The sequence below is a fragment of the Solea solea genome, chromosome 10 (assembly GCF_958295425.1).
Source record: "Solea solea chromosome 10, fSolSol10.1, whole genome shotgun sequence".
Classification (NCBI taxonomy): Eukaryota; Metazoa; Chordata; class Actinopteri; order Pleuronectiformes; family Soleidae; genus Solea; species Solea solea.
The window spans coordinates 11,781,149-11,896,151 of record NC_081143.1 but is presented as its reverse complement, the minus strand read 5'-3'; the positions used below and the strand labels follow the sequence as shown (position 1 = coordinate 11,896,151).

The window sequence follows — 115,003 nt, the reverse complement described above, 5'->3', positions numbered from 1 at the left end:
GCTCAAAATTTTGCCGCGGAATTTTCTAGTTTATTCATGCATTCATTCATTCATTTGTTGCTGTAAACAAAGCAAATAAGCTAAAGGAAATAAGAGGTATTTTTCTATAGGTTTGTTGATATAAAATATAGATTACTGCAGCTTCAGTTCATGGGATGGAGTGTTAAAGATTTAAATTTGTTCATATATGATCTGGGTCCCTGATGAGCATTTACTCCTCACATTACGTTTAACACTGGAAGAAACGTGATGACATTGATAAGATGTGAATAAGAAGTAACAAAGAGGCAGCACTTTTCAGTCCGATCCATCATTTCTTCCCACCTTACCACAGCGTTTCCCAGAAAGAGCATTAAACTGTAATCTGATGCTAATTCCTCATGAGAAAAACAATAAGAAAATAACTACAGCTCCATTCAAACTCAAGCATGTGTGATTAAACAGATGAAAATGTAACAAATAAATGCTGTCTCTTTTTTTGTACCAAATCACATCAATTATACTTCTTGAAATGAAAATTTGCTTTGTGTAAGTTTCACAAGCGATAGGCACTTAATGTTGTGACAATAAATCCCCACTAGATGGCTCTCTTGGTCCAATGTCCCGGCCTCCTTTTCAGCCTCCTCTTCCTCCTCCTCATGTGAGCACAGGCATTTTCTTATGAATATACACCTGCACAGTACAAACATTGACACTGACTCCTGAAATGAAATTCTATTATGGTCTGTCTTTTCTTATATTCTATGCAGCATAACTAATAACGCTGGCTGTTAACACTGACGGATGATCGCTGGCTGAGAAATGGATGCCCACAGTGAACAGTGACAAGACTTTTCTGCATGATTCTCTCCTTGTGATGACTTTACTCAGGTCTTTTGTGTGGATGTGATGTAAATCAGTTCCTCTGCAGACACACAGACACAAAAATGAGTTGCACATAGATGCTCCATATGAATACGGGTGTGAATGGGTGAATAGCAAAACTGTAGTGATCACCAAGACTAGAAAAGTTCTATATAGATGCCGACCATTTACCATTCACATCCATTTATTTGGTTGCTGGGCCACACGGTGGACCATGTGGGTAGCACTGTTACCTCACATCAAGCAGATAATCCGTTCACATCCCGTTTCAGGCCTTTCTGTGTGGGGTTCTTCCGTTTTCTCCCTCAGTCCAAAAACATACAGAGGTTAACTGGACTGTGTCTCTGTGCGTTTGCCCTGGGATGGACTGGTGACCCGTCCAGGATGTACCCTGCCTTTCGTTGTAGCCTAGGTCAGCTGGGATTGGTAGTGAGACACCACAGCTGCTATGATCAAGGCAGTAATGTCAAAAATAATCTTGTTTATTATTATTTTGAAAACAAAACATAAATAACCATTTCTAATTCTTGTTATATCGGGAAACGGTATCAGAGTGTGTAAATGTGATTTCAAATAAGAGGCAAATACATTTAGCTCAAACACATCTGGAAAGTTTATTAACCACAATCATCCACCTCACAGTGAACAGAGCTCACAAACAATCACATGTTGTTTTAACTGAGAGAGAGAAGAAGAAAAAGACAGGAGAGCTAGGTTAACTTCTGCTGCTGCGTCGCTGCAGCCAAACACAGAGTCCGCGTCCACACACTCGTCCCATCTATGTGAAAAGTAACCGTCTGTCTGTCTGCTGTTGGTCCTGATGGAAATGTGTGTGCTGTATGTTGTGTAAAGAAAGCACATGTGAAAAGCAGGTTCGGAGGAATCAGTCCATACGTCAGTCATGGACAAATAAATAATATATTACAGGATCAGTAACATTTCAAGGAGGTTGTGGAGGGAAAAACACAAATAAAAGCAAAACATTAACAAATGTGGCCTCGATTAAAATGTGTGTATGAAATCATTTACAGATCATCATCAAAGAGAAATGTACAGTAACTTGTAATGAAGTGAACTTAGTATGTCAGGGGTGTCCAAACTTTTTTTAACGAGGGCCATATTTGATAATGTGAAGATTTCCGGGGGTCACTGGTCCTCATTTATTTATTATTTATTTATTTATTTATTTAAAACACCGTTTTAAAATTTTTTAATTTTCATTGTCACAACTATCATTTTTAAATGGAAATGTAACCAAATCTAAGCCGTGCAGGAGTGAACAAATGAAAAGAAAAAATGTCTTTCTTTCCACTTGTGGGGTCAAATAACAAGTCCCAAGTCCCTACCTGGCTATAAATAATACATTATAAAAGGTCGTAGTTTGGACACCCCTGGTGTATGATGTTGATCAAAAAGTGATGCTGTTACAGTAAAAAAAATATAAATTAAAAATAGGGTTTTGCACAAGGGAATAACATTTATACAAAATATATATATATATATGTTCTTTCCCCAATTTGGTCGAACTGCCGGCACAAAATAAAAACACGCCACAGGTGAATCTCAGAGAGCGCCACTGGCCAAAAACATTTACAAGATTACAATCAGTAGCTTTATAAAGTGACATTTACCATAACCTTTCAGTCTATATCATGATACACCCTATAAGTACAGAGCAGGCTAAAGGGGCTTCCTAACACACAAAAAGATACCTTACAAAATATTAAAGAAAGACCTTAAAAAATCAGGGATTGTAAACACAACCACAAGTTTATATTTCTCACCCGAAATAAACGAGGTTTCGATTGTGTACTGCAATATCTATCATCACCGCCAGGCAGAAGAAAAAAGCCTCTGTGTTCTCACTGTTAGGACACGAGAATACATTTAGAAACTTGTGGTTTTGGATAAATAAAAAAAAATGATGACGACTATTGATCCAAAAACAAAACACAGACAAAAGTTTTTTTTTTTTTTTTACTTTTTCCCAAAGTTGATCACACTGATAAAAATGATTTTAAATACATAAGTTAACATTCAAATGTGAATTAACACTTCAAGCAGTAGCGTAATCAAACAGTAATGTGGGAGAAGGGATGTGTGTCAGCGTTCATAGCAGCAAGAGTTCGAGCCCCATTTGTTTGATTATCTACACAATGAAGAACAAGGTCATTAGAAAAGAAAAGTGGACTCTCAGCTCGAGTGTGTCACAAGCTGTGGCTCCACTGCTGAACTGTAGAACATACATGTGAAATTAGTGGGTGGGATGTGTCATAATATTTTATACTGGAATTAAAGGAATCTTACTAATATTGAAAATATGAGCTTTTGAAACCCCCTTCCCCCCCCGACTGGATTCATGTAGAGTCTGCTTTGCTGGTGAAAGTCTTGTCACAAATACTTTTCTACAGTGTAATATTTAAATGTCATTGATTTGTGTTACAAAAATAGCTAGAAATCAGTGTGCTTTTTCACGTCTGTGTGAACATTTTGTGACTGCATGGGGGTGGGTACGATTAAGGCAGGAGGTTGAGTCATGTCTGTGGTGGCTTCCTGAAGCCATGGCAACAATCCTTTGACTAACTTGCGTGTTTGTGAGCTGTTTTTTGAGGATCTGTTTGTTTGTCTTGAGTGATCACAGTGCACCAGGTTGAATTCTGGAAAATATTCACATACGATCGGCCCTGAGGAGAATTCAAATAACTGCGGTTTTTCAACTTCCTGTTTCCTTTCAGGAGTTCGGAGCTGCTGCTTCTGCTGGACAAAAGAGTGTTGGATAGTTTGACCACATGAATGTCTCTGTCCTCTCTTGTCTGTAAAGGGGCGTTTCTGAGAGGACAGCGCTGATTTCAGTCAACATGTTACACTGCGGAGTAAGCAGCTAGCTAGCTAGCACAACAATATAGCAACTACTGACTTTTGCAATAGTACCATAAAGGTACATTAGATTATACAAGTACAACAGGTGTTACATTCCTACCACCTTGCATCTCTAGTCACATCACTCACTATAAAATCACCATGACGATTAAAGAAATCCATCAGTACGATGCCAAACTGTAATTTCCAATGCTCAGTAACACACAGACACAAGTTGTGACATCCTGAGCCCAACACCTGCTGCAGCTGTGCTTTTTATCGACTGCTGTAGTCACAAATAGCCACCGGGATGACGATATTCTTCACTCACCCACACAGAGAGTGGTTACCAAGACATTCAGCCCAAAAGAGACTCAGCTGCTTTGGTGCAAATGGGTCTTCATCCTGGATTTTTTTTACAATATGGCTCAAAAAAGTATTTAAAGTTTAAAGTTCTCAGGAGAGAGCAAACACCTCAGGCAATACAGTTCTGAGCCAAACTAATGGCCGCTTCAAGTGCTACCTCCATACTGAGGCTGTAACGATGACTCTGAAGTCAAAGAGACCTCAATGAAGCCGTACCAGCTTTGGAAAAAGGTCATGAAACAAATCCAATATACAATCCAATAATTGTATGAAAATAACAAATCAAAGTTCATACTGAGTTAACTTGGGCATGTCTGTCCTTGACTCCTGAGGCCGTCACCACCTTACGTGCTGCGGTAGGTCTTAATAATGTCTTTGATCTGTCTCCTGCAGATGGGACAGCAGGCGTTGGACATCTTCTTGAGTTTGAGGCCACAGGTGTAGCACAGACACATGTGTCCACAGGCGTAGATGACTGTGTCCACCGTGTTCTCATAACAGATGGAGCACTCATCAGACCAAGGCCCACGGCCTGATGGGAATGTAGGAGACTTGGGGAGGCTGATCGGTGAACTTGGGGTTGTACCTGTAACAGAAAAAAGGTGGTCAAAACAATACCAACATTATAGCATATACAACTATCTTGAAGCAGCTGCATTGGTATGAAATGTTATAGTAATCATATACTGTATGTACATATATAGCTCTGGAAAAAATTAAGAGACCACTGCAATTTTTTCTGAAATTAGCATCTTCACATGTTTGACAGCCATTCAGGCATTCAGCCATCCCAGGTTCTGTTGAAAACCAACACAAGTACTGATTAGGTGATCATCTGAACCAAATCTCAAAGAAAAGTATAAAATGGCAAAAACAGTGTTTGTAGCACCTCAAAAGTAATTGCAATCAAAAAATAACATGGCAAGAACAGTTCAAAACCGGCTCCTAGGGGCAGGGCTCAAGTCATGTAAAGCTTAAAAAAGCCCTTCACTGATGAGAAGCAAAGAAGAGGCATGCTAAGGTTTGGAAAATACCAAAAGGATTAGACCACAGAGGACTGGAGTAAGGTCATCTTCTCTGATGAGTCCACTTCTCAATGGTTAGACAGAGAGCTGGAGAGGTCTCTCCATGTCTCTGTGAAATTTGGTGGAGGATCGGCGATGATCTGGGGGTGCTTCAGCAAGACTGGAATCGGACAGATTTGTCTTTGTGAAGGGCACATGAATCAAACCACGTACAAGGTTATCCTGGGAAGAAGTTATCTGCTCTGAAAATGTTCCTCAACTCTTGAGTATTTGTTTTTCCAGCAGGACAATGCTTCATGTCACACAACCAGGTCAATCAAGGGGTGGATGAAGGACCACCAAGTCATGACCCTGTCATGGCCAGCCCAATCTCCAGACCTGAACAACATTGAAAACCTCTGGAGTGCCCAGGTACATCCAGTGTACCTGGGTACTAAGTAGGTACTAAGTGGGCATGGGCTTTTAAAGTGGGCAAATTGTGCAGGTTCCTTATGGTTTCAGTAACATGGACTTCACATGAGAAGTGCATGTGACCAAGCATGGGTGGAGTCATCATGTAAACCATGGACATTTGAGTAATACTTGCTCAAATCTGCCATGACTAGAAAGAAACCAACAATATCAATACTGAGCAGGGAGGTGAGGTCTGACCACAGAGTCATAGGAGACACAGATTTTATTGAGACTGTACAAATGAATATTAAGATACAGAAATACCCCTCCAGCTGTCATGAAAACTGCATCTGCTTGAATAAATAAAATGAGACCCAAGTGAAACTTGATGACAGTTGATTATCCGGCTTAAAAAGCAGCCGTTTTTCTCTCATCAACTCATCTCAGAGGAGAGGTACATTTACCTAACAAAACCATGTGACACAACGGCACCTGCCCAACATTATTCCTGCATCAGCACCAGTGGGAGACTGAAGTGCTGGCCATTATTCTGAAGTACTGCTCACTGTCCCATGATGACTTCCATTCAGTCCCAAGTGTGGTGTTGGTGTCTGCCTTTGTAGTAGCTGCTTGCTAACTGGGTGTACCTACCCCCCGCAGAGCTGCAGTAAGCAGCAGAGCACAGGCCTCCATTCAGGACAGGATCAGAGCTGCCACTGCCCAGAGCGCTGGGCGTGTGTGGGGAGGAGGAGGGTGAACTGGGGTTTGACGTGGCCTGTGGATCTCCGGCATGAGTGGAGCCTAAAAGTAGACAAAAATGTGGGGGTTACTTTGGGTGAAACTGATGCTAAAAAACCTTCCAGTTGAAAGATGACTCACTCCATGCCCCTTAGAATGCTTATATTCTTCTGTAGCTTTCATGTTGTCAAACTTGGAACTGATCACATCGCACTGCATTGACTGATTTGATAGTGTTAGAATACAACACAGACTTCATACTCACCCTATGTTACTGTTTGGTAGCAAGATTCACACTGTTCATACACGTTTGTTCAATCTAAAACCATACATTAAAATCAAGATCAGTGGTGAGCATTTTAACTCCAGCTTACGTTATGGAGTGATAATCATTTTTACTATGGATTTTTATTAGTAGTAATATTCTTATATTATAAATAATACTCTACTAAATGAAAACTGATGATGGCAGCACCCTGTATGGCAGCGGCCACTCCAGCTCCCGATAGCAATGTGCGTTTTATGTTAAATATGGGCAGCAAGAGAGACCTAGCATGCGTCACAAGCGATATGCTAGACCCAGCAAGCGAGGCAGTCGAGCGGGTGTCAGCACCAGGCTAAAAGCTAACCCACACAGAACAGCACTTCCTTCTATTCTGCTATCCAACGTTTGTTCGCTGGAAAACAAAATAAACTACCTCAGACTGGATTTAATTACACAAAGAAAGGTGAGAGACTGCAACGTCATCATCCTCACAGAGACGTGTCTCAATAACACCGTTCCAGGCATCGCCATTCAGGTGGACGGACTTATTACATTCCAGGCGGACAGGAGTCATGCTCTCAGCGGTGAATCTCGGGGTGGTGGTGTATGTATTTTCATCAATAACAACTGGTGTACAAACGGCAATTGTTTCAAGCCACTGTTCTGAGGACATTGAATTTCTTACACTTAAATGCCGACCATTCTACATGCCGAGACAATTTACATCTATCAGCATCTCAGGTGTGTACATTCCACCCAGTGCAAACACAAAAGGAGGCACTGTCTACATTGTATCAGTCAGTCAGCCAAATGCAGAACTCTAACACTGACTCCGTGTACATAATCGCTGGCGATTTTAATCAGGCCAAACTGAAGACAGTACTACCACATTACTACCAATATGTGAACTTTGCGACCAGGGGGGAGAACACTCTTGACCAGGTCTACACCAACACGAAACAGGCATTCAGAGCCATTCACCACCCCACCTGTGGAACTTAGACCATCTCGCTGTTATGCTAATTCCATCTTACAGATCATTACTGACAAGGAACAAGCCGTTTGTGAAGCAGATCAGAGCATGGGCAGAGGAAGCCACCTCAGCCCCCCAGGACTGTTTTGACCGCACAGACTGGTCTCTTTTTAGAAAGGCTGCCACCATCAACCAACATGTTCATTTAACAGAATATACCGAATCTGTGTCTGGATATATATCCAAATGCATGGAAGATGTGACTGTTAAAAACATCACCACAAGAGCAAATGACAAACCCTGGCTCACTAGGGAGGTGCGTGAGCTCCTGAGGGCAAGGAATGCCGCCTTCAAGTCCGAGGACAAAGACACACTTAGATCTGCCAGGGCCAACTTGAACCGGGGAGTGAGAATAGCCAAACGTGCTTATGGACAGAAAATCCAAGCATACTTCACAGGCACAAAGGACCCCAGGCGCCTGTGGCAAGTCATCCAGTCAGTCACAGACTACAGGCCAACACCCCCTCCTTGTGATGACAACATAGACTTCCTCAACACACTAAACACTTTCTTCAGGTAGTTTGAGATAAATAACACCACCTCACCAACTAAACCCCTTCCCTGCTCAGACAATTAATCACTTCACCTGGACCCAGCTGACGTGCGGAGGACCCTACTCAAGGTGAGACTCAAGAGACTGTGCTGACCAACTCACAGATGTTCTCACGGACATTTATAACACCTCTCTGAGCCAAGCCATCATACCAGCATGCTTCAAAGCCACCACCATCATACCACTACCAAAGAAACAGTGAATGACTACCGGACCATAGCACTTACTCCCATCATGATGAAGTGCTTTCAAAGGTTGGTCAAGGCCCATATAACATCCAGTCTCCCCACTACACTTGACCCATTCCAGTTTGCATACCGTCCCAAACGTTCCACTGATGATGCCATAGCAACAGCCCTCCATCTATACCTGGCTCATCTGGAAAGCAAAAATAGTTCTGCACAGATGCTGTTCATCGACTTCAACTCACTCAAGAATAATTCCATGATCGGTACTCATAATGACCAACCGAATGTTAAAATAATTCAAACTCAATATCTATGCATAATAACATTCATTTCTAATAATACTCTTCTGTAAGAAGGTAGGTTAAGTGCAAGGGCAAAATATTCAGTCAGTCAGAGGCTGCAACAGTTGAGGTAGTCATCCAATTTGCGCAGGTGGCTCGATTTTTAGTTTACACTACAGTTTTTGCCATTCACCTATTCTCACTATGAATGCAACTACAGTATGTACAGAGCATTTTATATCAAACATCTTTCATACCAATCCACACACTGCCCCCACAGTCGTCAGGAGCAAAAACCCATAATCTTCTAACTGTGCTGTGGGTGTCTCGATGCCCGCGTGTACTGTGCTGGTGACCACTGTTCTAACAGTTCACTGCAAAGAGGTCAGTGGCTAAATGAGAAAGGTCTTCAAATACACTCCAGACCTAAATTACATTCCCTGAAGCCTTCTGTCAAAAGCATGGTGACTCTCTCCTGCACAAATGTGAAACCAGAGTCGTGAAGTCAGTGTGAAGCCAATTTCACACTACATGACTTTCAGAGTCATAGGATCTCTGACTGCAAAGACTCTCCATCCCTGCACTGTATTTCGTGTGGTGTGGGACGTACACAGCACAGTGAGATCACAGTACATGTGAGCAGTGACGGGGAGGTCACTGTCTCTTCAAGTAAACACACGTGGTCACAAACACACACGTGAGACATTACTTCGGAAGTAACCAGGCTTCATTTAGCTCACTTTCATGTCTACAGTTTGACTGCTGTGTGTGACCTTTGCCACACAGTTGTGTTGTAATTGGTCTTAAAACTGAATTACTATGTTTAATCATTTAGTTTCATAAGTGTAATTATCTATGAAGCAGGGCTAGCACATCATGTAATATTCATTTCAACCTAATTCTGCAGGTCTTGTGCTATGTGAAACATATATGCACGGTTATTATTAAGTTATTATTTTTAATATGTAGTATTGCAATATTTGTACGTGCAAAGCAGATTATCTGCAGATATACAAGTATGTAAGTTTGAATACACTGTGTTTTCGCTGCATCAAGAATTACTGAAGGAGAAGACGAGACAAACTCGCTCATCTATTGGTTAATGCAGGGCAACTTCTGGCACATTAGAGCAAAACATGGAGCTAATTAGTTTAAAAACTTTGTTGTTCTTGTGGGCGTTCACAATCAGTTGTGATACATTGTCGTCCGATCATATTTTCATCAGAGATTTGACCTTGTTCTCACTCCACGTTTCTCCCGGCTATCGTTCTACACACTGTTCTGGTTGTGTTGTACCTACAATGCCATGCTTTGTAGTCCGCCTCCTGCATTTGAAGCTGAACCGAGACCTATGTTTTTAGGCAGACCAGAGTTCACTTCTTTGTTACGCATAGGGATGCACCCTAAATACACACAGACAGAGTCTGACTGTGCAGCTGAATTAGATGTCAACGTGTGTGCATGTGTGCACCTGGGAATGTGTGCGTGAGGGAGAAATAGGAGCCAAGGACGAATCAAAGCTCCCGTCACAGTGATGTAACATGACATACGTTTCAATTGTGCCAGTGGCTTTAAATAAATTTAGAAAGGAGTGATGAAACTGAAACTGCTGCTGATCAGATGCTGTAAGATAAGGATGGGGGTCTCTATTCGCTCTGAGGACACATAGCGTTCATGCAGCTCAGGAATCCTCAAACTACCTCTGAATGTGGCTCATTGGGACTGCTTTGATGTGGTCCTTGACAACCCCCAGGGGTTGCACTGGTGCCTTGGGGAGTGTAAATGATATGTACAGTATCCACAGTGTGTGTAACGTGACGTAAGAGGTCACTTAGGGAACTGGTGTTGAGTGAGTGCATTTTGAGCAGGGGAGGCTGCATTGTCCTTCTTTAGACAGTACGTGTGAGACGGTGAACCCTTTGTCTATGTATAGATACAACAACAGCTACAAGTATGAGTAAACGCTGACCACATGACACGGACACATCGCCTCTTCATCACCAGCTAACACACTTTACCTCTCATCCAACATTTAAATAGAATCCATACCAGGCCCGGAGTCCACAGGCATTATCTTAATTTTGCATAATTCTCGGTTATCTGCAGTGTGCTTGTCTTAGTGTGGTTCCTCATGCAGTCAAATTATTCTCTTTATTATTATCTCTCTTTCTGTTCAAAGAACTGTATGTTCAGTACTCACAGTCGTGATGTAAATGTGGTTGTTTGGTGATCACAGTCCCTTTCAATGACAACGTGTGAAATAGTTTGCTTATTACATATAACAGACAACCATGTTTTAAATTAACTTAGAAGCCTTTTTTCACCACAGGAACTTTTCTCATTTACACGGGATTTTGAAAAACATTTGCATGTTTCCATCAAAATCTAATTTTCCTAAATTATACATCAAGGCTGAAAATACTCCAGTCTGTAGCATGAGTGCCGCCCCACGCGCCCCCCTCCCCCCCCCCCCCCCCCCCTCCCCCCTTGTTAATCCCCCTGGCAGCCGCTCAGCTCCTGCCCGGGGCAGCTGTGCCCGGCCTTGATCCCGCCTGTTCACTACGACATTAAATCGAGCTGCGTGAACAGCTGTGAAAGCGATGATGCAACGCTGTGGCCACGTCTCTACTACTATCTCCTTCTACGCGTCCATTTAATCAGCCAACCATCCCCTCCATCTTTAGCACATACCCAGCACATGTTTGGAGGGAGCCTCTTCCTTCCAAGCATGGCAGCTATGCAGAGTATGTGGGTGGGGCCGGCAACGAGGAGGGCGGGGGTTAAAACAGTATGTTTGCGTGTGTAAGGATCACATTTGACAGCAGCCTGCAGGCTTGTGCCAGTCATAGATTACAATGTGACATGAAAAAGCCAAGGAATCTGCTGTCCTATTACAACAACAGCACACTCAGTGTGTGTGTGTGTGTGTGTGTGTGTGTGTGTGTGTTTAAATGAGATATAAAGCAGCTCACAAAGGTATAAGTTTAAGGTTGCATTAAAAGTTAATAGTCTCTCTGTGTCTATGGTGGAGATATAATCTTAAGAGACAGAGGAGCTGATTTGGAAGGAGGACACAGTCATTCCTCAGCTCATGTGCCTCCATGCATGTACACATGAGGATGGAAAAGAAAACACCGTGCTTGAGCTTCGGGAAATGGCTTTGCAGTTAAAAAATGATCATGAGGAGCTGTTAGACAGCCTTTTCCAACTGGAAACTACAGTTTGTGTGGATTTGTAAACCACTCAATCCCACAGCCTCCTGCCTCCTGCCTCCACAGTAGAACAGCAGCTCCTGTGTCCACACAGGCTGGAAAAAAAAAAAAAGACTTAAGCAGGTGTAGACTTTAGTCTCCCCACTGGCAGCCATGTTTACAGAGAAAGTGATGATGGTTTCAGGTGAGGAGGCTGCTGCTGACAGTGTGTCACTATCTCATACGACCACGCTCCAAAACAAACATGAAACCGTTTATTTCACGTTTCAATTTGATTATTGTTGTTATTGCATTTCTGTCTCTCTCTGAAGTGGCACTTTATGAAGTAGATCTGCCAGAAAACCCAAAGGAGTGGAGTTCTGCGTCTTTACCTGGGACAACAAAGGACTGTATGCCTTTAACTCTCACAGTAAGACTACGACATCATAGGCCTGAAGCCATGAACTGTATACAGTATAACACATCGAGGAGAGGAGAGGAGAGGAGAGCAGCTGAGATGGCAGAAGAGGAGAAGAGTTGTGTGGCAGCTGCAGTGTATGAGGATGTGTGGGGTGAGACATCAGCTCTGACATTTTAATAGAATCTATAATACATGTGCAGTCGGTCACTGGACGGGTGTCCTATTTCTTCACCACGAGACACAGGGTCTCCTCAGTATCTGTCAATATCTCTATCAGCTCATCTATTTCTTGCGTTTGGATTTAGCCACATTAAAGATATGATTGGACAGCAGTCTACGAGTTCATTCGCATTGGTAAAAAGTCTCAAGATGCAACATCTTACCAGAATAAACCATCCATATACTGCATGGGGGGTGTTCTGGCTGTTGTCGCTGGTTATCGGACACATCAGTGGGAAACTGAACTTTTACACATAGCATTTACTCTCCAGTGATTAGATTTAGTGTCAGGTCAGAATAACTATTTTCCACCCCTGGCTTACTGCAATATGCAAATATATGTGACTTTAAACCTCCCACATGTAAGCGGTTATCACCTTTCATTTCAGATAACACCTGGTTTATTTCTTTCTTTGGCTTTTTAATGTTAAATGAAGGATATTTACATGTGATAGAAGCAATAAAATTGCCTGTAAATATGTAATATGTAAATACATATGTATATATAATTTTGTTGATGCCCTGTAAAACCAGGAAAAGTCAGCACAGATTTCACATTATGACGATATCCAAAATCTAAGACCATATCCTGCCTCATGTCACAATATAGATATACTGTAACATCCATATATTGTCGATTACTACTTCATGCCAGGTTTGACGTGAGGTCTCTGTGATGATTGCTTTATATTAGCGTCAAGTGTAACACCACTCAAGGTGAGGATCAAACTGAGTCCAGTTTCTCCCCAGTCAACGCAAAGTAAAAGACCAAGAGCTGCAACCATGTGATAAGAGTTGCTTCCTAATTGGAAGCAGCTGATATGTAAAGATGATTCACACTTCAGTGGGAATTCAAAGATCTGCTCCGATAAGGAGATGAGCCCTCTGACCTGCTTTCATTGTTCTGCTATTCCTGTTGTGTTGTGCTGCCAAGGCTCTCTCTGCTTTCAGTAAATGACTGTTAGAAGTGTACACAGGGAAACCAGGTGGTCTGTGACGCGCTGCTGCCAAGCCAAGTGTGATCTCACAGTAAAGAACCACATCCCGTATATCTGCTCATCGCACCATCCACGGAAACGCACAATATACAGTTTGTGTGTTAAGTGCCGATGGTAAACCCAAAGTGCAACATACAGAGAGGACTATGTTGATAAATGAACGTAACACGTCAGTCCGTGTGTTCTCGCGTGTGGAGTCCCAGCTGATGCTGTTCCCCTCTTTTAGCCTCTTTTAACCTCGGCTTCCTTTTTCCGCTGCTATCGCTGACAAAAAGCAGGATGTATTTTTAGAAGATTCTTCCTCCACAGACAAACACTTGAGACATCCAAGAACAGGCTGCTGCTGCCGCTGTTGTGACTGTTCTGCACATCTTAACTGCAGCACTAACAAAAGGTGTCTTTTACTGACAATTTTCGCTGCAGAGCTTTCTTCACACGTCAGTGACACAAACCTGTTTTTTTAAATGCAATAGTTTGAAGTCTCGTTTGCACAAGAGCAATTTTGTGGCCCCTTCCTTTCAACAGGACTTTGCATGTTTTCTTTGACAGTTGCGGGAGTTAATACTGTGCAGAATGACATTCAGGAACAAAGCCATTTGATTTTTTTGAAGGCTAGTGGTTATGAGATAATCGCTGCTAACTTTGTTGTGTGTGCCTTGGGTGCACCACCAACACCAGGAGACAAAACATGGCTTTCGGCAGGAAAAACTAATTTCAGCCACTTAACAAAAGGCTTGCTGACTAAAATCTGCACCTGCTTATGTCTATGATATCTTAGAAACACGTTGCCTGCTCCGCTGCTGGTCTACTGCTGCCTCATTTCCTAGGTTTGTGTCACTGAGCGTCCCAAAATAACACATTTAGGTCCTATCCCCATGGAAACACAACAAATCACAAACAACCTTTTTCCTTTTTTTCGTAAACACAGCACCGTTTCAGGAAATGTTTTTTGTTTTTTTTTAATAAAGCCTTATTCAAATAAGTATACATTGCAATGTATACATTCAGAGACAGAATGAAGAAAGCCAGTGTGACTAAGGAAAGAAAATAAAAGTTATCGCAAAGCCAACAGACCAAACAACCTCGGGAAACAAGAAGATGAAGACGACCACTCTGGGATCCATTTTTCAAATAGCATTCACTGCTCCCAAAAGGCCATTTCCATGTGGATAAATACATATGGTGCCCCTCAAACTATTGATGGAGGCAGCAGTGGATCAACAACTCTTCCCATGTCTCAGGCTTGTGTCTACCACGTACACAAAAACATGAACCGTAACTCCCACCACCCCTAGCCTCGCCTCGCCTCGCCTCGCCTCGCCTCAGGAGCCCCTCCACAGCCACCACCACCTTGTGTCAACACAATAAATGTACAAGTGCAGATGCAGGCCTTACACACACAGCTTTCCCCGCTTCTGTCATTATCTTCGTTTAGAAAAGGGTAAACAAACCGCAGGTGTCCCGGCTCAGTGTCCATCCTGCAGAGACACCGTGTCCTCCCTGCTGCATCTACTGATTTATGTGCATTAACACTTCCTTTCTCTGAGCATCTGTTGTGACACACACAGCAACAACTGACTCTCTCTTGCCGCTTAAGCATTATTCATGACTAGGGCTGTAACTAACGACTGTTTCGATTAATTCGATGTATAAAGAAAAGGGGCGCAGGACTCGGCGTACGCACGGTTTTATAAATCTGAGATTTTCTTTGAGTACGTACTTTATACACGAGGCCCCTGATCTGGCTTCAACTGTGATGTATTTAACGGAAAATGTTTTCAATGAGTCTGACTGTACAGATGTGTCTGATGTCGACATGTTTTTGTGTCTGTGTACCTGAGCAAGTCACAGAGAGGACAGGAAGAAAAAAATCAGCTGAATCAAAATCACACTGCTGAATCATGCAATTAGATTTGGACCATTAGAAAAAAAGAAACCTTGTGTTGATCAATGTTCATACTGTGATGGTGGCTACATATCAAGTGTACAAAATATGGTGAAACTGCAGCAGGTCAGAGAACGTCAGCTGAGGAAGGGGACAGATCCTGGGGACAGATCCTGAGGACGGATCCTGGGGACAGATCCTGAGTTCATGATTGATGACAATGTTAAGGACTTTTTGGCGTGTTTAGATCTGAACTTAAGGCTGTCCATATGTGGTCAGGACAGACGCTATTACTAGGTCCCTCCAGTGCTGCTCCCAGACAAAAGAAGGTAAATATAAACTGTGACTTTACAATCCCAGATACTTCACTGGATATTTACACCAACAACAACTGTTGAGTGGGATTATATAGAAAAGGCAATGGTCAGAGAACAATTGGGGCTAATACGTCCACTAACAGGAGGCTAATATTATAATGTTCATACTAACTAATAGTAAAGTATTCGGGTCATGTTAAGGTATACTGGGTAATTATTGGGGGAATGATTGGGAATGTGGTCTGTGCGTTGCTACCACATACAAGCACACTCAAAAACTTAAATCCAGTGGCCTATTGTGACCTTTTTATGTCCCCAAATGCACGCGGAAGCGTCTTTCAGTAAACTATGCCCAAAGTTGTAATGTGAGTTATTGGCTTACCCAGAATCCTCAGCTGAGACACAGCCCCATGAAGACCAAAGAACATCCAGAGTGGGCGGGAGTTGTCCACACACACCTGCATGCCCACATTAGTGCCATTGTGACTGAGGATGACCTCCCCTTCCTGGTTCACCAAGAAGCCCAGAATGTCATTGCTTTGTAGAGGCGTGGGCACCCTACACACGGCCCAGAACTCCTTCCTGTCCACCAAAGCTTCCGGATTGTATGGCAAATCGCTGGGATGCAGCACCGCCGGATCACAGGACGTCACGCCGTAGGACAGGGAGCCTGCACGCGCCGGGCTGGATTTAGTGACATTGATGAAGACAGTCTCTCCGGTGCGTAGGGGCCGGTTGGTGAAGACCAGCGTGCGCTCGTCGCGCGCGTGTTCAGAGCGCGCCACCGTCTGCTCATTCAGCGTCTTGATGTGAGCACCGCGCAGCTGGTGGAAGTGGAGGTCGCTCTCTAGGGCAGAGGGCAGCAGAGAGGACTGGTGGGTATTGAGAGAGTTCTGGGGAATAGGGCAAGTGGAGGAGGACGAGGCGGAGGCCAGGTGGAGTGTGTGGCGGTGGGCGTGATTGTGAGCGTTGCCTCTGTCTTCCTGCTGCAGGTTGAGGTCACACAGGCTGATGGACAGGCGGGAGTCATCCGCTTCGCGTCGCAGAGACGAGGAGCGCACCGTGGTGAAGGAGCGTGGACGCAGGCAGTCAGGCGGAACAATCTCACTGCCTGGGGAGGAAGGAGAGCAGAGGACATGGGATTTAGGAGAGAGGACAGCAGTCAGTGGCAGACGCACTCTGATTTGCTTTGATAAACAATTTGCATAAAGCCTGCGGTGAAGAGTTTACATTCAGCTGAATCCTACTTGTTAACATCCATTCCAAATACACGACATACTAAATATAACATTGTAAAGATACCACAAATCAAAACATTTGTATTAAATGCTCTTAACGACAGCAGCTGTGACTGTGTTACTCCCATCATGCCTCTGGCTGTTCATGAACACGCCGAGCAAGTGGAGAGGCTCGTTCACACAGCCAAGAGGCATCACACAGCCCGTGCAAGTTAGTTTTTGAATTGTTTTATTTGCTCTTCTTGTATGCTGCAAGTTATCGTTAAGTAGAGCATTTGAATGTTTACCCAGAGTTCAATGTTTCTGCACTGTAGTTCAATCAAAAGTCTTCACTCTTTCATTTTTAGTTGAAAGTTAAAGTTTAAAGCAAATAAGGGTTGTTTTCCTAAAACATTGTTGATACATCATCATTGATCTGTCAGCAGGAATTAATGAGTCATAAAATGGTATTGACTAAATATCTTTATCTTTAGAGCTAAAACAATTTATCGAATTGATTTATCGGTTCAAAGCTTTTTTCATGATTAAAACAAGATTTCCGATTGTTGAAGCTTCTTAAATGTGAGTATTCTCTTAATTTATTTGCTCTGGATAACAAAGAAATCATTCAAAAGTGAATCATTTTGGTTTGAGAACATCATCATTTCCAGGTCTGACGAACACTGATCAACATTTTTTACAATTTTCTGATTTATGGATATGGACCAAACGGAAATAATCAACAGATGAATCGATTATGAAAACAATCGTTAGTCGCAGCTCTAACCAAGATATTTTTTTTCCCATATCGCACAACCCTAATTACATTACATTACATTACATTAATGTAATGTAATGTAATGTAATGCACAACCCTAATTCTAACTGATCACAGGCTGCCAGTGAGACACAAGGAAATACAGATTTTAGCCACTTAACGAATGTTTATGCCACTCTATTTTACGGTTAGAAAACCATTTCAGCCTGGAGACTGAAGTCTGTGTTGCCTTCAGTTTGTTTACAGCTCATCCTACTCCCTAACACTGCTGCTCAAAATAAAATCTCTGAATGTGTGTCCACCTTGGCTGTGTGTGGGCTAAAATTAGCCTGGTGTTGTTAGAAAGAGAGAGATACTGTTTCACCAGATTTAGCAGGTATACACAGAGTTTTTTTTTTAAACATAGGTAAAAGTCCATTGATTTTTTTTAAATGTAAAACAAATGTCCTGTAAACAAGAGGCCACATAACTACATTTTCATTTTAATTACGCAAAACAATTAGTTAGGGGAAACAACAATGATGGAAAATTGTGTGACCTCAGCATTTGTGGGGTCTCCCAAGTTAGTCAAATGAAAAGGTGTAGGAGTGTAGGGAGTGGGTTTGGGGGACACGGAGGATGAAAGACCAGTCACTGACCATCTCTGGAGAGGCTCTCCACATCCTGGTCCGCTCTCTGCCCCTCTATCAGACCACGACCTAAGAGCCTTAGTCCAGATAAACCTCTTAGCTTCAATTACCATAGCTGTGGGACAGTCCCCCTCCCTGCAAACTGCACCAGTGACAACAGACCAGCCAAGCCTCTTATGATGCTCTAGTCCCACAACTGACAGAGACACGAGCCACAGGTGGATACATGACAGCTCTAAAGAGAGCAGACTTTCTGAAGCCTGAAATAGGAATGTATGTCACAATACGCCAACAACAAAGCCTTAACCTTCCAGTTGGAAGACGACCCACTCAACCACTGATGCACAGCAGCCCCAGATCATATTGGAGGCCTTATATAAATACAGTATATAGTTGGAGAAAGTAGTGGAGGTTAGCACTCTTGCCTCTGCAACCAGACAACAAACAAGGGTCTTTCTTCATGGCGTTTGCATTGAAAAGTTGAATACACTGAAAAACGTTTGTGAACATTTGGAATTGTGAATGGTGTTTCTACATGAAAGTATGAATGAGTATAAGGAGTTGAAAGATGTATGAAAATGTTTAAAAAAAATTAATTTATTCCTGTGGGGAAAAAAAAATCTGTCAAAAAAGTTATCCCAACCAGTTAGTGCCTACCCCTTACTTTCAATACTTCGGAAAATATTGAATATTTTGGAAACTAAGTGATTCCTAATTGAGCTGTAGACAAAGTTACATGTCAACAAAAACAACAAAAAGGTAAAAAATAACAACACGTTTACAGAACCGGTAGAACAACATTACTGATAGTCCTTTTTTAATGTGGACTATTAAATATAAGGTTACTCTCCTCTTCAAATATGTTTCAGTAAAGATGTAATAACCGATCATCATATTGATTATTTTGGTAGAAAATATGAATCTAACCCACCTACTCATATCAATACACAACTGGGTGGAGGAGGAGTCACAGCCATTTTTAACACCAGTCTATTAATCAAGCCCAAGTCTAAACCTCGAGAAGAAAATGGTGTCAGACTGTGATAAACAGCTGATTCTGAACAAACTAGTCATATAGTCGATCACTTTTAATAATGAAATGTAAAGACGAGAGTACATCACTGATTTCATTTTTTTTATGACACTTTAGAGGAAGCAGAGTTTTCCTTGCTGTCTTAGAGCAATCGCCTCTGTTTAAGGTTAAGGATACAGTTAAGGTTAAGGTTAAGGTTAGGCCAGTAGTAGTTATGGTTAAGGTTATAGTAAGTCTCCAGGAAATGAATGTAATGTCCTCTGAATTCATGGAAACCAGACTGTGTGTGTATGTGTGTGTTCCAGAGTGGGACAGCTCTCTGCTGCTCATCACTTGATCCAAAATTGGATTACATTGTGACAGACTTCACTGCAAGGCCTTAGGGCAGAGGGAGCTGAGCTGCAGAGAGGATGAAGACATGTCCCAGGGTAATAACAATGGACGGAGAGGGAACAGAAAGGAGAGGTGACGCCAGGAATGACAGGCACGACAGTCTGTGACTATGTTGGATTTATGTTGAAGGGAGTCAGCAGAGGCTTTCAAAGAGCTGCACATCAGTTTGCTCTCCCTCTCTCTGTCTTTCTCTGTCACTACGACTTTAACTCAAATGCAGACACAGACAACATGGTCAAATCTAAGGGTTTATGCTACATTTAATGTCCTCTCATCACAAGGAGTCATTCCAAACGAACTCTGGCATTTTGCGCCTTCTTTAAAGGCTGGTGAGAACCACTGTACTGTACGCGCTCCTGATGCTTGTTGTTAGCTTGAAAGAGGAATGAAAGAACAGTTGATCATCCACCCTGCATGAGAAAAAAGCTTGTATCTGTGTGTGTGTGTGTGTGTGTGTGTGTCCGTTTGTGACCTCAGCAGCTGCTGCCTGCTAATCATGGTGCACCTGCGTTTTTAACTAATACAGTCCCTTTGTCCTATTGGTCCCTTTCAAACCCACAATACACATGCTCTTCTCCATTGGACGAGGCCAGAGCATTAAACTGTTTGTGTGTGTGTGTATTTGACCAGAAGTACTCATGGAAAAACCTGGCCCTAATGAGGCATTTCTAAAAGAACTGGTTAAGTCTAGGGCTAAGGTCAAGGTTAGGCTTAGGCATTAACTGGTTATGGTTAAGGACAATGCTTTGTTTCTGCTGTCCAAATGAATAGAAGTCAGTGCAGTGTTCTTAAAAGAACCTCTGTGCGTCGTAGAGAGAGAGAAAGATGCATCTGCTGGACATTGTTTGTCTCGACAGGTTGAGGAGTGGGTTTCATCACATGAATCTTAATGTTACTTACATTTCAAATTGAATGCAGCAACTGTCGGGTTGGACCATTCATTCGTGCACAGGGAGGGCCCAGTGTGACATTTATTTGGCATTTACATTTTCACTCAGCTCCTCCTTTTACCATTTTTCCAGAATAAACACACAGACAAGTGGAGCAGGTGACGGTCCATACAGGCTTTGTTTCACACCATAATGTTTGTCATTAGGGAATAGCTGCAAAGCTGGTTAGCTAATGCTGTGCATGGGGACGTGGATGGAAGAGGAGGCCGACTTAGTGGCTTGCCTAGCCTGAGCAGATGGGCCGTGCCTGGGGTTTGAGCCGGGCATTGGAGAAGGGGGGGTAGGTAGAGGTGTAAGATTTACTCTCTCTCTCTCACACACACACACACTCAATCTCACAGGGCTTATCTTTATCCATACTCTCTGGAGGGTTTCATCTAAAGTCAGCAAAGGTGAAAAAAGGGCTTCAAGTATTGGAAGAGAAAAAGGAAATGGAGCTCTTGTGAGATTTGAAAGGATAGATAAGAGGAAGAGGAGAAAAGACGAGAGGGGAGCAGAAAGTGAGATAAGAGGACATGTGAAGCAGATGTACAGAAGATAAAGGGAACCGGTCAGCTGGGGTCAGCTAGGGAGGAAGAAGGGAGAGATGGATAAATCAGAGAATTAGGGAGACAACAGGGAGAGTCTTTGAGGGAGGAAGACGTGAAATACAGCTCAATGACTGACCCCGGAATAAAGAGACGAAGACTGTCCGGTCAAGTGAGTGAGGATGAGTTTGTGTGAGAGAGGGATCATAGATGAGAGAGAGCGAGATGGAGTCAGAGGGTCTTTGTGCTGGATGTTTGGGATGTTTTTTATTCCCTGGCACCAAACCAATCCCCTGTCTCTGATGGGGTTGGGCAGCTTTGAACACGTGGCTTTAGGAAAGAGCAGCAAGCTCCCAGGGTGACACATGGTGAGAACAAAGAGCCAGGCAAAATGCCTGCTAAATCACAAAAGCCCTGTCCCGCACTGTAGGTCATTGGCAGAATTCAGAATGCGCCTATAGCACCAGTGGCGGCCCGTCCATCACATGAAGAGGAAGAAGAAATACGAATCATCTAATGTGATTAATAAAAACATGGAGCATTTAAATAAACGGCCTACACATTAAACGTTCCGTGACTACCGTGTGTAATCTGCATTCAAATGTAGTTAAAAAAACATTCTCTCACTCCTTTACAGTGTGCGCCGGTCAGGTAACGTATTTTCGGTTCCTTTGGGGCAAACATCTTTACCATAAACTCTCGTTATAAATGGTGCATGCGCACTAGACCGCCCTCCAATACAAAAAAAAGGAAATCTCTCTCTCTCTCTCTCTCCCTCCCTCCCTCCCTCCCTCCCTGTGTGTGTCTCCCACATACAGTTCCCTGCCTGACAATGGATGGAGCGACAACAACGGACTGGGTGTTAACAGGTGAAGAAGCACTAGCAAGGGTTACCGGTTGGGTAAAAGCGATGTTATTAGCGGCCATACCACCTCTCGCATCTTCCTCCTCACCTCCGTCACTGTGCTCATTTCTCCGTCTGCATGTCCACTCATCCATCAGTTGCTCCTTGTCCTCTTTCAATGATAAAAAGAGCATCCATTTGTCCTTTCCGTGCGGCCGGTAGTCTCTCCAAGTATACACAGCGTCTCTGAGTTCATGGAGTTCTCGATCCAGTGTACCATTTTCGGCCATTTGCTGCGCCCACGGCACGACTTCACCTCTACCTAGTGCCTCAGCGCGATCAAAGAACGACTTGAACTGTGTTACGAGAGCGTCTATGTCCGGTGCTGCATACTTGGACCACAGCATTTCCATGACTGGGTTCTCAGTTTCAAGGAACCTTCGCTCACTGCCGTCTCTCTTCGCCTGGGCGTCCAGCGACTCGTCGCTGTCGCCTGTTGGGTCCATCTGCCCCAGTGCATCAATATATTCATTGCTGGCATCGAGGAGTTTATCATAAACGCCCCTCAATCTTGCCAACTCTTCTGACAAATCGACCTCACCTAAATGGCCAGCGTAGACATTAAGGCGGTTAATCCGTGTTGTAAAGTTCTGTTGCGCAGTTGCACGTCTCTGCTTTAGGCTCTTTAGATCTGGCTTATTATCCGCCATATTAGACTCGTTCAAAGACTCAGTTTGTTGCGAACGGATTGTTCAAAAGATTAGGTTTGTTACGTCTGCGAACAACACACGAACGTCAACGTCCTGATTAGTAAGTGAGCCAGTTAGCTGTTAGTTAGATGGTTAGGTTGTAAACCGACAAGGCGTACCAGTCCTGACGATCAGTTAAACAAACTGAGCTTTGATGATAAACTGCGCTTTGATGATAACCTGCGCTTTGAAGACAAACTGCACTTTGAAGACAAACTGCACATGCTCCACACACACAGTAGAGTTCTCAACGGGTCGGGCCGAAAAATTGTGCAAATAAGGCTTCCTTTTTTCCCCTCATAAAACACATTTCTTGCAGAGCAACAGTTTCACCTGTTTCACAAATTCTCTCACTCTGGGACCAATTTTCCAAAAAAATAGTGTTTCAGTGCTCCCACAATGCAGATTCCATGTGGGAAAAAAGCAATAATAACAAAAAAAAACTATGAGAACTATGACTTCATAAAACCAAAAGCTGTCCACCATCTGAAAGCCCAGACGGTGTCTTCGTCTTTCTGAAGCCAACACTGAACTATCTGCCAATGCAGAGCAAAGTGACATCCATGAATCATGGCTTTCTTTTGCAGATTTAGGATCATAATTAGCATTTTAGCCACTAACTCTGCGACATCCTGCTAATCCAACGAATAGATTACTTCTGTCTGAGTTTACGAAAGTAAATAAACTCAGTAGAAAAACATTTTTACACCTGACACAGAACTAACACTCTGTGACTTCCTTTTATCCCAGTTAATGTTCAGATGCTGCGCTGTGGTTTGCTGTTTTTTGGCTTTTACTGCATAATTACAGTCTGTTTTTTTATGTATTGATTATGATTTACTCTGACCCAGTAACATATACAGTGAAGCTTATGCATAAAACTCAAGATTATACATAAAGAACGTGTTGTTTTTAGGCGTATGATTGTGAACAGCAGCATGTAAAAATGTTGAGAAGGTAGACGGACAGCAATACGAAAAGGTAGAAAATATAAGAATAAAATGTAAATATTACAGTGTCAAAATGTTATTGCATACACCACAGAAAAACAAGGAATACATATTTAAAAAAACACCAACAATGACTATTAAACCTTGTTGCTTATATAATTCCTTATATGGACATCCTGGGCTGTGTGTTTATAGGTCACATATTCAGGCTTTTTTCATCTTCTTATGTGTTGTTGTGTCAAAGTTAGGTTTCATTTTATATTGCATATTTAAAAAAACAAACAGGAGTAGCGATAATTGTGCAGAAGTCACAAAATAGACTAAAATATATATTTAATTTGAACTTTGACGTATTTACAAGTTTCACAAATTCAATCCGAAAAATTTAGAGCACTGTTTCATCAGATTGTAGTAATGCTCAAAAAAAGATACAAGACTCTCTATACTGCACATCCTTATAGCCTCTGCATATACATGTTTTAAAATAGTATTTAAAAAAGCAGCATAAATGTTGTGTGTTCCAAGAATAAATATTGAATAAAATGTGTTTTCTCTTGTGTCCTCACTGGCATCTGTGACTCAGGCTGCTTGTAGCTGCAGTGGAGTTCACACAGCCAATGTCAAACTACAAGTACAAGTAACTACAAGTTTGGAATAATCACAGCACACGGCAAACACAACCACCCAATAATATAAAACCATTTTCTGACCATGCCACAAGGAGCACTGCTAAAGCAAATGGTTCTAAGGAGAGGGTCTGATCCATGTGATGCTGTGCTGCTTCAAGGCTAAACTCAGTATGGGATGTAAACATGAACATAAGTGAAATGAAAAAACACACACACACACACACACACTACAGTAAACTACACATAAATCTATGTTACCTCTGGTTTACCCCCATTAAAACGATCTGTTCAATTTCAACTGTCGTTACGGTTCGAAATGGAATTATTGAGCTAATATCTCTTATCTGTGTCTTTGAAGAGGAAATGAGTGTACTGAAGTATCCAGCCAAGGTACGGTCATTTAAAACTGATTCCACCTCATGCCAAATCATACAAATTTGGTTTGTTGGTCTTAGCATTTGGAGCTCTTTAAGCAACAGCCATCATAAATGATGTGAAGAAAACTTAAGCCAGGAAACACAGAGGTTACGACATGTGCTGGGCTTGATTCGGGTTCAGCTCTTTACGACACAAGAAACAGTAGATTTCCTCCACAAGTGGAGAAATGTCAGATTTTCTGCTCTGTGTATTTTTGTTGGAGGGTCTGATCTCAGAATTTTCTAAGTGCTGCAAGTAAGTGGGAGGCTGAGTTCTGCCAAATCAAACACCAGAGCCAGACAAGTGCTCGCAATAATCAAATCATCGTCCATCTCTCTCTCTCTCTCTCCTCATTCCAAATTACTTGTTTGTTGAATTCCAGCAGTGGAGCCAGACCTCAGTGTGGAGAGAGTAAAATGGCATTCAGCCAGAAAAAGTGTTCCAGAATTATTATTTCATACAAAAGAATCCACACATACTTAACAACAAGTGCTTCTCGGATTTTACATACAGTACATGCTGGGAGTGACATCACCATAGCAATGCCAGTCAATAATAATGCTCTATTTTATTATCTTTTGCCCACATAAACAGTCGAGGTGTCATCAAGGCTGGACTAGCACAAAAAAATGGCCCTGGAATTGTTTCCCACCGTCATTGATGAGACAGTAATAGTTATTAGTTATTATTAATAGATATTAAAATGTTGACTCTGTCTATCAAGTGAAGTGTATGCACGTAAAGATCAGATCATTCCAAACATTTTTTGGTTTCGGTTCAAAATTTTGAAGCCAAAAAATAAGAAGCAAACTCAAGTTCCAAAGGTGCCAGTAAGTAACACAGGTGACAAAGTGTTTTCTGCTGCTCTGCTATTTCTCAATCCTTGTCCTCAAGACAGCTAAAGCAGGGAAACATCTAAAACATGCAGGTTACTGCGGGTGTCTACGACCAGGATTAAGAAACACTGATCTCGAGTAACAGCAAATCCTGTTGTGAAAACTCATTCTCTGGTTAAAAGCTCTCAGGTATTACCTGTATAAGCAGCCTCTCAGGACGCTGCAGTGTGTACAGTAAATGCAGTTTCCTGATGGAGTCAGCCTGGTTGAGGGATGTTAAAAGCCTCTAGGCGCTACAATCAGGCTCCATTCTCTTGCCCTTCAGGGAGGTCACACAGAGTCTTGATTAAAGCTCCACTGTGACTCATACAGTCTCTGTGGCTTCACAAGAGAAGCAGCAATTCCTCAGTTATTACTCAGTTACCCAGTTATCCTGATGTCAAGTTGAGTCCTGCTGTGTGTCTGTGTGTGTGTGTGTGTGTGTAGTAAGCCTGCCATAACTGTTTCTGTGAGTTTCCCTGTCCTTTTCTGAGGAGCTGAAACCAAGCCCAGATGGCGTTGGGACAAGCATCACACCCTGGATGATAAAGATAATAGTGATGATAATTGTTATTAATATTATTATAGATTATAGATTATAATATGTTGATGTGTGTATGTGTGACACCTACTGCACGTCTATCTTCCCCTGGACAAGGGTTTTTGTGGAGACTTTCCTCGGATTGTAAAGACCTTCAAGGCAAATTGTGTTTGTGATGTTGGGTTATATAAAGAAAAAATGCACCTGACTTGACACAGTTGCATGGTCACAGAACGCATTGTTCATTAAGACTTGCCTGCTCTGAAACACTAAAAAAAAACTTAACTTAACTTAATTAACTTAGCTTCATGAGCTGACCTTCAGGTGCCACCATTAAAACCAAGAAAAAGCAGAAAAGACAATCAAGGACCCGCTGTTTTTGTCATGGTGCACCAGAACGACAGTGAGTTTTCCTCTGCGCAGAGAGATACCATGGTACTGCAATAACCATGACATCCCCAGTGAATGCTCACTACTGTTACTGTTACTTCACAGTCTGGGTTAGGGTTACTAATCAAATACTAGCATTTCATTTTTGATATGACCGACTGAAATTTTACAGACACAAAATGTTGCATTATTGTAAGTAAATTTACCAAAAGCCAACGCAGATCACAGAGAGGGTCAAAAACGACTCTACACCCAGATTCCTTTGGGAATATGACTGTTATTCCAGCATCAGGAAACACCAAAAAAAAAAACAGGACAGAGGTGTGATCTCTAAATGTGAGTATTTAAAGAACTCAAAAGCCTTTCCAGCAACCCTGCCTGCTGCAGCTTTAAATGAGATGGCTGATGTACAATGAACATAATGCAACACCTGGAAGGAGAAGCATAGTAGTGATAACAGTATTTATGAATAGGCAGCATGCGCTGCTTTTGAAGGTGTGGGCATAACTGTGTGTGCAGCAGCTCTGAATGAAAACACCGAAGGCTCGCTGCTCATTTACATTAAGAAGAGGCTACACTCACACACACACACACTCACACTCACACATAAACTGTGCAAGATGTCTTAATCCACCAGGGAATTTCAATCTTCATGAAACCAGGATTATAGGCATAATGAATCATGTCAGTCACTGATGAAATGGAAAGAATACAGCACGCTGTAAATGAGATTAACACGAGAGGAGAAATAAAAGCAGCAGAGAAGGCTGAGGAGAAAGAACAGCACGTCGTCAGGGAGAGCGTGGCACGGGATATAAATCTAATTACTCGAGTGGGCCACGTTGAAAGCTTTAGAAGAACAAACAATAAACAGCAAAGTGGCTTTTTTTTTACTGAAATCACCACCACAAACAGGAAAACACAACATCATTAGGGCTGCGCCATGTGTCGCTTGAGCATCGCGATGTGCACATGTGCAATAGTCACATAAGCCCCTCCCCCTGTCCCTCACACACCACGCCGAAGATGAGCGATAAACAAGAGGGAGAGACTGTGGTCACGTTTTCCAAACACATAAACACGTGACAGAGGAGAAGACGTTGTACACATTACAGATATCATAACAGAAACAGAGACAGAATGAACCGAGCCAGAGGAAAGAAATGGAAATAATGTCTGTTTGTACATTTCATGTTGTTTCCGTGTGAATATTTAATGACTTCACAGACCCCCGCTGACTTTTCTTATTTATTTATTTTTTTTTAAAGCGCCCAAAAACCTTGAATCCTTGTGTGTTGGGATAACCCTGAGGTTTTCCATCCCCACACATGTCTATGTTAATTTTAGAGATATTCCTGACCAGTTACACGTTGATAAAATGACTGGACTTCTGGGCGTCATACGAGGCTCTTTGTGCAACAGTCTGCATGGTCTGTCATACAGAAATCATAGATGATGAATGACGCTATTGAACAATTAGAATCGAGTATTAAAAAGAAGCCGTGTAATAAGTCATGTTGATTAACATGTTTCAGTGCAGCGTATTCCCCACAAGCACTGGTGAATACTGAAGCGACCTTTCAAACACGTCATGAAGAAGCTCATTCATCCACAACACTGACAACAAGTCTCACAAAGGTTGTAACAGAGAGAATTAGGAAAGATGAATCAGTATTTTGTTATAGAATAAGACATTTGCACTTGATTGTACTAAATTATTGTACATTGCAATCGTGACTAATCGAAAAAAATAATCAAGTAATTAGTCGACCAAAATAATGGTTATAGTTGCAGCCCTAAAGAAGACGATAGAAATGACTTAAACTTAATTTTACCAAAGATATTAGCACTTTTTCAGAATTAAATTAAAATTATTTATATTTCTTAAAAATTGAACAAATGTAAAAAGTAAAAAAAAAATGCAGTATCTCACAATGTGAATAAAATAATAATAATAAAAAAAATAATAAAATAAATTCTGATCCACCCCCTTAACTGGATCAGCCCTGTATTTTCACGAGTTTATCCTCCACCACTCAGTCATTTTGGAGTAATCCTGCTAAAAGCCTGAAAGGTTATAACTAAATATTAAAATACTATATTAAAAAATAGGAAGCATGTAAAATGCTGCTACATAGTTTTTTATATCAGATATTAAACCATGAAGTGAATGATGAATTTAAAGCGTGACAAACAAACTGCTGAGACAAACCTGAAGAGAAGGTGAGCGAATGTGAAAAAAGGGGTTAATAAGGAAAATGAGCTGTTTGTTCCATAAAACGTCAGAACACTTTGAAAAATGTTGATCAGTGTTTCCCAAACCTCGAAATAATCATGTTGTTTTGTCCAGAAACCAAAATGACTTATTTTTAATGATTTCTTTGTTAAATGGGGCAAAGAAACCAGGGGGAAAAAAATCAGTGCTTAATCAGTTAATTATTGATTAATGGTTGTATCCCTCAACATAAATGTCCATAGTTGTCAACTGAAACTGACAAACACTCGACTCCTTCAATCAAAGCTGAAGTAAAGTTTCTAAATTGAAATAAATCAACCACTGAAAACACGACGACAACGGCGTCAATCAACACAGTGCACGATTACAATCAGATGAGTTATCTACACAAAATTTGACCCCAACTCTATTTATACAATAGCAGAGTGTGTGTGTGTGCGTGTGTGTATGCTAAGCTACCTAGCATCCCTTGATAATAGACTACCATGAGCTCCACATGCTGAACCAGACTCCTCTGTTAAATATTGCGATGTTAGACATTTCCCTGGTAATTGTTGGAGATTAACGCACATTTTTAGGATTTTTAAGTCTCTTTAACTGATCTACTGTTTGGTTCCCCTCTATATCCAACAGTTAGTTTTTTATACCTACATATGCTTTGAAATGACTACGACAAATATTCTATTCTGAAGTAGTACGGTTATCTGCAAAAAGTCTAGTATCGCACGTCCCTCAACGTCACCCGATAAGATCTATCCATGCTTAAATCTATGATATAAGAATATGTCTGGTGCTTTATCTCACTATGATACAGCCTTTTTCCCTTCAAGACCTTCACAATTACAGGCTTCAGTTTTTATGATTACAATTGAGCCAAGGTTTGTCATACCCTAATATAACTTGTTCAGATTATACCCAGGTTACTTGTTCAGATTATACCCAGGTTACTTGGTCAAGTTTGGCTTCAATTAATGTAATTTCATCTTGGAGTCACACCTGACAGAGACTTTTAAACTCTAAAGTCACAAAATAACGCATGTTAAGTTATGATGGCGGCAGCAGTGGATCAACAACTTAGCGAACACTTTGTCTCTATATCAGTACATCTCTCATGTTACTAACTGTTTTCCACAATCAAATTACTGTTAAACAAATGGCTTATCAGTACACATGGGGCCTCTGGGGGCCCAATCTCAAGGCGGTACCCCAATTAAAATGCTGCTCTGCAGTCTGACTCTTACCTAGCAGCTGCACTCCACGGGTCAGACCATACACATCGATCAGGGCCCACAGTGGGTCGGCCGTGCGCACTCCGCTGAAAAACAGCATGGGACTGGACTCATTTATGCGGTAGAAGACTCTTCCCTTCTTGTCGACCCAAAAGGCGATCACGCTGCCCTCGTTGGCAAACTCCTCAGGCAGGGCCTTAGCCCAGAAGCCACTCTGGGAAACCAGATCGGGGCAGGCGTACTTAGGCAGGTTGTCTGGGTTTATCCTCGACGGGTCTTTGGAGGTGAAGCCCAGGCGCAGAGCCCCGCTCCAGCAACACTGCTTTTTAGTAATCTGTGGAGAGGAGAGGAAGGTGGGTATGATTGGATTATGTCATAGAAGGTAGTGCAGATTATTATTTGACTAAATGGCTGTAAATCAACTCAACTTTTACTCCTAAAGTGACTCTATATGTTTTCCCTCTGACACAGAAAATATACTGGGGTCTAAATGATTAACATTTTAGAGACCGTTAGCCAGAAGATTCATTGATTATTAATTGATTGTTAAATTTATCTGCAACTATTTTGATATTTTGACCAGTTTGAGCGTTTTTTAATAAAAAAATGTTCAGCTTCTTTATTGTAAATATTTCCTGGTTTCTTTGCGCCACAAAAACAAAGAAACTATTAAAACAGAACAGAACTGAACAGATTGTGGACCAAGCAAGAAACTTCCTTGTCTACTGGTCTGTCCTCCATGTGAGGGTCACAGGGATTGCTGGTGCCAATCCCAGCTGACATAGTGTGAAAGGTGGGGTACGCACTGGACAGGTCACCAGTCCATCGCAGCGCTCACATAAAAAACAATTGACTCAAACCCTCACACCTATGGTCAATTGAGGGTGTCCAGTGTCCAACTAACCCCTGCATGTATTTGGACACTTTCAAACCTGACTGTGGGAAGAAAGCGCTGATATTTATCACGTTGCTAATTGAGTGAAATACCTTGAGGCGGACTTGCTCGTACAGTGCTACGGGCCTGTTGCTGAAGGTGATGGCGTTGCAGAAACTAGCCTGCCTCTTTACTGATTTTTGGGCAACGTCCATGACAATTTGGGAACCCCTGGCGTTTGGATGGAATAGAAGTGGGCTGATGGGAAGTGGCCTGCCGACACTGCCACACTGGATGGGCAGGCACCTCTTGGGTTTGTGGTGGCATCGGTGTGACGTGGACGGGAACGGGCCGCCCAGGGAGTCTGAGGCAGAGTAAGAAAAAACACAAAGAAAGATTAGTCTCACAAAATATGTCATTAGAAGAAGCAGGAGCACACACATTCCCATCAATCACAGTTTAGAGTTTTTTCAGATTTAATGAACAAAAATTGGACCAGCTATCAATGTGTAAACTCAGATTTTATGAGCAGTAATCAGCAATAATCCCATTCAGAATATGAAAATCATATCTCTGTCCAGGCTCAGACTGTGCTCTGTTGTTCTGTTGTTCTTCAAGTGTTGAGTACAGACTATGGCTGATGATATTTGTCAGAAATCAGGACAACAATAGCAAATGATTTGAACTTAAATGAACGTTTATTGAACAAAACTTATGGTCTGTTTCTCCAATCAGCATTTTGCTTCTCCATCACAACGCACTGAGCACAAAAACCTTTTAAAACCAAAAAAAATGACATACTCGACAATAATACTTATATACTAATATCAGAAACTGGAGTATCTATCCATATTGACATCAGTCCTGATTGCAATGGAATCAATGGCTTTACAAACGAAATCAAACTTTATAGTCCAAAGAATAAGACATTTTTTTTTTTTTTTTTTTTTTTTTTAAAAAGAGCAGAGCATGAAATACCAACACCCAAACAATCCTGTCACAAGTTCCCAACAAGACTTAATGTCCCATAAAATTGTGTCATGTGACTCATCCCCAAACCCGGCAGCTCTATGGCTGCCTGCCAACACTCAGGAGGATGAGCACAGGAGGGCGTGATCACCACATGCATGGTCAGTACGTTTCTGAATAGCGTTTGGGTTAAAGAAGAGGGGAGGGGCTTAGGGCTACAGCAGCTGCTAGAAAATAAATGGACTGTGGAAGCTTTTACAGATTTTCCAGAGCTTAGAAATGCCAGATTAAAATGACTGAATTAGTATTCTGCGGCCGAACTGAGCTGATACTCTGCCGCTTTGTTATATATTATCATTCACGCATGGGGAGATGATTTCCAGTAGTTTGGGTATTTGTGTTTAAAACATTCCAGGATTTTGTGGTGAAAGGGTTTATTTATATTATTTTGTTGAGCCTACTTTTGCTCTCTTGTTCGCTGATGCACATTTTCCACACCGACTTCTCACCTGGAAAAAACACTGAATAATGGCCAGTCTCAGGACCAATATTTATACAAAACAAATCACTAATTTGGGCAAACAGAACACTGGCTCCCATTGATCCGTCTGTCATAGCAGCCAGTGAAGATCTGGGCACAGAAATCTTCATGTGACACAGTTCACGTGATTTAAATACCATGGTTCACATGCACAGAAAATAAAGGTTCAAAATATAGGTTCAACAAGACCAACAACCATTCACTCTCACATTCACTCCTACAGTCCATATTTGGTTTTGGACTGTAGGAGGAAGGATTTGAACATGTGACCTCTGTGCTGTGAGGCAACAATGCTAGCCACTGCGCCCACCGTGTAGTCCTGAGGGACATTCAGCTGCATAATGAAACTTCATGAGACACACTGTACGTTTAAGTGATGAAATATTGTTGAATATTATCTCAGATTTATTGCTGCACCAAAATGTTTTAGTTGAAATCAGTCTTGGAAAAACATTTTTTGAGTGGAAATGACCACAATCACAATATCCTGTTGTGTGCTTGTTTCATAAATGAGGAACAATAAGAGTTCGAGAGCAATTACAAGGAAATGTCTTAGAGCAGACGTCCCATTTATACTGATTTGATATCATTATTGAAATATTTGCAATGGAAAGAATGACCTTCCCTATCAGGTTTCAGCAAGAGGAACGTAAGAAAGATCAGAACGTGTATTTCCCTGAAATGTCCTGCTTTTGTTTCTGCCATTTCTTTTTTACGTATGAAGGTAAAACTGCTGTTTTTCAGATTTTATTATATCACTTTTAACTACTGTTTTATTCATGACAAAAACTAAAGAGAGGTTTATTAGCGATGCACGCGTTTTCCCCTGCACAGCAGCAGATGTCATTTAGTTTCTTGTGTAGCGAGATGAGCATCATGTTGTGCAAACTCATGTCACAGCACACGAAGATAGAATTTTCCTTCATTGTGCAAAATAAATAAACATATAAGAATAATAGTTGCAGAGGAGTCAAGGAGGCAGCAGCCTATTCAGCCTGTGTTTGCCGATATCTGATGATACGTTTTAAAGCCAGTATCATGCGTCACGAGTGGGCGTTACTAACGTGCATCACTGTGATGAGCTCCTGTCACAGGAAACATTAGTTCTTTGATTTCTCCCTGTGTGATTTGCTGAGGTTGTGATGACACATGAGCAGAACCTCATGTTTATTCTTGAATTGCCTGTTAGTATCATACCACTCAGGTCTGCTGGGGTTGGTTTAACTCTTCAAATGGTTTAAAGATAACACAGAGAATCGTCATACATACTGTATACAGTCAATATTCACACACAAACAAACACATGAAAGCTAATACTGTGGCGCAGCAGATGTCCTGTGGAGACCTGATAAGAGCATACGGCCAGTCTTAGAAAACAGCATGCTCTGTGTTCTCTTCTTCTTTGTCTTCCCTTTTTTTTCCCCTCCTGTCTGTTTCTATCTAATAATGACCGTTCCAGTTTTACGCCCGTAAGCGTGTCTGGTTCAATCCGGCCAAAAACTAAGAGCCCGGTAGAGGCCTTTGTCTTAGGCAGAGCGGCAGGAGAGCAGTTGTTGAGAGCGAGGCACATGGTCCTGGGCAGCTTGGGCTGAATGCATTACCAGGCTCTAAAGAGGCGCAGCTGCTGTACATAGAAACAGCCAATGTGTGAATTCATGTTCCTTAGCAACCACTAGTATTTTAAGGTCTAGATCAGCACTATCTGTGGGTCTGAGCTCAGATACAACAGATGCCTTTTGTTTATTGTGACACATTCAAATATTTATAGTCTGCTTTGTTGCGTCTATACATGCACCAACTGTACTTTATTTATATATATATTCATAAAGAGCTTCTAATACATTTTGAACAACCAACTTAACTGCAACTATTATTTTCTCTCAATTCTTTTTCTGATTAAACACGTCCATAAAATGTTAAAAATGTTGACCGCTGTTTTTCAAACCTTAAAAATATGATTTATTTGTTAAATGGAGCATATTCACATTTCAGAAGCAGAAATCTATATATTATATAAAAAAAACATTGATTATCAAAATAGATTAATAACATAATGAAATATACTTTGAATGTACGTCAAAATAATCAACAACTTTCAATAAGAACAGTAACAAACAATGCTGGCTGTGAAGTTTACAGAGTGTCCGCATTATACTGTAATTACAAAGATATTAACATAAGCAGGCATGGATTTTATTAGGTGAGCCTTTTATTCAGTGGCTCTAATGGATTTTTGTTTGTTGTTTTTTAGTTTTCCTCCCGTGTGCTGAGCGTAGTCAGTGCTGATAATGGCTGCATTTACACTGCAAAGTCCCCCAGTTCTGATCTCTTCCCTCCATGTTGATTTGTATGTGGAAATAAATCAGATATGAATGTGATACATGCATTTACATCTACAGATCAGATATTCCCGACAGATCCTTCAAAGTAAGACAGTGGCAAAGGACGTAAACACATGATTACACTATCGACAATCATACGACGAGGGCTCATACCACTGGTTTCATGCTTCATTAAGCCTTTCGGGTGATCATTTCTAAATTTAATGATCATTTCCATTTTGGTCTATTAACCTGGGACACTTTTGAAAGAAACTGTGAGCAGGTTATAGGTAAACATATCGGAAGCAAAGAACTTTGAACTGTGCCTTTATTCCTTTAAAGGTAAATTGTGTAAAATGTATTAAAGAAGCAGAAGCTGAATAACTCTTACCTAACTCTTCCTGACCTTTGTTGACCTTTGTTGCCCAGACTTGGCTCCTGATATAAATGTATATCTATGTCATGAATAATCCATACAATGAGGTGCACTGCAGCGTCACAGCTGATCTAATTACTAATTACTGCAAATCATGCATCCATGTACTCTGTACCTGATGAGCACATGTTAGCATCATTCAGACAACGGCCTCTTAATAAGCCTGCGAGTGCACACAGCGGGTTAAAGGTCAAGGATATCTTCTTATGGACAAACAGTATCTCACACACACACACACATCACAATACACAGACCTGTGTGTGGCTACCACCTGTCATACCTCACTGAGCATCTCTGTGGAGCAGTAAGATAATCTCTCACCCTTTCATTTAGTTGACGGTGAGTGAGAGCTGAGCTGTGTGTGTGTGTGTGTGTGTGTGTGCCCTCTGTAGACTAGTGTTACTCCTGAACCATCAGCTAAGTGGTCGACTGTGCAAACAGGAGGATGAAGGACAAGCATTCAAATATTTGCTCTATATTAGGTTTAAGCAAATTCAATGAACAGGTTGTGGGGAAACAAGAACAAAAGCTAAGATTATACTGTGTGGACAAATATGGTGGGTGGTGTATTTTAAAGGGGTTTGTTTAAAGGTTTTATTGTTTGAAGAAGCAAACTCGCCAGCTGAAATTCACTTGTGGATATTGCTGACCCACTTCTGCATTATGTAGCTAATTTTAGCAACATGTGTGTGATGAGTCTTTAGCATTTAATCATAGCAGCCTATCACTGCTTATGGAGCAAAGGCAGTCGAATTACTGAACCACTTCCTCTGTTTGTTGCTACATGAAGCCTGGTGACGGCCTCACTTACTGTATCTTCTAACTATTGGAGATCATAAGTGTGACTCAAAATAAGACTTAGTGATATGGGAAAAAAATCTTATCAGGATATCATATTTTCTATAGAATTTGACATTGATGTATATCATGATATGAATATGCCTTACAAATAATATCGGCATATTCTTAAACTACAGTATATCCTAAAAAGAATGATATAGGAACACAAAGCTGCACACAGGTTGTTTCTCTGGACTCATGAAAAGTGTGTGCTTCTCAAAAGGAGAGTGACAATACACTGTTAATACTCTCCGAAATTAAATATCACACGCTTAAAACAAGATGCGAGTACACGGTGGAATGGCGCCTATTAAATGCTGGAAAGAAAATATTTTCATTACTTAAAATACATTCTAACATTTCACTTCAGATGATACCTGGTTTATTTCTTTCTTTGGCTTTTTAATGTTAAATGAAGGACGTTTATAGGTGTTTGAAACAATTCAATTGATTATAAATGTGGTCAAATAAGTGTTATTAAGTGACTTTCTTAAATATTTTGTCAATTCCATGTATCTCAATGCAACAGCCTTAAGATAGTTTCATGTCACCATTGATAAAATACAGATATATTGCCCAGCTCTAAATACTTACATGATGTGTGTTATTTAGACCTCATTGGTTCTCAGTGATCCAATCACCAAAGTTCAGGTGTCACCTTGTTGAGTAATAACAAATGTGTATCACATAGATGTACGTGTGATATACGATGGAATACATTGTGATAAACGTTCAACAGCAACAACTGACTATAGTTCAGTGCCACGCGTGGAAACTGCTGTCGCTTCAAGTTCTTCATTTGATTTTGCTCTCGGCAAATTCATGGATATCATACACGACAGTGCTCACAGGCCAGGGTCAGAGGTCACACATGAGCTGCATCATGTTTATATAGCAGTGAGTGGAAGATAAAACAATGTTGTTTTTGTGTGTGTGTGTGTGTGTGTGTGTGTGAAACCTGGTTCACTGACAGTAACTGTAGCTCTGTCTGATTCGGGCCGGTGTTACGTTTCCAGGAACTCATTACAGACTCATCACTCATGACGATGACGGTTACGAAATGGTTGCTAGGCAACCGTCATGACTAATCCGTCCCTTCAGAGTTGATGCATGGACAGATGACTCGTCGCCATGGTGATGGGTGCGTGGTGGCCAGGGCTTTCTGTCACGGTCACCAGCCACACAAGCATCAGGTGACCATGTTATTTAAAACGTGACATATGCTATTTGGTGGCTGGCTGCTTTTTGTTTAACTTTAATCAGACTCATCTTTTCCTTTTTTATTTACTTTATTTCACCCCACAAATTCTGTTCATGTTGGGGAGAGGGACAGCATATTGTTGACTCTTGAGTTTCATTTGTGTGAATCAAATGGTAAATGTAAATGGTTTATTTATAATCTCTTTGCTTTGCTTACACTACAGTTTTACTATTTACACTCATTCACTCACACTTTCATACTCACTCACACGTTTATCGCCGCAGCTGTCAGGAGCAACGTGTGTTGTTGTATCTATTGTCTTGACTCTCCCAGTCTGCATTAACACTGCGTGGTGTGAGTCACCCAATTGTGATTGATCATTCTCTTCATGGACAGGATTACACAACAATGATCAATAAGTAATAATAGTGTAGTGGCCACATACAGAGCAGCACAAGTGAAGGAGTGCAGAGGCCAAATGATGTGCAGGGGATATTGACTGAAAGCAGCTAAGATGCTACTCGTGGCTACAAGTCATTTTGTTGGTCATGTGGATTTGTTTTTGCCCATCATTTGATATCATGATGTTAATCAAATCAATATTTCTCTAAGGCTGGGCGATATGGCTTATAGATAATATCTGGATATTTTTAGCCAATATCCAAATACACAAGATGTTTGTGCTTCTCTCGCTCTAAAATAAATGATCTACAGTTTATGATATGTATTTCATACATGACCTGGTTTAATTGTTTGGCTTTTTAAAGTTAAATGAAGGACATTTACTTGTGTTAGAAACAATGACATTGCCTACAAATATGGTCAAATTCTGCTATTACAAATAATTAGGCTTAAAATAAGGGATTTTTGTCCATGTATTTTGGAATCAAAATATAATGTATTTAACAATATTACAATATCTAAAATCTAAAACCATATCTTTTCTCATGTTAAATGTAGATATATCCATATATGTGCCCAGCCCTACATGTAAAAGTCTGAGAGTGAAATACACGTTAATTAGAGGATAATTAGAGGTTTCAAGCTTCTTTATTAGGTACACCGGTTTATCTCAATGTAGGAATGTAGACATGGTCAACTTCAAACCAAACATCAAAATGATTTTTCAGACTCTAGGAATGTTTTTTTCTTTCTTTGTTTCGTTCCCTCTTTCTTTTTCTTTCTTTTAAATTTAGCCTTTACTAAAGAGAATCTGGAATCAAATCAGGGCGAAATTGTTATTATGCCAAACATGAAAAAAAGACATCAAGCAAACCAGATATAAACACTATTGGCATATTTCCACCAGCTCTACTCTTGCCACGCCACAGTTTAAGTAGTGTTTCCACTAGCATAGTACCTGGTACCAGGTACTATTTTTAGTACCTGCTCAGGCGAGGTTCCAAAAGCGTGCCGAGTAGGTAATATGCGATGATTGGTCAGACTGCCGGCCACTGACTGTAGATCACATACAACTACTTAACAATCCCAAAAAACGTAGGTTTATCTCCAACAACTACAGGAGTCTGGTGTAAAGTCACTAGTCACCGGTGTGTGTGTGTATGTCGCGTATAAAACAAAGTCACCGCAGTTTCACTCAGCCGTGCAGTGATGACTCCACCCACGTTAAATGGGTTCTTTTTTGTAGTGGAGATGCAACCTAATCGTGCCGAGGCACAATTAAACAAATATTAAACAAAACAACCAAAATACAATTAACAGACAGTTGAAGTGAAGTCCTAAACTGGTCAAGTAATACAGGGATTTTCACACACAATCATCTCCAGTGTTTACAGAGAATGAGTCAGAATAAGAAAAAAAAATCCATTGGGCAGCTGGGAGGAAATGCCTTGTTGATGCCAGAGGTCAGAGGAGAATGACCAGACATGTTTGAGATGATGGGAAAACAAGAGAAACTCATAACAACCATGTATGTATGCAGAACAGTAGCAGAAGACCACAACATGTGACGCTGCTGCCTGTACCCAATAAAGTGACCGATTTGGAGTCGAGTGAGCAATAAATATTAATAAATACAAATTAATGAAGGATTTTCCATCAAAGTCAGTGAGTTGTGGAGGCGTGGAGAACGGCCGATCACAGCAGTGCCCTATAATGGCACAGTCACATGGATCTCACTCAGTCATTTCCATGTTGCAAATGCATGACGCTTAAACACGGGGGGGGGAATACAGCCGAGGGGCGAGCTCTGTTGCTTCAGATCACATGGTGTGTGCATGCATCCCTGCCACTGCTAAACAACGAAATACATCTGATTATTTAATCATGAATCATTGTTATTCTGCCTCAGTTTGGTCTTCATGAACAAAAATTATATAACACTTGTGTGCTGCATACTGCTCTGTCAAGCAATACTATCAGACCTGATGTAGGCAGCGTTTGTGTGAATACAGCTGCAGCGCAGGATGGGGACAGAGATGCATTTATCCAATCAAAGTGCTGAATGACTGGGTTTCTTGACCAGTAGAATTCACTTCTGAAACCAGCTAATCAGACATTTTTCTTCTCAGAAACTTGATTCATGTTGCCAAGTCACTAAACCGTCTAAACGTTTCCATCTAAACGTTTGTTTGTAATTATTTTTTTGATTATCAATTTCAACAGCATCATAAATGTTTCCTGTTGTGAGTTATATATTGTTACGCATCAATACAAACACCTTTATTTTGAAATGATGTAAAAAATATCGTCACAAATGTGAACGATATATCACAATGGAATATCATTATATAGTTTTAAGATAATATCACCCACACGCCATTTGACATTTTCCAATTTGCTGGCCCCTCCTATTCTAAGTTTGAGAGCCCTGTATATAAATTATTCATCACGCTTTAAAAAAAAAACATGGTATGTACTGAGCTCAGTGCATCTGCATACTGCAACACACGCTGTTCTCACAGAGCAGACGGTTCATCAGAGCCTGTGCAGACACTGGCCCACTTTGAGTCAATTGGAAGCTGAGAAGTGGAGCTCCCACACACTCAGCACACTCAATTATGTAACACACTCGGCAAACACAGTTGGGACGGGCTGTGGTGTTTTCCACCTTTCTGGAGGTGCAGCTTTAAACCGTGTCATCTGTTCCTCGGCAACTCACACCTTTCTTCGTGGTGAGCAAGAGAGAGCGACAAATAAAAGTTTATAAGTGTAAAGCGTGAGCTTCCCTGGACGTTTAACCAATCATAGTCAAGCTCACCACATTGAAAAAAGCTATTCTGTGCTGTCTCATAGACAATCTGTGATAAAGAGCTGATTCTGAATGAACAAGGAATATAAACCTAGTACAAAACATAAGAAATTGTGTTTGGTCAATTATTTCTTTGTTGTAGCAATGCTTCTTGGTAATAAATCTTAACTGACCTTCTTTAAGTAATTGGATTTATAATGTTGCTTTAATTAGAACCATCTGCTGGTCAAAGAGGCAGAGGACAGGCTGTGAGAGCAGGGGCTAGAATTAACGCCCATACAATATACAATCAGTATATTGAGTACATTTGTATTATAATTAGCACTGGGGCACATGTTTCAAAAAGGTTATGATTAAAATAAAATAATTTGATGTAAGATTTCGAAACATCAGGTCACATGGTTGGTGTGGTATTTAGCACTCTTGCCTTTGCAGCAAGAGGACCTGTGTTCTGTATGGAGATTGCATGTTCTCCCTGTGTGCGTGGGTTTTGTCCGGGTTCTCCGGTTTCCTCCCACAGTCCAAAAACATGCAAAATCGGGATTAGGTTAATTGGACACTCTAAATTGACCGTAGGTGTGAAAGTGAGAGTGAATGGTTGTTTGTCTCTATATGCAGCCCTGCGATGGACTGGCGAACTGTCCAGGGTGTACCCCGCCTATGACCTGAGCAGGTCTACATCGTCTGCATTGGCACTATGGAACTTCTGGTTATGGGTTTATGCCCCAAAAAGGTCGACAACATTCTACTTTACAGCAGTAACCCTCATCTGTTAGCCTGGCTAATGGAAGACTGCATTTCAATCTCATTTTAGACCGAGTACGAGTCTGGAAAGGGTGTAGTACACATTCAAAAGGCGTGAGAATGCCTCTGTAAGCAACTGGACAGAACTACAACCAACCGACGGGTGGAGTCACATTTAAAATGGAAGCAAGAGCCAAATTGAAAGACAGCTGCTCCTTGGTGGCCACCATGTTGGATGTATAAACATCACTTCTCTGTATTCATTGTGTTAAGCTAGGGGTTTATGATTGGTTCCCCTTTTTAGGATAATCGCTCCTATTCCAACACACAACTCTCTGCATACATTGTTAAAAGGTAAACACAACCCCCCACTCGGGGGGGGGAATCAAATTCTCAGTTAGCCATAAATCACGTGAAATGGATCATTTCACCTTAGTGTTAGCAGATAGGGGGATGCAGTGGCCGGCCGAAGGAAATCAATGTATGGATTTCCTGATGCACGGCTGCGCACACTGTTTACTACACAGACTGGCCCATTATTAAAAGGTGAAGGTTTTTGTAGAGCGCTTCCATGAGGATCTGAGACACACTCAGTGACGACTGTGCTGTGTTTGCCTTCTGTACTGAAAATCAGCCTGAGACAGGCAAGCTCAGTCTCAGCTGATTTTAACAACTTCATTTACTAACAGCACATAGTTGTTGATCCACTGCTGCTTCCCTCAGTAAGCTTAATTGTGTTATTATGTGACATGTATTATGTGGTGTTTAAATACTTTGTTCAGATTTGGACTTTGGTGCAGGTGAGTGAGTGTGGTCAAAAAACACAAACCAATGGCAGTTTAAACAATTTTATAATAAGACAGACTTAAGCCGATGAAGATTTTATTAGCTGAGCCTTTTGGTCTGTTTTTTTTACTTGTGTCCCTGCGAGCAGACATGTTTTTATTGAGAGTGAAGCTGCCCCGTCTGCTTGTTCTTGGCTCAGAGTGCACACACAGTATCTCCAACATGTACGGCACACTAGGGCTGTACAGTATATTGAAAATGTGCTTGCATGTAATATCAGCATCCTCATTTACGTATCCCTATACATACATATCACAGGGACTGCTTGAACTGCAGCAAATTATAAATGCTCCTCATGCTAGTTTTGTTTGGCCAAGAACTTAAAACAACAGTTTTTCTTTGTTTTCCTTGTAACACGCTCATACCTACCTACTAACTGGTGAGAATTGTCTCTCCTCGGCTCTCATTGACATTAAATTTAAATTATTATGTTATTATTACTATTATGTTTATTTAAATATGTATTTATTTATTCAACATTCGGTAGTTAAGATGTTTATTTATTTTTCCATAAAACCAGGTTTCTCTTTCCTTCAATATCAATGTTTATGTATTGAGTAAAAAAAAGCTTCATACACAACACATGCTACATATTTATATTTAGCAAGTGTTTGTTGTTTTCTGTCCACTATTAACCAGTTTATTTCACTTGGGAGCAAAACTTCATTTGTAATTATCTTGTCTTTTATTGCTATTATAATCTATATCAACTGCATTTCAACTTTGTTTACCGTAATAATGATTTTTAAGCCATACTACCTGGCCCAAGTTTACGTATATTGCATGTTATTCAGCCCAAAGACACTTTCACAGTCGGCCCAGTGCATAAGCAAACTAATGCCACGTTTCCATCATGGTGTGGTTCGGTTTGATACATTACAGTACAGTGTGACGACGAATGACAACATCAACACACTGTTTGACTACCTTAAAGATAAGGTACAGTATTAAAAAAAAAATGACACTGGTTTAGTGTAAATAATACAACTACAATTAACACAATGAATAGATACAGTGGTAACATTTCTATCAATAATAGTCAAGCACCATACTCTGGTGGTGGGAGGGGCTGGCTCTGCACACTGTTGTATATATATTACACAGAATGTCCCTTCAATAAAGAGGGGGAAACCACAGCACAGTATTTGGCAGAGAGGGAAACCCCACAAGTTCTCACTTTCACTACTACACAAACACGCATGCGCGCAGGTTAGCGCAGCTGTCCCTTTAAGGGCTATACGTTGACTTAACAAAGCCTTATCCCTCACCTTAACCTTAACCATAACTAGTCCATGCCTAACCCTAACATTATCCTAACCACAGTTCAAATCTTAGCCCCTAAACGTAACCACTTCCTCAGAAAGGAGGTTCTCCCTCATTAGAACCAGGTTTTGGTCTCCATGAGGACTATTGTTTATGCCAGGTAAGTACACACACACACACACACACACACACACACACAATGTACACACGCTATACATGGTCTACGTGATCATACAGGATGCGTCTTGAATTCTGTGTCTTACAGTCCATTAGGAAACAAGGGGACGCAGCTGTGTCTTATTCTAATTAGCCCAGTGACGTAACAATGTCGGCGACTGAAGGATATGCTATAGAAACAATGTTACCTGATACACAGCGCGTCTGTCTGCACGTGACCGCCAATGAATGAAATGTTTCCTCGCGACGGAATGAAAAAAAAAGCAGCACATTTTAAACGAACCGACACCAGCGTACCTTACAATATACATGCACACAACACTGTCTTACCGTACAAGGCATTTCGCGTCATCTGTCCCCCCATCGCTTTATTCCTTCACGGTGCGTTTAAATGTGAAGATTACAGTGGGATCTCAGCCGCTGCTGACATGACTGCACGCTCGCATCAGAAGGTGGCAAGGTGTCTTCTCCGCTCTGACCGAACAGACACACACACACACACGTACACACCTCCGTGAGAGGACCAACACATCCGTGAAGACAAGGCGACTCCTCCTCCCCCTCCTCACCGCTGCCACCATTCACTGAGCGGCGTGCTCTCTCTCTCTCTCTCTCACTCATAGAAACACATACATTTACATAGAAGGTGGAGACTGTGATTAACGCTGTCACTGCCGCCACACGCCGAGTGGAAGAGTGGGGGCTTGAGGTTGAATATGTGTCTCCTGGGAGTTTGAGGTCTCCTGGTGAAAGGGTCGTGGTGGGTCCATATACTGTATATCACACAGGACTAAACCTCCATGTCAGCCCTTTATTCCAAGCAAATGCAAAGAAGCCCTTTGACGTGAAAAGCACAGGTGTTAGTGACTGTGTTGACATAAAACTGAGTGGAATAGTTTGAATTGGTAAAAAATAGTACCAAAATAACAGACTGTAGAATTAAGCCCCCTCCCCTTTTTTTATTAAAGAGCCTGGTAGCCAACAAAATTTACCTGGAATCTCAGTAAGTCATTTCTCATTGGCTAAATGTGGGGAATTCTTAAAATAATTAGAAGACATGGCAACAAGGAAGTTATATGGAAGAAGTTAAAAAAGTACCTGAGCTTCATGTCAGATGAACTGAGCATGGTTGTGAAACAGCAGACAACTGAAAGCTGTGATAAAAAAAAGGATGAAAACAAATTGAAGAGCTGGAGAGAAGAGTGGATCATTTGGAACAATATGCAAGAATGGATGACCTGGTCATATCTGGACTTGAAACAACCCACCGTACCTATGCACAGATCCCAGCAGGTGACAGGGAGGGGGAGGAGGCAACAAGAGGGGAACAACACTCACTAGACCAGCAAGTCATCTCACCTGGACAAGAAACTATAATGATATAACGATAATGATGAGACTCAATGGTACACCAAAACAAGCTAAAGTCATCACAGATCTTAATCAATACACAAACTGGCCAACGTGGCCATAGCACAGCATAAGTCACAGTGAACCTGAATCCACGCTGTAACTAAGGAGGCTAAATGGACCATAGCCTTTATTATGAAGTTGATTGTTTGCACCTTTGATGTCCTACTGTGACCTGTCAAAATGGCTGCATCATAGACCCTGGCCGTTCCTCAATATCCATACTTCTCTGTACTTCATGCCTTAGTCCAAGTTCTGTCCGAGTTCTCAAGCACGCAAGCAGCGAGTACGACTCTCATACCTACAAGTGTCCTTGCACTGCCCTTTTTACCAAGTCTGCATCGAGTGGTGACTTGAACATACTTGGGAAGCCATGTATCCCAGAATGCATTTCACCAGAACATATCAGCAGAGAAAAAAAACAAAAAAATTCTGTGTCCCAGATCAAAGTTTTAAGATCATTTGAGGCGAGAAATTAGTCATTTAGAATATTATCATTATAGTCTTGAATTTATGTTGTTTTAGAATAAAGTTTTATACAGTGACCATTTTCTACTTTAAAATCCTCAATATCACTTACTACAAATTAATAAGAGAGCATACACAACTGATTAGACATTACATTTTGAACAATAACATGGTGATAAAAAAAACAAGACAAATCAGAACAACAGAACATGTGCTGCAGTGTTTACACGTGTAGCAGCAGTAACATAGTTTTCAGCAGGAACGTAAACAACATGTAAACTCAATCATCATGGGGTCCCGAAGAAAACCTGGATAGACTCCAACATGTCCAGAACTCTGCTGCCGGGGGTTCTCACTCTCAGACCAAACCTTGGCAACACATCACCTCCACACTGAAACAACTCCCCAAGTTCTGGATCATCTTCAAGCTTCTCCTCCTCTGCTACAAGTCTCTCCATTCACTTGCTCCACATTACCTCTCCGACCTCCTCCATGTGCACCGTCCCTCCCAGAACCTACGGTCTGCTGACCTCAGTCTCCTCTCCATTCTCCGCACCTGCAGGCAAAGCTTTGGCAACAGGGCTTTCAGTGTTGCTGCTCCAACCCTCTGGAACTCACTCCCTCTGGCTATTCGCCAGGCACCAACTCTGGAGTCATTTAAACTGTTGAAGCGAGTTTTTGCCACCTGATTGTTTGTTTGTTCGTGTTTGTGTCATTTGAGCTGTCTTTTTATGTTTTTAACTATACAGCGACCTTGGGTTTCATGAAAGGTGCTTTATAAATCTAAGTTATTATTATTATTATTATTATTATTATTATCCCGAGAAAACCTAGTCTCGCGACAATGTGAGAGTTCTATTCAGTTTTGTGTGATATTATAATTGTGAGTGAAGTAGCATTTCGTGAATGTATGTCCACTTCTGTCCACAAACTTCATCCATTAAAGAAATGTACGTTAGATCCATATCATCCATGTTAAGCATAAAATATTCCTTTTTTGGCTAAAATTTCATATACACAAAAAACATGATAACTCCAAACCATTTTCAATATGCTGTCTCAATAAAAATAAAAATGCAAGTAAAAGCAATAACATTTTTAAGAAACATATATAACCATGCATATTAATTTGAAATGTAAGATTTATATTCTCCCAATTTAAAGTGAATACTTAATTACACACACTAAAAATGTAAGCTAATTTGTTCCTGTAGCATTTTTTTCTTCTTTTGTTCGGAAAAACCCTGCAACTGATACCCCCCCATCTGTTTTCTGTCCAGCCATAATCTGGGTCCCACTCTCAGCTCGGGGCCCCAGGCAAACGCCTGCTTTTTCTAACCAGTTTTACCCGACCATGACAAAACCAACAGAATATAAGCTTCAGTTCAACGAAAAGGTGTTTTAACCTGTAGTCCTATTTCATACGATCCTTTCTGTGGACATAATAAATTAGATTACACTGCATACTGTCTTCTACATACAGTGTTAAAATTAAAATACAAGACAGAGGCCCTCGTGGGAGTCTAAGTATGGACCCAGTGCCAAAGAGAGCAAGTGGTCACATTCTTTGCTCTCAGCACTCTCTCTTTCACCTTCCATACTTCCTCATGTGCCTCAGGCCCCTGGCAGACAGACTGGGTGAACCCTACAGTAAGGCCACTGACTTGAGCTGTCATCACATATCCATAGTGACCTCCAAGCCCTCAATCTCAGACACCACTGTGTTAACTCTGGGCCTGAAGGCGCTCAGATAATGGCACTGTGATGGACACACTGCGAGGTAAACTACTGTAGAAGCAAAGCTTGGCTCTGTAATTAGTTTCTAAAACACCCTTTTATCTTATTTGTTATAATCTTTCATCAAAAAATAAAGTTGTCTGGAAAAAAAGGGAAATTAGATCTTACAAAACTGTAATAAACACCACTAGCGATGCACTGATGCCTCTTAAGTACTCGCCTCAGTTTGACTGTGAACAAAAAACAACAACATTGCAACTATGCAGATACTATTGCAGCTGTTTAAACATTTACAGGGTTATTATTGGGTTTTCCTTCAAAAGACACAAGAGATCAGTATTCTACTCTTATTTCCAGGTATTTACATCCAGATGTGTTAAACAACTTAGAAGATGACCTTGTTTGTAATTGAACACCACATTGAATGAATAAAACTTAATATTAAGTGGCTAATCGTTTGGTGTTTTTATGTTTTATCAAAGTATATGTGTTATGATTATTATTTTTTTTTTTTACAGCTGTCCCTATAACAAGAGATTGGGATTTCTTAAAAATCACAAAAAAAATCGAATTTATCCGTCAAAACTGTAGACAGGAAGTTGCTAACAGAAGGATAAACTTGCAGACACTTATTCTAGTGATCCTGCAATTAAGAGCTTTTACGCTAGAGAATATGTTGATATCATTGTGCACAATTTCTTACATTCTGAATTATGTGAAATCATATGCATTTACTAGTACACTCTTGTTGTGAAAAGTAGGCGGTTATAAGTTACACGCACAGCATCCTTGTGAGCAGAGCAATTGCATGCATATAAAACAGCTATAATATTATACATATTTGTTTATGCTTAAAGAATGAGGCAGTCGATCCTTCAGGTAATAATATTTACATGTCCCCATTTAACCATCACTTTTAATGATGCCAACTACCATCACAAATGGACCACAACCTTTATTTTGCTGAATCCGACACATGGTGCACACATTTGGGGTGAAGACAGTTGGTGGAAAGTGCTCAAAGCACAACGAGAGGCTAACCACACAGTTTCATGTGTCACCTCTGCAGATAATTGAAAAAACCTGGATACTAAAGAAGCCTGGTTAACTGAAGCCAATACAAACGTATCCTTCATGACATTTCAAACAACTGAGATTAGAATTGTGACTGCATTCATTCTGTGTTGTTCAGTAAGTGCACTTCCAATACAAAGAACTCTATCCGCAAGAAAATGATTCTATTGAGCTACGGACATCGCAGCCTAAAATACAGCACAAATGAACGAGCTTCAACCTGTCAAGAGTTCACTGCATTCTTTAAATCCACAGAGATTGACTAATATATTACAAAACATGACAGACTAAATATATTTTTTGTAAATAGGTGGAGAGGACATTATTCCAGTATCCTGACTCCTTCAACTTCACGATTAACTTCCTTTCATCTTACTCCATATAGTCACTGAAAGTTTACAAGAGCCTGGAGGGAAACATATGGACACAATCTGGCTTCATTCAACTCAAGTCTGCCGGTAATGTAATGTAATGTAAATAACTGCTGTGTTAATGTTGCTGTGCACACCAGCTTTTGGTAAATCTAGTCTTAGTCCATGAGTTCACCACAAAATCTGTTTGTGTGAGCATGTTTCACACAAACTGGATATGTGGGGATCCGGTAAAATGCTCTCCTGTTAGTCTGTCTCTGAGTTTCCTGACATTGCCTGATTTACGTGTTGTATCTATGCATAGAGGTGAATAGTGTCGTTTCCTGTCAGAGAGCGTTACCTTGTTTGTATGTCAGCTACTAGAGCTCTGTTTCACCTTGATTACTTCTAGATTAAGGATGATTAAAAACAGTATGGAACAACTTCAAGTCAGAAGATACATTTGTTTCTCTCGCTCAATCATAGACTGTTGGTCTGGTTTTCAGTTGTTTCCTGTTTAACTTTGAAGTTTTTTCTTGTGTGTAGTTTTGCTTCCTGTCTTGTCTTCCCTGTTGATTGTCTGCTCTAACCCTAATGTCTGTGTTAGTTTCACAGTCTGATTGTCCCCGCCTCCCATGTGTATTAAATAATCTGTGCTCCTCCCACGGAGTGAAGTATTGTTTTTAGTGGCTCTGTGTCTCTGTCTGTCTGTCTGTTTGTTTGTGTTTCCGCACTTGCCAATACGACCGAGGCTTGTTGCGTGAATGGGGTAAAGTCTGCCATCTCTGATTGCCTTGTTTTGGTTGTTTGGTGCCACTTTTCCGTCTGTTGCTCTGGCTTTTTCATGTGTTCCTTGTCTGCTCCATGTTTATGTTTTTGTTTTCAGTCTGAGTTTTTACCTTTTGCCTTTTTGTTAGTTTAAGTTTAGTAAGTACTCTTTTGTGTTCTCCATTCTTTTACACCTTCTGACACATTCACCTGCTTTGGTCCCCGCTAAAGCACATGTGTCAAACTGGTGGCCCGGGGCCCACATGTGGCCATCCAATCGATTACATGCGATCCGCCCACCACTGTGCAAGGTGATAGAATAGAGACAGAATATAAGACTAAATGTATTTGCTGGCAATATTTTTTATAATGGTAATTAGACATTCGGTTGTAATCATTGCTTTATTAAATGTATTATTTAAGCTGTTTTAATCACACTTATCCTTGTCATTATTTGCAAAATGTTCAATTTAATTCTCCGTTTTTGTGCATCATAAATATGTTGATATTGTGAATCAATTTATATCAAACAAGCACTTTTAATTTGCAATTCTAATATGATAATGAATATCTTATATTGCCCACCGGCTACTAAATAGTTGTTTTTTCCACTTTTTTTCCTCTATGTCGGCCCCCGTTTGACCACACTATATGCTCATTGGCCCCCGGGTCATTTGAGTTTGACACCCCTGCACTAAAGTGTTTATGTGTATGTGTGTCTGCTTACAAAAAGCAGGTCAGTGTTGGTCTCCATCAGTGTTTGAACAGAATAAAAGAGTAAACACTCTCTCAAACCACTTGTTTAACAAACCTGTAGAGATGCAACATGTTCACCTCTGTGGTCACAGTTAAACAACATACCCTGCACAACACAGCACTAGTTTAGCTACATTCCTGGGGCCTGTTGCACGGAACTAGGATAAGGGGTTAAGCAGGGCTATGTTGCTTATCTTGGCTGACCCTAGCCTCAGGTCGGTTGCACGAAAGCAATGGCGCATAAGTTACCATGGTGACTTATTATTTGTGGTTAGCCTGGTCCTGACCAGACTAAACAACAGGATATGTTAATCCTGCTGCTCAATCCGTCCAGTCAGCTGTTAATCTGATCAGAAATAAACGTGTTTTACACGTTATTCATGATCTTTTCATGTTTTATTAACCTGCATTAAAATATTACAGTGATTATACATACTTATTTTAAATCTGATTAGTCTTGAATGATTTCATGAAGGCTGATGTTCATATTTAATTAAAACGTCTTTATTGTGATATATTTGTGCAGTTGATGTTGTAAAGGTGGTTTCATTCAAGACAGTGACAAGAGCATCAAAACACACACTTTCTGACGGGACACAGTGTCATGAGATTATTGATTAATCCAAAATCAATCATCACAGCACAGAGCCATGAACTCAACACAGCTGCTTTTAATGCAGGTAACATATCTTCAGTAACTGTATGCAGAGAACACTGTAGCTCCTCCTACTGGTCATAAACTGCTATAACACAAATGTCACTCTAGAAGAATATTAATCGGTAATTTCACAAATAATCACGTTCTCTTACAATCGCAGTAATACTTTGCTGTCGTGTGATTGGTCACGTGACTGAACACAGATTCACATTAGACATGAAGGACATTTTTCACTGCAGAGTGAACAACTTTTTAATTAAACTGCGAGGCGAGGTAACAATTTCAATTGCAAATATGATGATGTCAGTGGAGCAGTGGTAAGTGAGGAGCTCATATGCAGAAACAAAATTAAGTTATAAGTTTTAAGTTGTAGGATACCTCTGTCTTTTGATGTATCCAACCTCACTTTACAGTATAAAACCACTTATGTTATATTTATATTGGGCTATTTTAGTTTTACTCACAAGTACGCCTGTGATAAAGCTTGGTGAGGTTTTATACCATTACAGCATTTGAGGAGCTATGATTATCATAGGTCCGCTGTGTCATGGAGCCATGTTTTTAAAGACTTAAAAAGAAAATCGTGACGGTTTTCAGTTGTAATTTGTTTTTCACATGTTCTCAGCCACTATTTTCTCACAATAATAATAAAATGTGCCACGAGGAGAAACTTCACTTCATGTGCAAAGCCCTGAAGGTGTAACGGCTCTTTGTTGTGCGAGCGGACGGTGTTCAGATTAGCTTCAGGAAGAAACACTTCACCTCGCAGATACACACGGAAGGAAGGGCCTGAAGTCAAGTGCACTTCCTCACTGGGACGGTGTCAGTGCTCAACATAAGGACACGGCTAAAACATCCTTCCTTTGTACAGTACCTTTAAATATTGCAGACTTAACCTTGAAGCAAGAGAACCGCCTTTAGTGTGCAGTCTTCTAACTGAGCTTCACCTCTAGGCTTTTACAGCTATAAGTTGGAAGGACAGATGTTTTTTTTTCTGCTTTGGCTTTACTGAGTCTCTTATTTGGTGTTTGAATAAACAGATAGGATTGGAAAGTTACAAACTTCCATGTCCCCACGAGCTGAAAATGCAATTTTATTAATGACTTTGGTGCAGAAGAGTGATTGGTTTACAGATTTCAGTGTATTTATATGTTTACCTTTGTCCATCCTCCCGTTAAAAGTAAAACTACTCTAAACTAAAACAATCGATGTTGAACAAATGAGAGTAAACTGGGAAAAAGACGAACAAAGACTGCAACCTTCAACTATCATGTCACCTGATGATACGACACGGTGGCTGCTGATTAACTGAACCTCATTGCCACATGTCCCAGCATGCTTAGGTGTTTAACAACAGCTGGAGACCAGACAGACACAATTACCACGACAACCACTGCTGGGAAGGAATTACGTTACACCTGACAGGGATGTGTATGTGAGTCCATGAGTCCAATGACACACAATGTCACGGCAACACAGTGGGACAAGAAAAAAACAACTAGAACGCACTGGATGTGTCACTGATCTGCAGCATCTCATACTCATGCTGTTGATCACACTGGAATTGTGTCTGGTCTCCAGCGCTGCTGCTGTGTTTTACACCGTGTTTGTCTAACAATCAAAACCTTCAAACAAGAGGAATTTAAATAGCTCAGCTCAAATAATATCACAAGAGGTTTCTCCAAATGCAACCCATAACACCTCTTCCGATGACTACTGCATTCTCCACAGACTCCAGAGGTCATATGTGAGAGGCCACATTTAATTGTTATTTAATTGTTGTTTTATTGTTTTAATTAAACATTAAAACTTCTCGCACTGGTTTGAAGGGCTCATAAAAGTGTCCAGTGTCACGGTGAATTCTCTCAGAAAATGTCCATACATTTAATCTGCAGTTGTGCGCAGAGGTTATTGATATCTGTAATATCTGTGAACGTCATTTTGACATTGACATCAGACTCTCTCCTTGTCTGTGTCTGTTGTTCCCAAGGGGCGTGTCTTTCCATGGGTGTGGTTTCCCGAATGACCGTGGCTGCAGCTGGACGACGTGTTGGCAGATTTTTAAAATCCAGCCTTAATGCAAATCCCTTTTTTTCTATGCGGAGACATGCTCTCAGGAGGTATTACAGAGACCTACGCTCTTTGTTATTAGCCAAGGTGAAAGTTAGGACAAAGGATGTCCTGGTGTAATGTGGTACTTTTCATCAGAGTTGGAGCCGCAGAAGTGGGGAAATGATAATTAGATCCATCACTCTGCTTTAATATCTCTCAGCCCGGGGCTGGACTGAGGCAAAGAAACACTTCATTGTCACTGATGCTGCTGCTGCTGCTGCTGCTGGGAGCTGAAGGCGCTTCCACTTCTTAACTGCTGTGGCTTAATGTGCTGGTGAAGACTGATGGGCATCACAGGGTTTTCAATGTAATTTAATAAGGTTTGCATGTGGTCTGGAGCATGGACAGTATAATCTTACAATACAAAAATCTTCTTATGCCAACATTCATTTGTTCATTAACTAGTCCCACATACTTGTAAGCTTGTACTTTTCTTATTGGAATATTTCATAATGTCTGAAATATTCAGTGTTTTTTGCACATTTCTCAATCAAAATGAATTGAAGCTTCTTACAAGTTTCGCATACTTCAAAGTAGAAACTTAATTCAAACGTCAAACTGTTCAGCTCAATAAGTAAGGGCATCACTCAGATATTTTGGACTGTGTCATACTTTCCCAAATATTAAACTTTTTTTAAAGGCAATTTCTCACTCAAATGAACAGCTTTTTCACATGTTAAAAGTCCGTTCAGTGTTCAGCCTGTTCCAAAACCCTACATTGCTGTGTATTGCGTAGACGTTAGAAAGGAAGCTTTTTGTTCAACTCGCTTTCTAGTTCACAAATTCCAATCTTCATACATGATTTCCCACCAGAACGTAGACAAATTTGTGAAGCTTTACTCAATGGGATCACCAAAGGACAGAGACTTGACTGAATTTAAACCGCGACTTTTTGAGTGAGCAATACAAACTGACTCTATCCTCACAAAAGCTATATCAGAGTCTTCAGCCTTGTCATTTCAGCAATTCAAACTACGCTATTCACGTTACAGTGAGCAGTAAAGTGAAGTGAAGGTGCATTAGTGGTGCTGGACTTTCTCTGTATATTTATCCTGTAGGATGTGCCAAACGCTATAGCAACCACTGACTGCAGGTGCACCACACACACACACACACCTGGTTCAGATCAGTAGATTAGACTGCACACATGTAAACACACACACACACACACACACAGTGACAGCAAATATTCATCACAGTAAGAAATTAAGGATCTTTTGCGATAAAGGAATTGTCAACGCGGTAAATTAAAGTGGTTTAACAATCACGCTTTGTATTATTATAGCACGTCAGAGACAGAAATCGATGGTCCAGAGACAACTGGAAGTTACAGTTTCGATGAAGTAAAAGTCTCAATGACCCTTGCGAGCTCAGGTTTGTAATATTGTCGGTAGGTGGATGAAGATTAGATCCATGTGAGGTGTCCTCTGACATCTAAAAAAAAAATGTCCATGCTCTTTAGAAGAAAATTAGGGGTAATTTAGCTGCATTAGGCGGGATTGCATTCGCAGGTTGTTAAAATATGAATGCAGCTGTAGTTGCAGCTCTGTCTTCATACAAATGATACAAGGCAATCTCTTTATCACTGAAACTTTCTGCTGATGATGCTGACTCCATGGCATGATGTTACAGATGTGGTTGTAAGGCTGTAATCAAAGCCCACATAGGAAGTGTTGTTCTTTTTCAGATCACTTAATTTACATTATACTGAAAGGTTATTATGGAAATATTGATCAGTAATTCCAAAAACATTTCATAGCAGTACTAATTGGCTCATGTTTGTTTGTTCTGCTAGATGAAGATGACTTGGGATGGTTTTAAGTGAGTGACTGCCACTCTCATCATTTTTAATAAGGAAATGTTACATTCAGGCAGAAGTATATGGGCTTTTAATTTTTAATTCATCCCAGAATAAAAATCCCAGAGACTCGTTAACTGCCATTCCGATCGTGATGGGGTGTTTATTTGTTCATTACATTAGATTAACCTGGGACAGCTGCTGCAAACGGGAAACATATGCATGTGTTTTCATGGATGTTTGGTGCCATCAATCAGCGGCCCTGCTGCTTTAGAGGTTTCCAAACTGTGCAGTCTGTCAGTCTGTATGCTCTCCGTATCCTTCCTGACAACCACTGGCTCATGTCACATTTGGCAGAAGGATACATTCAGATAGAGACAAATGATTTATTTTATTTTTTTTCCATTTATGTGACCCTCATTTAATATTTCCTCATATTTATCACAGTTTCAACCTCCAGGTTAATATCCTGGGTTCTGATCTTTGAGGAGCAGAGTAGAGAGAAATGAGTTCAAAAGAAAATGTTATTCTTCCGTCTTATGATTGTCCCACAGAGCCGTCTTAGCTCATAATGAGAATCACCTCCATGACTAACACGACAAGCTTTTTAATGAGACACAGGAGAGACCATCAAAGGTAAAGGTAAGGGCTGATCTGTTCCTTTTCTCACACAACAGGGAGATAAGCAGATGGAGGTACAGGAGATCTGTTCCTCTTGTTCACACAGCCCAAACCTGAGTGTCACTTTCTCACACACACATACAAATACATGAAGATATTTTATGCTTTTCTTTTAAGAAAAGGATGGAAAAACTGAGAGGGAAGAGGAATCCCAGGATTTTGTTTTCTGCACAACAACCAGAAAGTCATGAGGAGCAGGGTGCTGGATAAAATGTGCTATGACTGATCTGAGCTTCCAAGGATGTGTTTAAGGCATAGTTCATGTTTTTCCAAATACAGACATGAAGTTGTAGCTTCACATAATATGTGAGGCTCATCTCTTCTGTGTTACCAAGTTCCTGTAGAGAAATGTTAATCCAATAAATAAGATTCAGTCCTCCCCAGACCAGGTATCTACAACTAGTTTATCAAACTCACAGAGCACCACACAGAGCATTCTCCTCCCCAATACCATCACCACCTACAGAAGCCGAGAAGCCGTGGTTACTGCTGTATTCTTTCAGCCCATTATCTCAAAGATCACGGAATAATCAACATGGGATAATCGTCTACTATCTTGTGATCACGAGATAAATTAACTTGGTTTCTCATGATAACGAAATTAATGAATTAAGTCAACAATCTCAGCAGCATCACTAGAGAGCCATCATCAGTCAGTTTCTGCCAGTGTACAAGGTAATAATTTATGAAATGACATGGCTGTGCTACCCTCTATTGGGGAATGAAAAAATAAAGTAGTGACCATAGCAGTTCTTCTGTAACCACCTGTGTCTGGACTTTAGGGGATTTTCCAAGAACCCCCCTTTTTTCAGGTGTAAACCATTGTATATGTGCATCTAGTGATGTTATTTGTGTAAGAGCAAGTCTTTACAGCATAGTGGAAAGTGTTGAAATTATACAGTATGTTTTTTTTATAAATATCAGCATATCTAGTACCTCTTTATTCTTAATATTGTTGTAACTCACAAAAAAAGTACTTCCATGGTTGGCTACGGAGAAATGATGTCTTTTAATGTTACATCATCATGAGCCATGAAAGGAGGCACTGTGTTTGTGAAAGATACACCCTGAGGGAAGCACATAGAACCGGATGAAACAGCCCTGAAACATCCCACAATATTTGACTGTATCCTGACATTTCAACATGACTAAAACTGCTCAGAAACACAGTTTGGGATCGGAAAGGGTCGAGAGGTGAGACAACAGAAGGAGCTACACATGAGTCACAACTCCTTATTCACGATCACATTCTTCTCTCTTATTTAAAGATAAAGCATAGATACAACACTGTTACATAATAATCCCGACCTGCGATTTGTTACCTCAGCTTTTCTTTTGTTTATTTAATTTAGAACAGTGACATGCTGGATTTCGTCATTACTATGATTTGATGGCCCACTCGCATACCTATATATAGGGAACCCTAACCCTACACTATGATATCCATATAAAACTGTGTGTGTGTGAGCAGGGTTTATAAGCCTGCTGTAAACACCTGGAAAGGTGCGTGACACCATTTGGGCATGTGAGATTCTGTAAAATATAAGAAGAGAAAATAAAGCGCAGCCAGACGAGCCACTGCAGCTACATCTGAGAGCCACACAGAGGAGACAGGAAGTTCAGCGCTTTGAAAGTATGAATTACTCATATTTGGTAAGTAGGTTATTATTTCTTTCATGCTCATATTAGACGTGTCATTTATTTCAAACAGAGAGTGATTTATGTTGGTAATTAACCAACACATTTCTGCCTGTTTTCCCAGGCCTTCTGCAGTGAGTATTGGATGATGATGTGGAGGACACAACCCCTCTCTGACTTGGTGGTCGCCTGCCTCTGTGGAGCTCGCTCAAGCTTCTCACACGACTCTGCATGTGATTCAAAAGAAAGAAATGTCTATAGTGCTATATATAGTACATTTCAAAGATCATACATATAAAATATTCAAACTCTGCAGATGTGTGCTTCTTGAGAATGTGGGAAATTAAATATTTACCATTGGCTCGGACACAGGTGGAGCATCTGTGCTGTATGGCACTGAAGCTGACCTCAGGGTCAGTGATGGGGTCTGGCTGTAGTGCAGCGGCACAGCTTTAAAGTACTACAGGGAAACAGTCGATGTTTGACTCACGAGTGCCCCTACAGTTGCGTTTGGGATACTACAGGACCCTGACGTGCGAGTATACTGTACCATCATCAACAACGAAAATCACCAAAAGTTGCACCCTGCAGCTATAAGAGGCGCATGGTTTATCTGCTGATTTCATGTCACAATCATCCTGACAGTGGACATTTACCAGGCTAATCTTATTGTGATTGTTTATGCGTTGACAATAACATAGTGTATTTCTCCATCACCATAACCAACCCCAGTTTTGACCCTGAAAGTTTGTCAATCTATCGCCTAAAGACGTTAAATCAAGTCCAGACAGTGGAGAGCCAACAAGTCAGTTAGTCAGTCACAGCAGAATTTCCTAGGAAAGGTTATTTATTGAAGGTTTTTTGGGGAGGAAGTGTGATTTAAACTCATTTGAACAGAGGCAGAATCACTGATCAGGGTGTCAGTGGGAGCCTGTGTGTGATGGGGGTTTTGTGATAGAGGAGGAATGTAATGAGGTGACCGTGTAACAACAGAAATACAGAACAGATGTCATATGTGGTCATAGAAACAAGGAGGGAAATGTTTTCTAACATGTCATTGGGAAAAACTGTGGAGCCCTCGTCTCAGAAAGTGATGAGTTGAGCGTTGCAAAAGATGCTCCAAGAAATCCTGGGATGAGTCACGTTTACAATTCCAGTCATGTTTCAAGGCCATTGTCAAGCTCTCGACATCTAATATGTTCCCCTGCCGTGTAGGAACCGAACTTAAGCCATAAATGAAAAACACACTCCCCAGTTGAATTTGATGCAACATGACAGAGGAAAATGTTTTTGGCACAACGGCTAACGAGCAGCAGGTTCTGTACGTGGCTCCAGGTGATCAAAGTTGACAAGCAGGTTCGAGAGAAGAAATATTCCAGATGCAATGAAATCATATTAACGCTGCAGTTCCACAATCCAATAAATACAAAGAGTAAGCCGGAAAAACCCCACTGTTGGCAGCGAACATGGAGACATGTACACAGGTGTGTGAAGAGACTTTGCAGCAGATCACTGTATCCTCACAATGAGTCCCCATGAAACACATCCATTGCTTTACATTGAATTACATTTTGGTAATGGGACATTTTCATTTTCCTCGTGTTAAAGTTGCACGAGTCAACATATGGATTCGATTATCTCATGCATGTGCAGTTTCCCTCAGCACTCCGCAGCATTTCATGCAAATGTCTTTCAGTGCCCTATAACTGGTTTCACAACTTACACATCTGCCCTCAGATACAGCTGGCAGAGAAGAATATTCTATTTATGGATATAGAATAAGATATAAAAAAAAGAGTTTGTGACTCATTGTTGTTTTTGTAAGTTTGCAGTGGTTCGAGTTTAAAATACACAGGTAATGGTACAACCCAGTTGATATGCTACTGTAACTGTTTTGATAGTGAGTAATTTAGACACTGGCTGCTTTTCCTTTTCCGCTTGAGATTTCTTAGAAATGAGCAAAGCCTGTGAACTGGTTTCTTTAAAGGAATACTTCACCGATTTGCATTTTGCTTTGTATTACTAGATTAGGGGTAGTATTTTTGAAAAAGTCTGCTTCCCAACCTCAGTTTCCCCTGAGTTAAGAAATATCTTCATTCTTTTCTTTGTTACGTGCCCACCAGTGACACTTGGGGGTCACTGTTTGCTGTTTGTTTATTTAAAACCAAAAATAATAAATTAGATCACATGTTTACAGTAAATGCATTGTCTGTTGGTTTATTTTGTTACATTTAGTGGGCCTAGATCACATTCAGTATCCCACGTACTGCTATATCACTTTGCATATGAAGTGTAAATCAACCCCAGAACACTCTTGGAATTGAATTTGCTACCATCTCAGATGAAAAATTTAAAATAGATGCCATAAAAACATGCCAGGCTGACAATAGGATGATGTAAAACAACTCTGTTACAACTGTGAAGATCTTTGAGCTTCTCTGTGTGTCCAGTAGGGGAGTTGCTGGCTTTGCAAAATATTAATTGAAAGATCTTTCTGTAAGTTTGCAAATCTGTTGTCTGCTTCCATGGCCTTGATCTCTGTGTATAACAATCTAACTACAACTAAAAGTTCTCCCATCTGGTTTTACAAGTGTATTCGTAATGACAGAGTAGAACATGAAGTATAGTAGGTGTGTGAATGATTAATAATCAGTATCATTGGCAGTGATAGAGGGTCCCAAAATCAAATTTTGCTTAGGGCCCCATGGAGGCTCGGGCAGGCCCTGGTGCTTATGCTTGTGTGTATGTGTGCGTCTGCGTGTGTGAGTGGGCTCCACAATCCAGAGCACGGGTGGTGTGTTGGTCTCACTCTTCTACCAGGGCAGGTAATTGCCCATCAACTGCTGACCTAATTACCCCCCTTGCAATTGCTGCAATCGTGAAGGCCCGGTGGGTTGCTGTGACCAAGTCTGTTAGCAGCAAATCTCTTGTAATACTGTCCCGGGATTTCACAACAAACACTCAGAAAAACACATCATGGATGTATTTACATGTGAGAGAACAGAGAACATAGTCTGACTTCTACATTACATGAAATGTGCACATCCTGGGTGGTAATAGGTGGCTTATAGAAAGTCCATCAGACACAAATACAGTGCAATTTCAACTCCCCACTCTCTTGAGGCAGACTGGACGAGGCCAGTTCAGTAGTGCAAGTGACAAGGAATATGATTATTAGTTAGTTATTAGTGCAGAGCTGGGTCTGAAGCAACCTGCGACTTTTTTTAAATAAAGGACATAGAAAAAAAGGGAACCCCGTATCAGCCATCATCAGCACACTTGTGCTCTGATGGTTTACAGCTGGACAGGATATGCTTGTTGTGTTAGAAAACTATCAGCTGCTCCCACTCAATAGTTTTCTTATGTACACTTACACAGTCATACACAATCTTTATCGCACCCACTATACCTTCATATCACTCCACTGTGACGCTCTTGTAAATGTCCCTTGGTCACACAGCTGGTGACAGATGGCATACGCAGTTTCAAACCTCCCCAAATAAAAACTGTAATCCTCTCCTCACAATCACCACAGTGTATGTGTGTGTGTGTGTGATGATTTGAAAGCAGTGTCTGTGCACGTCTGAATCCAACATTTTGCTTTTTTTGAGTGATCGAGGTGACGAGAGGCAAAGTAATGTTCCAGCAATTACTTTTGATTGCAGTGGATTCAGAAATCGCAAGAGTGCTCGTTTTGTCATCATCAGCGGACAAAAGTGTTGCATACATCAGTGCACATGACAGATTCACACTCTAGTACAACACTTACGATGCATTCAAGTGATTTGTCTGAGTTGCTTCAGATGCATCGGATTGTTTTTCTCAGTGTGTGTGTGTGTCAGTCAGGAAACAGTGAGGCACTTTTATAATGATACAGCACAGGCACAACAAATGTGTTGATTTGCTCTCCATAAACACATTGCCTGCTTTAATGCAACACGACGGATGCGCTTTACAGGGATAATTTGGATTTTTGAACATTACGTTTGTATGACACAGAGCCCAGGAGAAGAGTGGAGGCAATGTTGTTGAAGGTGACATAGACCGGAAGCTCCAATTAACGCTGCGTTTGTGTGTGTATCTGCGTCATTACCTCGTTTATGAAACCCTAAAGTTTCAGAACAAACAGTTCAGCCACTGCTGAGAAAATAGTGTTGTATTGTTTTCCTGGGCTCTGCGAAGCGGATCGACACTTCCTTAATTTGATGTCGTCATCAGAAATCCTCACCACCGTAGCGCCTCCCGGTGCGGGCACTAGTCCGGGCACATCCGGTTGCGTACATTCAACCGCAGAAGAAGAAGAAGAACTAGTCTCGTTGTAGCTGCTGAGATGCAGAGCATCCACCGTGCCAGAGGGTGAGCTGTGTATCTAAGAGCTGGCCTATCTATTACGTCACTTCCAGGTACCTGGCCAATCACAGGACAGTAGGAAAGCTCTCGTTGCCTGGCCAATCACCGCAACTGTTTGGTCTGAAACAGCGCGGCTGACGAGAGCGTCAGTGAGGAGATATTTTGATCGGCTCGTTTGCAGCGATTAGGAGGTTTTTAATCATGAAAACAAGTTTATATATGTAAGTAGACCTCCATAACTAACATATATGTGTGATACAAGCATTCTATATCGCCTTTAAATCATTTATCACGAGGCTCTGGTCCAGGGATCTCGTCTCAGTTCTAAGCCGAGAAAAGTAGCTCTGGGAGAGTTGGGGACACATAACTAATGGGTTCAATCTCTATGGTATTTAGTTTGCTATTCAGTGTTATTTTTCAAATGTGGTACAACGTCTGTCTGTTTGATTTGCACAATAAAGACACAAGCTTGTCTCCATCCTAACAGAGAGTCAGCGCTGACTGTGCTGTGCTCACCCTGTGCACTGAGAAGCAGCTGGAGACACTCTCTTACTGGAAATGTGGCAGGAAACAGGCCATATAGTAAAAGGTTCACTAACTCAACCTACACCTGCTTATCTATGATATCTTATGAATATGTTCACCACTTTATCTTACTTTACAGACAGGAAACTCACTGTCCTGCACCAAAGTTCATAAAGAAAATCTACACCAAAGAGTCTGCTGGTCAACTGCTGCCTTGTTTGGAAAGTTTGTGTCACCGAGGTAAATAAGAATGAAGGATTTCAAACAGTGAAGTCTGAAAACAGCAGCGGATCAACAACTCCAGTGTGCTGTGAGGATTTTCTTCTAAATACTCTGATGTTGGCAGTTTCCAAAGTCATATATTCTTCAGTCGCCTGCTAAAAGAGACCGACTAACACAAGATATGGATAGTATTAAAAGGTACAGTGTTTAAAACAGAGCTGAAACAAGCAAAACTTAAGTCTACAATGACTTAAATGTATGTGATTTTGTTTTTCATTACCCCAGAGTCTTATTTATCAGGAGCAGGGTCTATAGAGGATGCCATTATTGACCAACATGTTTTTATAGGAGCCCACGGACAAACTAAACATCTTTTGAGGTTTGATGCTAACTGAAGGTTTTATAGTTTCTCCAACACACTTGTATGGGAAGTGGGAGGTCAGGGAAATTGCAACTGCAACATTTTTTCTATACCAATACATTTTAATACATGACTGTGATTCAAGCTGAGATAAATGAGCCACTTCTTCTCTTCTAAACTATGTGGAGATGCAGAGAACACAAGGTAAACGGCTTGGCCCCATCACCATAAAGTACCATATAAACACATCTACCACTGGGAGTAAAAGCAGGCAATATTCCCATCTTTATAGGTGGGAAAGTAATTAAATGTGTACACTTGGATGACCTTTATGTGAACTCGGAGCCATATTTCTGTCCTGGTTACCATAGTGTAAACGCAGGAAAACAAACAGTGGCACTGAAGCAAGTTTTTACAGCGATCAGTTTCATACATACTTCATGTGTAGCTCCAGTCTCAGCCCTCGTTTCTGTACTTCTCAATCCCAATTTAGCATTTTCTACCAGTGGATTCTTTTTAGATGTGTCTTTACAGCAGATCAGAAAAGTCCTAAAATTTTTCATTCTCTTTCCATATGGTTTTCCACTATAAACTGTCTACGCCTTTCTTTGGATACGACTTCTTGTCCGTGTCTTTGATAGCGTTTTTCCAAATTATATTCACTTTTTGTGCACACACTAGGGATGTAACGATTACCGGTATGACGATAAACCGCGGTAAAATTCCCGACGGTTATCATACCGTTTCAAATTTTAATTATCGTTAAAACCGTGATTGATTACCGCAACTGATTACCGAAAAACTCACAGTGATACTGCTCATTTCCTGGAGAAGCAGCAGCACCTGAACGGCACTCGCTCAAGCGGGCGCGCATGCGCAGTTTGCACTGTCTGTCCAGCGACAACACGGCTGAAGCCACCTGCGCTCCAGAGATTACCCCCCCCGTAAGATCAGAAATCTGGGCATATTTTGTATTTTTAAAGGATGTTGAGAGTAAAATAATTGAAGACAATCAATCCTTGTGCAGAAAATGCAAATAAAAAAACTCCGCGAACTTCGCGGCGCGAAGCCACTTCCAATATGATGAGCCATCTCCGTGACCACCACACACAACTTTTCAGCGGGTAAGTCAACAAAAACGGGATTTCGGAATAGTGGGAAACGTCATGGTTTGTCTCGCGAAAGCGAGTAGTGTGCAGACGACAGGTACCGTAGCAGACCAAAATGTGTTTGTTTCTGTGTTTTTTTATTTAATTGTTATGCTGTGTACGACCGCTGCTACTTAATTATTATCCGACACAGAGTGAGGACCTGTGTGTGTGTGTGTGTGTCAGTCAGTCAGATGATAATTATTATTAATAATAATAATAATAATAATAATAATAATGATAATAATAATAATGATAATAATAATAATAATCATATAATATAAAATATCTTTTTTTAAATAAAACTTGGTTAAAAGATTTCAGTGTGTGTGTGTTCAGTACTTTTGGAACATTTTGAACACATCTAACAATACCGTGATAATATTGATAACCGTGATAATTTTGGTCACGATAACCGTGATATGAAATTTTCATATCGTTACATCTCTAGCACACACACACCATTGTTGTCTTCGCCATGATTTATTGGAGCAATACGTTACGCTATGACGTCATGAATGCTACTCTAATGCTCTTTTCACTTCACTTAACAAATCTGTCCTCCACAGCTTTACAGTCAGAAATACAGAATTCCGCTGCTAGGCTAATCACTAGGTCGAACAGATGTTCCCATAATACCCCTCTGCTCTGCCCTGCTCCTGACACTGGCTTCCTGTGACCTAGCATTCAATTCAAAAATACTCAGCATTACGTAAAAGGCCCTACAAATGTAAACTTGTATTCTTATCCTCTTATTTAATTTGTTGTATATCTGTTTTAATTGTTTCTTTTCTGGATGTAATCTAAATGTATGTTTTTATAATGCACTTTAAGCACTTGTTAAGCAGTGTTTGAATAAAATGACTTACTCACTTCACCATAAGGCCTTTACATGAACACACAGTTCATTGTTTCACTGCTCGAAAGGTTTTAAAAACCCCATCATTTAGTGACAAAGTGTGCCATCTTCAGGTGTTGCTCACATGTCAGATAATAAAAGATATGCTTGGATTTTAACCAGGAGGCGGGTCTAAATGCACTCATTATTATCTTGTCAATCTAGCCCTGTGCCTTTGAATTGTCATATATCAACATGAGATGTTCGTGTAAACTGATGGCAACTGTCTGTAGTGAAAAAAACACTGCAGGCCTAAACTAATGTTTACAAAGTGTGAACACTGCACAAGCAAAGCCTGAGGAGCCTGAATCCTCCCGGGAGTGTCAGTGTGCCCCTATCACCTCTCTGTATTTGTGTTTCTTTATGTAGGCAGGTGTTAGGGATGTTTGAAAAAATGCTCCAGGCAGCTACTGCTACTAGCTGCACTGCTGTTACCACATTACATAAGTCTGGTCGACTGTCTTCGCAGAAAAGAAAACACAGAGTCGCTGTTAGAGCGGAAAGAGCAGAAGATGGTTGGAATATGTGATGGCTTTTTTTGCCTGAGGCATATTATGTCTTGTGTAGTTATGACTCCACTCAGCTGTGTGCAGTGTTTGAAATATGGCCCGAGGTCCTCTAATTGCAAAACAAATACAGTATAATTTCATTTAATGACCGCTCTCCACAGACTAGTCCATGTAGTTCTGATTAAGCTCTGTCCTAAGTTCAAATGACTAACACTTTCCTGTTACTTTTAAACTCTGACGATCATTACTTTCAGAGATGACCTTTTGCATTTCTTCAGGAAAATATTCCAGGCAGTTATTTAGCTTATATTTTCCTTCTTTTGGAGGAGGTCAGGCACAATGACTGCTTAACTTTCCCATCATGAGAACATGGCTGCTGGTATCAAATAAGCCGTCTGTGACACCAGAAACTCTTTTACACACTCACTCACACATACATACATGATCATGGTCAAACCCCTTTATGTCCTTAAACCAGGGGTGGGCAACATTTTTCTTCCAGAGGTTCCACACTAACATAAAAGAAATGAGCAAAGGGCCACACATGAAAAAATAAAATAAATGAATAAAAAATACAATTTTCTTGACGTGTAACCTCATGGACACATACAGACACACATCCACATGCAGGACGTCAACTGCACTGACTGACATGTGACAGGCGACACAAGTGGCAATCCTTAGTTCACGCACGACACGAGGCACACAACGAGACCTATGATTTTCTGTGGTGCATAATTTCTTGTATTTTTACCCCACTTGCTGCTGTCGCTCCCAGATTAAGAGGAAAGGCCTTCAGGCTGACGTGACGCACCTCAATTGTAGCAATAACATTTCTTAGTAACACTTGATTAACCACTGATTCAAAATAAATTAGCTAATGATATCAGTGCGAGAACACAGCAGTTTATTGAAATGTGTACGTTTTTATATAAAAAAAAAAAACCTGCTAAACGTAGTGAAAATCGAAAAGAAGAATCCAAATTGAAAAGAAGACTAACTGGGTAACACTTCGGAATATCTTTGTCGACATTCGCAGTTCAACCCACAGTTGAAAACTTTTTTTTCTAATTTCAAAACTTGACTGTGGGAAACCCTGAATACTACCATCACCGCAGAAGTCGTCACCGAAATGCTGAGTCAGCAGAATAAAAAGACCACTGATCCTGCTCAAAACTGATACTCTAGAAGTCTGTGGTGAAAAAGTGACATTGAGGTGTGAGAGGGTGATGAATGTATTTCATATCTCTGATCCACATTCAACAAAAACAACACGAGTCGAGCGTCTGTTACGTCGCCTGCTCCTCGTCCTAATCAGCCATCATCTCCTGCTGATAATGCACTCTGGAAACCATCACCATGGGAACCGTTGCACATGTTATGCCTGGTCGTCAAGGAAACCTGGCGGATGAACACGCCACTCGCTGCCTGACTCACTGCGCTGTGTTCCTGCGATGTGAAAATAGCTGTGCGATCAGAGGGAGAGCTCATTGGAGCTGGAGAGGGATGTGAAAGGGCAAACTGTATTCATGGTGATTACAGCAATGACAGTGGACATTTTAAACACTTCCCTCAGGCTGAATCCTCCCCTCTGTGATCCAGATGTAAGTGAGGGATCAGGATGGGGACGTGGAGCAGCACTGTGCTCTGAGTGGGGATGTGAGGATTATGAGTTTTCACATTTCATTGTTCAGCCTTTGATTAAAGTGGTCTGATGAATTTGTGCTACACACTCACATTTGACTTCAATGGCTGTAGCAGTAAAATGATGATTGGCTTTTATACTTACATTAAACTAAACTCTCTGTGTTTCTGAGAACAGTTTTTTGCTTTCGTTTCTTTCCCAGTCTGTGACATTTTCTGCTGCACAGAAAGTAACCACTAAGCAGGTGAGACTGCTTCCTACAGTAGCAGCACTGTCAGTGAAAACACAGAGAGGGTATTTTGCCATTCACCCATTCACACAAACAGCACATCCTCATATGCTTGCTCTACCACAGAGCCCCGGATTCAAGTGCTTTCTCACGCTAAAAATGAACCTGGACGTTCCGAAGGATGTTTTTGTCACAATCACAATTTTAGCTTCTCATAAATGTCCAATATCTAAATCCACTTGCAAGAAATGCAACAGTAAAGACAGACAGACAGCATGTGTGTGTGTGTCACTGGGGAGGGGCAGGGGAGACAGTGGAGGTCAAATCATGATGGCAGTATTGCAGTACTTAGCCGGAAGTCCACAGGGGGAGACATACAGTAGGTTCCACAATGGAACTTTAAGATGCCATCTGTGCTTTTTATAACTTCTTATAAAGAGTTCATGTTAAACACATACAAATAGAAAATACAGTATGATACAGCAATATGGCAAAGTGACACTGCTGTTTAAGCAGTTTGTTAGTGTAGTTAATGTAGCTACTTTAATACCTTTAATTCTTGATTTCCTTTGATTATTTTTCTTTAAATCATGGTGCCGTTCACTCTGTGTAAAAAGCCTTCGAAACAAAAGTTGCTTTGAATTCACATAAGTATTAAAACCTCAAGGTTTAAATGACACATTCAATTACAATTAAATTAAGTTTCAATTACAAAACAATGCTTTCCTGAAAGTTCAAGATGCAGCTAATGTGAGAGACTGAGAGAGGAGCTGTTCTTCAGCACCAAGCGTGTGTGTGCGTGTTTGACTGTGTGTGTTCACTCACCTTTCTGTGAGTGTGGGAGTCTGTGAAACCCCTGATGATGATTCCCTCTCTGCAGCGTCGATATTCCAGACACATTGTTGCCCATGACAGTGAAGATGCTGATTCTGAGAGTGAACACAGTGACAACCGCTTCTGTCCCTGAGAGAGCGAGAGCACACAGATGACACGTCCCTCCCCGGTCCTGTCGTGGGCACGAGTGGAAGTGAAGGCAGCAGCGGGGCTGAGGGAGGAGTGGCACGGTTGTGCTGTTTTTTTTCTGTTTTGTTGTTATTGTTTCCCTTTGACGTCCTCCAGACAGCAACAGCAGTGGAAGAGGTAACAGGCAGCAGATGGAGTCAGAGTGACAAATATAAGCACTCTCATTTGGACTTAACAGTCATTCCATACCATCGTAATTTTGGCTTCTCAGTACCATGATCGAGCTATACTGAGAAAACAACGTGCTTGCATTTGCTAATCTCAGCTGCTGCTGTTTCCTTCACCCTGCAGCTCCATTTAAGTGTCCTAGTAAAGTCTGTATAGACACTGCAATGACACTAGACAGATATACGACACACAACTTACCAAAGTACCATGGTAACAGTGTCAGAGAGTGCCTCACTCTTCTCTCTCTCTCTGAGAAAACTAGAGACCATCAGAGACTGTTTTTGTAATTACTCAGAAATCCACAGGGGGCGATAGAGGTTCTACTCTGGAGCTTTAATTTAATACTCCTTTTGCATATTATCTTTCTATTTTTTATATTTAAATGTTTGGGGATTTTTTCCAGCCTTTTAATTAGATTTGTGCGTATGATTTCAATTACACACAAATAAAATGAATATTGTGTTTGACTGATCAAAGATACAGCAACTCTCTTGGAATTGTCTGGTTTACCTTTGAAATGACATCAAAAATGGTACAGAAATTGCAGTAAAAATTGTAAAACATGTTTTATATTGTGCACAATTTGTGTTGATTTTGCCCAAATAGTTCATTGATAAAAAGCCACACTTCTTTTCTTTATTCTTTCCCTGTTATCTTCTGCATTTTGTTTGTTTACAGTGTTAAATTGTGTCACTTTTATTTGATTTTATAACAAATGCTACACTGAGAAACACACAGAGTCAATGATGCAAACTCATTTAACATTGGTTTGAACAAACATATTTGTGTATATTTAAATGTTACACAATACAGTGTCAATAATTTAACAATAAATAATAAAAGGCTGTTCCAGAAACGTAGACTGTGAATGATACTTGTGTTTTCGGGATTGTTCACAACATAGTAACATTTTAAAAACCTAAACTGTTCATTGCTTTATAAAACAGCAGTATTTTTAACTTGATTATTTGATGAACAGGAAGACACTAATGATACACTTTGTCTGTGTTGGTTAGGACTCGAGCAGCAGTGTTGACCTAAAGCAGCTGCCTGATTGTTTTTTTTTTTTTTTTTGCAAAAACCCCAGTAGTAAAATGCATGGACAAACAACACCTTTAAATCATTTATATGTCTCTGGAATGACAGTAGGTTAACTGAATTATTGTCTTCTTCATCTTTGTTAAACTAAAGAAAAAAAAGTGACCATTAAAATAAAAAACAGAACCTAAAACTGTAAATTCAGCTCAGCCTGGATCAGCTGCACAGCCGCATGTGAACATCTGATGAAAACAAGTGCAAAATCATTTGTCTAATTAGTGTATAATTTATATTGGCCCATGTATTGTGTAAAGCTGCCATCTAGTGTAAATCAACAAAAAAACTAAAAGGAAAAAACATAAGAAGCCATTCAGTGATAGATTGAATTTGGACTGTGAAGTCTGAAGCACAGTCTCAGCTGCAGCAGCCTGCACACAGTGTTCTGCTATGATGATTAAAAACAACACTTTAACCTGAATCACATCATGTACAACACATTATTGTCATTTACTCGCACGGTAAATTCCAAATGAGCGTGTGGAGCGAGGAAAGTGAAATCTATGGTTTTGTTTTTGGACAGACTTGAAGTTCTTTCTTCCCAAAACACTTGTATTTCACCAAAACTGCTTTTTTTTTTTTTTTAACTTCACGTTTTTGGTAGATTGTTAAATACAGAGCAAATATTCACATCTATCGTTTTATGAAAATAATCACAAGTTCCCTTTTTATTTAATAACATTCTATAGACTCTGCATACTGTATGATGTGTTAATTATGAAAATGATCCAATTCAGCCAGTTCAAACTGTATGAACATGTTTTAAAAATTAACCTTTTTAAAACATGTTTTAAATACAGCTATAGCTGTGAAACAACCATGATTTGATAAGATAAAATGTATGAGAGTGATTTACAACAGTTTTAACTAAAACAACAACAACATTACATTCAGTTCATTAGTTTGTTTATGTTAAAAATGTGTGATGTCTTGTTGTGCCACCGGCCTGTTTTATAGAACCTAACACTGTATAATCTTCCTAATGGAGTGTGTTTAATAGGTGTATCGACATTTTGTCCAGAGAAAGGAGACAACTGGTCAGGATCAGCTGCTTCAGTGACCATAAAGACGATAATCAGTGCTCTGATTGTCGCAACCAAAACACAACACTGGCTACAACCCCGATAGTCGTAATGGAATTCGACAAAGTTCTTAACCACCTAAATTACTACTCTTACTACAAGAGACTAAGTCAGAATTTCACCACATAATACACAGCAAACTACAACTCCAGACAGCGAGAAGTAGCCACCATGATCAATAGAAAACTAAATTTCACACATAAAAACACTATGATAAATTTATAATACTTAACTTATTATCAATAACACAGACTTCTGTATATCTAACATACTGTATATGGCCCAAATGTCGACGACCCCTCCTCACCAAGACACAACACTCATAATGGGAGGGGACTTCAACATGGCACTCCACCCAGAACTTGATCTGTTAAGAACTTGATGGAACTGGCAATCGACAGAAATACTTAAACAATACATGAGTGATTATGTTTTTTTTTGATGCTTGACATCCAGCCGACAAAGAATACACCTTCTTCTCACCTGTACACAACTCCTATTCCAGAATTGACTTATTTCTGATCAACAGCTCATTTCTATCAGACATCACAGACACTTAGATTCACCCTATCACCATTAGCGACCACGTGAGAAAATTTTACTGGAACCAGAACTAGAACAGAAAATAAAAACATTAGAGACTGCTTATACTGCATCCCAAGATGAACACTTGTTGAACAATATAAGAAAATAATTGAAAGAAAAACACTGTTCCAACTGGAGAGATTACGCTTGGAAAACTTCGCAACTAATCTAGTAGATACCTAGCTAACCAACTTAAAAAAATAACTATCCACTCCATACAAGACTCAGACAGTAAATTAACCCATGCACCTGAATAAAGAAATAACATTTTTAGAGATAGAACTTAGATTCAGCAAACAATAGTTCATGTAGTACAAACATAAACACATTTTTAAAGCAGCAGTGGTTTCACTAGATGGAGAAAAAGCACTAGAAGGTAAACTGGAAATCCCATGCAAAAACGTGGATTTAGAGAAAGGTTTATAAAAAAACTTTATACTGTTCATCCAGTGCCTCTGTTCGGGCAAACGATCACCAGACAACGTTGTCCACTCTCTCCATCACTATTTGTCATTATTGAACCACATGCAGTTGCAATTGTGCAAACGTTACACACGTGGAATGGGAAAAAGGAGTCTCCAGTGTGTAGGTATTGAAGGATCATTTTTATTCTGTAAACACAGAAACACGGCCACTTTAACATACACGCACTACGATCGCGACACCATGCTGGTCCTCAACTACTCAGAACCAAAAATACACATCATATTTACGCTGATAAGTTACACAAATACTTGTTTCAATAACATTACTGAGTTCCTCTCTGCATTGCACAACATAATTATACAAATAATAAAGAATACAAATGTCAATATTTCCATATCTTTGCCATAACAACACATTATGAACACAACAAAAACATTACTTTGCATTCACAACGATTGCAACATACATTATCTGGTCAATAACTAGAGTGAGCCACAACACACAAACACATTCAAACTTCATCCTCACTCCCAACCACAGACGCACTTCTTTCTCCCTCGCGTACATCGCTTGCGCATCTCTCACCGTCATTACGTCCTGTGGTCGTTAATATGCACTCCACACACACACTCACTTCACAGATATAATTTCCGGTTCATATCTTCATTTTGCCTCGCACTTCATCTCATACTATTAACGTGCACTGTCTGCGGCTACTCACCTGTAAACACAGAAACACGACCGCGTTAACATACATGCTAACACGATGCTTCGCGCGCTGGTCCTTAACTACTGAGGACCCCTCGACTACGAGCCTCGCAGCACGAGCGCATAGCTGCCCGGGTTACTGCCCGCCCGTATGTACCGTTTTCTGTGTACACTTTCATAGTGACCTTTACAGTAATGTGTGTGCTAATGTCTGCTATACCTCACCCAGCTACCATGCTAATGTAATAATAATAATAACTATATGAAATACAATGAAGACAACACAATACAACTTATTATTGAAATGAAATAAAATAAATGAAATCACATTTTAATGGGGGGGGGGGGGGGTTCAAAACCATTCTGTATGTATCCCACAAATACAAATATTAAAGGTATTCAAACAACAAAACTGCATCACAAAATAAGCCTCTATGCTGATGATGTATTACTTTTGCTTCAAAACTCACAAAGCTCCCTCTCTCTCTAAATCTATTACACTTATTAAGACATTTTTAGCAATATACGTTTACTCAATAAATTGGACAAAATCAAGTATCCTAACCAATCGACTATGGCTTCAAATCGTCAACATCATCCAGTCCAAGTTTTTCCCCCAGGCTGTCAGATCTAACACAATTAAACGATACTCCAATCCTCAATAGAGGATGACCTCCTACGATGGAACTCTTGATCGAATGTTTGGTCACAAACTGGGGGAAACTAGAGCAATGATTCACAAAGACTGGGTTGTGAGAGATTTTTTGGGGGTGTCCCAAAAAATGTGCAGAATTGTCTTTGTGTTACGATTGCACGTTTTAAATAACCTACATACAATGAAGTTGAAATTAATTACCGGACATTTACTGATTTAAAGTGATTTTAGTTGCAAATTAGTTGCATCATTATGCACAAATTTGATTTTCTCAAGACAAAATTGTGATTTAGGTCACGATAGACTGCCATCTTCAAATAGTGGGTTCCCATACAATTTGGGGCAGCTAGAGAACTATGTCATAGGACCTGTCCATTGTGTGTCCCACCTTTCACCCTCCCCAGAAACAGCAACAATGAATGAATGAATGATACACAGTGATACGAACTGTGGTGTGTTTGTAAAACACCTTTCAGTTAGTGTACAATTGTTTAAACCATAATACAAAGCAGAGGAAAAAGCATGGTAATGAGACAACAACGAAAACAATTTATGACAGCAACATTTGTAGAAAATAAAACTAGAAATATTAAATATGTGTTATTACCTATGAGTTTGATGATATCAGATATCAACGGAAAACTGTTCCACAATGTGCCCACAGTGCACTTTGTTTTGTGACACTGTAAATGCTCACTGGGGAAACCCTGTTGTTGTGCCTATTCTCTCAAGATATTGAATACGTTGCACTCACCTCATGTCACCTCATCTTGAGCTGATCTGCTCTGCACCGCAGCATCTGACGGATCATGAATCTTCAGAGGGGTGAGCCATTACTGTACGATGAGCTGCTCTCACTGGGAGATCGGTAAATAGCCTAAAAGTAAACTCTCTTTCACACCTGAGCAACAAGAGGCTGAGGTGTGTGCTGTGTGTGTGTGTGTGCATCGTATACTGTACTGTATGTCCATGCCGACGTTTTTATGCCTGCACATGCATGTTCATGAAAGCAAGCGGCTCAGAGGGAAGAAGGAACGGCAGTAACAGATCTGACAGCAGGTTCACACTGTGCAGATGAAAGACACACACAGTGCTCTCATCTTACAGCGTTCGCTCACTATAGACGCCGGGAGAAACAACTAAGCAATCCTGGGAATTGGGTTTTGATTTTTACTGGTGCTGGAATGGAATATTATTTGACCTTTTTTTTTTCTGAAAAAAGGCCTGTAGTGTTGTATGAAAATATGTCCACACCTCGATCATGACAATGAACCTGAAGCAATGGGATGGTGGAAGTTAAAACATCTTTTGCTTTGACTGTCTTCACTGTGTGGAGCTCAAAAATAACTATGAGTCCTAAATAGCTGGAGCTTACCGTTGCTGGTTTAAGCACTCATCTCCGTCAAGTTCACATTTATAACCAATTTAAATGTGCTTTCATTTTGACTTCATGCTTCATGCTCATTTCAAATGAAATATGGCTACAGGCAAGGCTAATATTATACATTCAGAGCTTTAAATCTTTATTTTAAATAGAAATGACGAAAATGGTACAGGATACATGGACATACAGGAAAGCCGTGAAATCAAATCTGAAGGTTTCAGAGGGAAATTTGTCAGAGAACGATGGCAGCCACAAGGGGGCACTGCTTGGATACAGTTCATCATGTAACAGCCAGAGTCAAAGCAGCTACATCAGCACACACACACACAAACACACACGCAGACGCACACTGCCGGGAGATGGAAGATCATGTTTAATTTACGGCAGGGGGAAATGTGCTATTTTACTTTGAATGCATCAACAATCAGGAAAGCTACACAAGAAGCAAGGCAGCATCCATTATGTCTCCTATGAGGTGGAGGAGCATGCCAGCACAGCATGCTTCTGATGTGGTGGCACATGACGTGCATTCTGATCCCACATCGCATAAGCAGCTCCCTTCATGCTGCTGCTGGAGGACTGTTGTCGTTCCCTGTGAAGCTGCAGCTGTAATTTATGAAATGAAGAAAGATAAGAGAGCAGAAGAAAGGTAGAGACGGGGGGAAGTTAGGATGAGTGATGGAACGTAGAGAGCAAAGAAATCCCGCTGTGATTCCTGTCAACTGACCAAATTCCCTTGAAAAGAGATGTCACTGATGAAATGCAGTTGGAGAAAAAAAAAGGTATCAAGGTGTTAACCGTGATTCATGAGAATCCAATACCACCTGTTATCCACTACTCTTTCTTCCTTCCTTGCTCTCTCAGCCCTCCGTCAGAGTTCAGGTTTTTTTCCGCTGTAAAATTGTATGAGGTGCTGACACACAGTCAGTGTTGACCATGTTTTGCTCGTCTCCTTTACCGAGAACTGCCAAACATGGCTGCCAGCAGAGACACAAGAACAAAGAGATCGCGGTCACTTTACAGAAGGCATGTTTAACGGCGTCTACACTTGGTTAAGTCGACAAAGGTCACAGGAGCATTTGCTAAGTTTGTTTAATTGAGAAAATATTGTCCAACACCAAAGTTATAAAATAACACGTTTGAATTTAGAGGCAGCAGTGGATCAACAACATCCTGTGTCTCATGTGATTTTCTTCTATTGATTTGGTGCAGGTGTAAAAGTTTAACGACTTCAGTTTATAGTCGGAGATCGTATACTTAAGATATCAAAGACTCAAGAGGGATTAGATTATATTAGGTGAGACTCAAATCTGTTTTTCCTTGTGTATGTGTGTGTGTGTGTGTGCACTGGCAGCCATGTTTTTGGAATGTGTGTGTTTTAAGATTCCAGCTAAAAGAAGGAAAAGAAAGAACAAATGAAAACTATAGGAATGGATCAAAATAGGAAAATAGGAAATTATTACTCCATTATCAATTGATAGTGTCTCAAATGTTCACATGTTCAAAAGGATGAGAACATTATTAGGATACTTTTTTGTAGACATAACAAAGCTTTTTGATATGTGTCTCTTCCTTTTTGGTTTGATATGTTAACAGAATGGTGTTATACCAAATCCCTGTATTAATAGTTTGTTAATAGGGTTAACTCTGGGTTAAAGGGTTAACTCAGTTTGAGCTGCAGGAAGCAAAGTGCAGACATAATGCAGCCAGAGAACAAGCTGCTCTTTAACGAGAGAGAAAATCCTACAGTCATAGACCAGGGAGACGGCAGTCAGCAAATATTAAACAATTGTGTGTATTGTTATTGTATAGATATTGTGTTAGCATTCGATTGCTAACCACAGGCTAGCTTTAAAAAAGAGTAGTGATAATTGCATTTTACTGTACGTGTTCAGTCTGAACGAGAGAAAGAGTATGTGTCCGTGGTAGTAGAGAGGAGCAACAAACGAGTAAAGAGTAAGAAGAGAAGAGAAAAAGAAGAGAAGAGAACACTGAAAAGAAGTAACAGCTCTGTTCAGTAACAACAGAAATACAATATGTATTTATATAACGTTAACGTTTAATATGTTATCTGATTATAACAGTCGTTGCCTGAGTAACTTCAGCTGAATGATTATATGAAAACCAAGAGGGAGAATTATGATTAATGGTTTGTGCACAGACCAAATTATGTTCCATACTTTTGTTATTGTAAGACTAAGTAACCTACAAACCATAACATGCTGTTCACTGTCATTTTATTTAACAAACATCATTCAAACAAATACTTTATTTTTCTCTCTTCTGTGGTTTATGCTCATAGACTTGTGGTGAAGACGACTCTGGAGGAGCACAGAGATCTAACAGCTCAGCTGCTGGAGACAGAACCAGTCTAGTTTTTGATGCTCTGATGCATCATTGGTGTGTCGGGGGTAAACTGGTGTTCTTGTGCCAACTGTAGGGTCATGACTACGGACCAAGAGAGGAAAATCTGAGGCCAGGTTCCAACTGTGTAGCTATGTTTCTTGATCCTCAAGGACAGTACACTGGTTTCATGCCTTTGAGTTTCCTTCCAAGTCTCTGACACCTTAAAATCCCTAATGTTCATATCAGGACATCAAACTTTATTTTCTATATGCTTGTAGATTTTATAATTGCTGATCTTTTATTTTATGTTACTGTTATTTTCTTTTTTTTCTATATCTAAAATGATTTTAAATGAAATATTTATGAAATATATTATACAATATGGACAGATATTTGTGCTGCATTTCTTTCAATACTATCACATATATCTATACAACAACAGTGGTGAACTCCAGCTGTTTTCATTCAGCATCTGTCTTGAAGTCAGGTCCTGCTGACGTTACATATTAGAATCAACACAGTGTATGATTGTTGTTGATATGCTGCAGTAAAGACAGTCAAACATCTGCCACACGTGTTGTCAAACTACTGTAACTACAAGCTTGCTTAAGCCTATTTCACACTAAAATAGTAAGCATACCTGCATTCTTTTAACCCAGGTAAACAAAATGTGATTTATTATCACCATTCTCATTGCCTTTGTTGCTCTTATCCATGGTGATTTTTTACACCCTGTGTTGCCAGTGAGTGAAATGTGAAGTCACAAACATGCAAGAAATTGGAGGAATATGAAAACAACAAAACAATGTCGCCTAGTGAGATTAAAAAAAATAACCACTCTTGACAAAAACACAACAAAAATGTGTTTTCTTTTCCATCAGAGACCCTGAAACAAGTTCTTATGTATTTAAATGAATCATCTGGTCAAGAAAAACACTTCAAATTGACCCACTGTGGCTCCTGAGAGAGCAGGAAGCCATCTACGCACCACACAGTCTTACCTTAACAGCATCAGGAGGGCTGTGATTAATGTCTAATCGCTGGTCTAAGTGACTGCACTGAGTTGCAGTACCAGACGATGTTGTGGCAGACGAGCTAAGAACATGCTGCCACGTTAATATGTTTCCCTCAAGGTGACGGACGGAAGCCCAGGCTGTGACGGCGAGGTCAACAGCCACAGTCCACTGCACAGCGACCAAAGGGAGAACATGAAACGCCCATTTCTGATGACAACCCAGACGCTCATGCTTTCTGACACCATGTGCACTTAGCAATGCTCACTGGTCCCTCCATCCAGTCCATAAACGCGATCCCCCGCTTGTTTTTCCCTTTTATGCCTTTGTGATCATCTATCTCCTGTCACACATCCAGCTTTTTGCAATGCTTTACTTTTGTTCTTGACAGTTTTATTTTTTTTTTATTCAATACTTGTCACGTTTTACTCTCCCCAAAAAAAGATTTCTGTCTTCCAAATGTTACCATGTATTGTTTCTGCTACACACGCTCTCATCATTTTTGGCCAGTCATAAAAAAAATAATAGGCTTTTTCTCAGCACTCTTTCACAAATCCATAGCCAACATCCCGCCACTAAATTAAATGGCATACTATAGTGCACTCCCCGTCACGCTGGAAAAATACTAGTTATCAAAATGTCACAAAGCAAATTGTTGTGAGTACAATAGCTACTCGCTGTCACTCTGCCTGTGCAGAGGCGAGGCTGACAGAAGCAAGAGGCCCGAGAGACGCGTTGAATAAGCGATGAGCCTCACTGCTGAAGTTACTGGTGTAGATATATAAACCTGTCACTTCCCATTTGCCTCCACCCGTTTGAGCCCATATGAAGATCCTCCACGTTTCACTGTAAAGGTCACATGTCCTGCAGCTCCATGATGTAACTGTCACACTGCAAAAGGTCTACCTGGCATGTTATTTCACGCACAACATCATGCGTCAGGTTCCATATCATCCACCTGCTTGCCATTTATACGTTCACTGAGAACAAACGCAGTTTATTTACACCATTCAAATGTGGTGTTTCACTTTCTTCCTGCGACACACCTCTTCGTTTTCAATACCATAGTTCCAGACTTCTGGATGATTGTGTAAATTAGAGCTGTGTCAGCAGTATTGCAGTTTTATAAAACCACAGAGCTGCCATGGGGAGAAAACAGAGCCATTTCTCTTCTCTACCTTAATGTTTCTTTATCCTAAAGTCAGCTTTATTGAATGATTGTCGCGGGATGTTTTTTTATCAGGGGAGGATGAGTCTGAAGGTGGGGAGGCTCCGATTGCTCTGAGATTCACAGCTGCAACAGGAACTTTGTCTTCTTGCAGCTGAGACACACAAACAGAGCATCTTCACTGCAGTGACAGTTCCTGGTCTTTGAAACAGAGGAAGCTCATTTCAGGCCCAATAGTTTCTACATCAATTCTAACATCAATTCTGCAAACTAACTTTTCACTATAATTATGTAAAACTAAAAAGTTAATAATAATATTGTTTTTAAATGTACAAACAAAATGGGGCTATATCGCCGCACAAATATTTGTCTACAGACTTCCCATGCAAAATTAACACAGGACTGAGGCAGAAAAGTCTCCACTGTCGTGAATGTTTCTGCAACGCTGTCAATCAAAAACTGGTTCCGCCTTTCAGGCAGTTCATGCAGAAGCCCAGCATCCGCGGCCGCCCACTGCTCCATTGTCTGCGAGAGAAGCTGAGCTTCCATGGAAGTGACGTTTTTGTCACATTTGTCCAATAACCGACACATTTGAACCTCTTTTGTTTGTTTGCATTTGTCACTTTTATTTTATTTTAATTGTTGTCTGTTTGATTTATCATCTTATTTAAGATGTAAAGTACCCTTGAGTGTTTGAAAGGCGATTACAAATAAAAGGTATTATTATTATAATACACGTTACCTGCACAAGTGTGTATATTTATGTGAAATTTACGTGTCACCAGAGTGTCAAGTTGTTGTTAACATGATACTGTCGACAAAATACCTATATCAATTAGCTATGTGTCTATTTTTAATGTAATGAATACAAATGGAAAAGATGCCAGTACAATAATCTTACCTCACATTAAGAAATGATTGTCATATGATTACCATGTTGTTCCTGAACTGTGTTGTCACAGGTTTCTTTGTGATATGTACTTGAACATACAGTGGCAACCCGTACTAATATGTGAGGGAGCTTCTCCGCCTTCTGCGACTTGTTCGGTGTGTGCATGAATAGCCAAAGGCATGATCGGAGTAACGCAGTGACAGCTGACAGTGTTTACTGTGACATTATAGCATTTTATATAACATGTTTTCCTCCTTCTTTGCTTAATTGTACCATCTTTTAAAAATGTTGATCTGCCTCAGCTCTTCATTTTCCATTTATGGGATGTTTATTTGACATCAACAGACTTATAGGTAATAACAGGTAAATACATTTTTAATATTTCCAGTTTTGTCCAAGAAAGTAATTACCAACCTTTATGATAATTTTGCAAAAACAATTCTAGTGCATAATTATTGTGAATAGAATTGTTAAGAGTTTGTCTCATTGTTAAGCTTTTTCATCTGCTTTCTATTTAGGTTTAAACAATTGTACAGTCATTTGTTTTTGGAAAAGTCGCTTTATAGATAAAGCTCATTATCATTAAATCAGCAAATGTTCAAATAATGTCAGGCCAGAAAACCTGCAGACTCTTAATACAATCACATTATTAGGAACAACAATGTGCTAAAGAGGGGGTAGAATGGTCTTTTCAAACCAAAAATGAGTTATAGAGGTCTACTTACACACATCATCCTCCTCCTCTGAAGTCTCTCCTCAATGAATCTGACACAGTAAAATAATAATGGGCGGCGAATAAATAAGTACTCGCTTTTTCTGAATATTTTGAAAAGTGTAAAAGAGGAACACCCCATCGCCTTCATGTATTCACATTTCTCATCAAGTTTTCACATCGTACAGTTTCCTGACAGAAATGGAATGGGAGACACCACATGACCGTGCTTTGGTGCGCTTGTACACAGCCGTGACAAAAAAATGTAGAATATAAAGATCAATAAACACCTATGTCCATGTCTCAAGTTTCTCTGTGGACACTTTTGTGGTCAATGGGAAAATTGCTTTTTGGAGCTCTATACAATTCTTATAAAGACATCCATGGAAGTGACAGGTTGAATCCAGCACTGGTCCAGTTGACTTTTGCTGCGTCTTCGCCCCGATCGCTGTGTGCCATGTGAGCAGACTGAGTCACGCGATGTCTGGAGCTCTCTTGAATTCTTCTACGATTGCAACACGTATAAATCACAAATACACAGCCGCCGTTAAGATCATTGGCCTAATTTTTGTTGACAAGACAGACCAGAGCACACAAATATCTCATAAGAGGCTCTGACAGGCAGGCTTTGATGTGAAGTACTGCTGCTTCTTCAAAGTCCCAGACTTTTCTCCCTCTCCTTGAAAACAGCAACCAATTTGCTCTTCAAGGCTCTCAGTGTTAGATGCAAGCGAGAGGAGGATCCTCCAGACACAGACCATCACCTGCTAAATATTAGATCGATTTTGTGTATAAGGAGATGAGTGCCTATTTATATTTAATTGACTCGGGCCTGCTATGAGAGAGATGATAGTGTGAGCAGGTTTGACGTGGAGGAGGGAAGAATGTCCCGAGGAAAATTACAGATGAAGAGTTCCAGTCCTGTTGAGTGACTGTCCTCCAAAGAAGTGTCACAGAAGCAACTGACAAGAACATTTGTAAAAACTGATACTGTATACTATTTCCCGCTTGTATTCTGTAGTGTTCAAATAAGCCTATATTGGTAAATGTCAAATGTCAGAAGATGAAATTGAAAGTTTAATTAGATCTGATAAAGTGTAACAAAACATAATTGGGACGCTCAAGAGTATTGATTTCTTTTTTCCTTCCAGAGATTAAAATAATTGATATATCCAGGATGGTTCAACAAACAAAAAAGTCAAATATCAGTGATATCAAGCAGTGCTGAATACGCACCAGTACTTCTTACTGTATATGCAGTCGCACATGCACATATCTTGTATGCTTAGACCATCATCAGAGCCTCAGCACATCAGATGTGTAAATCTCCAGGTCTAGATTGTACTTCTAATTCTATCAGCTTCTCTTTTTAGGGGTTGTCACAGAAGGATCATGTGCCTTAAACTCCATCCTCGACATCCTCAAACAATCTCAAACTTGCCTTCTCTCCGTTTATTTCCAAACCGTTCAAACTGAGCTGTATACGGTATGTGCTCATTTCTAATCCTGTGCATCCGAGGTCTAACTCAGGTCAGGATTCCACTAAGAAAAAAAAAAATATAGCTGCCATATGACAACAGCAGACCTAGGCACCCGGGGTCATGGACTCTCTAAAGTGCAAATAGTTCAGCAAACCTGTGTCAAATAATTTATACAGTCACTTTTTACTTTTACTTTCATTTTAACAAGCAGACAAGGTGCTGGCACACAGAGTACAAACATATTCCCTCTTATATTTGTCCCAGTTACATATAATTGAATATTGATATTGAGTTTGGTTAGTAGCAGTGGAAATCTTTAGGAATCTCACGATGTGATTCGATAACAATTCTGAAGGCAACGATTCTGATTATTAAACAATTGTAAAGCAGTTATACGACTGCATCTTAATGCATCATTTTAAAACAAACACACTCCATCATTAATTGTATTTACTTCCAAACATATTTCACTGGAAACCAAGGAGAGAAACAAAAATTGACATGCTTTGCAAACAGCAACAGAGTTTGTGATGCTTGTGAGCTTCTTCTCGTTTCTCTGTTGAGTGGAAGATTTATCACTTGCTAACTTCTTCACTGGTCGTTTTGTATATCCTACATAACGGTAGTAATGTGACGTGTCTTGTTTTTGTTGCTGAAGTATTTTAGTTTGGTTTCATATTTTGTGGCTTTTGTCCAATTCAATTCAATTGTATTTGTAAAGCAACAAATCATAACATACATTATCTCAAGTCTCTATATATCTACTTTAATTATAGCATAATAATAATGTTGATGATAACCCAAAGGCCCAGCTTTTAATCAAGATTGTGTTGATCAGATTTTACACTTAAATTAAAGTTCAGCCATCTTTTCTAAATCTTATGAAGTGATGCGCACATTTACCTGTGACGTTTAATTACTTTTTTGGTTGAGGCATATTGAACATAATGGTTTGGGGGGGCAATGTAACGACAGTGACGCATACAGTTGACTTTTTCATAACTGATTCGTAATTGCTTAAGACAAATACATGATTTCTCCCACCTACATTGGTAAATCTTTCACTGAGGTTAATCCAACATAAGGATTTCAAACATATGGACTTTGGTATGTGGAGTGAGTGGAATACAAAGCGACAGAAACTTCTCTTTCCGGGGATTGTGCTAACATAATCATCTTTGGTCATTTTCTCAGTCTATATTTTCAAGTATAAAGTACAGGTATGGATTATATAAGGTGCTAAAAATCTGCTCTTCCTCGCCAGCGTCCCTGCTAGAAGACATGCTTTCAGTAAAAACAGGCGTTGTGCAGCATCGTCAGAGCTGAGTTTGTGTCAGTCCCTCATACAACCACACATCTGCAGGTGAAGTGACGTGATAATGCGGTACAGTGACCAGACACAGACCTGAGCAACCCTGAGTAACAGCATCAAAAGTCTTTCTCTTCTATTTTTCACCACTTCTTCACAAACTTTTTCACCGATCTTGTAGGCCTGATAGAGACCAAAACCTGGTCCTAATGAGGCAGAACCTCATTTCTTAGGAACTGGTTAAGTTTTCAAATATGGTTAAGTTAAGGTTAGAGTTAGAAATGAATTGATTATGGTTAAGTTTAAGGATGAGGTTTTGTTTAGACTGAATGGAAGTCAATGCAGTGTCTTAAGAACTGCTGCACCAGCCTGTGTGTGTGTGTATGTTGGGCACAGGGTAACAATAAACTAAATGAATTACCATCCCTTACTGTTACTGCGTGGGATACATGCCAAGTCTAATAGAAGTTATATATAAACTCCTAAAAATTCTCTCATATAAAATTAAAATGGATTTGAGCAGGAAGCTGACGCACACACCAACATTCTCGTATTTCTATCCATTTTAAGACTTGCACTGACTTCCGTTCGTTTGGACAGCCTATACCCAAGAAGCCTCACAATGACACACACACACACACACACGCACGCACACAGTTGTATTAAAATGACATTAGAACTCAAGCTATATACTTACTAGCACAGGGTCTAATGATGTGGTCCATAAATGAAACATGCATGGTGTCAAACATAAAACATTTACACATGTTGTCGATGACACAGGACAAAATAGTGAGGAAGCAACTTGATGTAAATGCGGTAATTTATCAAGGGCAACTCACGCACACACGCCACCTATTTGTCTGCATTAGCGTTCGCAACATGGACAATTCTCCCCGTCCTCAGCCGTGCTGCTCTCTCGGTCTCAGCTCGATACAAGCCGAAATGACAGCCGAGCAGAGACATTGCATTCAAGTCGTTTTTCCTGCTTAACCTAATAGTTTTTTAATTTTATTTAATTCGGGGGAAATAATCTCTGAGCTCCCCTCTGAGCATCCTGACCCCTGGTTTTGGCACCAGCACAGGCCACTGTGCCAGACCTTGTCATGATGCAGTACTTTTCTGCTGACTCTAATGGGCCCTGATTAATTATTAGATTAGGAAAACGTTACTGCACCTTATTGTCTATTTTCATTCTTCCTGCCTGAGTGTGTTTCAGAGCAAGTGAAGAACACTGCAGGTAAATAAGAAGAAAAATCTTAATGAAAGTATTGCTTTCCCTATTTTTATCCCAGTGCAGCTCAGAGTTTTATCATTTCGACTCTCTTTGGGAGAAATTTCATTAGATTGCTGTATTCTTTTTTTTTTTTCTATCAAAAGTTAATGTTCTCCTCAGTTTAGAGCCAAAGTTTCACTTAAATTTTCTCCACTGTCTTCATGGTCAGCCTTCTGCCTGTAATGTCACTATGGATTACAAAGTCCATAAATAAAATCTGTGTTTTTAGCTCACTGAGACACGAGAGCTGCTTGTCAACTGCTGCCTCGTCTGGTACGTTTGTAACACTGAAGTCAATCTGAAGGAAGGATTTTAAACACTGAAGTCACTGTAAATGGCGAGAGTGTGATCAAGAAGTCAGTTTTGAAGAACACAGCTCACTCATTCAGATTTCTTGTGCATTTCATTCAGATTGATGTACTTGTGTCTTCCAAGGAGGCTTCCATAGTTCATGTGTGCATTGTTACATTTTCTGTTGAGTGAATCAGTCAGTGGGCAGTAGATCAACACGTGAAATACCATCTTTTGTTTTCCACATGTGGTTATAATAGTTCCAGTAAACATGACAGAGATGAAGATACAGTCACCAAAAATGACATTTGAGATAAGATAATTAAGATAATTAAGATAGTACACATCTAAAAGGTGTAGATTTTATAATGAGAGCAGATTGCTATAATCTGTTTTCCCTGAGTGCATGTCTGGCTTTCTTATGCCGGGATTGGCAGGACCTCAACCACAACAACCACACTTGAAAAAAACAAAACAAATATCCTTTTAATGTGATCACACCAAATCACATCTATCCGGAGAATCTCAAAGCTGATTGGCTATTGCTTTACCAAAGTTGAAAAATGGCCGTCATACAATGGAACTCTGGTTTGCATGGTGGTTGAGTTACAAGACATAACCAAGCTAACCAAGTCTTCAGTATCCATGACAACACAGCTTACCACAAAAATGGAAAGGAACAGTCAAGTTCACCCGATTCACATAAACTTCACTATGCAGAAGTCACCACTTTTTTCATCCGCTCAGCCAATGGTGGAATGATATCTGCAGTACCATTTTCTCTCTTGGTCAGCTTTTCATTCTAGAAAGTTTGGTTTGCTGGTAAACTTAAACAAAATGAATAAATAAAATAACTAGATGTAAATAGTGGTAAGTTGCATCATTTTTACTATACACTAGACTGTGGCCCAATTTTAGTTCATACATTTCATTAATTTATACTTCCATACAAATTGTTTATTTCATAAATGCGCAGACGTTAGACTTTGGCTGTGAATTTCTAGGCTCCAAAACCAAGTCTTCCTTTAATTTATTGATGCTATTCAGGCTGCTGGGACAGCTCAGGGCCAAGAGGAAAGGAATTGTCAGTTCAAATCCCAGTTGGGTCAAATTCACTGTCCCTTATTTGTGTGTGTGCAAAACAATAACACATTCTCCTTATCTCACAGCTCACCTGCAGTACCTTTTTGGCCCACAAGGGAGGACACACTGTGAGAATCCCTGATCTCATGCATGAGCCGTTGTCTTGCTGAGGGTGGTGGATAATAATTCCCGTGCTCCGCTGCCTCATTAAACGCTGTCATACAGTGCTGGTCAGGATCCCAAGCTCTGACCTCCTGCTAATGGTTTTCTGAGTGTGTCTTCACCTCTCGCTTTCCTAATTCACCCAAACACTTAAACAGACATGCATTTTTATTTATATATTCATTTGTTCTTTTTATTTTATTTTTTATTTTTTTTGCTTAGAATCTGCCAACATTGCACAAAACACTGCTCGAAAAATCAATTCCAAACAGTAGCCATGGCAAGCAACGTAGTTAGAGGAATAAAATTCTACTTGAGCATTGCGATGCAGCTATTGATTTTAATCCAGTGTTCCCGCTTTAATCAATCACCTCTCAGCAGCTTTAATTCCACATTTCTTCATTTCCTGAAGCAGTCCCATGTGCGGTTAAAGTAAACGGCTGCTAAGCCCTCTTTCCTGTCCTCCGTCCTTCAGCAGGACAACAATACAAGTGTTTCATGAGTGACGCTGACCTTTGAATGTGAAGAGAACAATGCAGGGCTAACCGTATTCAGCTTGTGGACAAGCTGTGTACTTGAGCAGAGACCCAGGAAAATTAAAAAAAAATTGATTCTGTTTTTCATCTCACTCGTATCTAGGCAGCTATTGTTAAAGTGATACTTCATGTTTTTTGCTGTGTGTGTATTTCTTTTTAACTTTATTATGAACGAATATAACACATATTGTCACGGTAAATGGTCTGTATTTATAACACTTTTCTCGCCTTGATGACCACTCCAAACTGCTTTACACTACAGTTTTGCCATTCACTCATTCACTCACACTCAAATGTAGGTTCATTTTCCACCAGAAAATAGTACCTACTCAACGTGGGCGGAGTCATCACTGCATGGCTGCATGAAACTGCAGTGACTTGGTTTTACATGCGACACACGAGTGACTTGTGACTTGTAAAGCAGTTGTTTTCAGTGGAACTGAATCATTAGAATCACTTAATTAAACATATTTGTTCAGTAATTCCTCCATGACCGGAGCACAGACTCTGTCTGACACGGTCACTGGACTGAAATACAGCGGCAGGGTTTGTGACGCTAAATACACCAGACTCCTCTGTTAAATATTGAGATTTTAGACATTTCCTTGGTAATTGTTGGAGATTAACGCGCATTTTTTAGGATTGTTAAGTCTTTTTAACTGATCTACAGTTCGGCATTGTTCGGCTTGATTCTTGTGTCGGACGTCTCTTCCAGTGACGGCACTCCGGCCAATCAGTGGAACCTCGTCAGAGCAGGTACTAAAACAAGTGCTATGCTAGTGGAAACACACCAATAGATTAGTGGAGCCAGAAATCAAACCCACAACCTTTATGTTGAAAGACGACTCGCTTCACCACTGAGCCCTGTGTACGTAAAAAACATGTATAACAGGATACTGATCTGTTTTAATTTTGCTGGTGTGGCAGCAACATACTTCCATATACTGTCATTCACAAAAAATGACAAAAACTATTTAGTTTTTAATAATTTCTTTGTTTTATGGAGCAAAGAAACCATACAATAGCAGAGAGATCTGAGAGCTTGTTTTAATTGTTTAAAAAAAAAACTCAAACCAATTATCAAAATAGTAGTAATAAGTAATTTTAGTAAAAGCTTAATAATTGATTAATTGAGTTATTGTTTCAGTGGTGTCTGTGATGTCATGTTGTTTGAAGATTTGTTTTCCTTCCTTTTCTTCTTCATCCTGTCCTGGGGCCCGTTTCAGAAAGCAGGTTCAACAAACTCTGAGTTAAAGCCTTAACTCTAGGTTGACCAACTCTGAGCTGTCAAACTCGGAGTTTACGGTTTCCGAACGGCTAATCAGCATTCGTTCAATCAACTCGGAGTATGTTCACTCTGAGTTAAGCGTGAAAGCCATCATCAATGGAGCTCTGATACTACGATTTACCATGGCAACGGGTAAACAAAGAGCACAGCCTCCATTTCAATCCAGTTGAGCAGAAATATTAACGCATGTCAGTGACCCTGACATTTATCTTCAAAAACAGGAGTGAAGAGAGGAGTCAATAAATGAACACGATTACATTTTATACAGTGTAATCCACTCATTCATCATTTAACAGACTTTAATATCATTAATGATGATAAATGCTGCAGTCCTACCATATGTTACATTTGATTTGATATTTATTCAGCTGTAACCTGAGGAGACAGAAACGGAAGATGAGAATATGGATCAAACTGATAAAACATAGTTTACTTACGGACCTATAATTATAAAGTTCAACTTAAGTGTCAATGTTCAAACTGACTCACTTTTTTGACTCTATTTTACATTGAAACATTTTGCGCAATGCTATTTCATGACTATATTTCGATGTGGAAATTAAAGTGTTTCCAGCTATCAGACATAATCCCCATCATGATGTGATCTATGATAGGAACATTTCACAACCTGACACATGATGTCTACAGTACCAGAGAGTGTCCACCGTGATTATTAGCCCACAGTAATGTGTTGGTGCGAACTACGAGGGAGCCAGGGGGGTCTCAGGCCCTCTTAATGAGACGTGAGCTCCCCTGGAAACATGATTAGTGAGATTTCAGGGGGGTCTCTAAAATATTGGCAAAATATTGTTTTTGGATTGATTTGATGTGTGTGTGGAGGTTGGGTTCGATATGTGCTGACTTAAGGCAAACAAACACTTGTAAGACTTGAAGTTGAAGGGTTGTCTGACATACCTTGTGACCAAAGGTCCCCAAAGGGACAAGATGGAAGGTGGAAGGAGTGAGAGAAAAAAGTTAAAAATTGATGATGAGAGAAGAAGAGCAGCAAATGAGACCTGACTGAGGCTCTATCCGGGCTTATTTGGTCAATTTCAATGAGCCAATTGAGGCTACGTGTTTAAATGAACAGTTCTGACTTTTAGGGGAAACAGGCAAAAGCTGCAATATCACAAAATTTCACAGGAAGAGGTCTGATACAAGACTTTTTTGATTCCCCTTTTGGTTTCTTCATGTCAATGATAGTTTGAAAAGGAGGCTGAGGGTCGACTCCCACTATTTCTCTCAATGTCCACTGACAAGCGCAGTGACCTTGTCACATGGTTTTACAGCATTTCCAGCACTGTAATTATTTAATGAGGCTCCCAGTGGACCCAGGCCTGACCCAGCCTCATACCTCTCTCCTCTAATACACGTGCAGCAGTAACTCAACTTCCATCTCCACTTGTACATTTGCTCCATTCACAGCCTTTCTGACAGACTGACTGACTGACTGACAGCCACTTTGTCCTTTTCTTTTCCACCAAGGTTAAACTGCAGATACTTTAGAACTGTAAGCTGAAATCCGACACCACACTCTCAGCCTCTCTATGTCAGTCTGGAGGCTGCGCTCGATGCTGCCATGCAACAGAAATCGAATGCATAGATTTGAGCCGGAGGCAAATTATTACATTTAAGTAAAACATGTCTGAAAATGTGTAACTTCTGTCAGTATTCCTTCACTAACTATGGACCGTGTTATCTGAAGATAAAAAAACACAATGATGTGGCTGATGGCATACAGGCATGGTCTGTACAGAAAGACTGCACCTTTACAGAACAGCAGTCTGTCTGCTGCAGCAACACAGACACCCAAGACAAACTGTTATGCTCCTGCTCATAAATATGCAGCAAAGGTTGACTGACAGTTGATTTTAAAGACTAATAGAATGAAGATAGTTGGAAAAGCTGATAGCCCCCCCTACTTCCACAATATGTAACAATATACCCAGGCAATTTGGAATAGAAATATTCACGATAACAAAACAGAGCAATGTTTTAAGAATGATTGCATTAAAGAATCGATAAACAAATTCATTAAAAAGGTAAAGAAGTTATCTTGCCTTCCTTACTTCTCCAGTGATCATGATCTAATTAGTAGTGCATTGCCACAAGGTGACAGCAGCAGCAAGCGTTTGCTTAGTGGACTGAGTGTGTGTCTTCGGGAGTGTTACTGTTTCAGATGAAATCATGAAATCATCTTTTAGCTCTACGGTGCTGAAATGATCTAAATGATCTTAGGAATGTAACTCACACCACCTTACTGGCTAGAACATTGATATCAAGTGGGAATCACCCTATCATACCCACTGGATCTGAGACATTCTTAAATAAATGTCTTAAATTGGAGAAAATCAAATGTTGTTGACTGGCCGCTCCTGGACTGATCTCCTCAGTCCAGACTGAAATGACTGAGGCAGCCCTGTGGAGTATATTGTGGGTCATAGGTTGTTTTGATTATTTGGCTCTGCTGCTGTTATGTCCACTTTCTTTATTATCATCATTATTATCATTTTATTTATTTTAATTATTATGTATGTTTATCTATTTATGTTTTATGTTGTTGCCAACTCTAATTCTGCTTGTTGGCACATAGTGAGGTGCAAGGGGCAAAAGGGTTGCATTTTGTGTCTTTATTCTTATTATTCTTAGGTGTCTTTTGGGCATGTGAATGCAGGATTGAACGATTCTCTGCTGAGGAGACGGCTTTGCTTGTGCACCTTTCCAGTGGGTCAGGCTGGTTGGACGGCAAGCAATTTTGGCAGATGCCAGTGAAAAAAACAGAAGAAACAGGATGGATATTTTAAAAATGCAGTGTTAGAAATAGAACTTAAAAGAAATGTGCCAACGTGAGTGCCAAAGGCACTGCTGTGATACAAATAATTGCTGTGTTACTTTCAGGACTATACATCAGTACTTTACCCGAAGTTGTCATTCTGTGGCGCCATCTTCACCTCTGCAATCCTATCACCAAACAGTCTATGCTGTTCTATGCAGCTCCCTTTCAATTTCCACTTCAATACTATAGCCTATATTGGAATATGGAAATACTCTCCTGTCTTTTTCAACCACCCTGGAAACGTCTTTGGGCTAAGATGTCAATCAGCTGTGACAATAAAACTGCACTTCATAAGCACAGCATCCCAACCCAGAAACTAATTTCTTTCACAATTAAAGAAAAATGACTGGAATTATTGTTCACGCTTGTAGATAATTATTTTACACACTTCTTTGTATTTCCTGTTTGTGACGCCAGATTGTTACGGAGATTTTTGATTATCAGGTGAGATGGAAGCTCTGGAGTCAGTGATGAGTTAAGTTAAAAGATTGTATTGTAGACAGCTCAGATCTGAGGAGAACTGAGACAATGCACGGTTACAGTAAGGCATCATCGCAGATTCTGACGAGCAGCGCGCCAGGTCTTGAGATAATGTATCCAGTCCGGATGTCTGGCACCTTGGTATCTAGGCAGGGAGTTTGTGTCTTATCATAATTTATGGCTGTTAATTAATTAATTAATTTATTTATTTATATGTTTATTTCGGTCATGTCAGTTAGATCACTCTTCATCATACATCATCTTAGTGTAGTTCACACAATACACATAACCGAAAGGGAAAGTGGGAGAAGCAAAAGCTTATCTAGTCCCGCCCCCATTACCCACAGAATACATATTTTCATCATACAATACATAATTATTCTTTTCTTATGACATTTTGACAAAAACATGTTTCAGCATCAGGTAGCATTAAGAGATACAGTCTAGCTCGAGACAGTCAATCAGACTCCTAGTGTGTCTGTACATGTGTCCATAATATTCCGTCGTGAGTGACAGTCTCGACTTGTTAAATACCAGGTATGGTTATAACAATAAGTGTGTGTAATTAAACTTAAAGTTGGCTTTAAGTTTTTCTCTCACAGCCACCAACCAAATTATTTCCAGTCCAAATGGAAGGAATAACTCGTCATGGGTGTATATGACACAAAGTCCCTGTACATAGTGAGGATCAGCAAAAAAGAGAACACATCTTAGGCATGAAAATAAAGATTTATCTCAGCAGTTCACTGTAGTGTAAAATAATTAGAAAACAGTGGATATCCATTGAGGGCTGATGTGCTTTGACCAATTCAGATTCCACATTCAAAGAACAGGTCTTATGTCATCTCATTAACAGTCACAGTTGTCACAGAAAATGCATAAAAATAACTGATTACTAAAATGACATGAGGTGCAGCACAGCACAGGAAAAAATAATTAGTTTGGATAAATGGAGAATATCAAACAAATCCCACATGGAAACATTTGAAATGTCTCCATTTGTTTCATCCTCTGCACTGAGAGCCGTGCAGTTAGAAAACACACGTCAGCTCTCAAACCATAAACAGTTTCTTTGAACGCTAACGTCACTGTGTTGCCATGAGCACCAGTGTTACACTTGGCAGATAATGTTATTAGTTATTCTGCTTGGGACTATCATTATTAGTATTACTGTTTTTTTTTTTTTTTTTTTTTTTAAATCATAATAATATTTTTCTATTATTATTCATTCATTCATTCATCATTTACCGCTCTGTCTTTCACAATGCGGGTCGCATACCCTTGAAAAAAACCTTTTGAGAACTGTAAATGCAGTAGTTTTTACATTTTATCAAGAAAAATAGGTATCCAACCCCAAGTGCTCCTCAGTGTAAGGCCAAATTCTGTGTGCTCACTATGTGCATGTGAGGAGAAGGATAGTTTGAATGCAGAAGTAAAATTCACCATCACTCTGTGTGCAAATATGAGAAACTCTAATTCTAAAAATAATCTGAAAAGCTTTTCATACAAGGCCACTTCCTGTCTGACATCCACCAAAACAATCTGAAGACAGACAGCACACAGACGTGCCATTCGCTTTAACACAAACTAAAATAAATCTGTAATGTTTGAAGAGAAGCTAGGAACAACACACATTAAGATTCAAAGCTCAGAGGAAAAGCAATTCCCATTAGCATTACTTCAGCCTTAATCACATGCATTTATTTGATTGAATTTATGCATGGAATATTTCTGAGCACAAATTAAATTAGCTAACATCAATCAGATTATTCTTCCTGTTTACCTGACACAGTAGAGCAAATAATGATTCGACCAGTATTTGTCAAAGGCAATTAAAGAATGATGTAAAGCAATTAGCGGGCTAGAGAGTATGAATGTCCACTGTGTGATTAGATGCGGCGGGGTTTAATTGTGTCTTTCATTGTCTTTTTTTCTTGTTTATTTCTTAGTTTTAAAATGGACACAAGTGGCGACTGACGTCAAACGAGAGGCCAAAGTCCGTCTATCACATATTTCCACCCTTGACCAGTTCTAAAAACAATGTTATAAAGTTATTCACAAATGAAAACAAAAGTTAAATGAAACAAAAAAAAACAACCCAGCCAGCAAACTACTGATGCTAGTTAGAAGATAGTTGTTTTTTTTTTATGTTGTGCTCATGAGATAATTATTTTGTCGTGACATGTTTAACACGCATTTATATGACACACTGGAGTAGAGAATAAAACTTGATTAACTGAGACGCCTCCGTTTTATTGTCGCTGTGAGGATCTGAAGAGATGCTTGTGAATTTAATGTAAAGCATTTTAGTGAGCACACAGGATAAACAAAGGCAACATTTCTGGAATGTTAAGGGCTCCATAAAAAATGTCTGCAGGTATAACTACACATCGGCCATTTATAGTTCACACTCTTTTCACACACTTGATCTATTATTTGTTTTTAAATATGAATGTGTTGTAGAAACATTTATGAGTTAACTTTAAGCATTTTCTAGCCTGTTGCTAACAGCATTTAGCAAACTGTCAAACTTGACGCATCCAAACAACAGCTCATATAGCAGGTCCTTCCACACAATGATAAGTTATAGAACACTACTTAATGAATGTTTTTGTATTTGTGCATTAAGTTGTTTGGGAGCTGCTTTGAGAGGTCCCTATAAGGGAGGGGAGATCTCATTTAAGCAAGCAGTGGTGGTGACAGTGGCAGCTGAAATAAGGTGATCTAGATCACCAGCTAAATGGACCATGTTGGTGCGTATCCTGCCTCTACATCCTGCTCAACCAACATTTCAACCACAAAAGCAGATAAAATCAATATAAAGTGTGTGGATCGTCTGCGGCGTTATCCTCAGCTATGGCAACTGTCCACTGCACAATTAAGTTTGAATGAATGTTTAAAAAATGAGAACCCTAAAAATGAATGTCATGCATTGCTACATGTTCTTCAAGTGACAATAATCTGAAGAAACAAGGTCAAATATAACATTATAGACCTTTTTTTTCCCGCAGAAACAAGAGATGTAATTCAACATCCACTATTATTTATTGGGCAAGACTTCTGGTATTTCCAGGCAGTAAAGGTCCTGGTATACCTCCACGCACATGCCGCACACACACAAGTGCGGGTCACATATCGTGGACCCTGGTATACTTGTACACTTGGTGGTACAAGTCTGAACACATGCTAATAGGACACATTCCTACCAAAGAAGAAGAGGATGACTATCCTTGGCGGCTACTTCTTCTGTTGTCGGAATGTTTTTTCTGCTTGGTGAGTGGGGCTTAATACCCCATCTACCTGTGGGGCGGGAATTCAGTTCATGCATGCGCTGTCCACACGCACCCAACGTGCTTTTTGTGCACGGTTCCAAAATCTGGACTCCACACACAGCCTGCCGGTTGTTGACGCAGGTCTGTGCACACTATAGTATACCAGGGCCTTAACTAGATAGTTTTACAAAGCAGGCAGGACAAAAACTTTGAAAGACAACATGACTTCTAGACAAACTGGTATCACATTAGCAGTCAGGCGTTGTTGGAACACTCGGTTTAAACAAAATGCCTTAATGGAATAGGGATGTTTTGATGATCAGCTACCAAACAAGACGTGAATGTGGATGTCAAGTGGAAAGAAAAAAACAAAACAAAAAATGTTTCACTTATTGGAGAAGCCACTGAAATGTTCCTTTGGCTGTTTGTTTCATTTTGTAGAGACACAACAGAGGAGACAGAAGACTATCCAGTACCAGAGAAGTAGCTCCTTCTGAGGCATCATCAGCAGCCACAGGTAATTATGCTAAGCTAATTATGGTTAAGTGTTGTCAGTGGTGTGATATCAGTTGATATAGTCATTAAAACCAGGTCATACTGCACACTACAATCAATTTATTGTTTCATTTCATAAAATCATTAAAAATGTCCCCATTATACGAGGCCAGAGAAGAGAAGAGACAAACCACTTACACTGAGTCTGTAACACCAGTGATGGAATGATGAAGCCTGATTCATGCTCCATCATTCACTGCCCTTTGTGTCCATAACAGATTACTTACGGAAGTCACCAGAAAACATGGAATGTGAGGGGTTTTTTTTGGTTAAAAATTGAGATACACTAGAGAACTGAGAGGTGATGCCTAGAAACATGCCGAGATGCCTTTTCCTTTAGCTCTCAATGCTAGATGTCTAACAAATAAGACTTTTCTATTTTCTATTCTACTAATTGGATTTTATGTTGCTGATGGAGTCCTGGCTTTATGTTAATGAGTCCACCCTGTTCGCCATACTCCTTCCTCCTGGCTGTTTGTTGTTCAGCTCTCCTCTGACCACCAGTCGAGGTAGAGGGCTTGTGCCTGTATTCAAATCTGACTTTCAATATAATTCAATATAAAACCCACAACCTTTGAGTTGAAAGACGGCCGTCGCCACCATGTTAAACACTCCTGTCCTGTGGGCACTGATATATCATCTGCCGCAATCTAATAAGGAATTTATACAGGATTTTACTGACTTTGTGTCAGGACTCTGTGAATTATGACCTGTTCTTAATTATTGGTGACTTAAATATTTATATCTGCTGTGATTCTGGACCTTTGGTCAAAGGATGTCTGACTCATTCCACCTCACTCAGTTGATGTCTGACCTGATACATGAAAAAGGACACACACAGAACCTTGGATGATCCCTTGGCTTAAACATAAATGTCAGTGAGATTTGTGATCCACGTATATCAGACCATTTTGATGTTTTATTAAATATCATGCTGCATTGTTCCCAGGTTAAACCATAGACACCTGCTCACCTTAATTAGAGACTTGATTTTCTGCAGCTCTTATTGTCCATCCTAAGAAATTGTTGTTGATGCTGTTAAAGTTGCAAAGAAATATATTTTTATCTTCATAACTCAAATAGTTCAGCACTTGCATGACACCCTTCGCGCACATTATGCAATGTACCATTCAAATTATTAATTAAATTGCATACACATTCATTTCAGTTCTTACTCTTAACAATAACCACAATTCTTATCAAGAATATCAATATTTTACTCGGTGATCATAAACAAAACATGCACAATTTTTGTTTTTATATCAGAGTTAGTTTGGTAGACAGGAACATTGCTCTCTATCTCGCTCACACACACACACACACACACAATTTGATTAATTCCTTGATAAAATTGAGGATGAAGACGTTTCAATTTGATTTTACTGAGAGGACAACAAGAGGTTGAAGCAATCAAGAGAGCAACCGGTAAATTATGTTTTGGTCCGACAGGTGAAGTCTATATGCAGACGATGACTAACAATCACATAACGTGAGAACAAGAGAATTCTACAGGTGTACGGCAGGAGACAAACATGTCAAGGAACATCTGTCTTAGCAATTAGCTTTTGTGCTAGTGCACAGTAGAGGTTCACAACAGTTTGAACTACTTGACCAATGCACTAACTTGGATGTATTGAACAGGGAGATAAATAACTCTGTTCCTTTAAGTGCTGTGGTGGTAGGAGCCAAAGAGAATGTCACATAGAGCAAGCAGTGGAATAATAAGGGAAACAGTGGTATTTGGAACCTTATTTTGGGGGCAGATCTTTTTTCCATGTTCTTTTATGTAATGGATCATTCCATATTGTCGTTTATGCCCTATTGACCATTAAAAATTAAGTTATGTGTCTCTCCATATTCATTAAAATGGAAACCATTATCATTTACATATCATAGTGTTGCATGTTCTCAAATTGTCTATTTTTTTTTTTATATAATTCCTCTATAATGGAGCAATTGTAACAGACCCAATTTCCCCTCTGGGATCCATGATATTGTTTTTAAAAAGATGAGCTGAAACCTTACAAGTTATTTCCACCTGACTGCTCACCTGTGCACCTCTCTCGCTAAGGTTTATGCCTGGAGTTATTTTCCTACATTCATATATGCAGCAGTGATGAGGACACAACATGAAATCTATTTTTGAAAACTGATATAGGCTTAAACAAATTAAGTAAATGAAAATGTAAATGGTGTTTATGCAAACACAAAACAAATGTACATCTATAAAGCCCAGCAGAAGCAATCAATGATTGAATCACAACACAAGTCAGTCATAGCTACAAACCCTGCTCTTTCTAGAGCTGGGAAACAGTTTACTATCCAACACAGATATAGGCCAATTTTGGGTCTAAAACAGGACCTGAATGGTGATAAGTATTGTTTTTTATTTAAAGTCTATACAACATCTTTTTCATAATTCCACAGAACATTGCAGCACCCATGAGATAACATTTGTTTGCCACTTTACCTCCTGTAAGACAAACTTTTCGGACAAGAAACTAAAGTTTATGTTGATTTTTTAAATAACAAAAATCTGCCATTTTATATTACAGCCTATATTATTAGTGAACTTCTGTCTCTATGTAGCCTCTTTCTTCTTTCTCTCTCTCCCCTTCCTGTCCCCCACCTCTCCTCTGTCCCACATTTCTCCTTTCACCACAACTGTCCGCAGATGCTGCACATATTTTGGTTTAGACAGAGATTTCTTCCTGTTGAACCATCATATACAATAACTATACCTAAAATTAAAGGGCGAACATACTCAATCTTTGTCTCAGTGTGTCGCTGCACTCTGAAGAAGGTGCAAGCCAATAAAACAAAAAATAAAATAAAATAAAAAAAACCTGGACTATCCCTTTAACTTTGCCGGAGATCTTAAAGTACTGTATGTCCACCTTTCTGCTTTAACCCAGTGTGCTTCAGGGTTCTCTCACACTTATTCACATCTGCCACCCCATGAACCATGGGAAACCAATGTTCACCCCAGGCACTGCCTGTGCCCCCAGCAACTGATTAGCATGAAGGTTTCCCACTGTAAAGTTGTCTGTCCAGCCTCACTGGAAGAGAGGACATAAAACCACATTCCAACATATCTGAACATTTCTTCAGGGGCAGGACACCCCACGTTGCTCCTCATGGCTGTTTCGACAGCATGTGAATGGACACATAGATGCACTGCATGTATATGGATGTAAATAGATGAATGAAAAAAACTGTAGTGGTCATCCAGACTCAAAATATGCTGCACAGAAAAAATACTATACATTGTACAAAGCTTGCATACATACAAGGACTTTAATTGAACCAAATGAAAATGATTAAAGAAGTAAAATATTGCACCTGTCCTAAAACACTTACAAAACAATATGTATTATATGCAAGACATTAAAAAAGATGTTAACCATAGTGCAAAATGTGTAAAAATGAATTGCCAGTCCTCACAAGCCAGAATCAACCATCCTTCTGTGCTAAGGAGTGTGATACCATACATATTGGGATAAATGAGAGATTTGGATGCTTGGTTTTACACTTAATCACTCTAATCATGCTAATTAGTGCACAGCAGTATAATGCAGACACTTGCTGCTGGTCCTGCAATAATCACAACATCATTTACATGGCAATTTCAATAAGCAAAACAAGAAGGTAGGCTCCTTTTGTTTCCATCGAGTAGATGGTCAAATCAGGCAGAGGATTTCTATCACAGTGAATCATATCACAGTACACAGGGTTTGTTAGAAAAACTGGCAGCAACTCCAGTTTCTTCTATATCGTCCTGTTTCAACAATACAATATTTGGCTTGATGTTTCTCCGTGAAAAATTAATCTTCTAGTCAGTCTAACCACAAACACCGGTTAGACTGACTCCCTGTGTTAAAATCAAGTGCTCCCTGGTGTCTCTAGGTGATGTCATCCCGTTTTTAGAAGCATGGTGTTTGTTTTTTGAATGGAAAACATATTACATTTCTGCAGGAGCTTTGAAACAATGCCATTAATTGTTTTATTGAACATTAATAGTTATATTAATGTGAAGAAAGTAGTTTAATACATGGTTTGAGTACAAATGGCACAGATGTTTCCAAAATGTGCCAAATGTGCCAAATGGGTCCTTATGATTGAGTCTGTAATGATTGCACTAAAATCTCTCTAATTTTGTTCTGCTTCAGTTGATCAAAGTCAAATTTTGCAGAGATTATTTTCACAGGTTGTACTTTGATTTGAGTGAGTTTAGAGCTTATTCTCCATCATTCCACAGAGATATTCATCTTTATTTTGGGGTTATTTTCAAGCGAAGCTGAATTATTTTAATTGTTTTGGTGTTCTACCATTTACTCTTCATCACTAATACTTACACTGATATTTACACATCTCAACAAATCCCAAAATTATTTCCTTTACTATGACACACAAAAGTATTAAAATAGACCTTGTGGTTGCAGAGATATACTCATTTTATTATGAATATGAAATATGTGTTCATAGACCTAAAACATAGGCATAAATAGACTCAGGTAACAAGAAGTTTTAAACTGACTGGGTGTAAATGTTGTGACAATGCTTTATAAAAATGACATGCAAAACACTTATGGTGATGTGTGGACGGCTTATTATGGCAACCCTCAAGGCACAATTTTGCTGATACTTATTCAAGTGATAATTGACATACAATTAACTAACAGACCAAGCTTACATGATAGCTCACATCAAGACACTTCCCATGTCATTTTATTTTAAGGAATTTCATGTGTAATCCCAATTTTCACACGACCAGTGTACCTTTCACTTCAATATTTTAAGTCGGGGACTCAACAGAGAGAGAAAAGAGAAATCGTTCCTGTCTCCTTTTCCTGTTGCCTGTCTGCTGTTTTATCATGTCGTCATCTGCCTTAGTAGATCTCTCATCTTACTTATCTTCCCCAGATTTTCTACATAGTGAACATCATCTACTTCATTGAAATAACAGTCAGTTGTAACTCCTCTCTTGCTCATGAATTCTCTCACTTATTCATTGTCTCTGCTCATCTTATATGAACAATTGCGATTGCGGCTCAAAGTGCTCAGTATGGAGTTAAAACATGCACATGTTCCAGGGGTCTGGATCCTGTGAAGTGTGGATTCATCGTCCGGATGTTGTCAAAATGCACAAGTCACATTGGATATAACAGTACATTGAGTTTAAGGAGGCCTTTCCACACCAGATGCATTTAAATGCAATTTATTCACATCATTCTGTTTCCAATGATTATTTTCTGCCAATTTTAACAATTCTAATTACAGCCACTATTACATTTTCTGCTTATACATGATATCAAATATTGGAGTTCTTCTTCCATTTTTTTTTTCCATTGGAAATGGATGTAACCCTCATCTGTCTTTGATTACACTAAATTCAAACAACATTTTTGTTTGTTTTACAGGAAAACAATGGCAGCGTTCCAACTGGCATTTGTGACAAAAAAGCATGTGATTTTTTTAATTATTTATTTATTTATTTTGGAGTTTGAGGTTCTTGTTCAAAGTTTCACTTGTGAATGATTACGCATCAACAACTTTCAATGATTACAGCAATGTGTATAACAAAAACTATAGTACAAAACGTGTTGTGCAAAGCAGCATCGAGCGGTCTGTCATGTTCCGCCTCCGCCTACGTCTCCTCCTTTTCCTGCATTCACTATGGCATGCAATCAACCTCTATCTATTCCAAGCATCTTGTCGCCAGATTGTTAAAAACCTCTCTGTGGTAAACGTCACGGCTCTCTAGAAGATGTCTCACTTCTCTAGTGCTTGTTATTTGCCTAAATACCTACTCTAGGGTCCAGCACCACCATGCATTTGTAGTCCTACAAATCTATTCATTAAAGGTGCATTGTTAAATTAAAAAAAAGTACAAAAGTACAGCTGTGTACTTAAAAGGGTACTACAAATGCTTGCTGCTGGTGTTGTACCTTTTTGAAAGAAAGTTTCAAAGTCCATAAAAAAAACTTTCCTGCTGAAAAGGTAAGTTTCTGTTTCCTTTTAAAGGGACACAAATGAATAATAGTTGTTATCATAATAACTACATCTTAAACTTGCATGAAGGAAAGGCAAATTCTTAGGGTAAAACTACAAACAAAAACAAATGGTGATTACATTAATTAGACACTGTAAATCTGGGGTTAGGGTAGTCTCTCCTAGACATCTCCATACCTCCACGGGGATGTAATCTGGACCAACTGCCTTTTCCACCCTTCATCGTCTTCATAGCTGCCCTTCCTCTTTCCTAATCCTCACCTCTCACTCATAAGCTCCTCAAAATGCTCCTTCAATCTTCTCAACACACTCTGTTCACTTGTCATTTCCATCTCTGTCCTAAATCACTCTAAGCTGCTACACATACTTTCCAGCTCTGTGTCTCTTTCCTTAGTGTCCAGCCTCTCATACACCTCACTATACGCTTTTTCGTTTGCCTTTGTCACCTCTCTTTGGTGCATGTTGAGATACATAAGGATTTCTCCTCTAAGTACCTTCCTGTAATTTGCATTCCACCACCAAGTTTCCTTATCTTCTCTCCTCTGGTCAGAGGAAACCCCAAACAACTTGTGTATCTCTCACCATGTTAGCTGTACTTCCCCAGTCAACATTCCCCATTAATAAGGCGACTTGACTTGACTTATAATAACAGGACTTGACTTGGTTTGACCTGACATAACCTGTGACTTTACCTGCCCAAGACACAATTAATTGGGACTTGCTTGAGGCTTAAAGACGTGCACATGTGTGACCTGATCCCATCTCTGGTCTGTATTTACATAGCACTTTTGTAGTCTAGCTCTACTCAAAGCCGCTTCACACTAAAATTTTGCCATTCACCTCTTCGCACCCATTCACTCACACATTATTCTTATAGCACATCTGTGCACAGCACATTTTTTTTTATCGCACATCTTTCATACCCATGCAGCTCTGCTGTCAGGGTAGATTATCATGTAGATTAGTGTAGCCAGGAATCAAACCCACAACCTACCAGTTGAAAGACAACTCGCTCTACCACCATCGCCCAAACAAATCATTTTTATGACATGTATTAACCTAAAAGAGAGGAAGCAAAATACAAATGAGGGGCTTAACCCCCGTATAACCCCCTCTCTGGATCCGGCTCTGTGTTTTCAAAATAATAATATTTCATTTGTTTAAATCTTTAATGGGTGAGGTATCTTGATGGTACTAATAAGTGTCTCAATGGAGGAGCTGGACATAACATATCTCGCGGGCATAATACAATTGTGTTGTGGGCTGTATGTGGCCTGTGGGCTTGAGTCTCTGTACGCTGGCCACATGTCAGCTGGGATTGGCTCTCCCTCATGTGGACGATGGTAGAAAAAGAATGAACTAATGTGCATGAGAAAGTGTGAGAAGTAAAAAAAAAAAACTAACACTCAAATCGTGTTCTTCTCTTGTCATGTCATGCCAGCACACAAAACCTCTAAAATTCTCATTAATTCAATTTCACACTCGTGTGCTTACGTTAATGAAGTGCACTATGTACCTCTTCATGTTCCTGCCTCTTTTAGCACTGTTTAAAGGCATGTGCTAATTTGAAGTCTTCATCTCTCGGTGGCCTCCTGCTATTCACTTGAGCGAACACGCTGGGTTTTGAAGCAGCGCACAATAGGTGCACTACACGTACATGCTCAGATGCTTCAATTACAAGTCGACTTGAAGCAAGGATTCAGTTACTGCTCTTAGAGTCTGTTCTTTGCTGATCCTTTGTTTTCGCAGATTCCCTCTTTCGTTCTGCTTCAATGAGAACACGGCGTCCTTTCATTAAAGTCTTGTAGTACAGGTTGCAGTTTTACAAGGTCCTAATCATAAACCCTGTAGTGCCAACTAAGTCTTATAAAAGCTATTTGTCATCTTAAGAGACCCTTTGCCTCTTCATCCCCGCTAAAGAATACATTAGCCTTTTGAGAAATGAGGCGCAGGCCTGGATGTGGTTACAGTTGCTCATTTAACTGCTGTACCTCCACATATTAAACAATGGGACGCTTTTCTCACCCCAACAGTTACAGTCAACCTAAAAACCAAATGTGTGTAAAGTATTAGGCAGTGAATAGCACTGCACATCCAGCACCTTGGTAGAAACTAATGGAATCTTCTGATGTGCATTGGCAAAGCGTGGCATTAAGTTCAAGAAAGTTCAGGTTTTTGAAGTGTGGTTGTATGAGATCAATATTATTTCATCTGTGCTTTCCATGCACTACTTTAATGTGAGTATCAGATATTCACTCAGAATAGCACTTTGATGCTCAGATGGAGGTGAATAAATCATGGCACAGGAAAAGATGTGGTGAAAATGGTAGAAAACCATGAAGAAAATGTGATTTAAATGTCACATTTCTGCTTGTTTCATATATTAATTTGAGAAAGGTTGCTGTGTTCTTATCACTCCAAACAGACCCGAGGTTTCTAACGATAGTTTTCTTTTCCTCAGTGTTGGAGAAGTGATACAAGAACTGTAAATACAATACAGTATAAGATGGTGCTCATGCATTGTTGTCCTCCATGATGGTCTCTGTGTTCTTCTCTTTCCTCTCTCGGCAAATGTGATGAACTTGCTTCTGTGTATTTGATACCTACTGTAACTCTGTCTCCAATTGTTCCCGATGTAAGGGTCTAAGGACAGAGGGTGTCACTTGCTGTACAGACTGTAAAGCCCACTGAGGCAAATTGTTTTTGTAATGATGGGCTATATAAATAAAATTTAATTGAATTGAATTGAATTGATGTCCTGTCACAGACTTGATGATCTTGACGGCCAACAGATTTTCGTTGAAAAAATGAAACCCAAATCAGAAAACAAGCCTGATTACCATTTACAAATAGGGAAATGAAAATGAAAATAGACCATCATTGAAAAGGGAAAGACAACAGAATGATCAGTTGTCTGGATGTGCACATAAACGGAAATTGGGAAACAAAATGACTGAACAAATTTGTTTTTTGACTTTGCATAGTTTATTTTGTTGTGACCAGGAAACTATTGTTATGACGCCGTTGCACTGTACCTGGAACTCAGCACTGCGCTAAATGGACATTTGTCATTTCAATTTTTATAGCAGAAAAACAACTGAATAGATAGAGAGATGGAAGGCCCTACCTGACCACACATACCCTGCGACCGTACCTCTGTCATTTTCTCAAAAACTGTACAGTAAAAATGCATGAACATGATCATATAGCCAGCGTCAACGTAACCAAGACAGGTTACTGATAAAGGTAAAAATTAAATATTGATATTTAAAGGGCAAATGGAGATCATTTGAGCAGACTTTGCCTTTAATTTGCTCAAAAACTGTATAGTATGAAACCCAGCATGATAACAGCCAGAGTCACTGTGAACAAGACTGCACTGGAAATATTATATAACCCACACAGAAGTTTCTGTTATATAAAACATCCTGTGCAAGTCTTCCTTATATTTTTGTCATCACAAATATGCAGTAAAAACAAGTCAAATGTATTATGACAGTCAGAATCATCCTGAACAGAACAGCCTCCAAAAAGTTGCGCAGCAGAAATGGACGAACAGTGGCTCACTTATCCGCGGTCAAGCCCCTGCTCCCATTCTGCTCAGAAAAACCCTAGGTCACTCCAGACTGAGTGTTTAACGCAGTGGAGGTTTCACCTCAGAACTTTCTATTCAGTCTGTTTTCTGCTATAAAACAAGTAAATTCAGGTAAAGACATGTTCAGAATGCAGACTAATGTCCGTTCAGCACTCCGGAGAACAGTGCAACAGTGTCATAACTATAGTTTCCGGGTCACAACAGAGTTGTCGTTTTTTAGTTTTTCATTTCCCCCGTTTGTAAATGGTAATTTTGGTTTTATTTTCTTAAAAACGAAAATCTGTTGGCTGTACACAGACGAATACTGTATTCCTGTGAGCACAGGTGACCAAAGCACTTATGGCAGATCATTCATGTGGATGTTACTGAGCAACTTAAACATTGTCCAGAGCCACATTTCAAAAGTAATGTGCTGTGATCGGAGCTTTCATTGAGCCACATACTTTCAGCCAAGACCTCCTGTGTTAACTGATCCGTATATCACCACTGTGGTCTACAGGCTTGCTCCTTGTGCCAGGTATGAGGTGGAGGGTGAAATGGTCTGCATGAGCAGGTGGGTTATTGCACATTTTTTGATTTGCACATAAAATAACCTGAATGGAAAGACAGAAAATATATATATACACAGAAAAAAAAAGATATATTTTTTTTCTTTTTTTCTGTGTATATATATATATATATATATCTTATTTAAATCAGTGTGTGTCAAGCAAAGGTTTCTCCTCTTCTGTGAATAACAACACAATCTTATTATTTTATTATTACACTACATTTTTTTACTTAATTACCAAACTCAGATCCAGGTCAAGTCAATTTTATTTATATAGCCCAACATCACAAACATAATTTGTCTTGGAGGGCTTTACAGTCTGTATAGCAAATGTCACCCTGTCCTTAGACCCTCACATTGTCTCAGGAAAAACTCCCCAAAAACCCTTATACAGAGGAAAAGAAGATCCCAAAGCCCCTTAAACTTTTGGGAAGATCACGAAGATCCACAGAGGACAGACAGATGTGCAGTAGGTGTCACATGTACGTACACGTTCAGCAGATTACAAACAAAACATCACATTTACGAAGAGGAAAGAGAAGAAGACAGAGACCAGGAGCACTTCAAAAATGTTAATGACGATTATGATCATCACTTTTATCTTCATCATCTCGTACAGGGTGCATCTGTGTCTCTTTCAGCTTTTACTGAAATTGAAGAAGACCAGATATGAGTCATTGAATAGGTGTAATATTTAATCATTTGTCAACAGTCAGTCTTTGTTACAAAGAGATATTGAGAGAAAATGCATAGGTGGTGGACAAACAACAGAAAATCAGTAGTGGATTTATAATTTTACCCAGAGTGGGCAGAGCCACAACACCGACCACTGCCTGCTCTTGGAACACAGCCATCCATGGACAGTGGTCAGGGCTTTTTAGACAGAAGAAAACCACATCTCTACATCTGCTCTTTGATTCTGATCTAGCTCATCAGCACATTCTTCTTCTATTTATTTTTTTCTAAAGCCAAAAACAATCTTTAGAAATCAGGTCAGCTGAACTAGCCTGTATGTGATGCCAATGTTTTTTTTTTGGACGACATTTGATGTTTGTCCTCCATCTGACAAAATGTAACACTTTAGCAAAAACAAAATAGCTTATCTTAAATAACCATTTAGAGAACATCACTTATGGTCTGTCTCTCCAGTTTGATTTGATTTTGTGTCTGCACTGCCGTGCATTTATATATTTTAAATTAAAGGAGATGAATAAACTATTCAGCCAGCATGTCCCCATAAGGGTTATATGGGCTGATATGGGTCACAAGCAGGTTTGTTCATGGTTTCCATTGTGGCCCCACCCATAAGCCCATGCCAACTTAGTACTCTTTCCAGTGTACCTGGGTACTAGGTGGTTAGATAATAGGCATGGGCTTTAAGTGGACCATATGGTCTCTGTAACACGGGTCCCTGCTTGAGACACATATTGTCAGCTTGAATATACGTCTTATGGCCCACATGCACATACTGAATGGGTAAATATATACTTTAGTTCATGCAGGACATATAAAATGTATTTTTTTCTGTTCTATAATTGTTATTCCTCTCCTTCTCTTATTTGTTTTCTGGGTAGCTATAACAAAACATAGTTTAGTGATTCTGATTCTGAAATGTTTTAAAGAATTGGGAACATTTATTAAGTTTCTGAAAACAGAACTGAGAAAACTTGCATAAATAAGCGTTACTCAGACAATTCATTTAACAGTAGTCAACATTTGTCAGTTAATAGACGACATAAAACGATAGAAGATATATATGAATATATATGTTCAGAACATACATTTGCAGTGATCAGCGCACGTCATCTCCCTCTAAACTCATTTTTGGAGGGTCACCAATCAACTTGATGGGACCCATCAGGTCTTAAGTATTAATCCAAATTTTGGATTAACACTTTGAAATTGTTTTCAGGTCAAATCAAACTTGAATTGACTGTTCCTCCCTTTATCATCCATGGAGCCACCACCTTCCAGAAAAGAAAATCCGGAACTTAGTGATCATGAAATCCTTGTTGTGAAAATCCTCTCAGCTCAGTTCCTTGGTCAGTGATGACCACTGTCATTCTCTCCACAAGTTCCTACTTAGTATGAGCTGATATGATACTCTAGTTAAAATTACAGGATGGGATATCAGAAAAGGACAAAAGTAAAATCTGATACTATACTTAGCAAATGCACTACTCCTGTCACATGACCAGAACTTGAGTGTGTCTGCACTTATCATGTTGGCTGTGCAGACTTAAATTGAATCATAATTATAATAAATCATTTTCTTTCTCCCACAAGAATGTACAATATAGAGGATATTGACTAGTAACAAGGTTTGTACAGGTGCTTAAAATACTTGAAAGTATTGGTTGTTGTATGTTTCCATCTGTCAAATGTGTCGAAACTCCTCCCTTCGCACGAGGAGCTATGGAGCCGAAATTTGACGTACTGGTAGAGTAATCCGGACTGTGCCTGGGGGGGGGGGGGGTTCCGTCTTCTGTTCCGTCTTCATTGTCTCCATCCCAGACAATGAAGAGAACACCTGACTCTACGCCACTATGTATGAAGAATAACCCATGTAACCCAGCATAGAAAGTTCACTTTTGACAACAAAAATGAGATAATCATCAAAGTTAGACAAATGTGTAATCTTGTTCAGTTTATGGGACTTTGGGTATGAATTACTCAAAAACTACACAGTAAAAGTATTTCATACAACTTGTGCATGTAGTACTAAATCCAATAAAAGTCCAATAGTTATTTTCAATACCATATATAAGCTAAGATATTCCTTTATTTGTCCCACACAAGGGATTTATACACACGAGAGTATTACAGCAGTCAAAAATCACAAGGTAGAAACAGAAGAAAAAATAAGGTAAGGAAATATTAAGTATCAAATACATGCAAAAATATGTGCAACACAGAACAATTCAAAAACAAGGTAAGTATAGCGTCACTATATACAGTATATACAATGATTTATTTGACATAATTATTTGAGATTGAATCTCAATCCAAATATATAGTTGTTTTGAAGGTTAATTTAACACTTTTCTTTTCAGTACGTTGTGTTCGCTTTCGATGAGACTTTATTTCGGGAACCGGATATAGGACAGCTTGGTTTGGAATGTTTCAGTGAATGTATTCATGCTGTGTCTTTCGTGTGTTTGTTTTTGCATTTGTGTTGAGTTTATCTGGGCCACCGTAGTATCGGCCTGATATTTTTAGATGGTCGTGGTTACCATAACTATGTCAAGACATCAAGCGCGCACCTGGATTACACATGTTTGTAACAGTGGAGAAGTGCTCTCACTGGCAGTTTTCACAAGGGGATACACAATCAGTCACTCTTTATGAGTGCATATGTATGAGCAGGAAAAGCACTGTTTCTCTGAATACAAACATCGTACATCTCCCGTTACTGTCTTGGTAGAATGACTCATTATTCACTGCTCCACATTCTAACCTAAAGATGACCTCTATTGACAAGTTTTATGAAACACACCTGTGGGGCGAACACTGCATTTACATGTGACAGGCTCCGTCTCCATCCTGACACAGAGGAAATTGCTGCTAATGAAGCAGTAGGAGTGAGAAACAAGGCTGCGCATTGACAGCCTGAAGGCAGGGGAGCAAAACTGCCAAAACAGCCAATGCCGACACTGAGCCGATCTGACGGAAGAAAGCACTAGACCAGTTAAAGAAACAGACTGAGAGAGTTACACAGGCTCAGAGAGGAGAGATATTTGAAAGGAGGGAGGACTGAAAGAGTGCATTGCAAATAAGGGGCTTGTTAAAGGCTGCACTCAGTGCTACAGGGATGAAAGGGACCAGAGTCTGGGTCTGCTCCAAGCTCATTAAACATAGAGCCAGTTTCTCTCACTAAAGCCTAAAGGTCCCTAAGTCCTTCCTAACCCCGCACCAAGTAAAATGCAGCTGTCTGAATTCAGCTTCCCAGTTATAACACACTGTGAGGTGCGTTTGTTTCACAGAATGCCAGTGTCAACAGGGGACCAACTGGACCATGACTGAACAAACACAATAGAATACAAGCGGGTGATCAGTTCTGTTCTTGATGCCATATGTCACAGCCTTACCTCTGGGACTTCAGTGTCTCAGAAAGGACATCTTCTATTTGAGGATGGTGAAAGACACAGACTTTTTCCATTGGCTTGAAAAGCTGCCATGGTGCATGGTGTTTTTATGCACAAAAATAATTACCTTGATTCAGCTGCTGTTGCTTTTATTATTCCTTCCAAAAGAGTGAGCTGTTTAACAGAGAGATGAAGCCTGGCACACCAGGCTAAGGCCACATCTACACGGAAATGGCAAAAAAACCAAAAACAATCTTTATCTTTAACATTTTCAAAAATATCCCCATAAAGATGACGACTCAAAACACTGTAGTTCATATGCCAGCACTGTTGTAAACTTTAGATATAATAACAGAAACAGAGACAGGATGAATCGAGCCAGAGGAAAGAATGTGAAATAATGTCCGTTTGTTTACATTTTGTGCCGTTTCTGTGTGAATATTAGCGGCTTTTTTCCATCTAAGTGTATTTACTGCCGGCGGCGAGTCAGAGACACACACAACACACACAAACGGAGTCACAGACCTGCTGTGGATGTTCAGTGCAGCAGACTGTGTGTGGAACAATCACTTATCTGCTCTGTTGTTCAAGTAAAAATAGGTTTGGTTTTCCCTTCTCTTTATTTTTTACGATTCAACACTTTTTTCAACCCCGTGTGTGAATTCTCTAAAGACAGGACGTGTACTAGTGATATCTAGTGTCTTTTCAGAATGACTTTAATAACTTTTCATTGACAGTAGTTTGTAAAACTGTCAAACAATCTCCAAAAGTATCATATTCTCTCTCTCCACAGAAACACAAAGCCGTTGTTTTAAGATTTTCCCACTCTGGGAGGCGTTTTCAAAACATCCCGTTTCAGGTCCTCTTAAACGCTGTGTATGCGTATTTACCTAAACCCATTTCCGTGTGGACGACTTCTAAATCTCTAACTCATTTGAGATTCTGGAGTGTAGTTAGCTGACCAACAGACACAGATAAAAATGCCTCTTTACGCAATAGGAAATGTCTGTTTTACTGCTTGCTTTTAGTTTGGAATAAAAGTGTTTTGTTTTTCTGTTTTTATCCTTGATTTCCTGCCGTCGAGGTGTTTGCCCAATTACCCATACCCGTCGAACTGTGCTCCTCTGTGATGGACACTATTCAAAGCCACCGCAAGCCACCGCAAGCTCAGAACAGGAACAGTAAGACAAATATGCGGAAGTTAATCATGGCATCACCGGGAGGAGAGATCAGAGTGCAAGGACTGGAAAGAAAAGATGGCAGCGAACAGGTTAACGACAGAGGCACCAAGGATGTGACACAGCCAGTGGAGCGGTAGGAAAGCCATAGTGTTAGGACGTGAAACACGGGCAGCAGAGTGAGGAGCTCTGCTCAGCTGTGTGAGTACCCTTTGGCTTTAGTAACACTCTGGTAGAGAGAGACTGGGCTTCTGTATTTCATTGTCTGATTATGGAACCTAGAGGGAGAATGAATAAGATAGGTCCTAAGACGGAGCCCTGAGGTACCCTGCATGTCAGTTCTGAAGAATTTGACATCAGCTGATTCACACAGTCTCTGAAACTTCTGCCTGACAGATACGATGAGAACCTCTTTAAAAACAGACATCCCAACCAAACTGTGAAGTCTGTTGATCATAAAAATTATGATCAACAGTGTCAAAAGCAGATGAGAGGTCCAATGAAACCAAGACCTGCATATATTCTACTGAGTCAGCTGACATCATTATGTCACTGGAGAATTTGAGTAATGTAGTTTCCATAGAATGCCTTTTGCAGAAACCTGACGGAAATTTCTCAAAAAAATATCTCGTTGTGCTATAATTTTAATACTTGTACCACGATACAAGGACCAATAGACTTAAAGCCTTTTTTTTTACACAGCACAGTCAGGACAACGTCAGTAGGACACGAGGTGGGTTTCATAGTATTGAGCAAATCAGAGACATCATGAGGATCGAAAGGAGGACCAAGTATGGGGAGACAACTCACAGAAAGGGACATAAAAAGATGACGGCGATGTTTTCCCCTGATTTCTCTGATTTTACCAAAGATTGGGAACATTCTGTAATAAAACTGTAATTTTTAACAAAGCAATTAAGAAATGGAGCTGCATGACTACTTATGCCTTGTTTGGTGAGTTTTTGTCACTCAAGTAAATCCAAATGAAGGATTTAAAGGGGACATATTATACACTATTTCTCCAAGTTAAAATAGTTCCCTGGTGTCCTAATGAACATGTCTGTGACATGTTTCGGTCAAAATACCATAAGGATGTGGCGCGAACACACGTTTGCTGACTTTATCCGGCACATTAACTTCATATATAAAATCCTCTGAGGCTGGAAGTTTGTGTAAAACACTGTGCTCCACTGTGCAGCCACGAACAGCACACTTGTCCCTCCGCGTTGACATAATACCGCTCTTCCTCCCTCGCCTGCACTCTCGCATTTTATAGGGACAAGGTTGCTTAGGTTGCGAGCTAAGGTGGTGCTCTCGAAGTAAACTTACTGGTGAAATGCGCATGCTGCCGTCATAAGCACAGGGAATTCAACATCGCATGTTTTATCGCCTATACTTACACTAAGGGGGACCACGAAAAAAGGACTGAGTATTCTTTTTCCACTCTTTGGCGACTGGTTGGGCCTCCAGAGTCCCAAATATAAGTATTGAAATGGTTAAAAAGTTGATTTTGCATAATATGTCCCCTTTAAAACATATGACAGAACAAAATAACACAAAATATAACAAAATAAATTAGAATTTTCTGTTGCAGTTGATCAAAACACATTATCTATGGACATTCCAAATGTCACAGTTGGCAATGAATTGTTTTGTCAGCACCTCATGCAACCACACGTCAAACAAACCTGAGCTATGCCTCTTAAACAATGAAAGTCCAAAAATGTGTGTGCATGACTTAAATGTTGTAATGCTGGTGGAAAGAAATCTATTTACAAATTTGCTATAAACACATAGCGGAGCTTCAACTTAACCTACTGACTTTACAGTCTGTGTAGCACAGCATTTATTAACACAAGGTGAATTAATGAACAAAATATCATGCAGTTCAACAAAATAATACCTTCGTACAATTTGAAAGAAAATCCAATCAGAGAGGGTCAAGAAGTGTTAATCTGAATCTATCATCTCATTCCTGAAGTTTTTTGCTACTTAATTTTTATATGTTGTGGATTTTTTCCCCCTGTCTTTACTGAGGAGGCTCTGTACCTGAAGGTATTTTAAAAAAATGTTGAGTCCAATATTTTTTTTGAATAGCTATGGAAGAGATGCTATTTTTTTTCTTTTACAAATAACATTATGAAACTTCAGTTTATGTTTATGCATTACTTTGTGAATAGATTTGTCTGTTTTAGTGCCTTACTTAAGGTTAATTGTCCATAATTGTGTGTGTTTATTTCTAAATAAAAAGAATAATAATTATTTTTATACCGGTCGTTTTTACCTTTCTACAAACTTCCTCAAAGTTTCCTGGAACCTTAAGTGCAAGTTTATTCCAATGAAATGCTAAACAAGTGAAAGACATTCAATAGTAAGGCCACATCAGCTAAAAATGCACATGTGTATGTTCTTTAATATAAATCATCGCTTTCAAAGAATATTGCTCCTTACATGAACAGCACTAAAACAATTACAGTGGTGCTCACTGTTCACTTAGATTTGAGACTTGCATTTGATATGAAACTACATACTGTAAGGGCTATGACAGTGTTTACCAAAACTTTCCATACAGGGACCCACCTTTTAAAGATGGCAAACTATTTTGTCGGAAATCACTATATAAATTGCCATAAGAGCAAATGTGTGCATAATGTAGCGACTAATCTACAGCCATATCTGAAACACCTTATACCATTTTGAATTGGAAAATAAATAATTTCCTAGAGACGTTTGGTAAAAATATTTGAAACTTCATTTTGTGCATGAATGCATGTTATTTTAAACATAAACAACTAAATCTTATATAAAAGTTTAGATTAAAAAAATTCAGCAAATTTGTTTGGGGACAAACAAAAACCTTAGGTCTGTGATGTATAAATAATTTTTTAATATTGTAAATATTAAGTGTAAACTGAAAAAGAAGCCTTAGCTCTTCTTAGCCCAACACTAAAAACAAAATAAACATCACACTCTCACTCTCACAATTAAGAGAAAACAAATTTAAACATTTAAAATTTTATAAAGCAAAATGCTACACGGATGTCAGCGTCAGCCCAGTGAACAATTTCAGAGCAAATCAAGGGTCCACTGCATGTTTTAGACACAAACACCGCGTGATTGACAGCTAGCAGCACTCAGTCTTCCAAATTGTTTGCTCAATAAAAATGATGTATTTATTTGTTTATTAACGTACACATAAATACTTTTATCTGAGCAGTATTGACTAGCAACAGTTGCAGCTGCGGCTGCTGCTAACACAGGAAACTAAGGATGGAGTTACCTGTTCTGATATCTGCAAATGTGGGAGCTGCGAACTGCAATTGAGGGCTTTGTGATGCAGTGAAGAGATTAGATTAGAATAGGATGTGAGGAAATAAGCAACGAGGAAAGAGTGAGAATGGGAATGCGGGACTGCTCCGATGTGGTTGGAGAGCTTTGGGCTGAGATTGCGGACCTCAGGATGTGGTTGTGAGCTTCGCGCTGTAGAGGGCAGCATTGCATCTCTTGACGTGAAGCATGCTGGGACTGCTGGGATAGGGAAGCAGAGGAAAAAGAGAATAGGATGAGAGTGAGGAGATGAGAGGATGAGAAGAACTGTGATAAAGAATGTCGAACTGGGATTAAGAAGTTGGAGCTGTGGAAGGCAGCATTGCACCTCTAGGTGTGCAGCCTGGGGAGAAGAAGATGAAAATCAATAAATGGAGGAACAACAATTGGGCCTTTGCATGATGCAGGTACTTAGGTCTTATTTCTCACCGTCCTAACCCAAACCTTTGTTTTATTTCTAGTGTTTTGTTTTATTTGGATTATTATTTTCCTGATTTTTTGTCTTGTCTTTACTAGTCTTGTGTTTTTGTACTTGTTTTTTGTGGACACTTCCTTTTTTTTTACTCACCTATTGTCATGGTTTTTGTCTGCTTTCCCACCCTGATTATTTTTTTCCAATTTCTTAACTGGAAAGCGGTGAGCTCGACGGTGAGTTCCCAGTTCTTCTGCCAGTTCTGACCTCCGAGCCTCGTCTTGAAAAGCACGACTAAATAAAGCTTCAAACTTCTCAGTCCGTAGGAGTTTTGCTACAAAGAGTGGCTTCTGTCTGGTGTGAAATACAAAAACCACTCAGGGAGACAATTTAGTCTCCGAAGTAAGGGGAGGGAAAAGAAGACAGTCGAAAGACAATTATGGGTTAACAAACAGGACAAAGAGTGAGAAGAGTGAGGGAGAGCAGGAGAAAGCAGAGACACATAAAATACGAGATAAAAGTCTGAAGTGTCAGTAAGAGGATTTGATTGAAAGACAAAGAGCTTCTCTCTCCTACATTCAGCCACAATGGATTCATTTAAATCTAAACTATATCACATCCTCTACTTGTAGGTTATTTCTAGCAGAAGGCTTTGCAGTATAGCCTTTCAGTCGGCAGTCACTCCCCAGCTGCTTCCATAAATGATTAATGAGCCTGAATTATGCACTAATAAAAAGGATGGAATATTTTATTGTTAAAGTTAAGGTTTTTTTTCTGGACGCTCCAAGGAGAGCCGCACTTCACGCATGCACATCCTGATATAGCAATGGATTTATGGTATTTTTCATGTGGTTTGAATTATCTTCTCTTATTCCAATGATAATGAGGACACTATACAACTTTAGACTTTCAGGTGATTCTTCAACTCACTTAACCAAGTATGGATTAACAATGGTCAACTGCTCTGTGCCCCCAGACCTCCTGGGGGTCCAATGGACTGAGGCTCTTTGTGTGGCAATTAATGTGGTTTTATCATTAAGTTACTGCAGTTTTATTTGATTACATGAATTATTTAGCACAATGACCTAAAAGTGAGTTACATTTACTCACACGCTCACACTTACGGGCAATTTTAAAATGTTGTCCAATTAACATCTGCATGTTTTTGGACTGTGGGAGGAAACCAGAGAAAATCCATGTACAAACAGGGAGAAGATGCAAACTCCACACAGAAAGGCCTGGACCGGGAGCCAGCAACCAGCAACCTTCCTGCCA

The 115,003-nt window shown here is 39.9% G+C and overlaps 1 protein-coding gene across 4 annotated transcripts; it reads right to left on the bottom strand.

Moving 5' to 3' along the window:
* Nucleotides 1–1,459: 1,459 nt before the first annotated feature.
* Nucleotides 1,460–67,766, bottom strand: neurl1aa (neuralized E3 ubiquitin protein ligase 1Aa). 4 transcript variants are annotated; one of them, XM_058641295.1, is made up of 6 exons: nt 67,569–67,766; nt 30,971–31,221; nt 29,996–30,317; nt 15,979–16,707; nt 6,159–6,308; nt 1,460–4,675 (listed from the first exon to the last, which is right to left on the bottom strand). In XM_058641295.1, exons 1-6 carry the CDS (start codon nt 67,651–67,653, stop codon nt 4,434–4,436), a joined length of 1,779 nt encoding a protein of 592 aa, XP_058497278.1. In that variant the 5' UTR covers nt 67,654–67,766; the 3' UTR covers nt 1,460–4,433. The 4 variants fall into 4 exon arrangements, with proteins under 4 accessions (XP_058497278.1, XP_058497281.1, XP_058497279.1 ...); XM_058641298.1 differs by lacking the exon at nt 67,569–67,766 and adding an exon at nt 43,737–44,003; XM_058641296.1 differs by lacking the exons at nt 29,996–30,317; nt 30,971–31,221; nt 67,569–67,766 and adding an exon at nt 22,056–22,839.
* Between the last annotated feature and the right edge of the window lie 47,237 nt (nt 67,767–115,003).

Bases quoted from the DNA above. Each gene is read 5' to 3' on its own strand.
- neurl1aa (XM_058641295.1), bottom strand. From the start codon at position 67,653: ATGGGCAACAATGTGTCTGGAATATCGACGCTGCAGAGAGGGAATCAT. The intron at 31,222-67,568 runs GTGAGTGAACAC...ACTCTGCCTCAG, and splicing joins ACTCCCACACTCACAGAAAG to ACTCCCTGGGCGGCCCGTTC. The intron at 4,676-6,158 runs GTAGGTACACCC...TTTCTGTTACAG, and splicing joins TTACTGCAGCTCTGCGGGGG to GTACAACCCCAAGTTCACCG.